This window comes from Malus domestica, chromosome 13, assembly GCF_042453785.1.
Source record: "Malus domestica chromosome 13, GDT2T_hap1".
NCBI lineage: Eukaryota > Viridiplantae > Streptophyta > Magnoliopsida > Rosales > Rosaceae > Malus > Malus domestica.
Genome location: NC_091673.1, coordinates 6,404,268 through 6,525,328, shown reverse-complemented (window position 1 = coordinate 6,525,328; position 121,061 = coordinate 6,404,268). Strand labels below are relative to the sequence as shown.

The 121,061-nt window shown below is 37.4% G+C and overlaps 10 protein-coding genes, 3 long non-coding RNA genes and 2 pseudogenes across 27 annotated transcripts; 8 read left to right on the top strand and 7 right to left on the bottom strand.

Annotated features, from left to right (window-relative positions):
- The first annotated feature begins 4,243 nt into the window (after positions 1 to 4,243).
- LOC103452006 (high affinity nitrate transporter 2.5) lies at positions 4,244 to 6,942 on the top strand. The gene is made up of 2 exons (XM_008391478.4): positions 4,244 to 5,939; positions 6,379 to 6,942. The coding sequence occupies exons 1-2, from the start codon at positions 4,795 to 4,797 to the stop codon at positions 6,746 to 6,748; spliced, it is 1,515 nt and encodes a 504-aa protein (XP_008389700.2). The 5' UTR covers positions 4,244 to 4,794; the 3' UTR covers positions 6,749 to 6,942.
- Positions 6,943 to 8,849: 1,907 nt separating this feature from the next.
- Positions 8,850 to 13,378, top strand: LOC103452005 (cysteine-rich receptor-like protein kinase 3). Of its 4 annotated transcripts, none has more exons than XM_070811165.1 (7): positions 8,850 to 10,091; positions 11,475 to 11,579; positions 11,669 to 11,817; positions 11,900 to 12,110; positions 12,214 to 12,448; positions 12,544 to 12,688; positions 12,801 to 13,378. In XM_070811165.1, the coding sequence occupies exons 1-7, from the start codon at positions 9,323 to 9,325 to the stop codon at positions 13,131 to 13,133; spliced, it is 1,947 nt and encodes a 648-aa protein (XP_070667266.1). In that variant the 5' UTR covers positions 8,850 to 9,322; the 3' UTR covers positions 13,134 to 13,378. The 4 variants fall into 4 exon arrangements, 3 of the variants coding, with proteins under 3 accessions (XP_070667266.1, XP_070667267.1, XP_070667268.1); XR_011575071.1 differs by having other exon boundaries at positions 8,960 to 10,091; positions 11,900 to 12,072; XM_070811166.1 differs by having other exon boundaries at positions 8,960 to 10,091; positions 11,900 to 12,072; positions 12,191 to 12,448.
- Positions 13,379 to 14,495: 1,117 nt separating this feature from the next.
- On the bottom strand, positions 14,496 to 15,723 carry LOC139190755 (uncharacterized). Its single transcript, XR_011575129.1, has 2 exons — positions 15,434 to 15,723; positions 14,496 to 15,330 (listed from the first exon to the last, which is right to left on the bottom strand). It is a non-coding gene; the product is annotated as an uncharacterized lncRNA (long non-coding RNA).
- A 9,369-nt stretch (positions 15,724 to 25,092) lies between these two features.
- On the bottom strand, positions 25,093 to 25,821 carry LOC103452367 (uncharacterized). The gene has a single exon (XM_008391862.2). The coding sequence runs from the start codon at positions 25,819 to 25,821 to the stop codon at positions 25,093 to 25,095; it is 729 nt and encodes a 242-aa protein (XP_008390084.2).
- A 2,132-nt stretch (positions 25,822 to 27,953) lies between these two features.
- On the top strand, positions 27,954 to 36,565 carry LOC103423880 (cysteine-rich receptor-like protein kinase 2; annotated as a pseudogene).
- A 434-nt stretch (positions 36,566 to 36,999) lies between these two features.
- LOC103423809 (2-phytyl-1,4-beta-naphthoquinone methyltransferase, chloroplastic-like) lies at positions 37,000 to 38,894 on the bottom strand (annotated as a pseudogene).
- Positions 38,895 to 45,804: 6,910 nt separating this feature from the next.
- On the top strand, positions 45,805 to 58,203 carry LOC103452365 (cysteine-rich receptor-like protein kinase 2). Its single transcript, XM_029091742.2, has 7 exons — positions 45,805 to 46,682; positions 46,824 to 46,937; positions 56,425 to 56,573; positions 56,656 to 56,866; positions 56,970 to 57,204; positions 57,300 to 57,444; positions 57,553 to 58,203. The coding sequence occupies exons 1-7, from the start codon at positions 45,923 to 45,925 to the stop codon at positions 57,856 to 57,858; spliced, it is 1,920 nt and encodes a 639-aa protein (XP_028947575.1). The 5' UTR covers positions 45,805 to 45,922; the 3' UTR covers positions 57,859 to 58,203.
- An 8,226-nt stretch (positions 58,204 to 66,429) lies between these two features.
- On the top strand, positions 66,430 to 71,346 carry LOC103452004 (cysteine-rich receptor-like protein kinase 2). Of its 3 annotated transcripts, none has more exons than XM_008391476.4 (8): positions 66,430 to 66,945; positions 68,604 to 69,296; positions 69,438 to 69,551; positions 69,693 to 69,832; positions 69,915 to 70,125; positions 70,223 to 70,457; positions 70,559 to 70,709; positions 70,831 to 71,346. In XM_008391476.4, the coding sequence occupies exons 2-8, from the start codon at positions 68,606 to 68,608 to the stop codon at positions 71,167 to 71,169; spliced, it is 1,881 nt and encodes a 626-aa protein (XP_008389698.1). In that variant the 5' UTR covers positions 66,430 to 66,945; positions 68,604 to 68,605; the 3' UTR covers positions 71,170 to 71,346. The 3 variants fall into 3 exon arrangements, with proteins under 3 accessions (XP_008389698.1, XP_008389695.1, XP_028947574.1); XM_008391473.4 differs by having other exon boundaries at positions 66,479 to 66,945; positions 68,445 to 69,296; XM_029091741.2 differs by having other exon boundaries at positions 66,622 to 66,945; positions 67,412 to 69,296.
- Positions 71,347 to 75,648: 4,302 nt separating this feature from the next.
- LOC108175025 (uncharacterized mitochondrial protein AtMg00810-like) lies at positions 75,649 to 76,593 on the top strand. Its single transcript, XM_017336797.1, has one exon. The coding sequence runs from the start codon at positions 75,649 to 75,651 to the stop codon at positions 76,591 to 76,593; it is 945 nt and encodes a 314-aa protein (XP_017192286.1).
- LOC103452001 (2-phytyl-1,4-beta-naphthoquinone methyltransferase, chloroplastic-like) lies at positions 76,589 to 79,235 on the bottom strand. 5 transcript variants are annotated; one of them, XM_008391471.4, is made up of 8 exons: positions 78,968 to 79,140; positions 78,821 to 78,892; positions 78,632 to 78,722; positions 78,444 to 78,532; positions 78,140 to 78,273; positions 77,998 to 78,059; positions 77,791 to 77,890; positions 77,378 to 77,565 (listed from the first exon to the last, which is right to left on the bottom strand). In XM_008391471.4, exons 2-8 carry the CDS (start codon positions 78,838 to 78,840, stop codon positions 77,465 to 77,467), a joined length of 597 nt encoding a protein of 198 aa, XP_008389693.1. In that variant the 5' UTR covers positions 78,841 to 78,892; positions 78,968 to 79,140; the 3' UTR covers positions 77,378 to 77,464. The 5 variants fall into 5 exon arrangements, 4 of the variants coding, with proteins under 4 accessions (XP_070667269.1, XP_008389693.1, XP_008389690.1 ...); XM_070811168.1 differs by lacking the exons at positions 77,378 to 77,565; positions 78,821 to 78,892 and adding an exon at positions 76,589 to 76,797 and having other exon boundaries at positions 78,968 to 79,235; XM_008391468.4 differs by lacking the exon at positions 78,821 to 78,892 and having other exon boundaries at positions 78,968 to 79,225.
- Positions 79,236 to 79,884: 649 nt separating this feature from the next.
- On the bottom strand, positions 79,885 to 88,268 carry LOC103452003 (homeobox protein knotted-1-like 6). The gene is made up of 5 exons (XM_008391472.4): positions 87,565 to 88,268; positions 87,324 to 87,473; positions 87,068 to 87,221; positions 80,419 to 80,660; positions 79,885 to 80,261 (listed from the first exon to the last, which is right to left on the bottom strand). The coding sequence occupies exons 1-5, from the start codon at positions 87,916 to 87,918 to the stop codon at positions 80,103 to 80,105; spliced, it is 1,059 nt and encodes a 352-aa protein (XP_008389694.1). The 5' UTR covers positions 87,919 to 88,268; the 3' UTR covers positions 79,885 to 80,102.
- Positions 88,269 to 99,367: 11,099 nt separating this feature from the next.
- Positions 99,368 to 102,245, bottom strand: LOC103452000 (protein trichome birefringence-like 2). Its single transcript, XM_008391467.4, has 5 exons — positions 101,096 to 102,245; positions 100,597 to 100,789; positions 100,317 to 100,507; positions 100,053 to 100,211; positions 99,368 to 99,892 (listed from the first exon to the last, which is right to left on the bottom strand). Exons 1-5 carry the CDS (start codon positions 101,995 to 101,997, stop codon positions 99,550 to 99,552), a joined length of 1,788 nt encoding a protein of 595 aa, XP_008389689.1. The 5' UTR covers positions 101,998 to 102,245; the 3' UTR covers positions 99,368 to 99,549.
- A 1,780-nt stretch (positions 102,246 to 104,025) lies between these two features.
- LOC103451999 (protein NSP-INTERACTING KINASE 3-like) lies at positions 104,026 to 109,247 on the bottom strand. 4 transcript variants are annotated; one of them, XM_008391463.4, is made up of 11 exons: positions 108,404 to 109,247; positions 108,062 to 108,194; positions 107,871 to 107,942; positions 107,608 to 107,751; positions 107,436 to 107,507; positions 107,264 to 107,323; positions 107,082 to 107,176; positions 106,858 to 107,001; positions 105,741 to 106,085; positions 105,015 to 105,406; positions 104,026 to 104,629 (listed from the first exon to the last, which is right to left on the bottom strand). In XM_008391463.4, exons 1-11 carry the CDS (start codon positions 108,525 to 108,527, stop codon positions 104,312 to 104,314), a joined length of 1,899 nt encoding a protein of 632 aa, XP_008389685.1. In that variant the 5' UTR covers positions 108,528 to 109,247; the 3' UTR covers positions 104,026 to 104,311. The 4 variants fall into 4 exon arrangements, with proteins under 4 accessions (XP_008389685.1, XP_008389687.1, XP_070667265.1 ...); XM_008391465.4 differs by having other exon boundaries at positions 105,741 to 106,082; positions 108,404 to 109,239; XM_070811164.1 differs by having other exon boundaries at positions 105,741 to 106,082; positions 106,858 to 106,995; positions 108,404 to 109,225.
- Positions 109,248 to 111,505: 2,258 nt separating this feature from the next.
- On the top strand, positions 111,506 to 113,928 carry LOC139190716 (uncharacterized). Of its 2 annotated transcripts, none has more exons than XR_011575069.1 (5): positions 111,506 to 111,728; positions 111,812 to 111,971; positions 112,077 to 112,145; positions 112,843 to 112,901; positions 113,815 to 113,928. It is a non-coding gene; the product is annotated as an uncharacterized lncRNA (long non-coding RNA). The 2 variants fall into 2 exon arrangements; XR_011575070.1 differs by having other exon boundaries at positions 112,843 to 113,148; positions 113,200 to 113,928.
- A 1,667-nt stretch (positions 113,929 to 115,595) lies between these two features.
- On the top strand, positions 115,596 to 120,860 carry LOC139190715 (uncharacterized). 2 transcript variants are annotated; one of them, XR_011575068.1, is made up of 6 exons: positions 115,596 to 118,096; positions 118,232 to 118,369; positions 118,453 to 118,612; positions 118,718 to 118,786; positions 119,484 to 119,542; positions 120,456 to 120,860. It is a non-coding gene; the product is annotated as an uncharacterized lncRNA (long non-coding RNA). The 2 variants fall into 2 exon arrangements; XR_011575067.1 differs by lacking the exon at positions 115,596 to 118,096 and having other exon boundaries at positions 118,169 to 118,369.
- Positions 120,861 to 121,061: the final 201 nt, after the last annotated feature.

Sequence of the window (121,061 nt, the reverse complement as noted above, 5' to 3'; positions counted from 1 at the left end):
GTGGTGAGAAATTTTATTTTTTAAGTTATTAATTTTTTAACACACATATTCCACAATTTGTATAATGATACGTGGTGTATCACCTCGTGTACCGATCACACTAAAAAATCTCTGGACGAATACGGAGGTGGACCCACTGCCCAACAAGGAGATGAAACACAAATAGTTTTAGGTTTCTACGTAAATGCTCGCTAAAAGCCAACAAAACATTAATCTTTGATTGTATGAGATGATGAATATGGAGGTGGATCCACCACCTAACAAAGAGATGAAACACAAATAGTTTTTAGTGTTTCTACATAAACGCACATCAAACACCAACAAAACATTAATCTTTGATTGAATGAGATGACGAATATGGAGGTGGATCCACCACCTAACAAAGAGATGAAACACAAATAGGCTTTAGGGTTTCTACATAAATGTGCATCAAACGCCAATAAAACATTAATCTTTGATTGTATGGGATGATGAATATGGAGGTGGATCCTACCGCCCAACAAAGAGAGGAAACACAAATAGTTTTCAGGTATTTACGTGAGCGACGCTAACAAAACATTAATCTTTAATTGTTTGAGATGACAAATATAGAGGTTGACCCCACCGCTCAACAAAGAACACAAACAATTTTTGGGTAATGTTTAGGGATGGGTAATGGTTATGGTGGGCGGGTAACTGCGGTTATTTACCCATAACCGTTTATATTCATACCTGCATAACTGTTTACTCGTTGGGTAATTGCATAAACAGTTATACTCATACCCATAACCGTTTATAAACAATTAACTATACACATTTAATCATAACTGTTTATCCATTTAACTATAACAATTTACCCCGTTTATCATTTTTTTACCCATTTTTCACTCGTCTACATGTTTTTTTTTTATTTTAACAACTTGAAAATTACAAAAGAAAAATTTGTCATAATTTTCGTTTTCTGACAATTAAACACTGTTATAAGTACATTTTAGCATGCATTTCCCTATTTTAATCATTTAGTCCTCATACAATTTCAATAATTGAAATAATAGCTTATGAGTAGTCATTATCTTGAATACTAGATGATTCAAAGCTCCAAAATATTCCAAAACTAAACACTTTCGAATACTAATGTTTTAGCACGTTCAATCACAAAGTATCATCGACTCGTTGTCACCAAAAAAGGCATACAAAAGAAATGTACAAATTGAATTAGTATCGCATTTAGGAACACCGACACCAATTAGCATGGATCCAACAGAGGTAAGTGATCACAAAAGGTTTACATTGTACACTCAATTATCAAAAAAAAAAAAAAAGGCAAACAAAAGCGATCCTTAGTTATTCTCCTCTCTAATATATATATCTCTTAGCACTTACAAAGGGAAGGTCCTGATGATCGTCAACGTTGCATCGCAGTGGTACACAATATCTTTTATTTTCTTTTTGAGATCTTAGCATCTACAAAGGGAAGGTCCTGATGATCGTCAATGTCGCATCGCAGTGGTGCACAATATCTTATATTTTCTTTCTGAGTGTACAATATATATATATATATATATATATATATATATATATATTAAATGGGTAAATGGAAACATGTTATAACCGCGGGTAATACCCATAACCGTCCATTTAAATTTCACGGATAAACAATTATACTCATAACCGTTTGTTGGTCTAAATGGTTACCCATAATCGTAACCGTGAACTTTAAATGGGTAGGTAACTGCGGTTACCCAAACACATGGGTATTTTACTCATCTCTACTCCCTAGTAAAGCTAGATAGACTAAAATTTTAAATTAAATTTGCAAATTAAATATTGTGTAACCAATAAGAAATAAACATGTTAATTAACACTCAAGTAATCATCCAATCATCGACAATCACATTATTTAATGTACAAAACTTAACCTCTTTAGCATTCCTTATAAATTTTTGGGTTTTTACTTGAACGCGCTTAATGCCCATAAAACATCAATTTTTTATTGATTGAGATGACAAATATGGAAGTAGATTCTACCAGCCAACAGATAGAGCGCAAACACAAACAGTTTCGCATTAGTTTTTTCCATGAGTTCCATGAGTATCATACAAATCCCGTACGTATGAACTTAGTGTCGAATCTCGAAGGCCTTTCCAACTCAATGCAAATAGATAAGCCCCTAAGCTTCGCAACCATTGGTTGGCAGATTGTGGCCGTAAAAGTTGGAAATAAGCACTTCTAAAGTTCGGATCCAGATCCTACCTGGATCTAAGGATCCTGAGCCTATAGATCAATTGATCTAGTCCGTTGAAATTTGATCCAACGATTACAAATAAAAATTTCATTAAACGTTATAATAATTGTAGACATTGAATTAAATTTTAACAGACTGAATCAATTGATCTCTGAGATCAGGATCCTTAGATCCGGAGAGGATCTGGATCCCTAAAGTTCTGCTTTTACTGGCCAAGTCAAAAAAATTAGGGTCGTATTCGTAATGGCAGGCCAACTGCCAAAGTAGACTTTCATTCCGCCATGATTTGATTGCACCCATTGGGTGTAGAGTAATGGACAAGGATTGTCCTAGAGTAATTGCTTCCCTCTGTGTCATCTGTCAAGCTCACTACTCCATCAATCAGCCAACGCATAGCTTGTTTGTGCTACTCACCAAAGGATTTTTGTTTTTAAACAATAATATATGATTAGCCCTTTATTATTTCATAATTTTAACGAAAAACTTATAAGGTAATTCATTTTAACGAAAAATTATATATTTATTTTAAAAAAGTTATCATAATATTATTCACTTACAACATATTTTTAATATTTTCGTTAAAACTCAAAGTTTTCAAATTATTTTCATTCATTTTCCTTCTATTATTATTTCTCTAACAGAGAAATAAGAAAGAATAATAGAGCACGTGAGTGTGAATAAATTTTTTATTGTGTTCAAAATATGGATGGTACACGTATTATTATATAAATAATAAAAAAGTTTAAATTTTTAATACAAGTATCTCACAATTTAAATAACTAGTTATACATATTTTTTTACCAATTTCATATTTTGGAGACACAGATTTACCCGCCGATACTGCTGCAACGAATGAGGCGTGCACACGTAACAAGGCAGATTCCTTTCAAACTTTCTACCCTCCTTGAATATTAGAATGAGCATCATTTTCGGATTCTTTTTGTGTGGATCTCATAGATCATCTAATTACGTCTGTTTGTAATATACCGTGTAAATAATTTTTATCAAGTATAATTTATATTTAATTTTAAATAAAAAAATTATAATAATTTCTAATAGCACAATGAACAGGCATGATTAGAAGATTTTCGGAATTCTTACGAAAAGAATCCAAAGAGAATCCTCATTCGAATATTGAAAACTGTCACTGTATATTTAATTATTTATTCTCTCCCAAACCCAGACACGGACAGGTGCCCAAGTCAACGAAAATGGCTTGAATTTTGAGACTATTTGGCGCTGTACTAATTCTTCTTACCCCTCGACTTCCAAAACCCTACTGCATCTGCATGCAAGAGAAAGACGAGCCTTTAACTTTATTGAATCGACTTTTGATGCTCGCGTCCTGCATCTGCATGTTATAAGGTTGCACTAAAATATTGGTGGTTTGATGGTGATGGCTTAATTAGCTTGCCTAGATGCTGCATGAGGTGAGAGATGGTGATCAAGTGTGGAGGATATTGGTTGTTTAAGAAGAGAGAATATGAAAAACCTACGTACCTACTAAGAATATACATAAAAACTAATATTTGAGTAATGTTCCACCAGGTAGTTTCTATAAAACCTAAAAAGATTAATATTAGAGACATTATAATAAATTTCAAAATTTATCTTAGATTATAACAGGTATTATATTGACTCATATTGACATTTAAATCTGAAACTTAACAACTTACCGATTCATAATAAAGTTTTATTTTTTAACAAAAAGTTTACCAACCCATTTGAGTGAGAAGATCAACACAAAATTATACCAATAAAAGAAAATAATTGAATCCTCTCACTTCTTGGAGTCTATTTTTAGCCTCTTTTTTCTTTTTCTTTTTTGGATATTATAATGGGTGTGGACTAAGTTTCATAATAGATTAGTAATAATATGATCAAACTTGCATTTTTCAATAATTGAACCAAAGATCTGTTACTTATCAAATAAGAGAAATACCATTAAACCGTAATATTAAATAACTATTTTTAACCTTTTTAGGGATTATATTTGATTCAATCGATGACAAGTTGATTATTGAGAACCCACTTCATTCTTTAATTATCGATCATGCCATGTGAAATTGAATCCCAAACTCCATAGTCAATCCCTAAAACACAACTTGACTATATCAGGAGTGATTAAGACTTGTGAGAGGAGGAATCTCTCTTACCCAGTCACGAAGGAAGCTCAATAGTCAATGGCAATTACACAACTTGTTCTTATCTAATTCCAAATTCCTTGGCATTTGGGGATCTCAAAGCCCACACTTCCAGCCAAGCACTAACCTCCACGTACCTTAATCAATTCCAACTTCTCCTCTGCATCTTACAGCGGCAGTGAAAGGGTGAGACTCGGCGGATTCACAGAGTTTCCAACTCCAAAAACCCAAAACTCTTGCCTTTTCGAGGCCTAGAGAAGTCGAGCTTGATACTATTTATAAGTAACATCCAAATTCACAACAAAAAAACAAAAGTTGCAATCCTTTTGTATGTATCTGGCAGTCCGGCATCATCAGACGGCCGCTAACGGTTGCAGCATTTGAAGTTTCGAGTTTGATCAAACCAACGCTCGAATCATCGGAAAAATGGAAGTAGAGAGCAGAGTCATGGAACCCGGGTCTCCGAAATTCGCGCTGCCGGTGGACTCAGACCACAAGGCCACAGAGTTCAGATTGTTCTCGATTGCCAAACCCCACATGCGGGCGTTCCACCTGTCTTGGTTTTCCTTTTTCCTTTGTTTTGTGTCCAGCTTTGCTGCTCCGCCGCTTATCCCCATCATCCGCGACAACCTCAACCTAACCGCCAGCGACATCGGCAATGCCGGGATTGCGTCTGTGTCCGGCGCTGTGTTCGCCCGAATAGCCATGGGGACAGCGTGCGACTTGTTCGGTCCGCGGCTTGCCTCCGCCACACTCATCCTCCTCACTGCCCCTGCAGTCTACTTCACTGCAATTGCGTCGTCCCCCATGTCTTTCCTCCTCGTCCGCTTCTTCACCGGCTTCTCTCTCGCCACCTTCGTCTCGACCCAGTTCTGGATGAGCTCCATGTTCTCTCCCCCCGTAGTAGGCACCGCCAACGGCGTCGCGGGCGGGTGGGGAAACTTGGGGGGCGGAGCAACGCAACTCATCATGCCGGTAGTGTTCGGCTTCATCAGGGACATCGGCGCCGTCAAGTTCACAGCTTGGAGAATCGCGTTTTTCATCCCTGCCCTGTTTCAGACACTGTCAGCATTCGCCATCCTGATATTCGGACAGGACATGCCGGACGGAAACTTCTACGGCCTCCATAAATCCGGCGAAAAGCCCAAAGACAAATTCTCGAGCGTGTTCTACCACGGCGTCACGAATTACAGAGGTTGGATTCTGGCATTGACGTACGGATATTGCTTTGGGGTGGAGCTAGCGGTGGACAACATCATAGCGGAATATTTCTACGACAGGTTCGATCTGAAACTCCACACGGCCGGGATGATCGCGGCGAGTTTCGGGTTGGCGAATATTGTTTCAAGGCCCGGAGGTGGGATTCTGTCGGATGTTGTGGCGAAGAAGTTTGGGATGAGGGGGAGGCTGTGGACTCTGTGGGTGGTGCAGACCACGGGAGGTGTTTTGTGTGTGATTCTTGGGCGGGTGAATTCTTTGGTTGGATCCATAGTTGTCATGATTTTGTTCTCCGTGTTCGTCCAAGGTGCTTGTGGGCTTACATTTGGTGTGGTTCCATTTGTCTCTAGAAGGTGTGTTCTTTTCACAATGACTTTTTAATTCTTGTGTTGTTCGAGCGGTATTATAATCTAATCTTGGTTACGAAGACATCGTGATTCAAATTTGAGTGCAGAAAAGAGAGGATAAAATGTCATAGCCAAGTTAGCCACACCCATATGGCTAGTTAACCTCAACCTCATTTTTTCTCTCGATCTTATCTTTCCTGATTCATTACTTACATTATCCTTACTAGTGAAACTATACAAACTTTCAGTCTTTCACATATGATAGTGGATGTTTTTATGTTTAAAGAGATAGATTCTGATGTGTAACCGGAGATATATATTCCGATTCTATATGAGAATCTCCATGAATTTTGACCTTGACCTAAACCATTGTGTTGCTACCCCTTATTATCTTACCCTAATCACATTTTCATCCATTTCTCTTGGTTTTAATCCCTATTTTCAGGTCATTGGGGGTCATATCTGGAATGACAGGAGGTGGTGGAAATGTGGGTGCAGTTCTGACCCAACTGATATTCTTCAAAGGATCAAAATATTCAAAAGAAACAGGAATAACCCTAATGGGGATCATGATCATATGTTGCACCCTCCCGATGACTTTGATCTATTTTCCCCAGTGGGGTGGCATGTTTTGTGGTCCATCTAAGAACAAGGCCACAGAGGAAGACTATTACATGTCTGAGTGGAGCTCCAAGGAGAAGGAGAAAGGCTTTCACCAGGCAAGTGTGAAATTTGCTGAGAACAGCAGAAGTGAAAGAGGAAAATCAGACTCTGTTACCCGACCCTCTGATGAGATTTCACCGCCGCATGTTTGATTTACTGCATGCCATCGTTAATGATCTCAAGTTGGGAATTCAAAATTTATGTGTGTATACCTATTAAATTGTTCAAATATGTACTGTTTTAGTATATAAGTAAATTAGTAGTTTCGATTACGTGCCATTGTGCCAGTATTTGTTACAAGCAAGGAAAATTTATCTAATTAAGTATAGTTTTATTTAGTTAGAAATCTTCTGTGCCGGATATCTGTCTTTTCATAATTGACATCTATATATTGGCGTGTTATGTAATAATATTATCAATGATTTATTTATACAATATTTATGATTCTAATACAGTAAATACTAGTACATGGTAAAAAATCTCAAAAGCTTAAGGGAAGAGAAGTTGGAGTCTAATAAAAGGAGCCACAATTATGCACCAAACAACTTGATAATGAGTGGAACTATACATACGAGAAATACTAAAGAAACTCTCTTAAAATAGGATTATTCGTGAACTCTCCGTCATCTTATATTTTTTGTACCATGTTATATAACTGTAAGAGAGTTACCAAACTTATCTTATATTACATATAATAATGTTAGTACGAAAATTATGTTAAAAGTATTAAGTAATGAAAAGTCCATAGAATATCCAATTTTTAAGAAAATCCCGTTTCCATAGTATTTCTCTAAAAATAGTGATGTTGATTTGACACGAAAATTACGTAGCTCAACCTCATCAAAAGCATAAACAAGTAGGGACTGTTTGATCCTTAATCCTTCGTCTTTCTTAAACTTTATCTTTATCTTTTTCTTCCAACGGCCTTCAATTGGATGGGCTTGATAAAGCAACTTTTTCTTCCAACAAACTTTTTGGTTTTGGGCTTGCGAAACCAAATACAAGCTTGACCACTATGGGCTACGGAAACAGGCTTCTTCAAATTGGGCCTCTGACAATGATTGGGCCTCCGATACGATACATCGTATCGATCCCTTTCACTACTTCGACAAGTCGCATCTCCAAAGTCCGTATCCGACAATGTACGATCCACATGGGCCCCACAATTGGTTGTAGAATCGCCAAGGCTGAAAGCTCTTTTGGCCTCAACCAAAAAGCCGGCGTTTCGTTTTTATGGTGGGGTGCCTGGTTCCGTGCGCTGGTAGATCTCACGTGCAAATGCTGAGTACTTGACTTGCCATGACTTTTGAAAGAATAAAATATTTTGCATCCTTTGAAGTATTTGAAGGGGATGCATCTAATTGAGAATTTGAAACAAAATTTTAGAATTTATTCAAACAGTTCTAACCTATAAATTTTGGCATGAAAATTCCAACGCTAGCACTTGGACCAAGAAAATTCCAACTTTGAAACTTCAGCAAGGCAAAAATCAACATTGAAATTTTAGACCATGGGGTTGTTTGGTGGAATATTCATTGCCTTACTCTCAGACTTTGACTTTTCTCCAACCTGTAGAACAAGACATTAGCGACTAACTATTAAATGTAATTAGAATACGGCTACCCAAGTAGAGGTAAATTTATTTGAGATTACAATGTGAAATTATGTAAGATCTCTCTGTAACTTCACAGTTTAATGTTAATTTTTGTGTTAATATTATAAAATATTGTGCAAAAAATTTGAGGTGACATATAATCTATAAAGAGTCTCACTTTTGAGATAATCTCCTTAGTATTTCTCTTAAAAATATAAATATATGTATATATATATATATGTTCTAATATAAGAGTCTAATTTAATGATACATTTACCAATCCTTAAAAATCAGAAACCATGAATTATAGAAACCACCCCAACCCAAGGAGTCCAATTCTTTAAGAATCAAGAGTTGAACTCCAACTATTGTATGTATCTGAAAATCTCACATATATTTTTGTCACATAACACATGAGTAACATATAATTGAAACTCAATTCTTAATGATTACGAACCAGTAAACTTACCCTAAATATCAAAAATATATATGCAAAATATGACTTTCATTTCAATTACCGACAAAATAGCAGGTTTAAAGCTTGCAATAGTCTATTGATATTATTCTTTACTTGGAAATGAGAGGCAAATTTATTAATGTATCCTATTGTCATTTTCACTCGACAAAGCTCCTATAACTAGGGGTGAAGGCAAAAAGTTAGTTCACTGAGGGCACAACAAGTAGCAAGACTCTATTTTTGTTGGAACAATAGCATGCGCAAAGAAAAAAAAATTTCCCAATTTTTACAGTGAGACATTTCGTGGAGTACTTGATCGATCCTTATCATTATGTGCTTGCCTACATTTCCGCCCTTTAGTGCGCTTTTAATTATTTCTTTAGGAATAAAATAAAGAATTAAATCATATAGGTAAAGGATCGGAAGATGATCGATAGGAGGGCGAGTCAACGAGTCTTTTATTGTTTAAAGAAAAAATGACTAACTTGAAACTTATTCTAAAAAACTGGTGTCGTTTCACTGAAAATATGTATGTTTTCGACATCATTTTCCAGTTTCCGAATTCAGAAGACGACCACATTACCACAACATTTTCTTGAATTCCAAGCACCCCATTAACACATACCATTCAATCCAACCATTTTTCGACAACTTTGTACCGAATCAAACTCCAACATGTCCAATTTTATCTTACTTCTGCTCCTTCCTCTGTTTTTGTTTCTAAAGAGCGCTCGTTCTGACCCGAGAGCCACACAGGCAGCCTTGATATGCAGAAACGACACCATTCAGATCCCAGAACGTCAAACCTTCATCTCCAACTTCTTAGCAGCCATGAACGCCGTCACCCCACAGATTGCCACCCGAAGATACGCCAGCGTCGTCACCGGAACCGGAAACGTAACCGTTTTCGCCTTCGGCGAGTGCATGAAAGACGTCTCCAAAACGGACTGCGACCAGTGCTTCGCCCAGTGCAAAATCAAGATTTTAGGGTGCCTCCAATTTGTGAAAGCAACTCGCGGGGGCCGGCTTTTCTTCGACGGCTGCTACCTCCGGCACGATGATTTCGATTTCTTCAACCAGAGCTTGAGTTCCGAAGACAGGACCGTTTGTGGGGACAGAGATTTTGGTCGGAATCGGACAGTTTTTAAGGATAATGCTTTGAGGTTGGTGAGGAATTTGAGTTCGTTGGCGCCGAGGAATGATGGGTTTTCTGCTGGGTTTGTGGTGGGTGAAGGGAACGTTTCGGTTTACGGGTTGGCGCAGTGTTGGGAGTTTGTGAAGGGGCCTGGTTGCGAGGAGTGTTTGGCTGACGCCGTTAAGAGAATCGGATCTTGCACTCCGAAAGAAGAAGGGAGGGCTTTGAATGCTGGGTGTTATTTGAGGTATTCGACTCAGAAGTTTTATGATAACAATACAGTCACTGATGATGCAGGACGAAATGGAGGTTAGTTTTTTTTTTTTTTTTTTTTTTTTTTTTTGACAATTTGGATGCGTTCTTTGGCTATCAATATGTTTTTATCAAAATCTTGTTTGTTTTTAGTTTTTGATCGAAATCTCTCACCTTAATATAATAGTATAAGTTACTATAATTTTTAAATTAAAAATTGTATTTGTTTATATTAATGAGATTTTAAATATAACCCATAATTTGTGAGATTAAAAATAATAAAATATAAATTATAATCTCTATTATATTGCGCGTGTCTGTGGGTATATGGGTACATTTATCAAATTTTAACAAAAAAAAAATATTGTACCAAAACATGGATACATTTTTCAAAAAAAAAAAAACATATTAGGCTTAATAATATTAGTAAATTGCTTCGATTAAACTTGATGTAGATACATTCTCAAATCAACAAAAAAAGAATATAGCCATATAAGTTTAAAGATTGATTAAAACTTTTTGAATGGATTTTATATTAAAATTTTGGGTAAATTTTATATAACAAATTTGTACATTTTACATATAACAAATTGGTATATTTAAGAATGAGTACATTTAAGATTAAAACAAATTAAAAATTATATGAATGGGTACATTTAAGATTAAAAAATTAAGAATCTTTTTATAAAAACTAATGGGTACGAACTTATTCTAATTTAATTTTTTTTTTATTTTGAAAATGTTTGAATTGAAAATTAATTAGGAGTTTAATAGAGGTGTGAGTATTAAAATCCTAAATCAATTACTAATTTTTATTTAAAAAAAATATTTAATAAATATGTAAAATTCATTATCACATTAATACTAGAGACTTCAATCAAAATTTGAAAACTAATAAGGTATCAGTCAATGAACGTTAGTACCTAAGGAACGAATACTAATTTTTTTTTTATTCGAGCGATATTCTAATATAATCTAAACTCCGGTTATGCGGGACGGACTGCTCTGGTTTGGTTTACTTGATCTTTGTACATTTTCTTGGTTACCGTCCAAGAATATTTGATGAAGTTCAAAATTTTCGTAGTTTGGATTCAAATTTCGGACCATCTGATTCGACTTTAGAGTTCCATGTGATGAGTGGTGATGATTTGTTTCTTAAAGTAGGAAACTTGACATTGTGTGGACTTGTAAATTTTGGTTTTGTGTTGTTAACTAAATGCTGCAATCTGTTCTTGAGTGATAATGAATAGAATTTTACGGCTTAATTTTCATTGTATTACATAATTGAAATATATACACATACAATCCTTATTCCACAAGAAAACAATAAAGGACACAAACATATATCCTTCCTAATAAAAAACTCCTAATATTTACACAGTATTTACATACCCTTTTAATACTAACTCACGTTTACATCATATGCAAATTGTTTGACAGGACGCCGCAGCTTGGCAATAATTTTGGCTGTAACATTTGCTGTTGTGCTGACTATTTCTGCGGTTGCTTTCTTTGCAAGGAAGAAAATACTGACGAGGAGGAAAGGTACCAGAGTTTTGGTTTGAAACTCTGTTTAGATTCTTCTATCTTTAAGCACTGGATTAAATTTTTCTGTTCTTGTTTTAATTTCACAGCTGCTTCGGAGAAAAAGCAATTCGGAGCTCTGTTTGCCACTGTGAATAAGTCCCAACTCAATTTTTCATACGAAGTTCTCGAGAAGGCCACCAATTACTTTCATGATGCCAACAAGCTTGGACAAGGAGGATCTGGCTCAGTGTATAAGGTAATTTCTCCCTTCGTTCTGCGTAGGCATCAGATTTCATTATATGGAATTAACTTGGGAATTTCATTTCTTTTACACACAGGGAGTTCTGCCGGATGGAAATGTTGTTGCCATAAAGAGGCTGTTCTTCAACGCAAGGCAATGGGTGGATCATTTCTTCAACGAAGTTAATTTGATCAGCGGAATTCATCATAAAAATCTTTTAAAGCTGTTGGGGTGCAGCATTACAGGCCCCGAGAGCCTTCTTGTTTATGAGTATGTCCCAAATCAAAGCCTTCATGATTATTTTATTGGTAATTTTCTCTTCTCCATCCTATTTTCGGTAAGACAATTTGGTTTTTCGCATCATCAGTCCATTTTCGCGTTCTTACAGTTCATCCCTCTATGAATTCTCAGTGAAAAACAATGTGGAGCCACTGAGGTGGGATTTGAGGTATAAAATCATACTGGGAACAGCTGAGGGATTGGCCTATCTTCACGAAGAATCGAAATTGAGGATCATTCATAGGGATATAAAACTGAGCAACATTCTGCTTGACGAGGAATTCAATGCAAAGATTGCTGATTTCGGACTTGCTAGAATGTTCCCTGAAGATAAAACTCACATAAGCACTGCCATTGCTGGCACACTGTAAGTTGCGCTCTGCCTGTTTTCGTTTTTATTTTCTGCTCCAAAGACTAGTTTATCGTTTCTAACATAGAAGAAGACTACGTTTTCTTGCTTAGAGGTTACATGGCTCCGGAGTATGTCGTTCGTGGCATGTTGACCGAGAAGGCAGATGTTTACAGTTTTGGAGTTCTTGTCATCGAAATCATCAGTGGAAGGAGGAACAATTCTGTCTTTTCAAGTTCGACTTCTATCCTGAAAATGGTAAACAAAATTGTTTCTCTTGCATATTTGCTAAATTTATATTTCGTGAACAAATTTTCACATCCACTTTCAGTAATCATAATTTGACCTTCTTTTATCTCATTTCATAAAGACCTGGGATCTTTATGGAACTTGTAGGTTATGTGAAGCTGTCGATCCACTCCTAGAAGGTAAGTTTGAAAATGAAGAAGCATCTCGGTTACTTCAAATAGGGTTACTTTGTATGCAAGCTTCAGCAGAGCTGCGGCCGGCAATGTCATTAGTCGTGAAAATGCTTACCGAAAATCTTGAGATTCCTCAGCCAACACAACCCCCATTTCTCAATTCTGGTAGCGCAGTACTCAACAGGACAATTCCTTCAGGAAGTCTCATTTCACTGCCCGCGGAGTCTAACACGCAATCTTCGAAGAATAGCATGATCCAAAGCTGGATTGAGCCGAGATGAACATTTTGTATTTGTCATCATCCACAATGTAAATGTTGCGAGTTCAGATGATCTATGAGCTTAAGGAATCCATACAGACTTGTGAATGTCAAATGATCCAGCCCAGCAGCTCCTCGAGTCTAATTACGGTCAAATTTTGTGCAACTTCTATATGTTTTAACAACATGGGTAAGTAGACCTGAAAGCTCTTTGTAAAATATATGTAGAGAATTATATTATTGATATGCAATGTTTTTATTTTGAAATGATACGATTGTCACACTGTCACGTTATCAGTTTTCTCATAATAAACTTTTCGAGATTTTGTTTGTATTAGGCAGTTTTGGTGTACTTCTCGAATAAAATCAAAATCAAAGTTACGAAAGTGAAACTCTATTTCTTTATTTTAATATAATATATATAATTGGTAGAATAAACGTTTTCAAATGTTGGTAAGAATTATACTGAAACAAGCAACCATACTAAAGTCAAATTTAATACAAAAAATAATCCAAGATTAACAATTAATCAAGGAATAATGACAATGCCAGCTCTTGGGGTGCACATGCAGATCAAACTGCAGCTCCTACAATTTTCAGGCACCGCATTGAATCCATCGAATTTTATGGAATAAAATATCGTATTATAATTTATCTGGAAAGCACAAAAACTAAATATAATTAGTTTGACAATTTTTCTCTGCAAAGAGATTGGTTCATAAATTAATTAGATACGTCTTCTGGGTTAATTTGATGTGCTGTATACAAATACAATTAGTGATAATGCTGATTAAGATAAACATTCAAATTAAATGACAAATGGTGCGTTTGAAACACCAAGGTGCTATAACATATATATATGTTTGATGGTTACAATATAACAACAGCAATAACATTAATGATAGCAACAATTATTTATTATTATCAACATTCTTCTCTTTTTTTTTTTTATTTCCTCGGGGTAATAATTTGTGTGCATCTGTTAATTATTTGGAACGATGATTAAGACTAAATGTTATTGACTTATATTGCAGTGGGTGGTTTGTTTTCACGTTGAATATGTCATCAGTGCCAAAGAGCTATATATATGAGTAGAAAACAAGGTATCAATATCAATATGAACATTATCTATCCAGAGCAACTTGTGGAGCTAACAGCCTTTGTTGAATTTTGCTGGGGACGAAAAAAGTGAAAAGAAAACTGTAATTGGCACTTTCACAGTTAGATGTTAAATTTGTCACAAATATATATAGTTTTCGTCATGTATGCGAGTCAAATTTAATATTCTATTAACCAACTAAACGGAGAAAAATATCACTAAACTAAAACAAGTTTGTAGTGCGTCTGTGAAAACCTAGCTGCTATTTTATGAAGATAAAAAATAAAAGCTTCAATTGTCAACTCTCACCTTATTTAACCATGAAACTAATCATTGTTACATCACAAGAGATTTAGTATAAGGGTAAAACTGTTAAACGGAGACATTCATTTCTCACAAGTCAAATGAACCAACTACTACCGGGCATAGCTACCCCTCCTCCTACACACTTATATGTATGCATATACGAAGACGGTCCAAGATTAACAATTAATCAAGAAATAATCACTACAACAAAAATGAGCATTGCGCACTATAAATTATATGTGCCCTTTGAGGCCAAAAAGCACCAACAATTGTGGTCATAGACCAATAGCAACAATGCAACTACTATCTTTGTGTATGTGCCCTCTATGGGCGTCACCATTGATTAGAGGGCACGATATGGCCATGTGTGCTCAAAGAGTTGAGCACAAATAAGGTTCTTTTTGTGCCCTGCTCTGACACCTGTGTCAGATGCCATTTCAGATTCATGTTAGCACAATTTTTGTAATTGTGCCCTATCAATTAACTTAAAAATAAATAAAAATAACAAATTCGAAATACCAAACAAACATTTGAAAACGTATATTCATCCCTTCAGGTAGTCATCCTTCCGGTGGAGGCACCTGTGCTCCACGCGCCATCCACAACAGTACCAGACGCAACGAAAGTACGACCTGCAGCCACGCCAGGGGTTTCAGAGTCCGTTTTGGTCCAAAACACAACCATTTTCAACAATTCAAAAGCTAAAACAAAGCTACAAAGGTAAGTATTCGAAATTTACCTTTTTTAAGGCCATTAGTTGGCCGGTGATAGCCTAAATTCATAGCCCTCGCTGGAAATCAGGGGAATTTGTCCCCTGAGTTGAAAATGCATCCAAACTTAACCAAATCAGGCATGCAGTGCACGAAAACGTCTCTAAACAACTTAAAGAACCTAACTAAGGTGTTTTCGAGACTCACCCATACTGAATTCGATGAAAAATCTCGTCGGGGAGTCAAGCCACGATAGAGCTTGTCATTTCGTCACGTCGGTTTCGATTTCCAGAAAGCAAAAGGTAAAGGGGAGTCTGCAGTTGACGCTAGTGGTTGCCTCGCCAGAGATCGCCAGCTATGTCGCCGTCGTTGCTTATGTGTTTCTCTGTGTCAAGGAAGAAGCCGAGAGGGAGAGACAGAAAGATTGTGAGAGAGTGAGGGTGGCAATGTAGTGTTTGGGTGGTGGCAAGGTTCGTCGGAGTGGCTAGTTAGATGGAGATGGATACTGCGGTTTTCTGTGCAGTGAGCACAGAGATGGTGAGGGAAATGACAGAAAAGTGTGAAGAAGTAGAGAGAGAAAATTAGTGAGAGAGAGGATTGTGTAAAGGAGGGAGATGGAAGAGTGATGGAGTGCAGAGAGGAGTAGAAGCACGGGGAAGGGTGAAGACCCACGTGGGTGGGTCCCACGGGACACAAAAACCCATCAGAAAATTAATAAAATAATTATATACATAACCTGGAGGGAGATGGAAGATTGTTGGATTAATACTCAACAAATAATTATATATACATAACCAGGTGGGAAGGGTGAAGACCCACGTGGGTCCCTGCTGCATCTGCCTGCCAGGATAGAAAACAATGAAGGAGCACAGAAATCCATCAAAAATATACACACATATAACTAGGTGGGAAGGGTGAAGACCCACATGGGTGGGTCCCTGCTGCATCTGCTTGCCGGGAAAGTAAAATGGGAGAAGCCTTTGGCTTATAGAATGCTCTCTCCCAAAATTACCATTTTGCCTTCTAACTTTAAAAATTCGTAACTTAGACTTAGTTTGGGAGTGAGGTGCTTAAAAAAAAAGCACCCATGAAAAAAAGCTGTGAGGGTTTTAGGTGTTTGGTAAACTGAAAAAAAGGGCTTATTTTGGAAGCTGCTGTGAGAATAAGCTGAAATCAAAGGAAAAAGCTGAAGCTGCTATTTGCAGCTTTGGAAAACTAGCTTTTTTTCAAAGCACATGGAGCTACAGTGCTTCTTTAATAAAAAGACCCACTATTAGACTGCTTTTTTTTCCAAAAGCACTTTTACAAAAAAGTTTACCAAACACTCTGCTGATTTATTTCACAGCCGCTTATTCTCACAGCACAGCCGCTTATTCTCACAGCAGCTTATTCTCACAGCAGCTTTTTTTCAAAGCACAGCAATACCAAACCAGTTCTAACTCTGAATTCACATCCATTTGTGACCACGTGTTCATTACGATAAGTATTATTTAAATAAAATAAAATATTTATCACCACTAATAATTCAAGTTGATTGCAACTATATATTTTCACAAATCGTGAATAGGAAAAAAATAGTTCGGAATAGGAAAAAGTAAATGTAAAGGACACAAAAACATAATTTTTTATTTAAATATATTAAAATAGAGAGCACAAAAGCCTTTATTGTGTCTGTGTAAAATAATAAAAAAAATTTCCATCTCTGACATGCAAGCTGGACACAAAGTTTTGTGTTCAAATTTTAGTAGGCACAAATACCCGACACAAACTAATGTGTTTTTATGTTAGAGGGCACATTTGAGGTATTTTGGTGCTCAATGGAATTTAAAAAGCCAAATATATATTTGTGCTCAATGAAAATGAGAAGGGCACAAATCAATTGTGTTCTTAGCCCATTTTTCTTGTAGTGAATGACAATGCCAGCTCTTGGGGTACAATTTTCAAAAACCCACCTCATATTAAACATCCAAATAAAACCCAAAATTCAAATAGTTTGCCATGTTGGCAAATAAATGACCTATCCTTATAAAATATTTACAACTTATGCCACAATGCCCTAAATATGTCAATAAATATTATTACTCACCTTCAATTATGCTTAATGAGCAATGAGCTCCTGATTTAAGACCACATATTACAAACTATTTACCTATATTTTAAAAATTCACTAATTTACCTACATTGTTTTGATACAAACTAATTGACCTACACTCTTTTGATACAAACTATTTACCTATATTTTTTTTCTTTACAATATCACGTCTATGGTGTGACAGCCCGTCCCGAAATAAATTTTTCGACAATGTGAAATGTCTATTTTTCCCTTAGACGTTGAGATGGGTTGCGTGTTATGTTTTGGGTGTGGTCAAATTCCTATTTTCCTAGACTTTTGGAATTATTTAGGATTTAGGTTTCTATTTTCCTTTGTTTTTTGTTTGGTTGGCCAATCATGGACCACACACACACACACCCATACCCTCCCGTCAACAATGTGAAATGTCTATTTTGCCCTTAGATGTTGAGATGGGTTGCGTGTTATGTTTTGGGTGTGGTCCAATTCCTATTTTCCTAGACTTTTGAAACTATTTAGGATTTAGGTTTCTATTTTCCTTTGTTTTTAGTTTGGTTGGTCAATCATGGACCACACACAGACACACTCATACCCTCTCGTTGACCCTCTCTCTCTCTTCCCTCTCGGTTTATCTCCATTTTTCCGTACAACGTACGAACAAACCTCAAACCAAGCAATTTCTTTGCGGATCGAGGTTTTTGAAGTCATCTTCATGTTCCTTGTGAGCTCAGGAACACATCTATACCGTTTTTAAAACGTGAAGAACTCATTTTCCCGAGAACCCAGTTTTGGGTTACTATTCATGCACTCATGATTTCGAAGTTTTTAGGAGATTTTAAGCTGCTAGTGAGCTTTAGGACGTCTTTTTGAAGCTCGAAGAAGAAAAACGTAAGTGTTTTGGATGTCGGGAAGTTGAGTTTGACAAGTTTCAAGTTTGGTCGGAATATCGAGGTTTCTTCGGCAAAATCCCGTGAATTTCAAGGCTTGAAAGTGGTAAGGTTTTGTTCTTCTAGTCCTAAGCTTCATTTTGGTGCAAATTTCATGATTTTTGGTGGAAAAAATGAGCGAGATATTGAAGTTTTAAAATTTCCTTGTTTCCGGCTATCGCAGCGACGACCGGTGCCGGACTTCGGCTATCCAAGGAAGAAGGAGGACAATATTCCGTCAAAGTTGACAGAATATTTTGACTCCGTCAGGTAACTTTAACGGCATATTCTAGTTTTTAACGAAATATTCCCTAACGGCGTTGACTATTCCGTACCCTATGCCAAGCACGTGCCTGCGCGTGAGCCATGCGTCTAGCCGTGCCTTGGCCAGTGCGTGGGTGCTCGGAAAAATTTTCTAAAAATATGGGGATGTTCCTGAGGTTGAGTAGATCATGGTGGTATATTCAAATACCCCATTTGAGCAATGTATGAGAAGTTATTTCCTAGTTTTGTATATGTACTTTAAATAACGTTTATTCAGTTATTTCGCATATAGGTGAGACCTATCTTGAGGACGAGCGCCATCAATCAAGGCTCGGGGGCTACGACACTTCGACATACCAGTGAGTAGGCTTTTGGTTTTCCGTATATACCTATATACTTGAGATTTTTCCCAGAAAATGTGTTTAAATGAAATTACGTTTTGAAATGCCATGCAAAGTATCTGTCTATTTTATTATGCATTAGTAGTTGCATATATTTATGATTGGTGCTGCGCTTGCACAGGTAAGTGCCAGATAAGTTTATAAATTAAAGATATGAGATTGCTTCAGTTATGTGAGATATGTTGTGATGTATTGAGAGCTCATAAACCTGCACCCCGGTGTTAGTTCTCCGGCCCAGAGTTAGGGCACAGTCCTTTATGTGATGTTCACCTCCTGCACCATATGCTCACCTTGGATCCAAGTTAGGTGCACAGGCTTGTTGTACAGACCACTTTAGGTGGTTCCGATTCGTAGGTGACCCACGATTATTCGCACAGTCTTCACGTGATTGTAGCACTAGAGCATATTTATATTACACCTAGTCTTGTCGTACATACCACTTTAGGTGGTTCCGACTCGTGTGCAGGATTTGATTTGATATGATTGAGATTAGTTATGAGCTATAGACTCAGCCGTGCATGGTACATTAGATGAATCTGACTGATATGATATTTGGCATTGATATATGTGAATTGGACTACTTATTGCATTTCATTGAGATACTTTGGCATGGTATACTTCTTTGGATTTTCATCCTGAGTATGAATTCTGATGTAGCATATATTATATTTTTCTGGGAAAATTATATGGGTTTTACGGCGAGGGGTTAGAACTTTTGAGAAATGATATGATTTTGAAAAGCTTTGTTTTTGCCCACTCACACTTTTTGTTTTGCGCCCCTCCAAGTTTTAGGTAGAAGTGCTTTGGTGGATCACGAGGATTTCGACGGGGGTTCTGACAAAAATCATAAATGTAGGATCACTCTTGGGTGTTGTACAATTAGTACTTGTCCTGCTTGACTGCATCTAGGATATTTATTGCACTAGTTGTGTATTTCACACTTAATCTCGCACTAGCACTCTTATCTTAACTAGTACTGCTAGTAGTTTGGTTTTTATTCATTCGCATTTCCCTTATATCTTTATTGCTTCCGCACTGTGCACATGGTTACGTCACTCCCACGTAACGGCCAGCATGCCTCGATCTAGGTCGGGGTGTGTCATATGGGGTAGGTAACTTATTTTTAGAGTATTTCTATTCTAAGTGGGTACTAACATATAGATAGGTAAATTATTTTCTATGAAATGAAAAAAAAATACAACAATTATTTTGTGCAATTTTTTTTGACACAAATTATTTTTCCATGTTTCAACGTAAAACACCATAATATTTTTATTTATATTATATATTGCATGCTAATAAGGTAAGTTAGTTTCACGATAAAACAATTGTTGGTAACAAAATTTTGAGAAAAGAAAGCCTAATAAAATAATAGGTTCATTGACATTTAATTGCATTGAAAACAATAAAATGAAAAATTTATTGTTAATCATAAGTCAAACCCTCACCCACGTTACAATCTATGAGGTTATTTTAGGAACACAAGAATTATAAAAACTGACATACCAAGCTTGTTAAGGAAATTTGCTTAGTTGGACTCTAGTAAAGGGGGTTTAAGTCTGAAAAAATAAAGAGGATGGGTTTTAAGTGAGAGAAAATATGTTTCATGGGGGAAACTCTCATTTTCAGTAAATTAAATATGTCTTCTAGATTAATTTGGTGCGCTGTATACAAATATAATTACTGATAGGGAAGTGTGATTAACACTAGAAATCTCATTCTACACTCACAAGTGTATTTTTCTTTCTAAATATAGAAAGTTTGGAGTGTAGAATGAGAATTTTGGAATGTCAATAACAATTCCCTGATTAAGATAAACATTCAAATTAAATGACAAATGGTGGGTTTGAAACACCAAGTTGCTATAACATATATATATTATTAGATAGTTACAATATAACAACAGCAATAACATTAAAAAAAGCAACAATTATTTATTATTATCAACATTCCTCTCCACTTGGTTTTTTTATTTTTATTTCCTCGGGATATTAATTTGTGTGCATCTGTTAATTATATGGAACGATGATTAAGACTAAATGTTATTGACTTATATTGCAGTGGGTGGTTTGTTTTCACGTTGAATATGTCATCAGTGCCAAAGAGCTATATATGAGTAGAAAACAAGGCATCAATATGAACTTTATCTTTCCATACAAACTTGTGCTGAGCTAACAGCCTTTGTTGAATTTTGCTGGGGACGAAAAAAAAGAAAACTGTAATTGGCACTTTAACAATTAGATGTTAAATTTGTCACAAATATATATCGTTCTCGTCATGCATGCGAGTCAAATTTAATATTCTATCAACTAACTAAGCGGAGACAAATATCATGAGTTTGTAGTGCGTATGAAAACCTAGCTGCTATTTTATGAAGAAAAAACAAAAAGCTTCAATTGTCAACTCTCACTTTATTTAACCATGAAAACTAATCCCAGATACATCACAAGAGATTATTATTATTAGGGTAAAACTGTTAATGGAGACATTCATTTTATAGAATTTGAGATTGGAAAGGAAAAGTATGAACGCAAAAGAGGGGAGAATAGGTGAGAATAATTTGTGATTGATTTTCTTGATTATTTGCATTATCACAGATTGTATATATATACATATTACATTAGTTGACTTTGTAAAGCCATAGAAGGCAAGTATTAGAATACAATACAACAGTAAAGACAGAGACTGAGTGAATCGTGCAATGCAGCAAATCACGTTCTAATGGCAGATTTGTCTGCTTGATTTGCTGGACTTGTAGTAATCTCTTTATCCCCCCCCCCCTAAGTGAAACTGAACAAAGTGAAGTTGAGCTTGGAAATAAGGAAGGAGAATCGTTCACGAGATAGTTCTTTGGTGAAGACATCGGCAATTTGATGTTGTGAAGGAATATGCCGAGCGGCAAGGACCCCCTAAGCAATTAACTCACGAACAAAATGGTCAATTTCTATGTACCGTGTGCAAGCATGGAAGACTAGATTTGCAGCCATGTGAAGAGCGGAGACATTATCGACGTAAATGCATGGTGGAGTGTAAAGAGGAAGACCAATCTCATGAAACAAATAGCTGAACCACTGTAGTTCAGCTGTTGGGGTGGCAAGAGCGCGATATTCAGCTTCAAAGCTTGAGCGAGACACTGTGGATTTCTTTTTAGCAGTCCAAGTCAGAAGGTTCGGGCCAAGGAAAATGCACGCACCACTAGTGGATCGACGATCATCAACAGAACCAACCCAATCAACATCAGAAAATCCACGAAGAGATAAGTCCGTTGAGGAACCGAAGAGGAGACCATGCACAACGGTGCCCTTGATATAGTAATAAATGCGCTTGACTGCTTGAAGATGAGTGGTTTTCGGATTATGCATGTATTGACAAACTTGATTGACAACATAGGTAATGTCGGGGCGTGAGAGAGTAAGATATTTAAGCCCACCAACCATACTATGATATGTCTCTGGGTTAGAAAGTGGATCACCATCATGTGCAGATAAGCGTGTGGATGAGAGGAATGGAGTGGGACTTGGCTTGCAAAGATCCATCTTAAATTTCTTTAACAAATTAGAAGCATAACAAGATTGAGAGAGAGATAGGTGACTGCCATTGCGGATGACCTCCATGCCAAGAAAATAATTCAGATCCCCTAACTTCCGACTAGCAAAGGTGGCACATAATGCATCAATGAATTGATGAACAGTAGCATAATTAGAACTTGTAACAATCAGATCGTCAACATATACAAGCACATATAGAGAATATGTGGAAGAGTGATAAATAAACAAAGATGCATCTGATCGGCTGTGGAAGAACCCTTGGTTATGCAAAAAGGAGTTTAAGCGTTGAAACCATGCACGTGGAGTTGTTTAAGACCATAGAGTGCCTTGTGAAGACGACCAACATGCTTAGGGTGTTGGGAATCGACAAAACTAGGTGGTTGTTTCATATAGACCTCTTCAAGCAAGATTCCATTCAAGAAGGCATTACGAATATCGAGTTGCTGTAAAGTTCAATTTTTGCAAATAGCCAAGGTAAGGATCGTACGAATAGTCCCTGGTTGGACAACGGGACTAAAAGTTTCTTCGTAATCAAGACCTGCTTGTTGGTTGTAACCCTTGGCGACAAGACGTGCTTTGTGTAGATCAATAGAACCATCTGCTTTGTGTTTCATCTGAAAGACCCATTTGCATCCAACAATATTCATATAAGTAATAGCGAGAACAAGAGACCATGTTTGGTTTTGACAAAAGGGCTTCATACTCTTCTGTCATAGCTTTCTGCCAATGAAGATACTTGGCTGCTTGAGTGTGGCTAGATGGTTCGAATGACATTGGATCATTAAGGGCATCAGTTAATGCTTGTGGAAGAGGATGTGGCGTCGAGCCATAGATTATATTGTTGACACTTTTAAACTTTTGATGGTCAGGAGAGTGTGCCTGATCAAGCACATCATCATCATTGGTTGGCGTGAGCGCCGTGGATGGGGATGGCTTATCGGTGGACATATGGGTCCGTGGGTTCGGAGAAACACCATCATAATGATCTGGCAATAGAGAAGTGGGTGCCAAGCCAAGGGCTGTGGATGAGGCATCTAGGTCCGTGGCCTCATGGTGGGAAGAAAAAGTTGTAGCTTGTGGGGGCTGCTGTGCTTGGTTGTGGGGAGCAAGACTAGGCATAGTAGTGAGGTCCATAACAAATTGTTGTTGCGACGGCATGCTAGGAGAAGCTGCAGCTTTGATGGCCTGATATGGAAAAATGGATTCATCAAATTGAACATGCCGGGAAATATAAACCTTACAGAGGTAATGTCTAAACACCAATAGCCCTTGTAATTGTTATCGTAGCCAATAAAAACACATTTGATGGATTTTGGCATTAACTTATGAGAATTGTAGGGAACGATATGAGGAAACCATGTGCAATCAAATGTCTGCAAGAATCGATAATCTGGTGTCCTGTCAAATAACTTTTCATAAGGTGAGACATCCCCAATATTGTGCAGAAGTAACCGATTAATTAGAAAGGCAGCCGTGGTGAAAGCTTCCACACAAAATGAGGACGGAAGATGGGATTGGGCAAGTAAACAAAGACCCATTTCAACAATATGACGATGCTTTCTTTCAACGATGCCATTTTGTTGGGGAGTATAGGGACAAGAAAGTTGTTGAGTAATGTCATGTTGACGTAGAAAAGTGTGGAAAACATTACTAGTGAATTCACCACCACCATCAGTTTGCACAATTTTAATTGTTCGTGTCAACCGATTTTCAACAATTCTTTTAAATGTAACGAAGGTAGACATAACATTAGATTTTCTTGCAAGGGGAAAGAACCACACAAATCTGGAGCATTCATCCACTATTGATAAATTAAATTTGTAGCCAAAATTAGAGAGAGTTGGAGCAGGTCCCCATACATCAAGATGCAAAAGATCAAGTAGATGTTGAGCTATAGATGTGCGAGAATTGAAAGGTAATCGACATTATTTGCCTAATGGACAAATGTGACATTTATTATTGGAGGATCCACCACTAATAGGTAAGTGGTATTTATTGGCAAGAACTTGAAAATTAACGGTTGATGGATGTCCATGACGAGCGTGCCACACATCACGAGTCGTTCGTTTTCCATAGAAAATAAGCTTTGGTCTGATTTGTGAAGCAGCTCGAATGTAATAAAAATCACCATAGTTATGCCCAATAAGAAGTACCTGGCCCGTTGTCTTGTCCTTCACACGAAAAGTACGATCATCCATCTCAAAGAAACAATGATTATCATAGCAAAATCGACGAAGCGATAGTAAGTTCTTTTTAATGGCAGGAACATATAACACATCATCCAGTATGAGGGAGCCATGTAAACCAGTTACAGAGGATTTACCAACATGAGAGATACGTAATTGATTACCGTTGCCAACAATAATAGAATCGGTACCTTCGTAAGGTTGAATCTGTGTGAGGGTGGAAGGATCATTGGTCATGTGATTTGTTGCACCAGAATCAGCAATCCAAGGTGTTGGTGACGGAGAACGGGCAATAGCAATATATGCAAAGTTTCCACGTGTCTTAAATTGTTTGGCTTTGTGACCATATTCCTCGCATAGTTGGCAAGGTTTGTCAGTCTCAAAAGTGGGTGGCTTGGGTGGCAGCGATGGCGAAGGAAGAAGAGGAGGTCGATGGTCATTAGATGGACCACGGTTGAGTCGAGGAGCATTCAAATTGGTCTAGCGGTGGGAATTAGAAGAACGCCAACCACCACCAGGACGATGCAATCACAACCTTGTCCGTGGTTAAAAGAACGATTGGAGAAGGAGAACCGATTTCCATTGGAGATGGATTTGGACGGGCCATTAGAGCGATGATGAGCGGTGAAGGCAACACCGTTGGACAAGGAAAAATATGACATCTTTTTTATGAGATTTTCTTCCTCAATGAGCAGGTCGTAAAAATCATCATATAAGAGAGAAGGGCGAAGATGAACAGCGGTGGTAAACTCCTTGTATTCAGGACCAAGGCCATCTAAAAGGCATTCAATGAGGTCATCTTCACTGATACTGGAACCAGCAGTATTAAGAGAATCTGCAAGGCTTTTGCCATGCATTAGATAGTCAGACATGGGCTTCTCCGAATCTTTCTTAAGAGTGCGAAGTTGGTCACGAAGAGTGAGGATGTGAGTCTTGGAGAGAGGTGACAGACGTTTTTCCAAGAAAGTCCAAGAATTATAAGCATAGGTGCAAGGGATTAGAATAGTTCGTATAGAGGATATGTAGGTAGCCTTGATCCAACTGAGAATGAGTTTGTCCCTAGAATAATGGGGATTGACAGAGCCATCATCGAGCTTCTTCGGTGGTTTAGAATTGATAGTCATGACATCTTCCATGCCATGAATTTCAAGAATATCCTGAAATTGAGATCGCCAACTAAGATAATTGTTGCGGTCCATGGGAGTGTTGATCGTATGAGAGATATTGAAGATGGTGGGAAGGGAGATGGTAGGGGTAGTCATGGTAGAGGAAGATGAATAAGAGGAGGTAGAGGAGATTGGGGTAGCATAAGCCATAGAGGATCGAATAAAGCGTTAGCTTGTGAGAAGGCTGATACCATATAAAATTTGAGATTGGAAAGGAAAAGTATGAATGCAAAAGAGCAGAGAATAGGTGAGAATAATTTGAGATTGATTTTCTTGATTATTTGCATTATCACAGATTGTATATATATACATATTACATCAATTGACTTTGTAAAGCCATAGAAGGCAAGTATTAGAATACAATACAACAGCAAAAGACAGAGACTGAGCGAATCATGCAGTGCAGCAAATCACGTCCTAATGGCAGATTTGTCTGCTTGATTTGCTGGACCTGTAGTAATATCTTTACATTTCTCACAACAGTCAAATGCACCAACTACTAGGGGTGGGCACTTAAAACCGAAAACCGAAACCGAAACACGAACCAAATCGAACCGCACCGAACGGTTTGGTTTTGCGGTTTTGAAACGGTTTCGGTTTTGAAACCGAACCGCAACATAGAAAACGGTTTGGTTTCGGTTTTGGCTTTTGAAAACCGCACCGAAACCGAACCGCACCGCAAATATTAATAAACATTTAATTAAATATCCATATTAGATTTCATGTTTTAATTGGTCGTTTGTTAAAATTCATACACTTAGTATGGACTCAACCACACTAGAATATCATCATTCATCACTTTCTTTTGTTCATTAACTTGAAGGACCTTTGTTATTTTATACCATCACACACACATATATGTACAAGGGTGGACTAATCTTGTTATCAAGAGTCGAACAATGATTTACTAAAAGCCACTCATTTGAAGCATGATATCACATATTCTAGTATGAAAATTTCGCTCACGTTTAATGAATTTAAATTTATTCAACTTGTTTTATGAAAAATATTGTAAGGGACACCTTTTTGTTGCACAAACATGTTTTAACATCACAACTACATGCAACATGCTAATTGTTTACATAACAAATGTCATTTTCCTATTACTATTGGGAAATGCTTTTTAATATGTTAAATTGCAAATTGTACATTTTTTCTTAAAAACCAAACCGAAACCGTTTGAAACCGCACCGAACCGAACCAAACGGTTTGGTTTCATTTTGGTTTTGGCTTCAAAACCGCACCGAACCAAACCGCAAAAACTTGCGGTTTTGGTTTTGGTTTCACTCAAAACCGCACCAAACCGAACCGCACCCACCCCTACCAACTACTACCGGACATAGCTATCCCTCATCCTATACACATATGTATACATATTTGCGTGTGTGTGTGTGTGTATATAGCTGTCAGCTTTTCGGTCCAACACCGCGTAGTTTGCACTTTCTCCTCCCTCAGTCTTCAGTTTTTTGATTTGAAAGTTTGAAGTTGAATAGCAAAGAGGAAACTTTTCCAGTACAACCCTAGATCACTCTTGACTTCTCATCTGAACATATTCCAAATTCTTCGAGTTGGCTTTTCTCTCTTTAGCTAGCTAATTCATTTCACAACAGCAGAAGCGAAAAGCAAAAAACCAGAAGCCAGAAGTCCTCTCGATTAAGCTTCTCATCTCACCTGCAGGAACTCATAGTTTCACTAATCCAATGCAAAAACAAAAGGTACGTGTACATGTATATTTATAAATCTCGTGTTTAAGGAAAAAATCCAATTTTCATGCACTCAAAACTTGGCCTACAACTTCTTCATTCTTTTCTTCTCTCATGGATTGATTTCTGAACCAAATCCTGGTAAGAATTCCTTGACAGTTTAGTTATATACATATTTCTATCTGCAATTCATACCCTTTATTTAGGATATAACTCGAAAAAATTCAATTATAATCCGGTCTATTCATGCTGGCTGCAGCTAATACGGACGTAGGGAAAATTCCTTTATTTTTGCATTTATTAGCTGTTCAGTCTAGGTGCTTCTATTGATGACTGCCGATGCTCTCATGTTTCTCGAGCATGCTGCTCTGAACGGATTGACGATATGTCATTGATAACATGTTAATATCATTGTTGCTAAATAAAAAATGTATCGACATGTTATTAGTACTGATCACTAAATTTTCTACAATACCAGTACAATATCGATAGTAAGCTGGTGTTAAGCTAGCTGCCTACTAAATCAAACTTCCAATTCATCCCAAAAAAATGAAGAAATACAACGTTTCAGTCCTTTCCCAACATTTGCTTCTGCTGAAGATCCTGCTGTTACTAGGAATGGCTGTCGGAGATCCAAGAACGAAGATGGTACAAATAATGTGCGGCAATCAACGTGAGCACAACACAACCATGTTTGTTCCGAATTTGTCAGCACGATGGATAACATCAGTGAACAAATGCAAACTTCCAGCTTCAGAGTGGCAGTCACTGGTTCAGGCCCGGACACCAACTACGGCCTAGCTCAATGTTATGGAGACCTTTCTCTTCTAGACTCTGTGCTATGCTACAACGAGGCATATACAGTGTTTCCCCAATGTTTTCCTTACAATGAGGGTCGGATTTTTCTCGACGGTTGCTTCATGAGGTCCGAAAACTATAGCTTTTACGAGGAGTTTAGAGGATCGGAAGACAGGGTTGAGTGTGGGAACACCACGAGGAAGAGTTCGGCGTTTGGAGAAGCGGCAAGGCAGGTTGTGAAGCATGCAGTTGAGTCTGCGCCAAGCAACTGAGGATATGCAAGGGGTGAGGTGAGTGTGATTGGGGCAGCAAACGAGTCAGCTTATGTGTTGGCCGATTGCTGGAGAACTTTGGATGAGAGCTAGTGTTTGGAAAATGCATCTGCATCAATGTTGGGATGCTTGCCTTGGTCCGAGGGGCGAGCGTTGTATACCGGGTGTTTCATGAGGTATTCAGACAAAGATTTTCTTAACAAGGAAATGGGAAATGGAAGCTCCAGAGGTTGCCTTTAATCACTTTAAGCGAGGGGAGGATATCTTAAATTTCAGGTAGACGGGTCATGGGCCCATTCCAACAACACCGATATTGTCCCCACTTGGCCACCTACTCAATCTGTCAGGTGTGGGGTTTTAATACAAAAGGTATCGGTGTTAGTTAGAGTGGGGTAATTCTATTTAAAGGGCTTGTTCTCAAGTCTTCTGGCCCATGTGGGACAGAGATATTCTAACACTCCCCCGTACGTGAGACCCTATTTTATGGGTCACATGTGAAGTTCCACACATCAGCAACCACGTGGAGCCAGGGCTCACCCGTTCGCGCGGGGCCAATGGGGACCCACCCATTCACGCGGCATCTCTTGGCCTACGTGGAGCCAAGTCAGGGCTCACCCGTTCATGTGGCAATACGGGCCAGTCTCCTAGCTCTGTTACCATCTTTAATTTCAGGTAGACGAACCATGGGCCCACTCCAACAACACCAATATTGTCCCCACTTGGCCACCTTCTTAATTCGTCAAGTGTGGAGTTTTAATACAAAAGGTTTCGGTGTTAGTTAGAATACGGTAATTTTATTTAAAGAGCTTGTTCTCAAGTCTTCTAGCCATGTGGGACATATATATTCTAACAGGATAGGCTGCTTCGGTGGTTCGAGAGACATCATGTGTATAATTTTGCTCACCTAATCTTCGGAACTTTGTTGCAGGTACCACGATTGTCATAGTCGTTTCAGTTGTCAGCTCCTTGGTAGTTTTGGTAGTTGGAGTAGCCATTGGATTTTATATATGGAAGCACAGATATATACAAAAGAAAAGAAGAGGTAAAAAGCTAGTAGAAATTCTGCAATGCTATCAGATTGTATTGCTTCAATGGTGAAATTAAAAGATCATCTGTGATGGACAAAATGGTATATTAAACATAAGAGATTACCGGACTGCTAAAGAATTTCGGGGTTTTGCAGGATCATATGATGCGAAGAAACGGGCGAAAACCCTAAACGACAGTAACTTAAACTTCAAGTACTCAACAATCGAAAAGGTCACGGGGTGTTTTGACATTGTCAACAAGCTTGGACAAGGAGGTTTCGGAACTGTTTATAAGGTAGTTTGTCTCCATGTCTTTTGTTTGTCTTAAATATCTGATGCCTCCGTACTCAGAAACTAACCGGGTTTTCTCCTTGCAGGGAGTTCTGGCCGATGGGAAGGAGATTGCAGTGAAGAGGCTTTTCTTCAACACCAGACACAGAGCAGCAGATTTCTACAATGAAATCAACATTATAAGCAGAGTGGAACACAAAAACTTGGTCAGGTTGTTGGGCTGCAGTTGCTCGGGACCTGAAAGCCTTCTTGTCTATGAATACCTACCGAACAGTGTAAAGATGTATTAGGTGTTTCAGATATTAACAAGTGTACGTAGATTAGGTTGCTAGGTAGTTAAAGTTTGTTAACTTACTTAGTGACTAAGATAGCCTTATCTATATATATGTGTAGATATTGTAACACATTTCATTCATTCAATACATACAAGATACAATTCATTTCTCTCTCTAAGATTGGTATTCTCTCAAATCTCTCTTTCTCTCTCAAGAATACATATGGTGAACAAGAACTTCTTTGCTATTCTGACATGGTATCCTCGCCGGTGATGACGACTTCTCGATCCTGATCTGCTTTGTTTGCTTCCGCATTCCTGATCTCTTTGTTCTGGTGTGCATTTCTGCTCTTGATTTTCCTCTCTCTATAGCTCTGTGAGGTTGCGTATCTGCGCAGTTGCTTTCTTGCCGTCTATGTCTCATTGTGCACGCCAAGTGTTTGATTAATTGCTTCTTCCACGATCTGTTTGCATTGATATCAAATTTCACGATATCTCCACGATTGCATTCTTTGTGATCTTTTTGTCCGATTCTTCTCTCTGAAACCATAGTTTTGTGCTCGTTTTCACGAATTCTCCAATTCTTGCAATTATGGTGACTGCTGCATAATTACAGATTGTACAGTCTCCAATCACCAATCTCATTTCGAATGTCTCTAATTCTGTTACTGTGAAGCTTGATGATACGAATTATCTGGTATGGAATTATCAGATTCGATTACTTCTTGAAAGTCATAGTATTTTTGACTTTGTTGCTGGCACTCGTCCATGTCCTACTCGGTTTAAAGATGACTTGGATGTTGAAGGTGTGGAAACTGAGGAGTTTCAGATTTGGAAAATGCATGATCGTGCTCTCATGCAGTTGATCATTGCTACCCTATCTCCCACAGCCATGTCTTATATCATTGGGTGTCTTACTTCTCATGATATGTGGACTAATTTGAAGGATCGGTTCTCCACAGTCATGAAAGCAAGTATTTTTCAGTTGAAAACTGAATTGCAGAATATCAAGAAAGACTCTAATTCTGTCTCTCAATATCTTCAAAGGATCAAGGATGTACGCGATCATCTCTCTGCTGCAGGAGTAATCTTTGAAGATGATGACATTGTCATCTTGGCACTTAAGGGCTTGCCTGCTGAGTATAATACTTTCCGGACAGTTATAAGGGGGAGAGACAATGTTATTTCACTCAAGGATTTCAGGTCTCAGTTATTAGCCGAAGAAGCTATTGTTGAAAATAATTCTGTGAGTGAATCTTTTGTGTCTGCAATGATGGTAAATGATAGCAAAGGCAAAGGAAAGGCTCTGATGTTGGGAGAAGGGTCTAATCAAACTTCATCACAGAATGCTGGTTCTTATAATGGTGGTTCTTCTAATCACAATGGAGGGTACAGTTTCAACTACAGAGGCAGAGGAAGAGGCAAAAACTACTATAATTCAACTCCTAGATTCAATTCGGGGTTTTCTAATTCCAATGCCGGAATCCTTGGTCCAGGAAAGCCACATGTTTCTACATGTCCTGACCATGGTTATGATATTCCAACATGCCAAATCTGTAACAAACGAGGTCACGTTGCTGTTGATTGCTTTCAACGACATTCTTCCTCTCCTAATCCACCTTCTAGGCCACAGTGTCAAATTTGTTGGAAATTTGGACATACTGCCTTACAGTGCTATCATCGCACCGATTTCTCACATCAAGGAAGGGCTCCATCTTCTACTCTATCTGCTATGCATACAACCTGTCAACCATCAGCGCCTTTGGACTAGTTTTGGGTGGCTGATACAGGAGCCACATCTCACATGACTTCGGATTTGGCAAATCTTAATCTTGCTACTCCCTTCTCTGGTACAGATACCGTAACCACGGCCAGTGGTTCAGGTTTGAACATATCTCATATTGGCTCTAGTACACTACGAACACCTCAATATGCATTTGAATTACACAAAATTCTGCATGTTCCTCATATATCTCAACATTTATTATCCATTTATAGACTTTGTAAGGATAACAAATGTCGATTTATATGTGATGAGTTCTCTTACTGGATCCAGGACAAGGTCACAGGGAGAATTCTTCTCCAGGGACTGTGTAGAGCTGGCCTATATCACATTCCCTTCTCTCTTCCTCAACATCTCATCAATAAAGCACATCAACCATCTACATTCAATACCACACAATCCTGTTTTCTTGGACAACAAGTCAAAATAACGTTGTGGCACCACAGGCTCGGCCATCCTTCCAACATTGTGACATCTGCAATGTTAAAACAGTCTAATATCCCTATGCCTGTTTTTCATGTGTCTTCTGTTTGTAAATCCTGTTTAGAGGGCAAATTTACCAAACTTCCTTTTGTTTTCCCTGCAAATAAAACTGTAATTCCCTTGGAGGTGATACATAGTGATGTTTGGGGACCTTCTTCCACTGTTTCGGTTGAAGGTTACAAATACTATGTTACATTTGTGGATGAATGTACCAGGTTTACCTGGATCTTTCCATTGATTAATAAAAGTGAAGTGTTCAGTATCTTTGCTCAGTTTTATCAGTTTTTGAAAACTCAATTTTCTGCCCCTATCAAAGTTTTTCAAAGTGATGGAGGGGGTGAGTACTCCAGTCATCAATTTAAACATTTCCTCCTTGCTAAGGGTATAGTTCATAACAAATCATGCCCTTACACCCCTGAGCAAAATGGTCTTGTCGAAAGAAAGCATCGCCATATTTTAGAAACTGCCATCACCCTTCTCCAAAATGCTTCCATGCCCTCTAAGTATTGGTTTCATGCCTGTGCTGCTTCTGTGTACCTTATTAATCGCATGCCCTGTCAAACCTTGCACATGTCTTCCCCATATAAATGTCTTTTTGGTCGACCTCCTCAAATTTCTCATCTTAAAATCTTTGGTTGTGCATGCTATCCTCTTTTCAAACCCTATAATACCACTAAGCTGCAACCCAAAACAACTCAGTGTGTGTTTATCGGATATGCAGGACAATACAAAGGTTATTTGTGTCTTAATCTTCTTACAAACAAAATCATGGTTTCCCGACATGTGTTATTTGATGAATTTGATTTTCCATTTTCCAATTCTCAACTCTCATCCTCTCAATCTCATAACATTTTATCACAGTCACAGGTGTCTGTTCATATCCCAGGGTCCTTACCACTCTTAGTCACCTCCCAAAACCTCGTCATACCTCCTCAACCATCTTCTTCACTTGCTCCTTCCCCTCCACCCTCAAAGTCCCTTCCCTCTCATGCCTCAGAATCTTTGGATTTCTCTACCACTGAGCCAGCTTCTCAGAGTTCTACACAGTCTCAAATCCCTATTGATCCAGATTTTCAAATCGAGCAATTACCTGTTGTTCTTCCCATTCCCTCAGTTAGTTTGCACCCCATGCAAACTAGGTCCAAAAGTGGTATCTCCAAACGAAAAGTGTTCACAGCCACTGTTCAGTCCTCTGCACAAGGCATTGAACCTACTTCCTACAAATCTGCAAGTAAAAGTCCTAAGTGGCAAGCAGCTATGCAAGAAGAGATCGATGCTCTTCATGCTCAGAAAACTTGGAGTCTAGTTCCTCTACCCTCTGGGAAGAATTTGGTTGGTTGTAAGTGGGTTTATCGGATCAAAACACACTCTGATGGTTCTATAGCTCGGTACAAAGCCCGGTTGGTTGCCAAGGGATATAATCAAGAGGAAGGTATTGATTATAGTGAGACTTCCAGCCCTGTTGTTAAACCAACAACTGTGCGGTTGATTCTAGCTTTGGCAGCTCAATTTCATTGGCCCTTGCGTCAATTAGATGTCAAGAATGCATTTCTGCATGGTGAGTTAAATGAGGAGGTGTATATGACTCAACCTCCTGGATTTCAGAGTGCCGTTTATCCTTCTCAGTATGTGTGTAAGCTCAATAAGTCATTGTATGGGCTGAAGCAAGCTCCCCGAGCTTGGAATGAAAAATTTACAAGCTTTTTGCCTGGTTTGGGTTTTAAGTCCTCCTTTGCAGATCTTTCTTTATTTGTTAAACATAATGCTGCTGGTACGGTTGTGTTATTACTCTATGTGGATGATATTATTCTTACAGGCAGTTCATCTCTCCTGATTGATGATGTTATTGTGGAATTAACAAAGGAGTTTGAAATGAACGATTTGGGTCAGTTGAATTACTTTCTGGGGTTGCAGGTTACTTATCATTCTGGTGGCCTGTTTGTCTCTCAATCCAAATACATCAAAGATCTGTTAAACAAAGTTGATTTGCAAGATTCTAAGCCCTGTCCTACCCCTTGCTTACCATACCACAGACTTCTCAAAGATGATGGTGATCCTTATCACAGTCCAGAGCACTATCGGAGCATTGTTGGGGCCTTGCAGTATGTGACTTTTACACGGCCAGACATAGCCTTTTCTGTCAATCAATGCTGTCAATTTATGCATTCTCCCATGACTTCTCATGTTGTTGCCGTTAAACGTATTCTTCGATACCTTAGTGGAACACTGGACTATGGTCTAAGCTTCAAACCTGGGAAATTACATCTGCAAGCATACAGTGATGCAGATTGGGCTGGTGAACCCAATGATCGCCGATCAACTTCAGGTCATATTGTATACTTTGGTTCCAGTCCAATATCTTGGGCTTCTAAGAAACAACACACTGTGTCAAGATCTTCGACTGAGGCCGAATATAGAGCCCTAGCTATTGCCGCTGCATAATTGGCCTGGATTCGTCAATTGTTGTGTGATCTGCATGTTTTTGTTTTCACTGCACCAGTGATTTACTGTGACAATATTTCGGCAATTGCTTTATCTTCTAATCCCGTCTTTCATTCTCGGGTGAAGCACATTGAAATAGATTACCATTTTGTCCGGGAAAGGGTGATTCGAGGTGATTTGAATGTTTGTCATGTGTCTTCAAAGGAACAATTTGCCGATATTCTCACCAAGGGCCTTGCTGCACCTTTGTTTCAGTCTCATTGTTCCAATCTCATGCTTAGTTCGATCAAGCATGAGATTGCGGGGGGATGTAAAGATGTATTAGGTGTTTCAGATATTGACAAGTGTACGTAGATTAGGTTGCTAGGTAGTTAAAGTTTGTTAACTTACTTAGTGACTAAGATAGCCTTGTCTATATATATGTGTAGATATTGTAACACATTTCATTCATTCAATACATACAAGATACAATTCATTTCTCTCTCTAAGATTGCTATTCTCTCAAATCTCTCTTTCTCTCTCAAGAATACATATGGTGAACAAGAACTTCTTTGCTATTCTGACAAACAGGAGTCTAGACCGCTTCATCTTCGGTAATTCCGTAGACTTATGCTAATTTACACAAATCTTAACTAGGTGGTATGTGCGTGTTTCTGCATTTCCCTCAATGTTTTCAAAAAATTTCGACAGATCAAGAAAGAGCTAAAACACTTTACTGGGAGAGGAGAAATGAGATCATTGTCAGAACAGCAGAAGTTGTTTTCACGACAACTTGAAAACAAGGATCATTCACAGAGACATAAAAGCGAGCAATATACTTTTGGATTCAAGGCTTTGTGCTAAAATTGCAGATTTTGGTTTGGCCAGGTCTTTCAAGTAAGATAAGAGTCACATCAGCACAGCAATTGCAGGAACATTGTAAGCCTATTTATAGTAAATTCATTTCGGGTTATTTTAGCGAAGATAAATGAATAAGACTCCGAAAAAGTTGAGCTTACCGTTGTTTCTAACCTACCTCAGGGGATACATGGCTCCAGAAGAATACCTAGCTCATGGCCAGTTGACAGAAAAGGTAGATGTCTACAGCTTCGGGGTGCTTATATTGGAGATCATCACTGGACAGCAAAACAACAGGAGCAAATCTGCAGAGTACTCAGACGGCATAGTTACAATTGTAAATTTCCCAATAAATTCTTCCTTTTCTTCCATTCAAAAGACAATTTAATCTTCGAATTTGCAGTATACAGTAGATCCCCATTCTTACTTTGTTGTTTCTGTGTTTTTTGTCCAAACAGACCTGGAAGCACTTTCAAGCAGGGACTGTAGACGAACTGTATGACCCAAATTTAATGTTGCAGAATTGCCATGACAATGTTAAGGATGAGATATTCAGAGTGGTTCAGATAGGACTTCTATGCACCCAAGAGAGTTCCTCTTTACGACCAACAATGTCAAAGGCACTGCAGATGCTAACAAAGAAGGAGCTGCACCTTCCTGCGCCCACCAATCCACCTTTTATAGATGAAAAGACCATGGAACTCAATGACAACGGTGACGACCAATGTTACCCTCTAAATGCAGGTGGTGTTTCTTCAGTTGCGAGTGTTTCACATAGTTCTTTCTATCCAAGGTGATCACAACATGGTGAAAAGTGAAAAAAAAAACTATCTTGACTAAAGACTTGGAGACTACTGTTTGTACCATATTTAGGGCCTCCGTATTTAGACCTCGTATAAATACTTGGGGGACTCAAATGTAATTATGTAATAAATGAGGGGGCAAATATGTAATAAGTGAGAAGCCCTTATTCTATAAAATGACTCATCACTCTCCTCATTAGGGGAGGTCAAGGTTTAGGCCATGGGAAGAGAGGAAATATCTCAGAGAGGGCAAACACAGAAAATAGGCTAGAGAGCACACTGCCTCTAGCCTTCTTGTATATTCACCATTCAAAGTGAAACAATATCAACATCAGTCAGAGAATACATCTAATGACAAGGTCAAGTTTGAGTAACTGAGACGAAGTACAAATGGCATTCGAGGATTTGTAGATATAGTGAGGATGGTTGAGCCAGACTTGCAAATATTTTTTTCTCAGTTTTCAGAGCTAGAAAGTGTGAGCAATATTTTGTTCTCATTTGTAGAAGTAAAATTGATCATGAGAAATGCTCTTAAAGATTGATATTCACAACTATGAAAGAATAAGTGAAAAGAAATGTATGAGGCACAACATCTTCCTTATTTCCCGAAGGCACATACTTTGTGTTCAACATGAACCAACTTATCGTATGGCTACTAAGTTCCCCATGAGGCTTCCCCCAATCTCATAATATGTGGCACTGGAAAAACCTACGTCCAAAGCCAGCTTCTCCAACTCGTCCCCTGTGTTCACAGAAAGAATTTAATCAACAGACTAGTACCCTACTATCCGCTTAACCACTCCACTTAACCACTTATTAAGGCTATGCCTAAAGGCCTCCAAACAGAACAATTCCCAAGAGTACATGAAATTTGAAGATACAACGTATAAACACAGTAGTACAAAGAGAGCTTAAAGAGATAAGAACATTGTGTGGTGCATATGCAATAAAAATAAAGAGTTCAAAGCAAGGAAAATGCACCTGTCAGAAATTCCCTGATTGAACTCTTTAAATACTTGTAATCCTCCTCAAGTCCAAAATCAGAAGCCACCGGGACAACAACATTGTCAATCATCAATTCCTAGCAAAAGTTGAATCAGGAAGCATTCAGCACTTGTTTGAAAAAATAAAAACAGAACGGGAAAATTAGTGTACGCGTTAGAAGGCAAAGGCTTATTGTATCTGGTTGAGTACCTGAACTGATGAAACAATTGGATTGATGCCTTTATTGAAATCAAGGATCGATACCCTCGAGCCTGTAATGCCAAGCAAAAATGAGAAAAAAGTGACATACCTAGAACTACAGCATCATCCATCGAAGGAGGGAGAATGGAACCTGCTTTCAAAACTCTAACATTTCCTCCATGGCCTTATATTTGTCGATTACATTTCTTTAGCCCAAAACCCATAGTGATGGCATCAAAGTGAACGTCAGAAAACGGCAAATCAGTTGCATCACCTTCAACCCACCTAACAAGATGCAATGCATAACATGATCGATTATTCGCACAAATGTAATTTAGTATCTATTAAAGTGTTTAACATAAAACTAAACATTTCCAAAATCCTGAGTTAAAGTTCAAACATTTTTAATTGATTGGCCACTAGATTTACCCGTGCTCACTCAATGTTCAAGTAGCAGGCTTTCGACTTCAACTTTTGCCGCGACGAAGCAACTGACAACTGCTCTTTCGAGAAATCGAGACCAATCACCTGCCAATGTAGCCAAATTATACAATCCCAATCACAAACATCAGCTCATATTCAAATTAATTTACCAATCTTTCAGCAAGTTAAAACAAAGAACAAACCTTGCCATTACACCCAACTTTCTCAGACAAGAGAAACGCTAAATCCCCACTTCCACAGCACAAATCCAACACACTCTCTCCCATTTTTGCTCTGCAACCCAAAATTCAAAAACTTGAAATTCAGAGACCCAAATACACACACACACACACACACATATATTCCACCTCCTGATCAAAAAACATATATATATTCCACCAAAAAATAGAGCAAAAAAATAGTTAATTTTAAGTTTTACCCGCTCAACGAAACTGCCATTCTTTTCCATATTCGATGCTGACCCAAGCTCAATAAATCATTTAACTAAAAATTATTTAGAAAAACAGAAGATAAATATTTAGGCAGATTAATTATTAACAAAGAAAGAAAAAGTGACACTACAATTTAAAATAAAATAAAAAGAAGAGGAATCGAACGTTATCGTAGACAGGCAATGCGGTTGAAGAGCGTCTGGCGTTAGGTGGAAGACCGGACCGGACTGCGTCTGAACCGGGAAATGGGTAGGCGCGGACCGGCTGAGAATGGAAGATGTAACTGAAGCGAAGCCATGTCAGTTAGTGTCCGTTACTGAAACAACAACGGGGAGACGCTCCTTCTGAGATCAGTGATCGGATAAGAGGGCCCAATTCATGAGAGTTGGAATCCGGTAAATTATGGATCGTCTGTTCTAAAGTAAGCCCAATGTTGGTAAGCAATATCGGTCTGAGCCCAATAGTGATGCATGGACTCAAATTAAAAGTGCAGCTGACATGGGCTCACCAATCATGAACTACTTTGTTCAAAATTTTATGACAAAGATTTTTCAATGTGACCGGAATACGGAGTGGTACACCATGTGTCATTATACAAATGGTGAGATATGTGTGTTAAAAAGTTAATAACTTGTTGACCCTAAAAACTACTAAGCCTACGTGGTGGTGCATAGGCCGAGTAACTAATAAGCTAATTACGTCATTCGGTTGTGTGTGGGGAATGTCAACTCGTCGGTCGGGGAGTAAAATATGTTGATGCGGCGTTGGGCGTGCTATTGACTTCTTGACCTTGTGATTGCGGTCGAGGAAGGAACACGTCTCGGCCTTCGGGTTCTATAGCCTAAAGACAAGGCTGTTAGTTCTGCAAAGTTCACAAATCGTCGGCTCCAGGTTCGATCTCGGTAATTATATTCGAGTCTAAGTACATCGAACTAACACCAAGCTATATAGACACAAATACTCGAAAGAGACAAATGTCTTGATTGTAAATGTGGTTTGGCCGTCAGAGTGCTGAACTCTAAAATGTACTTGTGAATATCCGATCATAAAATAACACTCGACGTTCAATGTGCCGAACCTAGTAACCTGTAACACCTCACTTCGTCGAAAAGGCTGATGAGATGACCTCTACCAATAAGGACTCGAGAATCCTTGTATACCGAGACTTGGATAATAACCAGTCGGTCTCGAAGCAGTGTTGTTTATCCAAACTGAAGATGCTCCTTGGTCAGCTTATTCTATGGCTCCAGTGATATTTATCCAAACTGAAGATGTCACCGGTTGCCTTCACAGTGTTGTTTATCCAAACTGAAGATGTGTTGGTGAGAAGAAAGGGGAGGAGGAAAAAAATCTCAAGGTTGTTGAGAAGCTTTGCACAGAACAATTTATGTGTTGATTTGAAAGGGCCTTGAATGATGCACTCCCTTCTCTATTTATAGCGCGAACTAGAAATGTACTAAAATGAGAACTCATCAACGCCCTTCATAGCCGAACTAGAAATGTATTCGGATTAGAACTCCTCAACCCAATCTTAGAAGGTTTCAACCAATCCTAACCTCTATTGGACTTTGAACCAAGCTCCATAACAAACCAAATTCAGCTCCTAATTCTAAACATCTTTAGCTTTAAGACTCATTGCTGCATTAGGGTTCGACCACCTCACCCTTATCTAAATCAATCCTCCTCGTTACAGGATTCCCCAATCTGAGAAGGTTTCAGCCAATCCTAACCCTTATTGGACTTTGAATCAAGCTCCATAACGAACCATATTCATCTCCTAATTCTAAACATCTTTAGCTTTAAGACTCCTTGTTGCATTAGGATTCGACCATCTCACCCTTATCTAAATCAATCCTCCTTGTAACAGGATTCGGCAGATCTTGAGTGGACGGCCCGTGACAAGATTCTAGATAAATGCTACTGGACCGAGAATGATTATAAGCTCGGCCCAAAATATTATTTTGGGCCTAAACATAACTTAAAAAATACAATTTTCCACCACTTATATAAAAACACGTGGGGTACCATCCATGTTCCGGTCACAATGAAAATTTTCTCCTACTTACTTGAATGGGGAAGTTATGAATCAGATAACGGAAAACATTGTTTAGTATAACCCTTATCCCAATACAAAATAACATGTACAAGACTAGCTTACCATGGAGCTTATAATAATCTAACTGATGCAGAAATATTATTTGGCCAATTTGCTAGAACTAGAGTGTTTTTACCAAGAATCTCTTTAAAGACCATAGAAAGCGCTAGACTCCCATTTGAACTGATGAGAAAATAGTTTCCTGTGAAATTGAGTTTTGCACTAACCATGTTGTGTACAAAGATATTTTGCTTCCATCAAATATATGATAAGGTTACATTCATTCTTTTGATGTTTAATTCACTTTTCAAATCCACGTACATAAATACATTTAAATTGTATAAATCGCGCGTAGAACGTTGTAATTATAAAATAGCCTTCTGCAGGCGCGTGAGTGCGTGCATGGAGGTTAGTCTATATATAATGATTTTGGTGTCACCAAGCTTTAACAAAAAATATTTGGACAAAAATGCCCCAAGACAAAAAACTTCAAATGCATCCCAAAATAATGCATCAAATAAGGCAGGGGCATTTTCATCATTTTAACAATATTTTTTTATTAATTAATTTTTTTGTGGTTTTTTTTCTTCAAATAGTACCTCACAATAGGTTAGCAATAGTGTGATTCAATTTCTCTATTTTTAAACACATTCAAAACATCATAAGAGGCGGATTCGGTGCACATTGCAATGCACAAAGACATCCGGGAAAAACTCTTTGAAACACCCCCACAAAGGCTAGTCTAGTAGTCTTACTTCAACATACATCAATCTCCTTAAATCAAGGAGTTGACAACAAGGAAAAAACTTACACCAATCTCCTTAAATCAAGGATGAAAAGAATACTTGCAAAAAGCTAGCCTAGTTGGGTTTGCTCCCCAGCCTAGGTTTGAACCCCGAAGCTGTTAAAGTGGCCAGGCACTGTGCTGCAATGCATAGTTAGAGCATTTCACATGCGCCGGAGGGATTAGTCCTTGGGCCTAGGAAGCCTTTGGGATACCCTTGACTTGGTAAAAAAAAATAACCCTCCTCCTACACACATATATGTGTTCATATTTGTGTGTTCATATTTGTGTGTGTGTGTGTGTGTGTGTATTGCTGTCGGCTTTTCGATCCAACACCGCGTAGTTTCCACTTTCTCCTCCCTCCGTCTTCAGTCTTCAGTATATTTGTGTGTGTGTGTGTGTGTGTGTATTGCTGTCGGCTTTTCGGTCCAACACCGCGTAGTTTCCACTCTCTCCTCCCTCCGTCTTCAGTCTTCAGTCTTGTGATTTGAAAATTTGAAGTTGAATAGCAAAGAGGAAACTTTTCCAGTACAGCCCTAGATCACTTTGACTTCTCATCTGAACATATTCCAAATTCTTCGAGTTGGCCTTTCTCTCTTTAGCTTGCTAATTCATTTTAACAATATTTTTTTATTAATTACTTTTTTTGTGGTTTTTTTTTTCAAATAGTACCTTACAATAGGTTAGCAATAGTGTGATTCAATTTCTCTATTTTTAAACACATTCAAAACATCATAAGAGGCGGATTCGGTGCACATTGCAATGCACAAAGACATCCGGGAAAAACTCTTTGAAACACCCCCACAAAGGCTAGTCTAGTAGTCTTACTTCAACATACATCAATCTCCTTAAATCAAGGAGTTGACAACAAGGAAAAAACTTACACCAATCTCCTTAAATCAAGGATGAAAAGAATACTTGCAAAAAGCTTGCCTAGTTGGGTTTGCTCCCAAGCCTAGGTTTGAACCCCGAAGCTGTTAAAGTGGCCAGGCACTGTGCTGCAATGCACAGTTGGAGCATTTCACATGCGCTGGAGGGATTAGTCCTTGACCCTAAGAAGCCTTTGGGATACCCTTGACTTGGTAAAAAAAATAACCCTCCTCCTACACACATATATGTGTTTATATTTGTGTGTTCATATTTGTGTGTGTGTGTGTGTGTATTGCTGTCGGCTTTTCGGTCCAACACCGCGTAGTTTCCACTTTCTCCTCCCTCCGTCTTCAGTCTTCAGTATATTTGTGTGTTCATATTTGTGTGTGTGTGTGTATTGCTGTCGGCTTTTCGGTCCAACACCGCGTAGTTTCCACTCTCTCCTCCCTCCGTCTTCAGTCTTCAGTCTTTTGATTTGAAAATTTGAAGTTGAATAGCAAAGAGGAAACTTTTCCAGTACAGCCCTAGATCACTTTGACTTCTCATCTGAACATATTCCAAATTCTTCGAGTTGGCCTTTCTCTCTTTAGCTTGCTAATTCATTTTAACAGTATTTTTTTATTAATTAATTTTTTTGTGGTTTTTTTTTTCAAATAGTACCTCACCATAGGTTAGCAATAGTATGATTCAATTTCTCTATTTTTAAACACATTCAAAATATCATAAGAGGCAGATTCGGTGCACATTGCAATGCACAAAGACATCCGGGAAAAACTATTTGAAACACCCCCACAAAGGCTAGTCTAGTAGTCTTACTTCAACATACATCAATCTCCTTAAATCAAGGAGTTGACAACAAGGAAAAAACTTACACCAATCTCCTTAAATCAAGGATGAAAAGAATACTTGCAAAAGCTTGCCTAGTTGGGTTTGCTCCCAAGCCTAGGTTTGAACCCCAAAGCTGTTAAAGTGGCCAGGCACTGTGCTGCAATGCACAGTTCGAGCATTTCACATGCGCCGGAGGGATTAGTCCTTGGGCCTAGGAAGCCTTTGGGATACCCTTGACTTGGTAAAAAAAAATAACCCTCCTCTTACACACATATATGTGTTCATATTTGTGTGTTCATATTTGTGTGTGTGTGTGTGTATTGTTGTCGGCTTTTCGGTCCAACACCGCGTAGTTTCCACTTTCTCCTCCCTCCGTCTTCAGTCTTCAGTATATTTGTGTGTTCATATTTGTGTGTGTGTGTGTGTGTGTGTATTGCTGTCGGCTTTTCGGTCCAACACCGCGTAGTTTCCACTCTCTCCTCCCTCCGTCTTCAGTCTTCAATCTTTCGATTTGAAAATTTGAAGTTGAATAGCAAAAAGGAAACTTTTCCAGTACAGCCCTAGATCACTTTGACTTCTCATCTGAACATATTCCAAATTCTTCGAGTTGGCCTTTCTCTCTTTAGCTTGCTAATTCATTTTAACAGTATTTTTTTATTAATTAATTTTTTTGTGGTTTTTTTTTTCAAATAGTACCTTACAATAGGTTAGCAATAGTGTGATTCAATTTCTCTATTTTTAAACACATTCAAAACATCATAAGAGGCGGATTCGGTGCACATTGCAATGCACAAAGACATCCGGGAAAAACTCTTTGAAACACCCCCACAAAGGCTAGTCTAGTAGTCTTACTTCAACATACATCAATCTCCTTAAATCAAGGAGTTGACAACAAGGAAAAAACTTACACCAATCTCCTTAAATCAAGGATGAAAAGAATACTTGCAAAAAGCTTGCCTAGTTGGGTTTGCTCCCCAGCCTAGGTTTGAACCCCAAAGCTGTTAAAGTGGCCAGGCACTGTGCTGCAATGCACAGTTGGAGCATTTCACATGCGCCGGAGGGATTAGTCCTTGGGCCTAGGAAGCCTTTGGGATACCCTTGACTTGGTAAAAAAAAATAACCCTCCTCCTACACACATATATGTGTTCATATTTGTGTGTTCATATTTTTGTGTGTGTGTGTGTATTGTTGTCGGCTTTTCGGTCCAACACCGCGTAGTTTCCACTTTCTCCTCCCTCCGTCTTCAATCTTCAGTATATTTGTGTGTTCATATTTGTGTGTGTGTGTGTGTATTGTTGTCGGCTTTTCGGTCCAACACCGCGTAGTTTCCACTCTCTCCTCCCTCCGTCTTCGGTCTTCAGTCTTTTGATTTGAAAATTTGAAGTTGAATAGCAAATAGGAAACTTTTCCAGTACAGCCCTAGATCACTTTGACTTCTCATCTGAACATATTCCAAATTCTTCGAGTTGGCCTTTCTCTCTTTAGCTTGCTAATTCATTTCACAACAGCATAAGCTAAAAGCCAAAAACCAGAAGCTAGAAGTCCTCCATTAAGCTTCTCACCTCACTTGCAGGAACTCATAGTTTCACTGATCCAATGCAAAAACAAAAGGTACGTGTATATATATATATATTTATAGGTCTCGTGTTTAAGGAAAAAATCCAATTTTCATGCACTCAAACTTTGCCTACAACTTCTTCATTCTTTTCTTCTCTCATGGATTGATTTCTGAACCAAATCCTGGTAAGAATTCCTTGACAGTTTAGTTATATACATATTTCTATATGCAATTCATACCCTTTATTTAGGATATAAATCGAAAAAATTCAATTATAATCCGGTCTATTCCTGCTGGCTGCAACTAATGTGGACGTAGGGAAAAATCCTTTATTTTTGCATTTCTTAGCTGTTCAGTCTAAGTGTCTCTATTGATGACTGCCGATACTCTCATGTTTCTCGAGCAAAACAGTCGACAATATGTCATTGATAATATATTAATATATATCATATCAATATTAATCTTATAGTGTCATGTGTATCGTTTTGAACATGACATTGTATTAACAGTTCGAGTTATCCCAGAGGCATCTGAGGGCGTTGGTAAGTCTACCTCCAGTTTCAGGAGGCTAATCACAGAAACGTTTCTTGTTTAAATTGTCTGTGAAAATGTGAACACACAGGAAGTTACTTGGGACTGCAAACTGCAAACCCTGCAACAAGTTTTGCCTTTTGGGTACAAACCTAAATCCAAGACCTGCACTTTTGACTTTAAGGAGCCTAAATCTCATTGCAATTTATCCACTTCAAAACAAGTTGTATTGCTACTTTTGTGCCATCTGTCCTTCTGTAACTCCTAATTCTCCTATTTGCCCAATTGACAGCAATCCTTATTTCTTCCACGACATTCCTGAAAGAATTTAAGCTAGGGTTGTAAATACTGATTGCATAAAACTCAACTCAATTAATTATGAGTGAGGTATGGACTTCAATATATAGAGATTACAAGATGAGGTTGGTTGCAGTATAAACATATCATCTGATTACATTTGAAATTCAAAACTAAGTTACACAGAAGTTTTAGATAAGGAAGGATTGTGATTCCTTTCTATCTGTTGAAGAGTTTGAAGAGTATCCAACTTGTGTAGCTGACTTGGAGAGTCTTTTACCATGCATTGCTGACGTGGAGAAGGATCCTGAATATTTGGTTTATCAATTCCTTCATATAAATTTGGATGGATGCAGCTGCAAATTAAATCAAACTTCCAATTCATCACAAAAAAAAAATGAAGAAATGCAACGTTTCAGTTCTTTCCCAATATTTGCTTCTCCTGAAGATCCTGCTGTTACTAGGAATGACTATCGGAGATCCAAGAACGAAGACGGTCCAAGTAATGTGCGGCAACCAACGTGAGCACAACACAACCGTGTTTGTTCCGAATGTTGCCAGCACGATGGAAAACATCAGTGAACAAATGCGAACTTCCGGCTTCGGAGTGGCAGTCACAGGTTCAGGCCCCGACACCGAGTACGGCCTAGCTCAATGCTACGGAGACCTTTCTCTTCCAGACTGTGTGTTATGCTACGACGAGGCGCGTACAGTGTTTCCCCAATGTTTTCCTTACACTGGGGGTCGGATTTTTCTCGACGGTTGCTTCATGAGGTCCGAAAACTATAGCTTTTATGAGGAGTTTAGAGGATCGGAAGACAGGGTTAAGTGTGGGAACACGACGAGGAAGAGTTCGGCATTTGGAGACTCGGCAAGGCAGGTTGTGAAGCGTGCGATTGAGTCTGCGCCAAGCAACCGAGGATATGCAAGGGGTGAGGTGAGCGTGAGTGGGATAGAAAATGAGTTAGCTTATGTGTTGGCTGATTGCTGGAGAACTTTAGATGAGAGCTCTTGCAGACAGTGTTTGGAAAATGCATCTGCATCAATGTTGGGATGCTTGCCTTGGTCCGAGGGGCGAGCGTTGTACACCGGGTGCTTCATGAGGTATTCAAACACAGATTTTCTCAACAAGGAAATGGGAAATGGAAGCTCCAGAGGTACATGAAATTTCTACCCCTTCTATTTAACATAGGTTCCCTTTAATCACTTTAAGCGGGGGGATGGTAGGGTGCTTCGGTGGTTCGAGACTGAGCCTGGTGTGTAGTTTTGCTCGCCTAATCTTCCGAACTTTGTTGCAGGTACCACAATTGTCATAGTAGTTTTAGTTGTCAGCTCCTTGGTAGTTTTGGTAGTTGGAGTAGCCATTGGATTTTATATCTGGAAGCACAGATATATACAAAAGAAAAGAAGAGGTAAAAGAAAAAAGAATGCTTTCCAATGTGTTTTCTATTCTTCTCATTCAGAGGTATATATAGAATCATATACAATCCTAACATAATAAAGAAAGAATAAATACAATTGATTACATGAAATACACCCCAAACTAGGAAACCCAAGATAATAGGAATCCCTCAATCGTAGGAATCCCAATACAAGTCAACACTCCCCCTCAAGTTGGTGCACATATGTTGCACATGCCCAACTTGTCTAGAAACCTCGTTGCTAGAAACCACCTTAGTGAGAATGTTCGCTACTTGGTCTTCAGTTCTTATGGAAGGAACCTTAATTACCTTACCATCCAACTTTTCCTTAATAAAGAACCTGTCAACCTCCACATGTTTGGTCCGATCATGTTGCACTGGATTATGAGCAATATCACGAGCCGCTTTATTGTCACAAACTAACTTCTTCGGCTAAGTATGTTTGACCCCCAAATCTTGTAACAGAAACTTAAGCCATAAGATTTCACAAATACCAAGTGCCATACCACTGTATTCAACTTCTGCGCTTGACCTTGCTACTACATTTTGCTTCTTTCTTCTCCATGTTACTAGATTTCCCCCAACAAAGGTGAAATATCCAAATGTTGAGTTCCTATCATCTGTCAATCCTGCCCAGTCAGCGTCCATATAACCCTCAACTCTGAAATGCCCATTTTTTTTGAAACAAAATTCCTTTACCTGGACTTCCTTTCAAGTAACTCAATATTCTCATAACGGCACCCATATGTTGTTCTCCTGGATGCATATATTGACTAACTACACTTAATGCATGAGCAAGATCCGCCCTAGTATGAGCCAAATACATTAATCTTCCCACTAACATTTGGTACCTCCCTTTATCAATGGGTACCTGGTTCTGATCAACACCCAACTTCATCCCTTCTGCCAACGGAGTAGTCACCGGCTTGCATGCCGACATACCAGTTTCTTCCAACAAGTCAAGGATGTACTTCCTTTGTGACAAAAATATCCCGGACTTGCATCTTGACATTTCAATCCTAAGAAAATATTTTAAAGAATCGAGATCTTTCATTTCAAATTCCTTGGACAAATATTTCTGTAAGGCCACTTGCTCAACAGGGTTGTTACCGGTAACCACCATATCATCCACATATACAATGAAAGTTGTAATCTTTTTGTTCTGGTATTTCAAGAATAATGTGTGATCCCAATTACTCTGCCTATAACCGAATGCTCTCATGGACTTAGTGAACCTACCAAACCAAGCTCTCGGAGACTGGTTCAATCTATACAATGACTTCCTGAGCCTACATACCTTTTGTTTTCGCATGCCCAAATCATTACACCTTGGTGGAATGTCCATGTAAATCTCCTCGGTTAGATCTCCATGGAGGAATGCATTTTTTACGTCGAATTGTTGCAACGGCCAATCTAGGTTCGCCGTTAAGGACAATAGAACACGTACTGAATTGATCTTGGCCACTAGTGCAAATGTATTAGTGTAGTTGATGCCATATTTCTATGTATACCCATTCGTCACCAATCTCGCTTTAAAGCGATTTACTGTTCCATCCGCTTTGTATTTCACTGTATAAACCCATTTGCATCCCACATGTTTCTTTCCAGCTGGCAAGTTATTTACCAAATAACATTCTTCTTCAACGACCTCAATTCCTCATTCATTGCATCTTTCCAGTGGGAATCCGCTAAGGCTTCCTGCACACTGTTAGGAATAGCTACAGTAGATAATTGATATACAAATGACTTATTTGATTCAGACATATGATGGGTAGACACATAATTATTTAATAGATATCTCACTCTTGAATCAGAATTTGGTTTAATCACGGAATACTTGTGTTTACACTTAGGATCTGCCTCGTGAGTGGGTTTAGGAATATCTCTCGGGAAGGCGATGAAGTGGAGGCGCATCTGGTGTAAAAGACGGTTGTTTATACATACTAATAGAAGACGAGTCCATATTCTGACCTAAGACAACTTCTGGGGAAGAATCATGAGCTAGTTGTTGTTGCTCGGTTTCATTTAAAACCATGGGCTGCAGCTCCCTTTCAAGCACAAAACACGTGGGCATATCTTTCTCCCGAGGCCAGCGGCTAGTTCCTGGTTCATTGGCTGTTGTTCGATTGGCCGATCAGTGGGCTGTTGTTCAATCAGTCGCTGGTAAGTGGGCTGTTATTTAGTGGCCTACTAATCACCCGAGGTCAGAGGCTCCAAATGTGGTACATACTCTTCATGAAACTCCGCATGGAATTAATAAAAAAATCGAACTTCATCACCTCGATACTCCCCCTGAAGTGAGGATGCGGTGGAACTAAAAAACATTTATTTCTCATGGAAAATCACATCCGGAGTTATAAACATCTTCTTAGTTGGAGGATGATAACAACGATATCCTTTTTGGGTATAGGCATAACCCAAAAGCACGCAACGAATGGCTCGAGGCTCAAGTTTACTTTTCCGTTGGTAAACCTAGCATTTGTGTTCTGTTTTCCATGTTCGTGTCGTTTTCATGTCATACCCGATATCTTAACGGGTTGTGTCGTGTAACACCCGTTAAAATAAACGGGTAAAATGACCTGATCCGAAATCGACCCGATAATATTAACAAGTAATATGACCCGACCCGTTACCCGTTAAGGAAAATATATTTTAAACCAAAAAATAATCAAATGAAAAACATAATACTAAATAAGTATATACATACCATATTGTCACATCCAAAACATAAAAACGTAATTTTCTTTTAAGTATATTTTCACTTACTTAAAGTCTTTAATAGTTTTTTAATTAATGTAGAAGTGTAAAAAAAATGTAGAAAAAATATATAAACGCTCGTAATGATAAGTTTTACAACTTTCATGAAGAGCTCAACTTCGAAATTCGCCACTATAATCATATAAATCATAGATCAAATTTAACCGTTGATTGTTGTTTACATTTACGCTTCATTGTTCTCATCAATTATTTTTTTTTCTTCATATTTTCTTATTTTCTTTTTTGAAAACTTGATCTATTAGAGGATGTAGGAAGATGAACGGTTTGGATCGTTGATATTATATTCAGAGTTTACAGTTAGTGAAAATATTGCTTGATGTTTATAAAGTTTCTAAAAAGGGTAAAGTACAAAAAACTACCTCAACTATTGGTGTCACGACACTTTCATACCTCATCTTTTAAATTTGACAATGTCATACCTCATCTTACGAATTTGTGCCAATGTCATACCTCCGTCAGTTTTTCTGTTAATTTCTTAGTTAATTGCTGACGTGGCTTGATTCGGAACTCATTTTCTATTAAAAAATTATTTAAAAAAAAATCATTTAATATTTTTTAAATATTAAAATAATAAAGAAGATTATTAGAAAGAAAAAAAAACCAAAACCAAACAAAACTTCCCCCCTGCGCCCTCTCTCTTCTCCCCCATCTTCATCTCCCTTCATCTTCTTCCTACCTACTGCAACCCAGAAAAAAGAAAAACAAAAAACAAAAAAACAAAACAAAACAAAATTTGTCCCTTACGCCCCAAGCGCCCTCTCTCTTCTCCCCCATCTTCTTCATCTTTTTTCCTCTTCTTCCCCCTATTTGCTACAACCTAGACAGAAAATAAAAAAAATAAAAAAACAAACAAACAAACAAAACTCCCCCCTCTCTTCTCCCCCATCTTCATCTATCTTCCTCTTCTTCCTACCTGCTGCAACCCAGAAAAAAGAAAAGAAAAAAAAACTTCCCCCCCCTCACCCAACTTGCAGAAGAAGAAGAGAGAAAAGGAAAAGAAAAAAAAAGGTCCCTCCCCCCTCAACCCAACCTACAGAAGAAGAAGAGAAAGAAGGAAAAGAAACAAAAAAAAGTGCCTCGCCCCCCACAACCTGCAGAAGAAGAAGAAAAAGAGAGAGAAGGGAAAAAAAAAAGATACCAGTTCGTCCATACCCCCCCCGCGTACCCACCCTTTTCCCCCAAAATCCATTCCCCCCATTTTCTCCGCACCCAAGTTCTCAACGAGATCTGGGTTATTTTTTTGTTTTTTTTTTGTTTTGGGTTGCAGGTAATGGGTGCGAGGTTGGGTGTAGAGGGTGGGTGGGAAGGTAGGGAGGTTGGGTGCGGGGAGAAAAAGGGGTGGGGAGCGGGGAAGACAAATTGGATTTTTTTTTTCTAGGTTGAAGTTGCAGGAAGGGGGAAGAAAAAGAAGATGGGGAGAAAAGAGAGAAGGGGGGAAGGGAACGAATTGATTGTTGGTTTTTTTTTTATTTTTTTTATTTTTTTTTATATATTTACTTTTCTTTATTATTTTAATATTTAAAAAATATTAAATGATTTTTTTGAGTTTTTAATAATTTTTTAATAGAAAATGGGCCCTGGATCAAGCCACGTCAGCAATTAATTGAGAAATTAACAGAAAAACTGACGGAGGTATGACATTGGCACAAATTGGTAAGATGAGGTATGACATTGTCAATTTTAAAAGATGAGGTATGAAAGTGTCGTGACACAAATAGTTGAGGTAATTTTTTGTACTTTACCCTTCTAAAAACTATATGACATCGACTCATATTTCAGTTAACCGTAAATATCGAAATGTGATATCAAAGATCTGAACCGTTCATCTTCTTACATCCGCCAGTTGATCATGTTTTCAAAAAAGAAAATTTTAAAAATGAAATTCAGTAAGAAGAATAAAGCATAAATGACAATCGACGGTTAAATATAAATTTAAGGTTTATGAATTATAGTGTTGGATTTCGAAGCTGACCCCTTTATGAAAGTTGTAAAGTTTGTCACTATGAGTGATTGTATTTTTTTTTTTTTTTTTTTTTACACTTCTACAATAATTATTATTAATTTTATTAAGTTTGCCCTCAAATAAAAAACATTATTCATGAAGGTTTGGAGGATTTTAAAAATCTAAACCATAATGTAAGTGTAACCATTATCTACTCGTGGAGGAATAATGATGAATCACGAGTGTTTATATATTCTTTCATATTTTTCATACTTGTATGTATGTCTTCTTAGTTCTTGCATATACAAATACTATATTAGTTTATTTTAATTTTGGACAACAACATGTTAAGTAAAATTTATCCTAGTAATGATAATAAGGAACTCTCATAATAAAAATAAATAATGACTAAAACTTTTTTTTAAAACTTATATAGAATAATAATACAAAACTATATATTTAATATAGAATATATTGTATATATTAATATGGCTATTGTATTTTATAATAAATCTTTTAGTAATTAAACTTTAAAATTATCAAAATAAATTATTTCTTAACGGGTCGAAACGGGTTACCCACGTGTTACCCGCATGTATACCCGTTAAGAACCCATTATTAACGGGTTCTTAACGTGTCACCCGATAATGACCCAATAAGTTATCGTGTTGACCCGAAACCTGTTATTTTCGTGTTGTTTTCATGTCGTGTCACCGTGTCGTGTCAAAAATTGCCGGGTCTATCCGTTGGGGAGGATAAAGGTGAACAAAAGCAAAGCATCCTAAGACTTGTAGGGGAAGATTCAAAATTGACGGGCAACTAGTCTGAGCCATAAGGGCCTGAAACGGTGTCTGGAAGTCTAGAATGCGAGAAGGAAGACGATTAATAAGACAAGTTGCGGACGTGAGTATTTCACCCCAATAATGTAGAGGAAGATGTGCCTTAATAAGCGAGGCACAAACCACTTCTAACAAGTGTCTATTTTTTCATTCGACAACCCCAAATGGTTGAGGAGTATACGGGCACGTGGTCTGATGAACAATACCATGCATATCAAGGAAGGAACGAAGTTCCGTATTAACATACTCTCCACCATTGTCACTAAAAAGAACCTGGATATTCATGTTGTACTGCACACCAACAATTTTATGGAACTTTTGAAAGGCTAAACTAACTTCATTTTTTCACTTTAACAAACTAACCCAAGGCATCCTTGTACAATCATCAATAAAAGTGACAAACCAGTGAGCACCACCAAAAGTAGCTATTTTCGAGGGACCCCACACATCAGAATGCACAATCATAAACAGAACAGGACTCTTATTTAAACTTGGAGGAAAAGAAGTTCGATGGTTTTTAGCCAAATCACAAACATTACATTTAAACTGAAAAACATCGTTCTTAACAAACAAATTGGGAAATAACTTATGCAAGTAACCAAAAGACGCATGCCCAAGGCGTCGGTGCCATATCCAGATGTCCAAAACTTTATTAGTATCCCCTTGAGAATCCCCTACGGAAAGAGCTTGAGTCAGCAGGGCAGAATTCCTGGTAGTAAACTCTAAGTAATAAAGTTTCCCTCGTTTAATACCATAACCAATCATCATCCATGTCTGGATGTCCTTAAAAACACAAAAATAGGGTAAAAAAATAACCAAACATTGTAGGGCAATGGTTATTTGGGCAACAAATAACAAATTATAATTTAAAGAGATAACCACAAGAACGATGTCAAGTTTCATGGTATCAGAAAGGGCAACCGTGCCTTCCTCGATAACCAAGGCGGCATCCCCATTAGCAACATTGACCATGGTTTGTGTGGAGGTTTTTAGGGATGGAACTTGTTTAAAATCATAAGTCATATGTTTTGTAGCTCCAGAATCAATTATCCTTGTATTATTCGTAACAGGAGTGGAAATATTTCGTGCTTTACCATCACTACTACCTGCCACAGCAATCATGACAGAGGCCTTGTTCGCTATTTGATCTGAATCATTCTAGGTTTCTACAATGGAGGCTCGGGATTTGTTGCAACGAGGATCATTGGTTTTATCCCATTTCTCGGGATATCCAATCAGCTCAAAGCATCGGCTCTTAGAGTGTCCTATCATGCCATAGTGTGGGCACTTACCTTGGGAATGGTCCCAACTTGTTTGGCTAGTGCGAGTTTGTCCTGGCCAATTTTGTGACCCGGCTCAGTCCAACCAAGAGGAAGATCCACGAGTCTTTGTCGGCATGGCAGTAGGTTCATTCTTGTCAACTTTCATCTTCATTGCTTCATTTCGATCAGCTTCACGACGAACATATACATAAGAGGCTTGAAGCCCAAAAAGATACCTCATCTTCTTCCTTCCAGCGATATGAATTTGAATGAGAGGAGCCCATAAATCATAGTTCTTCTCATCCAATACCATACCAATGTTGAAACTAGAATTATCCGACTGCACCGTAATTGGAGTAGCAGCAGGAACAATCGCATAACCAGTCGCCTTTTCTTGAGCTATCTACCTTGCTGTTGATAGAACTCAAAACCTGCAGTGTTGTGATGGGAATCTGGAACAAGGGAATGGACTAACAGAAAACTGGGCAGCAACAACTCTAAGTCGCTCGCTGCAATTAATCAGGGACATGAAACAACTCGAACAGCAACGACGTTAAGTCGCTCGCTGTTCATGCCGGAATAGAGGCACAACAAAAGTGTGCTAAGCACGGCAATACCAACCCAATTAAGGCTCGGTGTTTTTCTCTAACTCAGCTCTGGTGCCAAGAAGAAAGAATGATTTCCAATGTGTTTTCTTTTCTTCTCATTCAGAGGTATATATACAATCATATACAATCCTAACATAATAAAGAAAGAATAAATACAATTGATTACAAGAAATACACCCCAAACTAGGAAGGACCCGGCTTCTCTGCCCTCCCACTTCCCATACACTCTCATCCCCTCTTATTTTTTGCGGTCACAGTTAAGCCACGTTAACATTTTATATTGATTTTTTTATAGAGATAATAAAACAAAAAGTAATAGTAATATAAAATGTTGACGTAGCTTAACTGTGACTGCACAAATAGAAGGGGATGGAAGTATATGGGAAGTGGGAGGGTAGAGAAGCCAAGTTCAACTAGGAAACCTAAGATAATAGGAATCTCTCAATAGTAGGAATCCCAATACAACAGTAAAAAGCTAGTAGAAAGTCTGCAATGCTATCAGATTGCATTGCTTCAATGGTGAAATTAAAAGAACATCTGTGATGGACAAAATGCTATCAGAAACGCTAAATCCCCACTTCCACAGCACAAATCCAACACACACTCTCAAATTTTTGCTATGCAACCCAAAATTCAAAAACTTGAAATTTAGAGACCCAAATATACATACATACATACACAAATACATACATACATATATTTTATATACATACATATTTTATATATATATATATATACACATATATTCCACATCCTGATAAAAAAGCATATATATATTCCACCAAAAAATAGAGCAAAAAAATAGTTAATTTTAAGTTTTACCCGCTCAATGAAACTGCTATTCTTTTCCATATTCGATGCTGACCCAAGCTCAATAAATCATTTAACTAAAAATTATTTAAAAAATCAGAAGATAAATATCTAGGCAAATTAATCTCTACTAATTAATAAAACACTCAATCAAAATCCTATAAAATTACCAGTTTAACCCTCTAATTAAAACAGAACATGAATAAGAAATATGGGGTAGAAATGTAATTTTACACAACCAAATTTTGTTTTTTTTTTCAAAACCTCACCTACATGTAATCCTAACATATCTCTAATTAAAAAAATTAAATAAATAAATAAATAATTCACACTCCCACATTCTCTATCACTCCCTTCCTCTCTCCTTCTATTTCAAAAACAAAAATACGAATTTTCTCACACAATTTATGTGTGCCCATATGCAAGTTATTAACAAAGAAAGAAAAAGTGACTACAATTTAAAAAGAAAAAAGGAGAGGAATCAAACGTTGGCATAGACAGGGGCAATGCGGTTGAAGAGCGTCTGGCGTTCGGTGGAGGACCGAACCGCTTCTGAACCGGGAAATGGGTAGGCGCGGACCAGCTGAGAATGGAAGATGTAACTGAAGCGAAGCCATGTCAATTACTGAAACAACGGCGGGAAGACGCTTCTTCTGAGATCAGTGATCAGATAAGAGGGCCCAATTCATGAGAGTTGGAATCCGGTAAATTATGGGTCATCCATTCTACAGTAAGCCCAATGTTGATAAGCAATATCAGTCTAAACCCAATAGTGATGCATGGACTCAAATTAAAAGTGCAGGCTGACATGGGCTCACCAATCATAAACTACTTTGTTCTTCAAAATTTTATGACGTTATGAATCAGATAACCGAAAAGGATAAAAAGTTATGGGATCAGCCCCTTTTTAATTGACCTGTTTCCTGATTTTTCAAGTATACATTTTTTTTTTTAGTACATCGATATTTTTACATTAAAGGAGATTGAGAGTTTGGTTAAACCACACAATGAGGCCTGGGCAGCCTAATTTGGTATCAAATTCGATATCCACAAGATTCGAACCCAAGACCTCTCACTTCTAAGCGAAGAGAAATACCACCGGACCGTAATACTAAGTGACATTTTCAAGTATACAATAACACAACAAATTACATGCTTAGAAGTCATGAATTGGAGAAGGAATACATGTTCTATCTTTAAGCATTGGATTAAATTTGTGTTCTTGTTTTAATTTCACAGCTGCTTCAGAGAAAAAGCAATTCGGAGCTCTGTTTGCCACTGTGAATAAGTCCAAACTCAATTTTTCATACGAAGTTCTCGAGAAGGCCACAAATTACTTTCATGATACCAACAAGCTTGGACAAGGAGGATCTGGCTCGGTGTATAAGGTAATTTATCCCTTCGTTCTGTGTAGGTATCAGATTTCATTATATGGAATTAACTCGGGAATTTCATTTATTTTACACACAGGGAGTTCTGCCGGGTGGAAATGTTGTTGCCATAAAGAGGCTGTTCTTCAACACAAGGCAATGGGTGGATCATTTCTTCAACGAAGTTAATTTGATCAGCGGAATTCATCATAAAAATCTTTTAAAGCTGTTGGGGTGCAGCATTACAGGCCCCGAGAGCCTTCTTGTTTATGAGTATGTCCCAAATCAAAGCCTTCATGATTATTTTATTGGTAATTTTCTCTTCTCCAACCTATTTTCGATAAGACAATTTGGTTTTTAGCATCATCAGTCCGTTTTCGTATTCTTACAGTTCATCCCTCTATGAATTCTCAGTGAAAAACAATGTGGAGCCACTGAGGTGGGATTTGAGGTATAAAATCATACTGGGAACAGCTGAGGGCTTGGCCTATCTTCACGAAGAATCGAAATTGAGGATCATTCATAGGGATATAAAACTGAGCAACATTCTGCTCGACGAGGAATTCAATGCAAAGATTGCTGATTTCGGACTTGCTAGAATGTTCCCTGAAGATAAAACTCACATAAGCACTGCCATTGCTGGCACACTGTAAGTTGCGCTCTGCCTGTTTTCGTTTTTATTTTCTGCTCCAAAGACTTGTTTATCGTTTCTAACATAGAAGAATACTAAATTTTCTTGCTTAGAGGTTATATGGCTCCAGAGTATGCCGTTCGTGGCAAGTTGACTGAGAAGGCAGATGTTTACAGTTTTGGAGTTCTTGTCATCGAAGTCATCTGTGGAAGGAGGAACAATTCTGTCCTTTCAAGTTCGACTTCTATCCTACAGATGGTAAACAAAATTGTTTCTCTTGCATATCTGCTAAATTTATATTTCGTGAACAAATTTTCACATCCCCTTTCAGTATAATTTAACCTTCTTTTATCTCATTGCATAAAGACTTGGGATCTTTATGGAACTTGTAGGTTACGTGAAGCTGTCGATCCACTCCTAGAAGGTAAGTTTGAAAATGAAGAAGCATCTCGGTTACTTCAGATAGGGTTACTTTGTGTGCAAGCTTCAGCAGAGCTGCGGCCGGCAATGTCATTAGTCGTAAAAATGCTTACCGAAAATCTTGAGATTCCTCAGCCAACACAACCCCCATTTCTCAATTCTGGTACCGCAAAATTCAACAGGAGAATTCCTTCAGGAAGTCTCAATTCACTGCCCGCGGAGTCCAACACGCAATCTTCAAGAATAGCATGACCCAAAGCTGGATTGAGCCGAGATGAACATTTTGTATTTGTCATCATCCACGATGTAAATGTTGCGAGTTCAGATGATCTATGAGCTTAAGCAATTCCTACAGACTTGTGAATGTCAAATGATCCAGCCCCGCAGCTCCTAGAGTCTAATTACAGTCAAATTTTGTGCAACTTCTATATGTTTTCACAACATGGGTAAGTAGACCTGAATGCCCTTTGTAAAATATACGTAGAGAATTATATTATTGATATGCAATCTTTTTATTTTGAAATGATACGATTGTCACAATGTCACGTTATCAGTTTTCTTGTAATAAACTTTTCGAGATTTTGTTTGTATTAGGCAGTTTTGGTGTACTTCTCGAATAAAATCAAAATCAAAGTTACGAAAGTGAAACTCTATTTCTTTATTTTAATTTAATATATATAATTGGTTGAACCAGCGTTTTCAAATGTCGGTGAGAATTATACTGAAACAAGCAACCATACTAAAGTCAAATTTAATACAAAAAATAATTCAAGATTAACAGTTAATCAAGGAATAATGACAATTCCAGCACTTGGGGTGCACATGCAAACCAAACTGCAGCTCCTACAATTTTCAAGCACCGAGTTGAATCCATCGAATTTTATGGAATAAAATATCGTATTATAATTTATCTGGAAAGCACAAAAACTAAATATAATTCGTCTGGCAATTTTTCTCTGCAAAGAGACTGGTTCGTAAATTAATTAGATATGTCTTCGGGGTTAATTTGGTGCGCTGTATACAAATACAATTAGTGATAATGCTGATTAAGATAAACATTCAAATTAAATGACAAATGGTGCGTTTGAAACATCAAGGTGCTATAACATATATATATGTTAGATGGTTACAATATAACAACAGCAATAACATTAATAATAGCAACAATGATTTATTATTACCAACATTCTTCTCCACTTGGTTTTTTATTTTTATTTCTTCGGGGTAATAATTTGTGCGCATCTGTTAATTATTTGGAACGATGATTAAGACTAAATGTTATTGACTTACATTGCAGTGGGTGGTTTGTTTTCACGTTGAATATGTCATCAGTGCCAAATAGCTATATATGAGTAGAAAACAAGGCATCAATATGAACATTATCTTTCCAGAGCAACTTGCGCTGAGCTAACAGCCTTTGTTGAATTTTGCTGGGGACGAAAAAAAAGAAAAGAAAACTGTAATTGGCACTTTCACAGTTAGATGTTAAATTTGTCACAAATATATATAGTTTTCGTGATGCATGCGAGTCAAATTTAATATTCTGTCAACCAACTAAGCGGAGAAAAATATCACTAAACCAAAACAAGTTTGTAGTGCGTATATGAAAACCTAGCTGCTATTTTATGAAGATAAAAAATAAAAAATAAAAGCTTCAATTGTCAACTCTCACTTTATTTAACCATGAAAACTAATCATTGATACATCACAAGAGATTTAGTATTAGGGTAAAACTGTTAAACAGGGTAAAACTGTTAAACGGAGACATTCATTTCTCACAAGTCAAATGAACCAACTACTACCGGGGATAGCTACCCCTCCTCCAACACACATATATGTATGCATATACGAAGACGGTCCAAGATTAACAGTTAATCAAGGAATAATGACAATGCCAGCTCTTGGGGTGCACATGTAGATCAAACTGCAGCTGCTACAATTTTCAAGCACCGCACTGAATTCATCGAATTTTATGGAATAAAATATCATATTATAATTTATTTGGAAAGTACAAAAGCTAAATATAATTAGTCTGGCAATTTTTCTCTGCAAAGAGACTGGTTCATAAATTAATGGGTTGTTTAGATATAGACCCTTGTAGCTGTTATTGTTTAGACAAAAACTCATCTCATATTAAACATCCAAATAAAACCCAAAATTCAAATAGTTTGTCATGTTGGCAAATAAATGAACTATCATTATAAAATCTTTACAACTTATGCCACAATACCCTAAATATGTCAATAAATATTATTACTCACCTTCAATTATGCTCAATGAGCAATGAGCAATGAGCTCCTGATTTAAAACCACGTATTACAAACTATTTACCTATACTTTTAAAATTCACTAATTTACCTACATTTTTTTGATACAAAGTAATTGACCTACATTCTTTTGATACAAACTATTTACCTATATTTTTTTTCTTTACAATATCATGCCTATGGGGTAGGTAACTTATTTTTACAGTATTTGTATTCTAAGTGGGTACTAACATAGATAGGTAAATTATTTTCCATGAAATGAAAAAAAAATACAACAATTATTTTGTACAACTTTTTTTGACACAAATTATTTTTCCATGTTTCAACGTAAAACACCATAATATTTTTATTTATATTATATATTGCATGCTAATAAGGTAAGTTAGTTTCACAATAAAACAATTGTTGGTAAAAAAAAAATTGAGAAAAGAAAGCCTAATAAAATAATAGGTTAATTGACATTTAATTGCATTGAAATCAATAAAATACAAAATTTATTGTAAATCTTAAGTCAAACCCTCACCCACGGTACAATCTATAAGGGTATTTTAGGAACACAAGAATTATAAAAACTAACATACCAAGCTTGTTAAGGAAATTTGTCACATCCCGGCGCCCCCACCACATCTCAGGCTTGACTCCGCCGTAGCACGATATTGTCCGCTTTGAGCCTGACCACGCCTTCACGGTTTTGTTTTTGGGAACTCACACGAGAACTTCCCAATAGGTCACCCATCCTGGTATTGCTCTCACACGAACTCGCTAATTTTGGAGTTCCGATGCAACCCGAAGCCAATGAGCTCCTAAAAGGTCTTGTGCTAGGTAGAGATGGGAATATACATATAAGGTTTACAGGATCCACTCCCCTTGACAATGTGGGATGTTACAATCCACCCCCCTTAGGGGCCCGACGTCCACACTTCTGGCCAGCGATTGGCTCTGATACCAAATGGTCACATTCCGGCTCGGGCCCTCACCACATCCCAGGCTCTACTCCGTCATAACACGATATTGTCCGCTTTAAGCCCCGACCATGTCTTCAAGGTTTTGTTTCTGTGACTCACACAAGAACTTCCTAGTGGGTCACCCATCCTGGGATTGCTCTCGCACGAACTCACTTAACCTCGGAGTTTTGATGGAACCCAAAGCCAATGAGCTCTCAAAAGGCCTCGTGCTAGGTAGAGATGAGAATATACATATAAAACTTACAGGATCCACTCCCCTAAGTGATGTGGGATGTTACAAAATTTGCTTAGTTGGACTCTAGTAAATGGGGTTTAAGTCTGAAAAAATAAAGAGGATGGGGTTTAAGTGAGAGAAAATAAGTTTTAAGGGGGAAACTCTCATTTTCAATAAATTAATTAGATATGTCTTCTGGGTTAATTTGGTGCGATGTATACAAATATAATCATTGATAGGGAAGTGTTATTGACACTCTAAAAATCTCATTCTACACTCCTCACAAGTGTATTTTTCTTTCTACATATGGAAAGTTTGGAGTATAAAATGAGAATTTTAAAGTGCCAATAACAATTCCCTGATTAAGATTGTTTGTACCATATTTAGGGCCTCCGTATTTAGACCTCGTATAAATATTCGGGGGACTCAAATATAATTATATAATAAATGAAGGGGCAAATATATAATAAGTGAGGAGCCCTTATTCTATAAAATGACTCATCACTTTCCTCATTAGGGGAGGTCAAGGTTTAGACCATGGGAAGAGAGAAAACATCTCAGAGAGGGCAAACACAAAAAATAGGCTAGAGAGCACACTGCATCTAACCTTCTTGTATATTCACTATTCAGAGTGAAACAATATCAACATCAGTGTGGACGAAGCCCAAACATTGGGGTGAACCACGATACATCTTGTGTTCTTTACTTTCTTCCAGATTCACGGTCGGATTTATGTTGTTCCAAGACCTCTCCAGTTTTGTGCATCAACATTTGGCGCCGTCTGTGGGAAAAGACACGAAAAGCTATGTTGATTCTCTCTCAAATTTTTATCTCATCACCGTGAAACCTTCACAACCTCACCACTGTCCACCGTGGATCTGCAAAACCCATATAGAGACACAATCTCTCTCTTTCCTTCACTCTCACTCTCACTCTCTCTTTCATCTGGGTTCGGTTAGTTTTGTTTGATGGGTCATAATTCTCTGCAAGTTTGCATGGATTCATTTGACTGGCTACAAGGAACGATTCGCGAGGACTCTCCGATGGACTCGTCCTAGCGTTATTCGGTGACATGTTAACGTACTCGAGGCCATTGGTCGAGCGGAGGTTGAGGCCCCAGCATGGCCAAGCCCTCAAGTGCCCTAGGTGCGATTCCACCTACACCAAGTTTTGCTACTACAACAACTACAACCTCTCCTAACCTAGGTACTTTTGCAAGACCTGCAAAAGTATTGGACCAAAGGCGGGACGCTCAGAAACATCCCCGTGGCGGCGGGTGTAGAAAGAACAAGAAAGTTTCTCCTAAGAAACCCAATAATCAGAGCCCTTCTTCGTCGTCGATATTTCACATCCCAATTGATTTCCACCTTTCTTTTCCTGATCAAATGAAGTTCTCACACCTCAATAACTTGATGCAGTTCTGTAATTCAATGGGGAACACGTCTGACTCTCATATTGTGAATCACCTGATTCCAGTGGTCTGCTGTGGTTGGAATTGGGATGGGGACAAGGTCCCAGCAGCAACCAGGCTGAGAGCGAGCAGGGCAGGACTTCCATGGAGAGATGGTTTTGTTGGAGAATTACAGCGCCCTCAACTATATAGAACATTGTGAGCCATGAGCTTTCCTCTGCGAGAGCACATGGGTGACATTGCAAAAGCAAGGAATAAAGGAGGCAGACCATAATTTCGTCAAAAATAGAGATAAGAACTTTATCAAGACCGATAACTTTTGTTGACCACCAAAGAAGATGCCCACTCCATTGTCTAAAAAGATAAGTTTTTATTTCGTCTGCAATCTGCCATCACTCTATTATTAATCCTATTATTATTCCATCTGCCATCTGCCAAAAGAAAAATAAAATAAAATAAGTTTTACTTTTCCTTTTCAGCAAACATCATTATGTTTTCTCAATATCATTGTTTATTTAATATCTTATTATTTTTGTCATGATGACTAATTATAAAATAATCATTTTATTATTTTTATATCATGATGACTTATGATTAAATAATATAATTATTATTTATGATATCACATGATTACTATCACATTATTGATTTATATAACATGTGATTTACCACACGACTGCATAAATTATTTATTTATAGAAGGCACGTAATACAATATTTTGCCTTGACAAACTTTGTCAATTTGATTTATTCATTATACGGTCGTACTTATATTGTCAATTATTATCATGAATTATTGAGCAACTAAATCCACTGATCAACATTGTTGCTGATTAAAGAAGTCTACCAACTTATAGACTGATGAGCCACGTGCTCATGGTGATCTCTTGTCTGACCGGACACCCACTTGCTTATCACTAACCAGGTAATCAAAAGTACGTCAAGTACTCCAAAATTATTCGGCAACATGCCGCTATTATCACCAACTAGGTAATCAAAAGTACGTCCAGTACTCCAAAATTATTCAGCAGCCTGCCGTTATTATCACCAACCAGGTGATCAAAAGTACAACTCGTCATCCAAAGAATCATACATGAGCATCACTCATGACAATCACCACCATACATGAGCATCACTCATGTCAATCATACATAAACATTCATGAGTATCACTCATGTCAATCAGCTTCAAAAGCTTCATTTACAGAGCTCCAGCTTCGAAAGCTTCATTTACAAAAGCTCCGACTTCGAAAGCCTCATTTACAAAGCTTTAGCTTCAAAACCTTATTTACAAAAGCTCCAGCTTCAAAGCTTCACTTTCAAAGCCTCACCTATAAAACTTCACTTTCAAAGCTTCACCTACAAAGCTTCAGTGCATGGTATATAAAGACCGCCTCCGAACAACTGACACTTCGGCCCATACATGGATTGAATTTGAAGTCTCCAACCAACAGACTCTATTAACTGAAGATTTGGGGGACTACACTATGTACCATATATTGGGCTTCCGCAACTGGGCCTCATGAAAAATACTTAGGGGACTTAGCCCATTATTTATGTACTGAGGAGCAAACCCTTATTCTATAAAAGGGACTCCCTCACTTTCATTAGAGAGCACCCATTATTCATGTATTGAGGAGCAAACCCTTATTTTATAAAATGGACTCCCTCACCTTCTTTAGAAAGAGACCATTAGCCCATCACTTAAGTATTGAGAAGCGAACCCTTATTCTATAAAAGGGACTCCCTCACCTTCATTAGAGAGCATCGCCGCCAGCTGAGCAACCGCCTCGCCGCGAGCATCACTTCTAACCCATCACTTATGTATTGAGGAGTGAGCCCTTATTCTATAAAAGGGACTCCCTCACCATCATTAGAGAGCATCGCCGCCTGCTGAGCAACCGCATCACCGCCAGCATCAACTCTAGCCCATCATTTATGTATTGAGAAGCAAGCCCTTATTCTATAAAATGGACTCCCTCATCTTCAACGCCACAAGCCGAGCCAACCAAGGCAACATAAGCCACAAGCCGAGCAGCCTCGCAACATGTGCTACTTCTAGTTGAGCATCATTTCACATTGAGCACCCCCTCATATCGAGTATCAGTTCTAGACGACATCTAGTTACTTCAGCCCACACATGGACTGAATTTCAAGTCTCCAGCCAAAAGACTATCTTGACTGAAGACTTGGGGGACTACTGTTTGTACCATATTTAGGGCCTTCGTATTTAGACCTCGTATAAATACTCGGGGGACTCAAATGTAATTATGTAATAAATGAAGGGGCAAATATGTAATAAGTGAGAAGCCCTTATTCTATAAAATGACTCATCACTCTCCTCATTAGGGGAGGTCAAGGTTTAGGCCATGGGAAGAGAGGAAACATCTCAAAGAGGGCAAACACAGAAAATAGGCTAGAGAGCACACTGCCTCTAGCCTTCTTGTATATTCACCATTCAAAGTGAAACAATATCAACATCAGTGTAGACGTAACCCAAACATTGGGGTGAACCACGATACATCTTGTGTTCTTTACTTTCTTACAGATTCACGGTCAGATTTATGTTGTTCCAAGATCCCTCCGGTTTTGTGCATCAACAAAGATAAACATTCAAATTAAATGACAATGGTGGGTTTGAAACACCAAGTTGTTGTTGGAGAACAATTTAGAAATAAACAAAAATAACAGAAATTCTAATATTTTATTAACCAAAATATATTTGCTATACAAAACGAAAATTACACAATAAATACAGAAATTAATGTTACTAACTTGATTACAAAAGGTAGAGGCTAGCGTAAAAGCTATGTCCTTCGAACAGTATTTTCGTCCCACTCATGTGCTTGTGGTTCTATAACGTCTGCTCGACCAAGATTCAACTACCTAATTCTACAATCCGCACTAGATTTTAGAACTCTAGCGAATTTGCTTTTTGTGTGTTTACTCTCTAGAAAATTCGTACAGAATGAAAGAGCAAGAAAAAGATGATCCATTTGGAAACTGTGATTGCAGATATATAGGCTGTTTCACACCCTTTCAAATACATGTTCAGTGTATTTGAAGGTACACAACTCTTTCTAAGAGCTGTGTCTTTTAATCAAAACGTTTTTAATTAATAAATTAATTAAAAACTTAATCCGAAAATTAAAATTAATGAATTAGATTAATTTTAAATTTCAAGGCCCAAGGCCCTTGTCTTGATTAATTAATATTAATTGTATTTAGGCTATATTATACAAGTCTAATCCACACAACCATAAGGCCCAAGCCTTCAATTCATTTCCAAATAGCCCATGTTGTAATTACTAGATTAAAGCATTAAATCTATGTAAAGGCCCTTGGGAATCTTGTTTTCCCCAATGTGGGACAAGAGTCTCAAAACTTCCAACAGTTGCTATAACATATATATATATATGTATATATATATATGTATATATATTATTAGATAGTTACAATATAACAACAGCAATAACATTAATAATAGCAACAATTATTTATTATTATCAACATTCTTCTCCACTTGGTTTTTTTTTTTTTTTTATTTCCTCGGGATATTAATTTGTGTGCATCTGTTAATTATTTGGAATGATGATTAAGACTAAATGTTATTGACTTATATTGCAGTGGGTGGTTTGTTTTCACGTTGAATATGTCATCTGTGCCAAAGAGCTATATATGAGTAGAAAACAAGGCATCAATATGAACATTATCTTTCCATACAAACTTGTGCTGAGCTAACAGCCTTTGTTGAATTTTGCTGGGGACGAAAAAAAATAAAACTGTAATTGGCACTTTAACAATTAGATGTTAAATTTGTCACAAATATATATCGTTCTCGTCATGCATGCGAGTCAAATTTAATATTACGTCAACAGCGGAGACAAATATCACTAAACCAAAACGAGTTTGTAGTGCATATGAAAACCAAGCTGGTATTTTATGAAGAAAAAACAAAAAGCTTCAATTGTCAACTCTCACTTTATTTAACCATGAAAACTAATCCCAGACACATCACAAGAGATTATTATTATTAGGGTAAAACTGTTAAATGGAGACATTCATTTCTCACAACAGTCAAATGCAGCAACTACTGCCGGACATAGCTATCCCTCCTCCTATACACATATATGTATACATGTTTGCGTGTGTGTGTGATATAGCTGTCGGCTTTTCGGTCCAACACCGCGTGGTTTGCAATTTCTCCTCCTTCAGTCTTCAGTCTTCAGTCTTCAGTCTTTTGATTTGAAAGTTTGAAGTTGAATAGCAAAGAGGAAACTTTTCCAGTACAGCCGTAGATCATTCTTGACTTCTCATCTGAACATATTCTTCTTCGAGTTGGCTTTTCTCTCTTTAGCTAGCTAATTCATTTCACAACAGCAGAAGCCAAAAGCCAAAAACCAGAAGCCAGAAGTCCTCGATTAAGCTTCTCACCTCACCTGCAGAAACTCATAGTTTCACTGATCCAATGCATAAACAGAAGGTACGTGTACATAAATATTTATAGGTCTCGTGTTTAAGGAAAAAATCCAATTTTCATGCACTCAAAACTTTGCCTACAACTTCTTCATTCTTTTCTTCTCTCATGGATTGATTTCTGAACCAAATTCTGGTAAGAATTCCTTGACAGTTTAGTTATATACATATTTCTATCTGCAATTCATACCCTTTATTTAGGATATAACTCGAAAAAATTCAATTATACTCCGGTCTATCCCTGCTGGCTGCAGCTAATATGGACGTAGGGAAAAATCCTTTATTTTTGCATTTATTAGCTGTTCAGTCTAGGTGCCCCTATTGATGACTGCCGATGCTCTCATGTTTCTCGAGCAAGCTGCTATGAATGGATTGATCATATGTCATTGATAATATGTTAATATTATTGTCGCTGAATAAAAAATGTATCGACATGTTATTAGTACTAATCACTAAATTTTCTACAATATCAGTACAGTATTAAGCTAGCTGCCTAACATCTTGATTTGAGTCGTCACCGGAGACCAGTATAGAACGTTAGCAGTTTAGACGTTGACCGTTAGCTGTTGGTGGCAAATGGCAATGGCGGGCTGGCTGGAGGTCATGGGACGATGGTAGGTAGGGATTGGTGGGGTCTCATCTGGTTGGATATTTATGTGGGTTACAGGGAATCACACCTCCTCCCTCCCTCTATAATTCAATGCAGACCTTTTATCTCTGGAATCGACCTTCTTTCACATTCAATCCAAATTGCGGGGTCCAAATTGGGAATGCTTGTGGGGCCCATGTGGGATCCACTTGTTGTTATGTTCCGTGCTGTCTTCACCTCATGGCCTTGTCTTTTGTGTAGATTTCATCCAAAAGCCAATTTTCAAGATGGCAACTTTTCTGGGAGGGGCTACACTGTTTACTCTTATCGGGGTCTCTTGAGAAACTTACAAACAATATTTTATTGTTTACGAGATATCACCATTCGTGTCAACATGACGTTATATTCGTGTCATAAAAATCATCGTTCAATTTTAAAGTCAGAACTTACCTACACTTAGGATTTCATCCCAAATCAACCATAAAAGCAATGTGTCTTGTTTCATATCAGTATCAATATCAATATCAATATCATAGTGTCTTGTGTATCGTTTCGAACATGACACTGTATTATCAGTTCAAGTTGTCCCAATGGCATCTGAGGGCGTAGGTAAGTCTACCTCCAGTTTCAGGAGGCTGATTACAGAAACGTTTCTTGTTTAAATTGTCTGTGAAAATGTGAAGACAAAGGAAGAAACTTGGGACTGCATACTACAAGTTTTGGGTACAAACCCAAATCCAAGACCTGCCCTTTTGACTTTAAGGACGGTGCCTAAATCTCAATGCAATTTATCCACTTCAAAACCAAGTTTGGTTTTAGTTTGTTTTTATCTTTTCTTTTTCGTCCAGGTTGCATTGCTACTTTTGTGCCAAATGTCCTTCTGTAACTCCTAATTCCCCCATTTGCCCAATTGACAGCAATCCTTATTTCTTCCACGACATTCCTTCATATAAATTTGGATGGAGGCAGCTGCAAATTAAATCAAACTTCCAATTCATCCCAAAAAAAAATGAAGAAATGCAACGTTTCAATTCTTTCCCAACATTTGCTTCCGCTGAAGATCCTGCTGTTACTAGGAATGGCTGTCGGAGATCCAAGAACGAAGACGGTCCAAATAATGTGCGCCAACCAACGTGAGCACAACACAACCGTGTTTGTTCCGAATTTTGTCAGCAATATGGCAAACATCAGTGAACAAATGCAAACTTCCGGCTTCGGAGTGGCAGTCACCGGTTCAGGCCCCGACACCAACTACGGCCTAGCTCAATGCTATGGAGACCTTTCTCTTCTAGACTGTGTGCTATGCTACGCCGAGGCGCGTACAGTGCTTCCCCAATGTTTTCCTCACACTGGGGGTCGGATTTTCCTCGACGGTTGCTTCATGAGGTCTGAAAACTATAGCTTTTACGAGGAGTTTAGAGGATCGGAAGATAGTGTTGAGTGTGGGAACACCACGAGGAAGAGTTCGGCGTTCGGAGCCTCGGCAAGGCAGGTTGTGAAGCGTGCGGTTGAGTCTGCGCCAAGCAACCGAGGATATGCAAGGGGTGAGGTGAGCGTGAGTGGGATGGCAAACGAGTCAGCTTATGTGTTGGCTGATTGCTGGAGAACTTTGGATGAGAGCTCTTGCAGACAGTGTTTGGAAAATGCATCTGCATCAATGTTGGGATGCTTGCCTTGGTCCGAGGGGCGAGCGTTGTACACCGGGTGCTTTATGAGGTATTCAGACAGAGATTTTCTCAACAAGGAAATGGGAAATGGAAGCTCCAGAGGTACATGAAATTTCTACCCCTTCTATTTAACATAGATTCCCCTTAATCACTTTAAGCGAGGGGATGGTAGGGTGCTTCGGTGGTTCGAGACTGAGCCTGGTGTGTAGTTTTGCTCGCCTAATCTTCGGAACTTTGTTGCAGGTACCACTATTGTCATAGTAGTTGCAGTTGTCAGCTCCTTGGTAGTTTTGGTAGTTGGAGTAGCCATCGGATTTTATATCTGGAAGCACAGATATATACAAAAGAAAAGAAGAGGTAAAAAGCTAGTAGAAATTCTGCAATGCTATCAGACTGTATTGCTTCAATGGTGAAATTAAAAGAACATCTGTGATCGACAAAATGGTATATTAAATGTAAGAGATTACCGGACTGCTAAAGAATTTCGGGGTTTTGCAGGATCATATGATGCAGAGAAGTGGGCGAAAACCCTAAACGACAGTAGCTTAAACTTCAAGTACTCAACAATTGAAAAGGCCACGGGGTCTTTTGACATTGTCAACAAGCTTGGACAAGGAGGTTTCGGAACTGTTTATAAGGTAGTTTGTCTCCATGTCTTTTGTTTGTCTTAAATGTCTGATGCCTCTGTACTCGGAAACTAACTGGGGTTTCTCCTTGCAGGGAGTTCTGGCTGATGGGAGAGAGATTGCAGTGAAGAGGCTTTTCTTCAACAACAGACACAGAGCAGCAGATTTCTACAATGAAATCAACATTATAAGCAGCGTGGAACACAGAAACTTGGTCAGGTTGTTAGGCTGCAGTTGCTCGGGACCTGAAAGCCTTCTCGTCTATGAATACCTACCGAACAGGAGTCTTGACCGCTTCATCTTCGGTAATTACGTAGATTTATGCTAATTTATACAAATCTTAACTAGGTGGTATGTGCATGTTTCTGCATTCCCCTCAATGTTTTCAACAAATTTCGACAGATCAAGAAAGAGCTAAAACACTTAACTGGGAGAGGAGATATGATATCATTGTCGGAACAGCAGAAGGTTTAGCCTACCTTCACGACAACTCAAAAACAAGGATCATTCACAGAGACATAAAAGCGAGCAATATACTTTTGGATTCAAGGCTTCGTGCTAAAATTGCAGATTTTGGTTTGGCCAGGTCTTTCGAGGAAGATAAGAGTCACATCAGCACAGCAATTGCAGGAACATTGTAAGCCTATTTATAGTAGATTCATTTCGTGTTATTTTAGCGAAGATAAATGAATAAGACTGAAAAAAGTTGAGCTTACCGTTGTTTCTAACCTACCTCAGGGGATACATGGCTCCAGAATACCTAGCTCATGGCCAGTTGACAGAAAAGGCAGATGTCTATAGCTTCGGAGTGCTTATATTGGAGATCATCACTGGAAGGCAGAACAACAGGAGCAAATCTGCAGAGTACTCAGATGGCATAGTTACAATTGTAAATTTCCCAATAAATTCTTCCTTTTCTTCCATTCATAAAACAATTTGATCTTCGAATTTGCAGTATACAGTAGATCCCCATTCTTACTTCGTTGTTCCTGTGTTTTTTGTCCAAACAGACCTGGAAGCACTTTCAAGCAGGGACTGTAGAGGAACTGTACGACCCAAATTTAATGTTGCAGAATTGCCATGACAATGTTAAGGATGAGATATTCAGAGTGGTTCAGATAGGACTTCTATGCACCCAAGAGAGTTCCTCTTTACGACCAACAATGTCAAAGGCGCTGCAGATGCTAACAAAGAAGGAGCTGCACCTACCTGCGCCCACCAATCCACCTTTTATAGATGAAAAGACCATGGAACTCAATGACCACGGCGACGACCAATGTTACCCTCTAAATGCAGATGGTGCTTCTTCAGTTGCGAGTGTTTCACATAGTTCTTTCTATCCAAGGTGATCACAACATGGTGAAAAGTGAAAACTGTTAGGATATATATTAGTGTGTGGGATTATGACACTTGTCAATAGATTGTGCATTTAGTTAGTTAGTTTGTTACATGTATTTGAGCTTCTATATAAGTCTAAATGTAATGACTTCATGAGTAAGTAATATTCAACACAAGATATTCATCTCTCTCTCTCTTCTTACTTTCTCTCTCTAAGTTCTTGATAATTCTCTTTCTGATATATCTGCATACATATTAACATGGTATGAATCGCCGGATCAGCTAACGCTACTCTGTTCGATCCTTCTGATTACTTTCGCTTCTCCAAATTGATATAACCTCTACGATTGCCAGTCTTCTTCTCTCCGTTTCTCGGCTTTGTTGCTACTCGTGCTTGTGTTCTTTCTCTGTACGAGTGCACTCTTCTTCTTCTCTCCATTTCTAGGGTTTGCTGCAAGTTGGGATCTTTGACGTTGTGTTGAATCTTTGCTGCACACCAGGTGTTTGTTTTGGTGTCTAAGTGACAAGTTGTTCTTCGAAAATTGCGAATATGGTAACTGCATCACAACTTCAGATTCTTCAATCTCCAATTACTGCTCTTATTTCCACAATTCCTACTTCTGTGAATATTAAGCTTGATGATACAAATTACTTGAATTGGCAATTTCAAATGCAATTGTTGTTAGAAAGGTCATGGGATTATGCAGTTTGTTGATGGTTCTAATCTCTGTCATCCTCGATTTCTTGTTAATTCAAGTGAATTTGGTATAGTATCTGGTAATTCTTCTTCTCAAATTGAGAATGATGCATACGTTGTTTGGAAACTGCATGATCGAGCATTGATGCAACTGATTAGTGCAACTTTATCACCTGCTTCCATTTCATGTGTTATTGGAAGTTCTAGTGCCTGTGATCTTTGGAATCGATTGAAAGAACAGTTTTCTACTGTTTCAAGAACCAGCATATTTCAGATGAAATCAAATCTGCAAACCATTAAGAAACGATCAGATTCTGTGTCTAAATATTTGCAGCAAATTAAGGAGGCTCGAGATTACTTGTCTGCTGCTGGAGTTTACTTTGCTGATGAGGATATTGTCATATTGGTACTCAATGGCTTACCTCTTGAGTACAATACTTTTCGATGTGTTATTCGAGGAAGGGAAAGTGTCATTTCTCTTAAAGACTTTAGGTCTCAATTACTCGCAGAAGAACTAATTGTGGAGAGCAATGTCTCATCTCAGTTTTTGTCTGCCATGGTTGCCAATACCAATGTCATATCTGAACCTAAGTCTTCCTCTTATCATACTCAATCTCATCCTGGTCATGTGTCTTATAGTTCATATAATGGATCATCTAATGGTCATAATGGTGGTTTCAGACAGTTTACCAATAATAGGCAGAAGGGTAAAGGAAAGTTCAATCCAGGGTATCGGTATCCTGCATCAAGACAACAGTTCTTTAATCAGACTCTTGTCCCTACTTCCGGTGTTCTTGGTCCATCTCTAGCCGTGCCTTTTGCTCAATCTGTGTTTTGTCAGTTATGTAATGCATATGGTCATACTGCACCATTTTGTCACTCCAAGACAGTGGATAAATCTAGTTGTCAGATTTGTGGAAAGAATAACCACACAACTTGGTTTTGCTTTTACAATGATAAGGGTCCTTCATACATTGGTCCACATCAACCATCCATGGCTCCGTATTCCTATGCTCCTTCAGCACCTCAGTTTCCTTCTCAGCCTGCAATGCAAGCCATGCATACAATGGTTTCATCATCTTCTTAGGCATCTTCCTCTCAGCCTTCCCCTCAACTTTGGCTTGCTGATTCTAGGGCTACGAATCACATGACCACTGATCTCAGTAACTTGTCTTTAGCCTCTCCATATCCAACCAATGAGACCGTTCAAACTGCTAATGGAGAAGGTTTGACAGTATCTCATGTTGGCAGCACTGTTATTCATACACCAGTTCATCCTATCAAATTAAATTCTGTTTTATATGTGCCCAAATTGTCTCAGAATCTATTATCAGTGCATAGAATCTGTCTTGATAACAACTGCTGGTTGATTTTTGATGCATTCTGTTTTTGGATTCAAGACAAGGCCACAGGGAGGATCCTCTACAAAGGGCTATGCAGTAATGGACTTTATCCCATCCCATCCCTTGCCAAACATCATGGTTTCTGCATATCTGGGACAGCTCATTAGTTCATCTCGTTGGCATAGTAGGTTAGGTCACCCTACCAATAATATTGTTTCTACTATACTAAATAAAGCTAATATTAGGTGTTCCAAGGATGATGTACCAATAGTCTGTCATAGTTGCCTAGAAGGAAAGTTTACAAAATTGCCTTTTCAATCTAGTACTCATCAATATCAAATACCTTTTGAAGTTGTACACAGTGATCTTTGGGGCCCTGCACCCTATAATTCAATTGATGGTTTCAAATTCTATGTAACTATCATTGATGAATGTACTAGATTTTGTTGGGTGTTCCCACTTATAAATAAATCTGACTTTTTTGATACATTTGTCTCCTTTTATGCCTTTGTTAAAGCTCAGTTTTCTGCAACCATTAAGATTTTGCAAACAGTGTTGGGTTTTTGGCTCAAAATTAGGATGATGCAATAAATTAGGTTTGTGTTACCTATTTGGTTTTGGTGTCCTATTTGGGTTTGGTTTTGACTTCTTAGTTAGTTTCCTTGATGAAGAGATTTTGTTAATTACCTATTTGATTAGGATTTGGATTTATTTCCTATTAGGATTCTTATTGTAACCTAAGTCCTATGCACTATAAATAGGACCTTAGGGTTAGTGTATTTAGTGTGCCTCATCATGGTTTAGAGAGCTTTTCTCTATTTTGGTTTTGGATGGAGGTCACTGTTTGGAGTCATAAGTGTGGCAAATTCATGACTCATTCATTTGGCAAATTTGGTGAGAGTCAATTTGTGAGTTTGTGAGTTAGAGAGCAATTTGGGAGAATCTTCTCCGTTAGCTTTGGATTCTCTACTCGTTTGGTTTAGGGTTCGTAATTTGTGGGATTTGGGTTGTGAAAGTTTAAACACTCTTTTGTAATCTCCATTTGTTTAGTGAAATTCATCGCCGTGCTTCGCCCGTGGAGTAGACTTTACGCCGAACCACGTAAATCTCTTGTGTTAGTTTGAGATTGTTTGTTTTAGCTTTCACCTACAACATGGATATTAGGTACTTTGTTATAATTCGCTTCCGTTTGCGCATAAAAGTACTACAAACAGATGGTGGGGGAGAGTATATAAGTCATAAACTACAAGCTTTTCTCAAAGTCAAAGGGATGTTACATCAAATTTCTTGTCCATACACTCCTGAGCAAAACGGCTTAGCCGAACGAAAACATAGGCATCTTATAGAAACTACTGTTACCTTGCTGCAATATGCTAAGCTTCCTTCTCAGTTTTGGTCTTTTGCTTGTCAGGTTGCTGCCTATTTAATCAATAGGATGCCTACACCAGTTTTAAATCATAAGTCTCCATTTGAGTTACTATTTGGTAAATCTCCTGTGATTACTCATCTTAGAGTTTTTAGGTGTTCGTGTTTTCCTTTACTAAAGCCCTATAACACTTCCAAATTACAACCTAAAACTACTCAGTGTGTTTTTCTGGGGTATGCCTCTAAATATAAAGGCTTTATTTGTTTTGATGTCTTGAAGGGGAGGATCTTTATATCTCGGCATGTTGTGTTTGATGAATCCATTTTTCCATATCAACAATTGCTAGCTCAGTCTAAGTGTGTCATAGCATGTGCCTCATCACCTGCATCTTCTGATATTCATCCTTCACTACCCTTAGCAGCTGCACCAATACCATATGTCATACCTCCTCAAACACTTTCCACCCTAGACTCTTCTACTTTGAATCCCACAGATGCTTCATCTCCTCAGTCCATTACTGTCTCAGCAAGCTCTTCCTCCTTACTCCCTGTGGATCCTGAGTTTAGTCCTAATCATCCACAACCAATGTTGCCTATTGCTCATTTAAATATGCATCCTATGCAAACTCGGAGCAAGAATGGTATTGTTAAGAAGAAAGCTTTCCTCAGCACTCTTAGTGATTCCAGTTATGTTGATTTGTCACTGTGTGAGCCTGCAACTTATAAATCTGCCATTAAGGTCCATGTTTGGTATAAAGCTATGCAAGAAGAGATTGAAGCACTGCATACTCAAGAAACTTGGAGTTTGGTTCCATTACCTTTTCAGAAAAAACTTAGTGGGCTGCAAATGGATTTTCAAGCTTAAGAAGAACTCTGATGGTTCTATTTCCAGGCATAAAGCTCGGCTGGTAGCCAAGGGCTTTAGTCAAGAACCTGGACTGGATTATGGGGAAACTTTTAGCCCTGTCATCAAACCTACTACTATTCGATTAATACTAGCTTTGGCTGCACATTTTAATTGGTCGTTAAGGTAGCTCGATGTTAAAAATGCCTTCTTACATGGCTTGTTACACGAAGAGGTATATATGGCTCAGCCTCCGGGGTTTGAAGATCCAACTCATCCTGAGTTTGTATGTAAACTGCACAAATCTTTATATGGTTTGAAACAGGCCCCAAGGGCATGGAATGAAAGGTTCACCAATTTTCTGCCTTCTCTTGGTTTTGCTTCCACTTATGCTGATTCTTCTCTGTTTGTTAAGCATATTGGTACTGAGATTGTGATTTTACTACTCTATGTTGATGACATAATTGTCATCGGCAGTGCTTTTTCTGTCATTCAACAAGTCATTGACTCTCTTACAGTTGAATTTGATATTAAAGATCTGGGAAATCTGCACTACTTCCTTGGCATCCAAATTGATCGAATTGGTACATGTTTTTTCTTGTCTCAGACCAAGTATATACAAGAGTTATTACAGAAATCAGAAATGGTTGATTGCAAGTCGTGTGATACACCTTGCTTGCCTTACAATCGATTACTCAAGGATGATGGTTCTCCTTTTAACAATCTTGCAGCTTATCGAAGTATAGTAGGTGTATTGCAGTATCTTACTTTCACCAGACCGGATATTGCTTTTTCTGTTCATCAAGTGTGTCAGTTTATGCAAGCCCCTATGATTTCTCACTACACTGCAGTCAAGAGAATATTGCGATACTTAAAGGGTACTATGACCTTTGGTATATCATATTCTGCTAGTGACTTACAGTTAAAAGCTTTTAGTGATGCAAATTGGGCTAGCAACCCTAATGATCGAAGATCTACAACGGGCTTAATTGTGTTTTTAGGTGGCAATCCCATTTCCTGGTCATCTAAGAAGCAGAATACCGTGTCACAATCCTCTACAGAGGCGGAATATCGGGCTATGTCTTCCACTTCCGCTGAACTTGATTGGATCCAACAGCTTTTCAGTTTTTGCACATCAAACTTCCAACAGCTTCAGTTCTCTTTTGTGACAATTTGTCCACCATAGCCTGGTCCTTCAATCCTGTTCAACATCAGCGTACGAAACACATTGAGATAGATGTTCATTTTGTGCGTGAACGGGTTGCCAAACATCGTCTCATGGTTCAATTTGTATCTTCCAGGGAGCAGTATGCGGATATACTAACAAAAGGACTTAGTTCTCCTTTGTTTCGGTCTCATTGTACCAATCTCATACTTGGTTCATCCAAACCTAAGATTGAGGGGGGATATTAGGATATATATTAGTGTGTGGGATTATGACACTTGTCAATAGATTGTGCATTTAGTTAGTTAGTTTGTTACATGTATTTGAGCTTCTATATAAGTCTAAATGTAATGACTTCATGAGTAAGTAATATTCAACACAAGATATTCATCTCTCTCTCTCTTCTTACTTTCTCTCTCTAAGTTCTTGATAATTCTCTCTATCTGATATATCTGCATACATATTAACAAAAACGAAAGGTTTCAAAAATTCCAGGGCTTGCAACTAAGTTCTCCTATGAAGGAGCTGAGGAATCTCAGGCTGCTACTTGCCCCTGCTCAGCTCAGTCAGAGAATACGTCAAGTTTGAGTAACTGAGACGAAGTACAAATGGCATTCGAGGATTTGTAGATATAGTGAGAATGGTTGAGCCAGAGATCAAAAAAAATAAAATATTTTTTCTCAGTTTTCAGAGCCAGACAGTGAGCAATATTTTTGTTCTCATTTGTAGAAGTAAAATTGATCATCAGAAATGGTCTTAAAGATTGATGTTCACAACTATGAAAGAATAATTGAAAAGAAATGTATGAGGCACAACATTTTTCTTATTTCCCGAAGGCACATACTTTGTGTTCACTAAGACACAATTTGAAACAGCATATACATGAATCAAACTATCGTGTGGCTACTAAGTTCCCAATGAGGCTTCTGCCAATCTCATAATATCTGGCATTGGAAAAACCTACGTCTAAAGCCAGGTTCTCCAACTCGTCCCCTGTGTTCACAAAAAGATTTTAATCAACAAACTAGTAACCTATTATCCACTTAACCATTTATTAAGGCCATGCCTAAAGGCCTCCAAACAGAACAATTCCCAAGATTTCATGAAATTTGAAGATACAACGTATAAACACAATAGTACAAAGAGAGCTTAAACAGATAGAAATATCGTGTGGTGCATATGCCATAAAAATAAAGAGTTAAAGCGAGGAAAATGCACCTGGCAGGAATGCCATGACTGAGCTCTTTAAATACTTGTAATCCTCCTCAAGTCCAAAACCAGAAGCCACTGGGACAACAAGATTGTCAATCATCAATTCCTAGCAAAAGTTCCTGAAGCATTCAGCACTTGTCTGCGACAATAAAACATAACGGGAAATTGGTGTACGCGTTACAAGGCAAAAACTTATTGTATCTGGTTGAGTACCTGAACTGCAGACACAACTGGATTGGTGCTTTTATTGAAATCAAGGATTGATACCCTCGAGCCTGTAATGCCGAGGAAAAATGAGAAAAAAGTGACCTACCCAGGACTACATCATCATCAATCGAAAGCGAGAGAATGGAACCTGCTTTCAAAACTCTAAACATTTCCTCCATGGCCTTATATTTGTCTACTACATTTCTTAGCCCATAACCCATAGTGATGGCATCAAAGTGACGGTCAGAAAACGGCAAATCAGTTGCATCACCTTCAACCCACCTAACAAGATGCAATGCATAACATGATCGATTATTCTCAGTAATGTAATGCTGATCAGTAATTTAGTATCTATTAAAGAGTTTCACATAATAAAACAAAACATTTCTAACATCATGAGTTAAAGTTCAAACATTTTTAGTTGATTGACCACTAGATTTACCAGTGCTCACTCAATGTTCAAGCAGCAGGCTTTCGACTTCAACTTTTGCCGCGACGAAGCAATTGACAACTGCTCTTTCAAGAAATCGAGACCAATCACCTGCCAATGCAGCCAAATTTTACTATCCCAATCACAAACATCAGCTCATATTAAAATTAAATTACCAATCTTTCAGGCCAATTACAACAAAGAACAAACCTTGCCATTGGAGCCAACTTTCTCAGATAAGAGAAACGCTAAATCCCCACTTCCACTGCAAAAATCCAACACAAACGCTCCCATTTTTGCTCTGCAACCCAAAATTCAAAAACTTGAAATTCGGGGACCCAAATATATATATTCCACCCAAAAATAGAGCCAAAAAAAAATGTTAATTTTAATGTTTACCCGCTCCACAAAACTGCCATTCTTTTCCATATTCGATGCTGACCCAAGCTCAACAAATCATTTAGCTAAAAACTGTATAAATATTAACAAAGAAAGAAAAAGTGACACTACAATTTAAGAAAAAAAAGAGAGAGGAGAGAATCGAACGTTATCATAGACAGGGGCAATGCGGTTGAAGAGCGCCTGGCGTGCGGTGGAGGTCCTGGAGGACCGGACCGGACTGCGTCTGAACCGAAAACTGGGTAGGCGCTGACCGGCTGAGAACGGAAGAGCGAAGCCATGACAGTTAGCGTCAGTTACTGAAACAACAACGGGTAGACGCGCGTTCTGAGATCAGGGATCGGATAAGAGGGCCCGATTCATGAAAGTTGGAATCCGGTAAATTATGGGTCGTCGGTTCCAAAGTAAGCCCAATGTTGGTAAGCAATATCTGCCTAAGCCCAATAGTGATGCATGGACTCAAATTAGAAGTGTAGCTTGACATGGGCCCACCAATCATAAACCGCTTTGTTATTCAAAATTTTATGACGTGTCTAGTTACTTGAATGAGGAAGTCATGAATTGGAGAAGGAAAGAAGGAATTGACATGCCTAAATTGTGAACTATTGGAATATGGATTGTTACGTGAAAACCCACACTTTGTTTAATTTCTATGTGTTCATAAACACTTAGAAGGTCAACAATCAAAATCACATCAGTACTCATTCTATATAAGTAAACATATTCCACCTGGTTTTTTCTGATCAATAAAGTGAATATTCGATCTCATAGCCTCTAACAATAATTGCAAGAGAAAAATAAATCAAATGAAAATGTAAATGGCTTTTAATCACTTTTCTTGGTTGATTATAGTTCGTATACCTTTTAGGGCCTACATATTAGGGTTTTTTTTTTTTTTTCTTCTTCAATATAAGTTATATTTTGCACTGAATTATCTAAACTATGATATCAAAATCCGAGTTTGAGCGCAAAAGAATGAGAGCGTTATTCTAGTAAACTTGGTTAAGCTCATATTTGCACTTATTAATAAGAGTTTTGCGTTTTGAGCCCAGATCATTTGCAAGTGATAGCAAGGGTATGTAAGCATTTCATTCATTATCAACCGTGGTCAAATTCCATAGAGTATACATTGAAGCAAATTACAATCAAATCCCCCTAATCATCTTGAAGATTGGGTAATTGACGAATGTCAGTAAAGTTTGCATTTTCCAGATCATGTACACATAAATTATCAGGAAAAGAAGCATAATTAAGCATTTGAGAGAATATACATGCATGCACCTCATTCATTTGTAAAGAATGGTCCAGTAAGATTATCCATCACCTCAAACTGCATGTTCTCCGATGGTCTCCAGTGACGCTTACGCTGATTAATAAACCAGTTGTTAATTTGCCTTTGATCTAGCCCCGTTGATTCGGCCAGTGCAATCTTATCAGCCTCCTGAATGAGATTAAAGCAAGGGAAGAAACTAAACAACCACATTTTGATTGTCAAACATTGTTATTAGGTGAAGATGAGAAAAATACTGAGGTGTGACTGTAACGTCACGTGGTGTTATAAAACTAAGTGTTATAACGTGAGAAGAGAGGTTTAGTACCGTTGGATAGGGCCATTTATAATGCGTACTCCACCAATCAAGTAACGTTTGCCTTGCTTCTTTAGGCAGCTTTCCTTTCTTCTTCTTCTTGGAGAATTCGAGCTTCAAGGTGCTGAGATGACTGCCAAACCTACGCATAAGCCGATCCTTGAGATCTCGATCTTCACCTCCTTGTTGAGCTTCCTGCACATCTATTCCGCCTCCGCTGAAATCCTCATCCGATGACATGCCACCACCTTCATCTGATCACCAACATTGTCCATCAGGTTATATGAATTAAACCATTAAATCCATTTCGATCGAGATAATAGGGTGCTATGTAATACCACTACACTAGTCAATGTTGTTTTCTCAGCAGAGGGTTGTACTAACGTTACATCTTGGGGAAAACAAACTAGTAGATTTTACGAGGTAGACAATTGCAATGCATAAATAACAATGTGCAAATAAAACATACGTGATTTCTTTGTTCTCATATCAAAACTTCCCAAATGGGATATAGATTTCAAGTTTACTCTGAAGCACAAGCATTACGTATAGGTGACTATCTAAAAGTGTCATACTTAAATTTGTGACTACGGATTAAGAGTAACTTCTATAGTACCGTCACCGTCAATATCTAAAACCGGTTGTGAAATAAAAAAATTAAACCTAGCACAGTATGATCCACTTAATACAACAGTAGCAGTGTACCGCGACAAGGAAATCTTTCTCCAATTCATATCACCAAAAAAATTAAAAAGTAAAAAGAGAACGGAAGAAGGACCAACACCATGAACCTTTTCTTTGTCCTAAAGATCAACACCATGAACTCGTTTGCCAAGGCACTACAGTACAGGGTGCCATTCTTTCTTTCACAGAGGGTGTGGGTAGGGGACTGTTTTGGGTGCTTCAAAGTACCCGCGTATTCTGGGTATTTTAGGATAAGGATCCTCTCCGGATCTTCTTTGTAAGGATCCAAGAATCATTCAATTACATCCGTTTTTCATATATCATACGATTAAAAATATTATAATTTTTTTATTTATAATTAAATATAAATAATATTTGATGAAAACTAACCGCACGATTTACGATAAACGAATTTGATTAGAAAATCTTTGAAATCCTCGCAAAGATGATCTAGAGGAGATCCTCATTCGGTATTTTAACATTAGACCTCTATTAAAATGTATAAAAAATTAAAATACTCAAAATATCAAAAACTTCAAAACACTTGAGAATTTTTTAGTCAATAATATTGTTTAGGAGTATGCTATCCACATATTTTTTTACTTCTTATATTCTTTTTGTTAATTTTTATCTCTTCAATTTATCCTCCAACGATCAAAAATTAAAAAAAATATGTAAAAAATAAAATAGACCGTATATCACATTCTTTTTCTACATATCTCGATTAAGACTTTAGAGAGAAGGAGAAACAACAATGTCAGACTCAGAATGGACAAGACAGCCGGGGCCCTCAATCAAATCAGAACTGACACAAACCACACAAACGTGCATGTGTGAGTGGGTGGGCAAAGTCGGTGACCAAACAGAATGATGAACTTTAAGGAAAAACCCTAGAAGATGCCCAGTAAAACACTCCTTTGGACATTCACACGAGAAATTTTTAATCGTAAGAGGAATACAAGTAGTATATCGCGTGTTTTAATAGAAGTGTTAAAAAATTTATTTTTTAAGTTATTAGTTTTTTAACACACATATCTCACTATTTGTATAATGACACATGATGTACCACATTATTTATCAGTCACACTCAAAAATCTATCCATTCATACACCTCAATGTTTAGGTATCCAGTTAGTAAATGCCATGGAAACGATCACAGTTAATATCCACCGTGACATTTCGAATAACTAACATAATGTGCAAGACATTTTCCGCATGATCTTATATTCGTAACATAAAATGCTACAATATCTTGTATTAATAATTTGAGACGCCCCAGCTAGAAAGAATACTTTCCACCCAAGTCATTTCCATGCCCTTGGAAGTTAAAAGAAAAGGGATGTGATAGGGTTTGGTGCAGCGGAAAGGATTGAATTTCAGGGGGCCCCGATGCCACTCAAAAGTACACGTAGTGAGCAGACACGTGTGAAGCAATAATGAAACGCAAAGACCCACAGCGGGAAGAGATGCCCGTCCATGGAAATGACTAGCACTTAACACAAGTGGCAGTACTGGCCAGAACAAAGCGAGAGAGAGAGAGTTGAAAGACATAAAAGCTGCTCTCGGCGTAAACTGCGGGAGTCCACATGCGAATGTGTGGAGAAAACTTCGACCACCCCCTCGATCCGGGCTTTTCTATAAAGTTCTCTTCCTTCCTTCTTGCATATGCAGTTGTAGCAGTAGCAGTAATTTTTATTATCCAGTCCTCCATAATACCCCTCACCATTTTTACCAGATGAACAAACAAAATATGGGGAATTTAAAGGTCTTCTGTTAGGTATAGAGAGACTAACCTATAATCCAAGTTACATTCAAGTTTCCAATGGGTAAGCTTGTATTCGACCGTCTAACTTACTTGGATGCGGCAGCATACAATACAACAACGAAGACAAAAGCACGTAAAAAAGAAAAGGAAAGCAAAAAAGCTCAAGTCTGTGACACAGAGTCTCTTCTCATGCTATGCTTTGACGAACAAACGATGACACAACGAGAATATGCTACTGGAAGTCCGGAACACCAGAGTATGATTGCGTCACTCTCTCTTCTCAAGTTATGTGTGAGGAAAGTTAGACACAACGAAACCATGAGAACATGCAACGCGGACACCAGAATTATGCTTCTTGTATATAGTAACGTCACTTGTTCGGCCTAAAGCTATCTCAAGACTTCCAGTAATTAACCTTCTATTAGTGCTATGAATGAATATAGCACAGTGACAAGCTTTGCTCTCATGCCATAAGCATCATGTAAGGCAACATAAATAAAGATACGGATCATAAGCCTAATTTATAGAATAAGAAATCAGCAATATTCTATGGCTACATATGTTAAATGCAAAGTGCGAAGTAAGATCAACACAGTTTACTTGCAAATAAGCTCAAACGTCAAATCAATGAAAAGTTGAAAACAACTCAAGTATCTTCAACTAAACAAGTGAATCATTGAACTATCCTTCTAGAATATATTTGAAAGGATAATGTTAGAAAGATTAAATTTATAGACAAAAGTTTATAAACTAAATGATATAAAAGTTAATTGTTATGTTATTAGTGACAAATCTTTTAGTTTGTAAATTTTGTCTACAAATTTTGTCTCCCTAACGTTACCCTAGCTATTTGAAAATTTCAAAGTATATGATATATTGGTACGAGTACTTACTCGATGGTGCATGCGAAAGTTTTGGGATTAAAAGATTAGTAGCTAGACTTTAATCGATCAGAAACCGTTTGAGTACCATAATGCATGAAAAACGTTCAAAGAACACAGAAACTTTAAGAGAACATTTAAAAATAAAGAAATTCCAACCAAACACTAATCGGATAGTCTTGAATTAAAAACCTAAAACAAGATTTTTACAAATGCAGGAGCCAACAAGATAAAGCCACGAAACCACGTGAATATATGCCAATATTATGTTTATGTCCAACTGAACGTCTGCCATGGTCGCATGCTTAAGAAATGTTCTACCTCTCTACCTTTTCATTCGGGTAATTCGTTAAAGAATCTACTGATGCAGCAGTGAGAGCACGAGGCGAATTAAATATGAAACCACATCGCTGAAAAGGTATTATGTACTTTCATATAAAAAACAATAATACTTGCGAATCATAACCTATAAGATTACGATGACACTTCACCAAAGATAACGAGATTTCTAATCATCCACCACCCTTTTTCAATGTCTAAGGCTGCTACTTGCATTCCGGTTGCACAAGCTCCACGCTCGTGCAAATGGAAGTAACCACAGTTTTACTCTGATTGAGATGCTTAAATGTACAAATCTTTGCTCAAATAAGTGATGGAATAACAAAAGGAACTCTTCTTATATTATCAACAAGATCAGCAATTTATGCACACCGTTTTGTAATTATGGCCCTTGATACGGCTTTATTTGTTCAATTCAATGACTGAACAAGAGGACGGGTGTGCAAAAATTGTGTGAAGAAATCATTTCTTGAGACAAAATGATTTGTACTAAAGTCTAGATCTTGTTAATTTTTTGGCTGTTATCATAGGCAAAGGGATGGGAAGTTATAAAGAACAGAAAGCAGATCATGATAACAATAAAAAATAAAAAATAAAAAATAAATTCCGAAGGCAGTGTATGATATGCACTCACGTGATTATTAGTAATATTCCTATATGTGCTAGCTAGCTAATCCACTTTTCTTCCTAAAGATCATGGCCAAGGGAAGTACAGATAGATTTGATTCTATCCTTCTTTAATATTCAAAGTTAGCTATACCAATTTTTAGACCTTGTGAACTTTACGATGTGTCAACAATAAAAAATAAACATGATAATTAACATATAAATAATAATTTCATCATTAACAACTATGTCATATAATTAAAATTTTGCTGCATGCAAGTACTACTCTTGCTGTATTGGAACTTGAGAATCAATAAGGAACCTGACTACACATCATTACTTGTCATACCTAAATTGTCTCTGATTAAGATATCAGTTGAGTTGAGTGGTCTAACACTTCTAACAAATAAACTTGACAAATATTCATAACAATTACGTTTTGTGAATAAAACTACATTACTTTAAAAACGCAAATAGGAGGATAAAACTAACAGTAGATCTATATCCCCCAAACTTTATAACTATGCACAAGTTTCAAAAGATTTCTAAACCAAAAGCGCATATATAGTAACATTGCATGGCATATATCACATAACAAGCAATTTGAAACAATTTTCTTGCCCATTTGAGAACTGAAAACTAAAATTAGGCTAAAAATGAAAAACTAAAGAACAGTTGCCAAATGCTTCCCCACTGCTGATCATGAACAATATCTCCCCAAACTTTTCAAATTTCAAAACATTAAATAAATAAACTGAAAAATAAATAATATTAAACCACCCTTAATTTTCCTCCTATTTCTAATTTTGTGATCTTTAAATCTACAAGGTGCATTTTCTTAAAAGAATTTAAGGGTATAGGTATAATATTTAATTACTTATGCCAAGCTTCCCCACTGCTGATCATGAACAATATTTATCAATTCCCCTAAACATTCATGTCAATCCTTTATACAGTCACACTGATACATCCATCAGTAAATGTTACCTCTCACACTTTGTTAAATTTTGTCCCTTACTCTTCTTTAATTCATTTACTTTAATAGTTAATAGTTAAGAAAGGTGTGTGAGAGATAAAAATAAGAGTGTAGATTACACAACTCTAGTCGATATGAACCCTTTACGTTAAAGCTGAGCTACTGCTACTATACCATGAAATGACTTATCATACCATCTTTACAACACTGTTCAGATACCTCACACTTGCTCAACAATCACAACAAAACAAAAACTACAAGGACGATTCTTCTGATTTTTTGTTTTTTGAAATAAGAGTAATGTGAGGTAGATTAAATTTGTAAATTAAATGATGTATCATCAATAAAAAAATATACATCTTAATCAATACTTAAATAATAATTCAACCATCAAATAAAATTTCATCTACACATTTAGTTTATATATAACATTACCCTTGAAATAAACTGATCTATTCAGTACACATTTGCCACCAACTTTGTATGATCACTTTAGTCATATTCAGCAAATGCAACATCCATAAAATATATACAAATATGTATTGACTGTAATATGGAAGCTCCTAACAAGATCATCCAACTTAAAATTAACATGCATGCACTACATAAGGTAATTATCAATCATGATCACTAATTTCTAGGTCATGCATGGTATGAAGTTGACAATCCAGATTACATGAGTTTCAACTTGGAACTGAACATGTCAAAGAATGAAAGAAAAGGGAAAAAAAAAAGAACCATGATTAGGGATTATTGATATAGATTATGAGCATGTGAAAAAGACTAAGTTAAGAAGGGCGCTATACTATAAAAAAGAAACATAGAAACATTTGAAGGGGCACTGTATGAAACAATCAAACAACTATTGGAGTGTCATGAGATGAGACTACAAATCTCTGAAACGTCAAAGTCAGAATCTTTGAAACAAAAAAGAAAAGATTTTGCTTTTCAAGCTGGTTCTTATATGGCGTCTTTGAGTAAAAACTGATGAGATAAAGAAGGTGAAAAAGGAAACAAACATAACAGACAACAAACAACCAGGATGGAATTTAGAAACACAGACACAGGCACAAAATGCGTAGCTAGAGAGAGAGAGAGAGAGAGAGAAGGCAGGCGATTATAAGATATAACAATGAACCGTTTCCAGATTAGAATTCCGAAGAAGAGCTAGCATTACTAAAAACTTTGGCAAATATAAGTATAAGACGGAAGGGTCTCTTTCCGTTGTAGAGGTACTAGGGTTTTTGTGGCTACCTAGGTGTTTGTTTGTATCATTACTGCCACACACACATATATGATAAAAAAACGTCCATAATTATGCGAGCATGCATATGTTTTCATAGTTCTCAGTAAGTGGGCCGCTCGCATAATCATCATCGGAGAGAGAGAGAGAGAGAGAGAGAGACTGACCGCAGAGGGTTCTAACGGAGGAAGAGGCATGAGCAGATGATGAAGTGCAGAGGTTTGTGAGTTGCGTTTCGATCTTGCTCAAAAAAGAGGAGGCTTCATCAAAAGGCCTGGATAGATCTGATTTGTACTTCACCAAAATGTCGCAGTAGGTTTCCTATAAACAACGGAGAGACAAGAAACAATAAACAAAAAATTAAGATTAAAAGACAATAAAAATTAGTAAGAAGAATAAAGAGAAACAAAGAGAAGGGGGGACCATGAACTCGTCGAGCTCGGGATCGGCTCCCAAACATGTGGAGGACGACATCGAACTAGAATTACATGAGTAGTCTCCCTGCTTTTTGTACAAGCCATTTTCTCGTCGGATTTCGTCCAAGAAACTCGCTATTTCTGGCGGCGCCCCAACCTACATCACACAAATAATAAAGCATTCACAAATCCTGATATTAACAAGAGTTGATACTAATTAAATAATAATTAATTAGGTATTTGTTCACCTTCTGGCACTCGATGTATGCGTGAATGAGCCTAGGGTACGTCGGATGAGACGCGATTCTGGTTTTGATGGCGCCGAACACGTCCTCCTCGCGTTGCGCGATTATCGTCGAAGCAGCTTCTGACGCTGCCGAGTACAACACGATGTCGTTCGATCCGAACATCGCCTCCCGTTGATGTTGATGGTGATTGTGCTCGAGGAAGGCTACGGACGAGTGCAGAAGGCTGTGGTAATCCAGCGGCAGTATCAGATTCTCCGGAGTCATCAACGCCCCCCTGTCATCGTACTCCGTCGTTGATTCAAACCCTTTGTCCCCATAGTCGGCCGTTGATTGCAATCCGTACATTTCCTCCATCAACGTATACAACCCCACAAGCTTATCTTCTTCTGCTGCTGTTGCTGCTGCTGCTGCTATATTAATGTCTTCTTCTAACTCCAGCAAAAACTACAGGGAGAAGAGATAAAAGAAAATAGAAAGAAAAGAATATATTTGTCTCTGCCACTGCCTGCCAGATGATGATTCAACATAGACTTAACGATATTTCTTCACATGTATTAATTGTTATATTTTAACTCCAATTTTTTAACCGAGATGGAAATTGCTGGCAATGGAGTGGCAGAGGGTAACTGCAAGTGTTCTTGGGGAGTGTGTTTGTTGCCCGACCAATTAGAAGAGAAGTGATGTATGATTGAATGTGATATGATAGGGTATCATTAAAGAGTTCAAATTTTTTAAATCGAATTGATATAGCTTCATTCAGAAATAATCATGTTAATTAATACTTAATTAATAATCAAATTATCTACAACCACATTATTTAGTTTACAAATGTAATTTAAATCGACAATTTTTATTTTGTATTTATTTTTTTAATAAATTGTAAGAGACATATTGAATACGTGGATGAACAATTATTATATGCTTGTCTCTCATATTTTTCATTATGTTCTAATACTTTATAATCTGAATGTTATTCTATTTTAGAATTTGTGTATCACAATACAATTATGTATTTTCTAAATATAAATAGATACTTATTTATAATAAATTTAATTAAAATTATAAAAATCGATTAGGCCCTGTCTAGACATCTAGGCACTAAGCCTTCCAAACCTATCGTAGCGGTTTTTGTCTATGTTTCGTGGAGGAAGTGCAATCTAACGTAATACAACTATTAGTTTCGATTTTGCGTGCATAGTCTCTATTATATAGGGATGGCAATGTGACAAGTCGGATATCATCCCGTCAAGTATTGTGTCCCCAACTCTAGTAGATTATTTGTTGTTTTGGTGGTTAAAATTTATTCAAGTTATAGTTTCACGCGTAGTGGAGGAATGATATGTAAATTAAGTTTTTAGACCAAATTTGTAAATCATGTAATGCGTCAACAATACTAAATAAACATGTTAATTAACAAGTAAGTAATAAATCAATAGTCAACAATTATGTCATATGGTTTATAAAATTGATTTAAATAGTTTGTCTGTATAACATTCTTTATAAGAGTGTAGTGTTCATATGTTTTACGTTTGTAGTATATTAATAAAATAAATATATTGACAAGATATAATTAAGTAAAATAAAAACATCATATGCATGTATATCTTGTACACTACAAAATTACTACGCGTGCTTCTCCTTGCAGTATTATTTTCATGTAATTAAATTAAAAATATATATGTTTTGCTTTAAATTCATTTAAATTATAAAGAGAGGTTTGAAACCCAATACATAGTGTTTGAAGAAAAAACTTGTCTATCAGAACGATTCACCACTTGCAACGTTGTTTTTTTTTTTTCAAAATAACATTCAACTTTCTATTTTATATGCCAAATAAGAAATTAATTTTTTTTGTTGAATGTGCTAAAAAAGACAATAAAAAAACTAACGTGAAATCGAGAACTATATCTAACAAAGATATGTTGTTCAAAAAATAATTTATGGAGAATTAAAAAAATGCAATCTTCAGTAAAAAAGAAATTGTAGTAATTTATTTTGTCATAATAAATGTGATAAATAAGGCATTCAAGAACAGAAAAAATTATTTCTCATAAAACAAAAGAAAAATTATTATATAAAAGTCTGATTTATTAGTCAAGACGAATTTTAGTGGTGGGTCATGCATTACATGTGGGACTTACTAGAGGTTCTCAAGGAGGGGAACTGGATCCCACCAGCATATGGGTGAATTTGAACTTGGCATATGTATATTTCATAATTCATATGCATGCATTTGGGCATATCTAGTTTCGCATTTTGTCTACACATTGATGATGCTACTTGCTAAAGAAAAATCAAACTTGAAAATGAAACACATATGAAAATAATGCATGATAAAAACATCGACGGCAGTGGATAAAAATTTAGAATGATTCATGTTTCATAATGTTGATTAAATAATGATTAACGAGTTAAGATTTGGGAACACACGTCTTTTACGCATGACCAACTTCGTAATGTATTTTAACGATCTGAATTGTTTATTTTTTATGTCTTACCTCAAAGATCATGTTTATCAAAACTCACCCAAATCTAAAATCATATGACCGTTGAAGTAAATTTAGTGTTTCTTTGTAGAACCGTGTTCATTGACTTTCTAATTCACTACAAATAAATGTCTTAATGATTTTGGATTTGTCTAATTTTTGTAAGGATGATCTATGAATGATGTACTAAAATATAAACAGTTCAAAATAAGAACGAAATAAGAACATGTTCGAATCGTTGAAATGCATTACAAAGTACACCCTTACAAAATTGGTGTCAAAAGTATGTTGCCAGATTCTAACCCTTATGTAATTATTATAGTGTTTTTAACGTTTAATTATAATTAAGGGTAGACTATGGCACAACTTGAAATCGATATGAAGCGGGCGAATTTGGGCGATGTTATTCAACACAAACAAAAGTATGACATAATCCATGTAAGACTAGTGTCAAGCTAAGTATGATCAACTCAAACAGAGTCATCTTACTGCCACGCCGAGTACAGTAACTCACAAAAGCGAAGAAGATAAAATGTGGAGGCACGACCGGCCCCATTTGACACATTGTTATGCAATGGTAGGAGTTGGAAGAAGAAAAGAGAGGGTATGAGAGTTTTTAAAGATATAAAAGTCACTACATCCGTGACTTTTAATGGTGGCGGAGTTTGATATATATATATATATATATATATATATATATAGGGTTGAGTCATGTAAACAAAACAACCTAGTGTACAGATCAGTGTTTGGTTTGATATAACCCTACACGCATACAATACAAGCGCTTTGACTAGTCAACAAACCAGAGGATTTATGAGGCTGAAATTTTCGTGGTAAATGCATGCAAAGAAAAATGCCACAAATTACTACTCTTTCAACTATTCTTCACCGCTAACTTAGTTAGGTGATAACCTGTAAGTGTGTATTTATGGTTTTTATTCTTACGAAGTAGTAATAGAGTCAAGATTTTTTTTTATAAATGTGAAAAATAAAATCTTAATGTAGTTTTCTTAAAATGAAACAGATAATAAATAGGGAATTTTAACAAAAAGTTATCGGCATCCAACGCAAAGCAGCCTTAAATTCCCTTGTTTCGTCGTGGCACACCCCCCCCCCCCCACAAGCACCCCCCGGCTCAGGGGGGACCAGAAAACGCATTTTGTTTTCCCCCCTTCGTCGGCCCCTGTTGCCTTCCTTAACAAGCCCTCGAGCCTCCTTTGCGCCGCCTTCCTGATAGAAGCCATCTGTTCACTTTAACGAAAAACCATATTTTTATATTAAAAAGTCAATTATGATACTATTCACTTTACCCTTTATTTTGTCATTATCGTTAAAACTCAAAATTTTCAAACCCTTTTCATTAATTTTCCTAAAAAAAATGGTTGTGGTTGTGGTTGTAGTTGTAGTTGTGGTTTTGGTTTTGTGAAGGAGATTCGCAAACCGGAGCCACCACCTTGCTCAATTACTAGGTGAGAAAAAATTGATCCAGTAGGTAGATTTTTTCGAAGTCTAAGTAGGCAATTCACACTTGCCAGTGAATGAGTCCGCCCATACGAAGATTATTAATATATCAAAGATTGAAATCCATACTAGCTATTTTGAGCCAAAAAGACACATTCTTGCTATTTTTTATACACACATTCTATTCTAGCTAATTAACTTAGAAAGATATCACCAGTAAAGTTATTTATGTAATTGACAAGTTAATATTGCGCATATGGGTCTATATATATATATATATATATATATAAAGATTTTTGATGTTACACGTGAGAAAACCGAGCTGCTGCCAAATGATCAAGGCCTTGTCTGAAAAATAATTTAAATGATTAAATTGCTTTTAACAGAAATAATTTTAAAGTTAAAATATGTTTCAGAGAATCTAATGGCTTGCCGTTCTTACCGTTGGACAGAATGTCCTCCGGTCAAACAAAGAAATCGGACGGGTTGATATCTAATCGTAAAAGAAAAACCGACAGTTTATCAATAAGCAAACATCCTTCTGCCTATTCTAACCAAAAAAAAAAAAAAAAACCATCATTTTGCTTATCTTGTTGAATATAATATTCAGATTTCTAATTAATCTTATTATTACACTTAGTGTACCGAGCTGTGTTATCGGCACACTAAAATGTTTCTTCATCTTTTAAAATCATAAATGTGATGTATTACCAATATAAAATAAATACGTTAATTAAAAACTTAAATAATAATTTAATTATTAATAATCATGTCACATGCTTTACATGATATAGTTTAAATAGACGATCTCCTTAACATTACTCTAAATAATTACTGCTTTCCAACCAAATATAACAATCACAGTATCACTATAAAATTGTAAATGATCAACAAAGTTGGAGTACCTTCGAAGATTTAATGGCTTTGGAGGAGCTTAATTTGATGCAGAATTAACCCACATGATGAACAAGGTTGGTCGTATGAGTGCATGAATTGCTTTCTATATATAGGTTATGGTCAATGAGAAACAAGGTTGGTCGTATAAGTGCATGAATTGCTCTCTTATATATAGTCAATGAAGGGAGAGCCAAAGTTTTGAAAATAGGTGTCAATAAAGTAGCGAGAAAGTTGGAGAATCACAAATATAAAGAAAATGATAGAGATATTTTTTGGGCTAATACTAGGAAGACTAAATTTTTAAATTAAATTTGTAAACTAAATAATGTGTCACCAACAAAAAACAAGCAGGTTAATCGATATTTTAATAATAATTCAATCATCTACAACCACATTATTTGGTTTACAAATTTTATTTATAAAATTTTACCTTTATAAAATTATCCATATTTTTTAGACCATATTTATAAACACAAAATGATGGTTGATAATTAAATTATGTTATTAATAATTTAAAAATAAATCAAACTATCAACTGCACATCATTCAATCTATAAAATACAACATAAAAAAATTGACATCTCTAGCACCGCTCACAACTAAATGCCCGGTGCATCTTGGGAAGTTGCAATCTATCTTCAAGTCAAAACAGTAAGCACGTGTCCCTAATTCATAGATTGACATAGATTTATAAGCTATATTTCGAAAGATGCCCAGTTCTCTTTTACTAATTGACTTTTAAGGTAAACGTGAACATGACCAATCACCACATCCCACGTTCAGAAAGGCCACATCTGAGGAAGCTTAAATTGGGGGGACAATTATCAAAGATCAATGATGCTAAATCCGACAAAATGTTGGTGCTTAACAGGTGCTCAGCTTCATAACCATGCATGATGCGTGTTTGATTTGTACAATTGCACCTATCAAAGTAGCTAGAAGAATTATCAAAACGAATTCAAACGGAAGAAGAACAAATCTATTGATAAATGAAATTCAATTTGTCAACTAAGTATTTTACACCATATTTTAAATTATTAGAGGAAAATTTTAATTTTCAAGGGTAGAGATAATTGCACGTTGCTTTAATTAATTTTGCAAATTCATACTCAACTTATATGCAATAGCTTTTTTTTTTTTTTTTGAGAATTTGTAAATGCATTTTTTTTATGTGGGTCAAAAAAATTGTAAATTCTAACGAATCGTGGCTTTTGCATTGTTTTATGTTGTTGCCCCAGTCAAAGAGGGGAATCATTGGTTGTTGGTGGTTGAGAAGAAGGCTTGACCAGGAGTTGACAACACTGACAAGGATCTTTAATTCTGATTACTCAAAAGATAGATCGTTGTTAGCAATAGTTTCAAGTGTATTTCTGGTAAATCACGTAATTTTAATTAATTGAAACTTTGGCTCTTTGTTGTGTTTGATATATACATTTTCTTTTCAATAGTACTTACAATGCTTGTTCAATCATCACAAATAAAAAAGAGAACTTCAACGAAAAATTTTCGGTATTGTTCACTTTAATGAAAAATCATATTTTTACACTAAAAAGTCAATCCTGATACTATTTATTTTATCATTTATTTTGTTTATATCGTTAAAATTCAAAATTTTCAAGTTATTTTCATTAGTTTTTCTATTAAAAAAAACAGTCCATGGATCTCATCTTAGTCTCATACACACACACACACATATATATACATACACACACACACACACATGACCGTGAAAAAAGGTTAGAGTACATAGTTTTTGGAGTATCGAATAGTTTGTACGTACTTAGATGCTAAAGAAATGTAAGTTTTTACGTAAATTTATATCGGTGATAACTGATAGTTAAGTGTTATGTGTAAATCCTTCCGGCTCGAGGCTTTGGATAAACCCTAATACTGATGATGAGAGTAACCAATCTTCCCCTAAACTTTTTGTTACAAAAAAAATACTAATTGACATTCTTTGTGCATGTACTCTTGTTATGTTTTACTCATGAGTAAATAGGATCGTAAAATAATATAACGAAGGTTATTAATTAGGAAGAGAAAACTTTGCCCACCTTATTTTTTTTTTAATTTTTTAATTTTCTGGTGCATAAGCCATGATGCTAAAAAAATACCTAGAAAATGAAGAGTAAGTGGAGCGAAGAGCATTTAGTTTTAGTCCCAGGAAATAAGCTAGTCTTTCTTTTTCTGGTCAAAAGAATGGAGGTATTTTGGGGTAAAGTATTGTTTTTCAAAAGGCATTTGGGAGACAAAAATGGAACTGCAATCAACTTGGAAGATGTCTGATGGCTGATCATGCTATCCTGCTATTCATTATTCATATCGATGGGGAACATGAATTCCCCATTATCTTCATCAGGATATATTTGAATAACTTGTTGGGAGTATAATCTATTAGTTTATCTGTAAATTCTCTTTTCTGATCTGTGCTGCATAATTAATAATTATATCAGATTATATCATTGCTTAGCAGAAAATTAAAGAACAAAGGATGTCGTTAACAAAGTCAAACTTAATTAAAACGACACTTAACACCTTAAACGGCTCTAAAAAATTGGATGATAATTTTGTCAGCAATTTTACGCGTGAAATTGTTGCTTACTATTAATCTAAATGGCAGAGCAATACGAATACGAATCTGAGCAATGTCAGTCGGCAACATTCGATATGTTAATTAATATTAGTAGTCACATTGGGCGGTGATTTTGTCTACTAATTCTTGCTCGAGGTGGTGCCCATTATTGTAAGGAGTAGGATTCTCTCTGTTACAAATTTCCCTCCCCTTTAGTCTTTCTTATTTGAATGCTCACAATAAGGTTACGTCAATATTTTGTGTTGACTTTTTTTATAGAAAAAAAGACGGAGAAAAGTGAGAGAGGAGGAGATGAAATTTAGAAGGGAGATAATCCTACTTCTTATTCCAAATGCCAATAAATAAAGGAAGTTTTAACGAAACACTCCCAGTACTGTTCACTTTTAACTAAAATGACATTTTTACTTTAAAAAGTCACTCATGGTACTATTCACGTACAACTCATTTTTGTCATTTTGATTAAAACTCAAAGTTTTTAAGTTTTTTTTCATTAGTTTTCCTATAAATAAATGCATAGAATTCTTCGACAAATGCGACGAAGAGCCATACAAGAAAGAGAAATGCTAAGGAGACTTTCAAAAGGGAGATTCTCTTTGGACTCTCTGTCACCTCGTGTTTTTGGCATGAAATTTGTAACAATAACCTTAGAGCATCTCTGGAGGAAATGTCAAAATCCTAGGTGGAATGCCATTGTGCATATTTGACATCAAAAGTCTCTCCAATCGAATTGTTATTTGCTAACTAGATTTGAAGGCTTTGTAATTTGGAATCAAATTTGACATCAATGTCAAATTATTTTTAATTCATTTTAATAGTGAGTCCCTTATTCCACTAACATTTCAACCAATTAAAATTTTGTTTTAACATTTTTTTAATAACTACAAACATTTAAAGTTCTTTTTAAATAATAAAATAATATTTGACAATTCGATCGAAAAAAGTACAAAATTTGACACAAGATTTCAGATTGCCACATCAGTCATCAATTGTAATTTGACTCTTATAATTTAACATATTCTTTGAAGATGGTCTTTAGACTCTTAGGTGTAGATAATCTATGGAAAATCTCATTTTACGAAAGTCTCTTTGGCATTTCTTAGAAAGAAAATAATAAACATCTGTTGAGTTTTGTTGATTTGTTGTTGTCACTAATGTGAACTGGCCCAAGAAAAGTGAGTTTCCCTTACTTCACTTTGGGCTGTGCTATTGTTGTTGTCCCATAAGTTTAAAATCCCCGGTTCGGTTCCAACATCAATCAATTTTTCTCTGGTGCACATTTCTAGATATGCATATTAAATACACATATAAACAGTAATTGTAAGGTTTAAATCAACGGATGAGATGAATCTTTAGCTTAAATTACATTCTAGTCAATGAAACCCGAATTGGAAACCCGGTAGAAAATTTACCGTGAGTCGCTGTCTGTTTTCTTTCCTCTCTCCTCCCTTCATTGAGTCGTTGGCAGGGTTCATCTTCTCTCCTTTACTAATGGTTATAAGCTAAATGTGCATATAACATGTCATGTGCACTAGATAGAGAACGCCCCTCATCAACATAGATGGATGTCTTTGGATTGGAACTCTCGTAATTTGAACAGAAAGGTCACAACTTCAGTCACCTTTGAGGTTGAACAAAATAAAAGATAGGAAAGTAAAAATCGACTATTCTGAAGTGCTGGTAATAATTTATTTCGTTTCACAGAAATTGATTCAATGATAGAGGTTATCATTTCATATGGGATTTTCTATCACCAATACGAGGTGGAAGACAACTAAGAGCAAGCATTACACAACACTTTTATCATTTCATGTGACTAAATTAAGTTGATTTTTCTTATCATCTACCTTGTACTGTTGTGCCTCACTTACCTAGGTTTGCTTGTTCTTGCACAACATTGGCAAGACAAAACAAGACAAAAATGGTCGAAATAGGGATCAAAATCTGCAATCTGTTTCGGCGTAAGAAGGTTGATTAATTTCATGATGTTATAGCATCAATGAACAAATGAAATAAACAGATAAAGCAGAAGTGAGATTGCACATCAAGTACTGATTCTTGCTTTCTTTCTTTGTAGTGCATAAAGAAACATCCAATAAGATGAAGCCTTGGTGGAGAGTCTAAGCACGTACCACTTCTTTTTGGGTGAAAGAAAAATCATTAGAGTCGTCAAGGGAATAATTCCCAATTATCTTAAAATATTGTTACAGTGTGTAATTAATTTGAAATACCACTACAATTGCAGCTCATAAAAGTTTAATGCCCCACTTTCCACTTCAAAGCAGATGTCCACACATGCAAATGCAATGACACGGTCCATTGCTTGTCAATAATGGCCACAGTGTCGAAGTCCTCCAAAAACACACACAATTTGATAACAAGCTGTGACCGATGGAGTTAGCTAAGCTAGCTAGCGCTAGGTTTAACCAGTTTGGGCTTCAGTGTTAGTTGCACAGGAGATTAGCGGCTAATTAGAGGGATTTGAGTTGGAAAAAGGAGTAGATGAGCATGAGTGATAACTGAGTGGATCCACTGTGCTACATAAAAAGTATTAAAAACCCCCAATAATTAGAAAAGTAATGCACTAAAAAAGGTAGTTTAGCTGCCTTTTTAATGTTTCTCTTACACTAATAATCCTGTGAGATTTCATAATTTTCAACAAGCCCCTCGTCGTAAATTTTTCCATATGCAGTCTGAGGAACCAGAAAAATGTTTGTGTTCTGCAGAACTGCATGGACATTAGGTGAAAGGGCAAGATGGTAATCTGGTGAGACTTTTTCTGTTTACTTTTGATGGTGAAATTTTTAAAGGGAGCTTTAACGAAAAACTCTCGGTATTGTTCACTTTAACAAAAAATCATATTTTTACATTAAAAAGTCATTCTTGATACTATTCACTTTACCCTTTATTTTATCTTTATCATTAAAACTCAAAATTTTCAAATATTTTTCATTAGTTATTCTTTTTTTTCAAAGTAAAAGCATGTGGCATAATTTTTTACGTTAGTGGAGGAGTAGACGGGTTGTCAAGTTTTCAACTACAGAGCATATCCCTCACTTGCTGATCAAGTATTTAAAGCCAATAGCCAGCGGGTTAATCTCTCCACTGATTTTAAGACCCCATTATCCAAAATATGGGGCTTAAAAGCATTGGACATGGAGTGAGGATTTGCCTCAAACCTCCTCCAAAACTCAAACAGTTAGTCTGAGCTCAGTCAATGGCTGCTGCAACTACACCAAGTGCAATTATCATACATACTGATCATATGATCTGGAGGTAGCAGAGGTTTGGGCTCGTGCTTAGCGAACCGGCAAGTCACAAATCGGCAACGGACTCAGTCATGAGTCCCTATGGCTCTCTTTTTTGTTCTGTAATGTTTATATAAGTTCCAGTATTAAATGTAATAAAACAAGTGTCGGTAGTATTTTGAGCAGACGGTTAGCACTCTTCTGTTTATCTGTTCATCTGCTGCAAAATGAGTAACACCTTTGGTTTTACTCCCTTCTTGTGAATGTACGTGTTGGAATTTATTTTTCTTATGGTGTGATGATAAATTTGATTTATTAGTTATGCAGAAATTGGAAAAATGGTAGATATTATTTGTTCTCTTTTTTTGGCGCTTTATCTCGCTTCTTAAGTCTGCTTCCTGCTAACATGGCCAGTCGATGACATCAGTTCAATATTGCAAAGTAAATCGTATTGTCTCCCTTTTCATACTAATTAGTTAGTAATGAGCAGAACAGATGCACTGGAATGCCCATTGCATGCCTGTATTCTTAACTCTACAGTTTAGCTCGTTTGCATTTTGTATGTGAATATCATCCCATATATAGTTTAGTTCTTCAACCTAATCAAAACCATAATCTTTCATTTTGTATGGTATATTGGGAGAAGCTATGTATAATTATATATCAAATCAATTTATCAATCATGCGGTGAAGGTAATTTTCATCTTTGTTTATGTAGACACGGTGAAGTGTATATTTGTTAAGAGATTGTGCTCATTTTGTGTGTGGCTTGTGTTCTAGTGAAACATTAAAGGACAAGTGCATCCTTGTTTAAAGAAAGTTATTAGAGAAGATGCAGCATGCTATGTGCTACAAGATTTAGAGCTCCACTCAAAACCTGGAGTATATGATGATTCAAGCATTTAAGGCGTCTCGGGTGCTCAATTCATACATCCGGCACGATGGAGATTTTTGTGCTAAAATCGTCTACTTTTGTTGTCAAATATTAGATCAGGAATTTACATTTACACAAGGACAAAGCATGTTCATAGTCCGTGTACTCATTCACAAAGTTTCACTTTCATTCATGCATTCTTTATTTCGATTGTATTGAATCGAATTTTGTCCCTGTAATTTGCAAATTGTTCCAATTTGAGAAAATTCATTAAACTTTTGTTGACCAAATTTTGTGTACAAGAAAAAAGGAAAAGAAGAAAAGTGATGACCAATATCAGCATGTAAAAGGCTACTTAAGAAACTCTCACAGTACACAAAATTAAGCCGATACGATTAAAGAATACCAAACGATTGCATACAAATTTCTTCAGTTTTTGCGTGATCCCCATCCGGCCTTCAAAAGAGCGGCGTATAGCAATTCATTCCAAGCATCTGGAACTCCAGGCAAGCACCAATGGCTGCAATCCTGAGACCTCTCAGCCGTAATTTGTTCTTCTACTGTCTTGTATTTCATTCTGTAAATGGAAGGGTGTCCGTCTTTTCGGTAATCGGTAAGCCTACTTATGTTTAAATAAATCACCGGAGATTTCATTTCTTTAAGTACATGCTCTAGAGCTCTCATCTTTGAGGGGTAATTCGCTAAATAAGTTTCGTTAAAGATTGGCTCCGTTTCTTTGTGGCACTGTCCGCCTGAGTTCCATTGCCCTCCGCTACAACCAAATTAAACAGTTCCATTTTCATTGAAATCTAAACAAATATAAACTTCCTGAAAGGAGCAAAATGGGATTCCTCCAACAACAACAACAACATTCAAAAGTTTGAGACCGATATAGAGGTGAGTCAAAGTGACGAGAAAACATCGTCCGATACCTGAAATGGGTAACTGAATATCCTCTGAAGAAAACCTGAGTCCGGTTGACATCAATATACTTGTCAACCCATCTGGCCCAAGTGGTGAGAGCCCTCTTGTATGCTTCAAGAACCTTGAGTCTTGGATGCACATGATTGCCTTCTTGGTAGTAATCTTCTCTGTGAAACCACCAAATGCAAAAATGAGATAAATCAGTCAAGTGAGATAGTAGTTTGATTGGTAGCACACTGCAAGGGATTTAGAAAGCAAACAACGGTGCGCACCCTCGAGATGTTTTTTCATGAGTCCACCAGTGTCCAGTGTTAAAAACTATGACATCCGCATCATGGTACATTGAAGTTGTCCGGTCCATCAAATCCAACCTTAATGTCTCAAACGTACCGTTTTTACTCGTGAATGATGATTCCCTAACAAGGAATGGAGAAACAACGAAATCCACTGAACAATTATAATCCTGCAAGTGCGGCAATAGCATGGATGATTAGACATTTTCATTCCAAATATTGATTGTTTTTAGAACATACAAAGATGTATGACACTTGCCTCAAATCTGAATGCGTAAACGCCCTTCTTTTTAAATTCCTTCTTCCCAGAAATCTCATGAACTCTTTTCTTGTTTCGAATGACATGACGAAGAATACAAACCAGAGATTCCCACATGTTCCTATTCAGTGAATCCCCCACAAAAACCAACCGCTTTCCCCTCAACCTCATCAGAAAATCAGTGGCATTCAGACTGAGGATCACATGAGTAAGAAACAAAGGCATGAGAAGAAGATTTACATGGCAGAAGTTCAATGACCGCTACATAAAAATGCTAGAGCACTTTCCTTTTAGAAGAATCGATATTCTAAACTACTCTAAACTACGAGTAAAAGAGGACTTAGGTGCACGGGTGGCGGGCACACTGCCCAGGCCAACGAGCATAACTCACATATTCAATGTTAGAGCACTTCTTTAAAAACACAAAATTCATTAGATTAAAGTTTTCTTTTAAGCTCAAAAACACAAAATTCATCAAGAAATTGAAGATGGATTTTACCTTGGGATGTCACATTCATTTGGCTGCCATTTCCATTTTATAAAAGCACTGTCTGCCCTCCCATTGAGGTGACAATTAAAATCCCTATCAATGTATGGGCAAGAACCTCCAGGATAATATGGCTTTGAATCATCTCTCACCCACCTACCATTAAAAATATCACATTTCTGATACAAATCAGTCTGCATTTTCCCCATTTGAGAATCATAGTCGGCGATTTTCACAGTCGAATTTCCTCGATGCGCTGCCTTCCAAGCCCTTTTCTTCTTCACAATTTTGGCAGCATTACCATCCACACTACTAGTATTCCTTGAAAAACTACCTTCAACTGCCTTCTCTGCATGCATATCTTCCTTCCCAGACAGGCTAAGATTCCCATTAACCCTCCCTTCCTCACCATGCAAGCTTCCATTTTTCGAAACCTCAGAGGAGTTTCCCAAATGGGCAATCTCCAAACTAGTTCCTCCCCCATTTGAATTCAAAAAGTTACCGTTTTCAGCAATTGCTGACCCCTTCTCACTGTTTTTCTGCTTACCCATTTCTCCTCCAACCCCAAAGCTTCCATCCTTACCCTCCTCTGTAAAATTCCCCAAATGGGGCTTCTCCAAATCAGTAAAATTTTGCTTCCCAGCAACTATTGACTCATTTGCTTCATGCGTTTTGTCCACAAAATCCTGCGTTTCTGAACTGCTGGAAAAGGAGAAAGGCCATGAAACAGAAGAAGAATTCAAACTGTAAAACCCTTGAATCGAAGTTTCCACTGCAGGAGTCTTAAAGAAGTCGGTAAAAAACAGTACACCGAGTACAATCACTGAAACTCCAATTCCTAAACCAAACCCAGAAATAACCTTTCTTTTGGGTGAATAAAACTGCTCGGGAAATGCAGGCTTCTTCCAAACCATGGCTGAAAGACAATGCAGAGGATCTACTGCAAATGCGAGTGAAATGTGAATTTCGTTTGCATGATCAGGAGAGGAGATAAGCAAGACGAAGCGTGGAATGACATCCTTACATTTGTGAAAATATGGAAGAAAAAATACACAAAATTAAATAAAAAAGATAAACGACAGATAAGGGAGCGGTGCGTAGAAAAGCAGAGTGCTGGAACAGTAAGGGCTGCTTCTGCTCTTTGGCGTGGAGAGAGAGAGAGCGACAGCGAGAAAAATACAATTACAAAGATACCCGTCGACATCTAATTTCGTAGACGTAAATACCCTTCATTTTGTCCTCAATTTACATCCGAATCTGGAGGTGTATCGTATAAGCTGTGGGCAGATTAGTCATTTTGGAAAGGGTTTCGGAGTAAATAAAACGCGTCATTAATGTACGAAGCGGAAGGGTAGCTTTGGGAGAAGTGCTTTTGAAATTTTGAGTTTTCTGGTATTAACTGCCGAATGACACATATAGGATTGTTCCCGCCGACACATACGAGGACACGTGGCGGAGTTCTGAGGCCCATGGAACATTGATAGCGATTGCCGTTCACTCCATCCGTTGGGATTGTGACGCGTGGTGGTGGAGTCTGTGGGAAGCTGTGCGTCGGCGACTGTGATGTCTTCCAGGTGGCTGGAGCACGCTGCACGCGAAACACAGAAACAAGTTTTGTCTGCATGGATTGCATCATTGCAATGCTCCAAGATTCGTACCAGTCCAACGTTATTCTTGTTCGTTAAATAAAGTATTTAATTTTTCGTTTTTCTAATTAACGACAAGTAATAGAAACAGTTTAATGAAACCCCAAAACCCTAATTTTTTTTTCAAAAAAATTAACAAAAAAACATATTGAGAGGAAATTACTTGTTCAACATTTAATATAGCAACGCACGGTTAAGAGAAAATACTGTTTGAAAACCTAAAATATGACTTTTACTGCCTAAAATATTACATTTAAGGACCAAAACATATCGTTACTTATGTACCAACAAGAAAACATTACAATCACACAAGTTTTAGTTTAGAGAAATGTTATTAATATACCGAACAATCACTATGCACTTCTTCCTTATAAAAGTGTATTATAATGAACGCATTACGAATTTTTCAAGCTCTTGATAGTAACTTCGTTAATTAATGAGTGTTTAAGAGTAACCATATGTATAAATGATATACATACCAGAAAATATGTGTACATAATATATTTAGCTAGCAAAATGAAAAAGGAGCAAGTGAAAAATAAGGTTTTGGATGAGTCTTCTGCTTCTTTGTTGTTTCTTTTGCAAAAGCGGAGTTGCTTTGATAAGAAAAGCTCGACAACTGTAGGAAGAAAGGGATACTGAATTACTGATACATTTGACTCAACCTATGTAAATTATGGGTTGGAATTTGGAACTCATTGGCCCATGGGCTTTTACTTGCTAGGCTATGGCACAATTGTCCTTTGGGTCATTCTTCTGCATAATTCGTTTGGGAGTAGGATCTTCTCTCGTGTTAATCTCCTTCTCCTTTCCTCCTTTTTTTGACTTGAATGTTTACGTTTAAATCGTGTTAACATCTTGTATTGATTTTTTTATATAGAGAGAAAGAGAAACAAGAAAGTGTAAGAGCAGGGGTCGGGGAGGAGAGGGAATTAGGAGGAAAGAGCATCCTAGTCCGTTGGTTTGAAAATCTTGGATACCATCTCTTACAATCGGAAGAATACCTATCTGTGCCACTGGGATAGTATTCCAAGAGAAATGTTAAGGGGACTCTCCATGAACTTTATGTTAACTCGTAGTTTAACGTATAAGATAATGTGCCAAAAAACATAGACCGAAGAAGAGTCCATGAAAAGTTCCAATTTTGAAAAAAGCTCACTAGCATTTCTCATCTTCCAATTTAACAAGGCACTACCACGTGAGAGAAGTGAAACAACATTACGTTATTGATTTAACATACTAAGTAACACAGACCTACATGAACCCAAAGAAACAACAACCGAAAGCCTGCTATGGTTTTCTGTTTTATGAATCTCAAATATTAATAAAACTAGAACAAAAGCAACTACATACAAATTTCTGAAATGACTCCAAAATCTCTTTGACAGAAACCTCAATCAACTCAATTGATTTTCCAACAAAGAAAAAGAAAAAGCGATAAAAAAAAAGCAGCTTTTACATGGACTTTTCTTTCTCATTTTTACAGATGAATACAATCACATATTTCTGATATTTCAAACTTAAATTAACTTAACGAAGAGAGGAGGTATGGTATACAGGGGAAAATTTTGAAAAAAGGTTGTCACCTAGGGCCAGAAAGCTCCATAGCTTCTACCACAAGCGAAGATTCTTCTATAAAATCTGAATATCTTTGACGCGGGTGTTCACACGACCGGAACCTCGGTGTCTCCACCTTCTGCGAGGCCTCCCATTTCTCGGCTAAGCCATCACCTTCCAACATCTTTAATACTTCTGACATTTTTGGTCGGTACAAGGGATTAAATTGAGTACATAACAAGGCAACCTGAACCATTTCTTCCAGTTCAACCCTGTCGATATTCCCCTTCAGATCCTTATCCACCATGAGATTTAGCTTTCCCTCCTGATGGAGCTTCTTCACCTGCATTTGTGTTGCACAACCATGTGAGTTGTTGAAAGACATTTTTCTTTGTAGTGCATGGTATTTTCTCACACGTATATCAGCAGTGAAAAAACCAACTCTGCGTTAATGCAGTTATGCAAGTAACACATTAATATTTCATGTAACAAGCCAAGTTTCTTGACACTTCTAGCAACGCTCTAAGGATCACATGTATGTACCATCAGGACAGAAACAGGAGGGAACGCCAACGGCCACGTGTTAATACGTGGTTTGAAAGGGAGAGAGAGTGTTACCCAATCAAACATTACATTGAGATCACAGTTATTTCATACATGCAATTAGGTAAATATTACATATGAGCATGCATGTCTGTGTGAGAGAGCGAAAGGGAGAGATAGCGTACCCAATCAAGCATTACACCCTTCTGGTTTGCAACTCGTCCAAAGTCCAAAGCCTTTTGACCTGTGATTAACTCCAGGAGTAAGATCCCAAACCCGAACACATCAGTTTTATCTGATGACTGACCAGTTGACAAGTATTCTGGAGCGATGTGACCAACAGTGCCGCGGACAGCTGTGGTCACATGAGATTCTCTGTGATCCAAAAGCTTTGCCAACCCAAAATCTCCAACAACTGCCTCGAAGTCTTCATCGAGCAAAATGTTTGCGGCTTTAACATCACGGTGGATAATTCTTGGGTCACACTGCTCATGCAAATAAACCAAACCCCTGGCTGTACCTAAGGCTATTCTCTTTCGCCTTGCCCAGTCTAGAGCTGGTCGACCATGTATATGATCTGGGGAAAAACACACAGAATGCAAAAAAGGGATTTAGCAACAGTCGCATGTCAGATTTGAATATTGTCAACTTAGCGCTACAAGAATACTCTCAAATTGAACAGATAACAAGGAACACAAATGGTTGCGATCAATGAAATGCTGGACAATAATAAACGGTTTATATTAGTTGAATCATTATCAACATGTTAGGTTGAATAAAGTAATTTTTTATATCGTTTTGCAGCTTAGTTTTGGAAGTACCGGGCGTTGGACTGGAGATGAGATTATAGGATGCTAGGTTCTGATTAGAGGGTGACATAACAGCAAGCAGAATTAAAACAACATGCTAACCTCTTAATCGAGAGGCTACACTTCCGTTAGGCATAAAAGGGTAAACAAGAAGTCTTTCGTTCTCGGTTGAACAGAACCCGCAAAGCCTCAGAAGATTCCGATGGATAGCCAAACTAATCATCTCAACCTCTGTTTGAAATTGGATCTCACCACCAGTGGTGCTGTAGTCCTTCAGCCTTTTAACTGCAACCAGAGTCCCGTCGCTCAAGCTTCCTTTGTATACAATCCCAAAACCACCCCTACCTAGAATGTTCTTTGAGTTGAAATGGTCTGTTGCTGCCCAGAGCTCCTTAAATGTATACCTCTTCAAATGCCCCAAGCACACTTCTGGGTCATACTGATCTGCTGCACAATCCACCAGATTAAGAATTCATGGATTATCGTTGGCGGGGAAAAAGAGTATCACTGGTTGCATGAAACAATATCAAGAAATTCTCAAAGTACAATTCAAATCCTAAGGGTTCACCGAAAGAGAAGGTTCAACGACTCAAAACACTTTCCCTAAGATTACCTAACTACAAAAGGAAAGGGTTATTCATGATTTAGATTTTAGTCATGTATTGAGAATCTTATTTTGTTCTTGATCCAGTGCACAAGGCTCCCGCTTTACGCAGGGTCTGGGAGAGGTGAACGTCGGCTAGCCTTACCCCCATTTATGGAGAGGCTGCTCCCAAGTATTGAGAATCTTATTATTATGATTATTATTATTATTATCTCCTATTACCATCATGTGCTAACAATCTTTATATGACCAAATTGACTCTTGCGTTTTTTACGTACAAAATCTTTTTTGTTGTGTTTGGATAGAAAAAATTGAAGAGAGAACAAGCCCTTGGATTTGGAATTTTCTGAACTATTCATTTCTAATGAATGTTACCACATTTTACCAAAATATCAAAAGCTGAAATCTGAAAGATTACTGATTGAAACATTCACACACTCAGACTTGCACCATTATTAAAGAGTTGGGGCAGTGTGGCCCTTAAGGTAAGTAATAAAAGGACGAATCGGAACCATACCACCTAAAATTCAAGCACCCCTATCAAGATGTTAAGCTATCTGAGATACTAGTATTGCAATCTAGAAAAGCAGGAAAATTACATATAAGAAAACTTACCATTGACATCGAAGAATATCTGCTGGTTGTGTCTATATCGCAGCCAAACAAGTAACCCAATAATTATTATGACACCAAAGGCAGCACTGAAGCTTGCACCGAGGACAATAGTCATGTGGTGGCGTTTTGTTCCAGAGTCTGATTCTAAGAAAGCAAAATTCATGAATCACCAGTGTCACAAGGAAGACTAAAGGAAGGAACATAAACCAAACGTGCAAATATACCTTTTAGAGCATCAGGTGGGAAGGATAGTGGCTCTGGAAAGACTGCAGAACAGTTCTCAGACTTTACTCCACAAATTAAAGGGTTTCCAACAATTCTGAAGTGAAAAGAAAATAAGGCTGAGAAAGGAACCAAACTCTACGAGTAACTACACATTAGTGGATCGAAAAACAATATAGCTCACTTGAAAGTTCGTGCGGATATTTTTGGCAAGGAACCACTCAAATTGTTGAAAGAAAGGTCCCTACACAAATGTTCATTGAAATTATCAACAAACAAAACTCGACTTATAGGTTTTCCCATTCATACTGCAAAAAAAAAAGTAGAACACACAAAAGAAGGGGGAAAAGACATACACAAGAGTGAGACCTTCAACTGCGGAGAGAGACTCGGGGAAGGGTCCTGTAAGGCTGTTGTTGTTTAACCGCCTGTCTTGCTCGAAAAACAAGAGAAAAAGGTGTAAGCATTAGCTAAATTCACGTGGTTATCGAAGTTTAAAAGAGGTAATAAGATGATTTTGAAACTTACAAATAATTCAGGTTCTTTAGGTTGCCCAATGAATCTGGTATGTCACCATTGAAATTATTATTGGAGAGGTCGAGTGTCTGAAGCTTCTCCAAATTCCCAATTGAAGCAGGAATTGGACCCGAAATCTCATTGTTTTGAAGCAACCTGCAAAAGTAAAACAGTCGCGTTTGTTCAAATCAAAACACTTCTGCAACACAATATCAATTCGCATTCAAATTTCACAGGAGCAAATAAAAAACGACATGAAGGAGGTGCAAACTTACACAGATTGCAAGTTACTGAGGTTTCCAATCGCCGGAGATAAGATACCGGACAAGCTCTGGCTAGGCAATCCCCTAAACACAAAAAATAAGAATCATTTACCGAGAAAATAATTCATCAAATAGGCAAATAGTAAAGAAAACTCTGAATTATTTTTTTTTTTTTGTAGCCATAAATATCCGGAAGAACTTACAGAGCAGATACATAGCCATCAGGAGTACAAGTAACCATCCTCCAGCTGCAGGGATCTACAGAGTTACTATCCCAGTTCTCCAAAACGTTATGTGGGTCACGTAGATCGCTTTTAATGGCCGCCAATGCTTCAACTGTGAACATTTCCAAAACCAAGATAAAAGGGTTATTTTCTGCAGGAATTTTCTTTTCCATTTTCTTGTTTAAAAAAAAAAAAAAAGCAAATCCTAGGCTACACCCAATTGAGACAATGCAATAGTGAGAGCATTAACTGAACAAATTGAGGAAAAAAAATATATATGGTGTTTTCCTCTTAAAATATTAATGAAAAAATTAAATGAACCTTCATAATTTACACCAGTAGGAGAAAGAGTTGCAGAAGCAGCCTCCACCAGTGCCAAAACAAGTAAACCCAATTTCCACAACGTGAAAGTGCTTCTTCCCATGTTGTCTTTTTCTCTCCTCATTCAACTTTCTTTGTGCTAATTAGAGCAAGAAGCAGCTTTTATTCAAAAGCACCACAACCACCAAAAGCATTAGCCATTATCCAATTGCCTTATCCAGAATATGCAGCAGTTTCACAATCAGAATCCTAGAAAGCAAACCCCACTGCTCTTTCCGGCTTTTCACTTCCAGAAAAAGTCAGTGTCTTTGTGGATGAAACTTGAAGGAAACAAAAATCCAATTGCTAAAATCACTTTCCCAGAAAGCACCTTGCTCGGAAACGGAAATCCGAATCAAACTAAGGAGAATGCGCACCGTATGAGCTGAGACAAGCAGCAAAAGGGAGAGAATTTTCTCGAGAAACAAACAGATACAAGCCTGGATATATGGGATCCTAGAGATCTGAAAGTAGTGGGTTTGATTTTCTATAAGTTTTGGGCGATCCCCATAAATTCCATGTGGGCTGTGTTGTTGGTTTGTAGGCGAGCTCAGTCCTTCCTTTGTGATTCCTGCAATACCACTACCACCACCACCACCATTATCTTGGTTTACAAGGAGTGAATTTCCATTCAAAGAGTGAAAAGGAGCGTGAAATGAAACTCACTCACCCACACCAGAAAAAACCAAACACGCAAGGGCCAATGCAAGGGCCAAACTCGAGACACAGATACAGATGCCAACAGAACCCATCAACTAAAAAAGAAAATTTGTGCCTTTTTAAAAAGAAGGAAAAACAAAAGGGCAGTGAAAAATAGGGTTTTTGATTATTTGGGAGGGAAACAACTTGGTAGGGATGAATGATTGGGGTTGCTATTGACACCGAAGTAATTTGTGACTTCTTCTACTAGAATTTTAAAGAAAAGTTTCCGGTAATGTTCATTTTAACGAAAAATTATATTTTTATATTAAAAAATCAATCTTGATACTATTTACTTTACTCTTTATTTTGTCATTATCGTTAAAACTCAAAGTTTTCAAGTTCTTTTTATTAGTTTTCTTTTCTTTTATATGTACTTTTGATTGTAAATGTTATTTTTTTGAAGTGTTTAGATTAAAAACGTTAAAATTTTAATTAAAGATCAAGCGTTTGGAATTACGTTGTGAATATCCACTTAGCAAGGAAGCATTTTTGCTAATAATGTTTTATGTTTTTCAAACGTTGTCAGAACTATTTTTAGTTATTAAAAATTACTTTTAACGTTTTTATTAACAGTCTCGAGCTCATTATAAATCATCAATGGCTTTTAATGTTTTTCATTAACAATCTCAAATAAGTTCTAAATCATCAATAGGTCCACCTTTAGTGTTTTTCATTAACAGTCTCGAATAGATTCTAAATCATCAATGTGTTCGCCTTTTAATGATTTTTATTAACAATTCCGAATAGGTTCTAAATCATCAATAGGTTCGGTAGACCATATACAGCTTAACTCGACATGATTGCACGATAACAAGACTGATCAAAATACCAAAAATCTCATGTCCACGAATAACGCGGTCAAACACTCTCTATCCAAATTATGTAAGAATTTCAAGTTCTTATAAATTATGTATCACCAATGATGTAGTCTGCGATTTGGACCAATTTTTTTATTTGAGAGGCTAAAAGAAATTCAAAAAGAAAAAGTATAAATTAGGGGGACAAAAAATAAAAAAGTAAGATAGGGGTGGTGATTGGACTGAAGGGAAGTGTGGAATTGATCAGAGAGAAAAATGGGATGGCCTATGCAAAAGGGCAAAGATTGCAGGTAAGTTTCTGGCGGGTCACGTGCATGGATTGTCTTGGCCTTCGTTGGCATTTGGCCTGCTCACCTTTTTTTTTTTCAAATTAAACGACATAAAAGTAATCACACTATTCAATTAAAGTAGTTCTACAGGGCATGGCCCCATCTCCTGCTACAATAAGAATTTTAGATTTAACTTTCGTTAAAAGAAAATTTGAATTATATTATTATGATAAACTAAATATAAGACTTAATCTACTTTTTCATCTTTATGATAATATCGTTTTTTTGAAAGAAAAAAAATTCAGATTTTATGTAAAGATGGTCAATGCATTAGGGTTTGAAGGATTCAATCGAGTGGTTCAAATTTCCGAATTTGTTAACTTCAGACATAATCCGGAGAATATCTCAATTCATATTCATTTATCCAAACAAATAACAAAAATGTTTTTTCATGTTTTGGGGACTTTCCAAGAGGATTAAAATACACGTGTAACACTAAAAATATTGGCAAATTTAGGTAAAAGTGGAAGTGAAGAGAAATTTTGGACCCACGTTGCGATTTTAAAAAGAGTTAATTATGTTTAAAAAAGTTATAGCACTCCAAATATTTTATATTTCATAAAGTAAAATGCTCGTAAAAAATGCACAATTAAATTTTAAAATACTAATAATAGTAGTCTTATATGTTTTATTATCTTTTTAAGTTACTTGAGAAACTAGTACTAAAAACAAAGAGGAAGAGGAACTTGTAAGCTTTGCCCTTGGTGTCTCTTTCTTTCTATTAGAATTTTGCTCTATTGTCTTTTTAGAACAAAGAACAAGAGGAACCAGTTTACCAAATGGGTAATTTTATGCTATATTTCTTTCTTTCTAACCTAATTTATTATGTGGATTTGTTGTCTCTCGTGTTTGAATTGTTGCATGCATCAAGTATCGTAAAAAAAATAAGGGTATGAAATTGGGACAAAAAAAATTTGATGTATAAAAATTTGAAAATTACCTTACTTGAAGGTATTAAATTGAGAATTACCTAATGTTTTAACATGCGTTATTTTATTATGATGTGATCATAAAAGCTTTTGTAGTACAAAGATTAACTTACGTTATGTTTTATTAGTATGTATCATTTATACAAGATTGTGAAATTATGCATGTCACAGCCCGTCCCGGAATTTTTAATTCCGAGGACGTGAAATTACAAAAACGCCCTTAAACGGGATTAAGGTGCGTAATTTTGGTGTTTGTTTTACCTAAAATTTCTAAGCTATTGTTGTGTTGGACTTTAGGTAGGGTCCTATACCCTAATTTCCTCCCCATTTTCCGTAACCTTTCCTTCTCTCTCTTCTTCTTCCATTTCAGATCTCTCTCTCTCACCCTCTCGAACACACGGCAACCACCAAGACCACCACAAAAACACCCTAAACTTCCACCAACGACGGATTTAAGAGTGCCATCGTACTCCTGAAGACCATACGATCACGATGATACCCATTTCAAGTAAGTTTCACTTCGAAAACCCTAGTTTCTAAAGTTGCCGTGAATGTGTACTGTTCATGATCTTTGAATTGGTTGTGTTTTAGGCCAAACCAAGCTCATAGTGAGCTTTAGGATGTCCCAAGGAAGCTCGGAGTGCTTCGTTGGAAGTTTTTGGACGTAAGAACACGGAGATCGACAAGTTCAAAGTTTGGCCGGAGCTTTCGAGGCGTTTTCCGGCGAATCCCCGGCGAGTTAGGAGTCGAGGTAGGTATCAATCTCTTCGTCTCGTCAAGTACTACAACTTTCATTTTTGTTTCACTCAATTTCGTTGAGTATTGAAGAAGTTATACTCATTTGAAAAATACCCAGTTTCCGGCGACCTCCGAGGCTTTCGAGGCAGTTTCCGGCCAAACCACGGCTAACTAGGTGTTGTGCAAGGTACCATTCTCTTTGTCTCTTCAAGGGCTACAACTTTCGTTTTTGAATCACTTGATTTCGTTGAGAAATGACAAAGTTATGGCAATTTGAAAAACTGCCCAGAAAACGGCCGCCGGAAAAACCAGTCCGGCGACCCAAGGAAGAAGAAGGTGCTACAGTAAAAATAAAAAATAAAAATAAAATTATTTTAAAAATATGTCGACGTCCGTGACGTCGAGTAGATCACTATGGTATATTCATATACCTAAATTGAACACCGTATGAGAAAGTTATTGAGGATTGTTGGTTAGGTGTTCAAATAACGTTTTATAATTTTCACATTTAGGTGAAAATGTGAATTGACGATCCGACCGTTGGATCGTCACCAAACTTTGATACGTTGTAATACGTAATATTTGAGGATTATTGGAACTTACGGATTGGGAATCCGAGTTACGGATCTTCCGGAATTGGAATTGTAAGTCCATAATATAAAATGTTAACCGTCACTTAGTTTTGGAAATTGACGGAGATCCGACCGTTGGATGGTAATGAAATTTTAGGATGTTGTCCTAGAGGTATAATGTGGACCTCTGGAAGTTATGGATTAAAATCTGAGTGGTGGATCTTCCGGATCAATCTACGTAGTGACGTATTTTATATAAGTTATATATTCTATCGATATGAATTCTGAGGTTGGAATTGATTATTGTTTTAGGCGCCGATCGTCATGACGCCTTGGCGTATTGTGCTAGGGAGTTGTAGGGCGAACTCCAGGTGAGTGGGCAGTTTTGTTTTCCGTATATATATATATATATACTTGACGTTTCCCAGAAATTGAAAATGCATGAAATTATGCTTTAAATGAAAATGCATAAAAGTATATGAAAAGTATATAGAAATGTGAGTTGAAATGCCATGCATGAATTAATATATGATGCATATGTATGAATTGGTGCGGTGGACGCACGGGTAAGAATTGATTTATGATGCATATGTATGAATTGGTGCGGTGGACGCACAGGTAAGAATTGATTTATGATGCATATGTTGAAATGGTGCGGTGGACGCACAGGTGAGTATTTAATTACTGTTATGATGATGATGATATATATTGAGCTCAAATCCTGCACCATGGTTTAGTGCTTATAGTATTCACCGCATCGCACGCTCGCCTTGGATCCAAGTAGATGCTAGTCGTACAGTCCACGCGGAGTGGGTACGACAGGCCAGTCGCGAGAGTGTTAGTGAGATTCCGACTGGTGGGTGACCTTAGATTATGTGCACAGATGATTTATGAGAAGCACTAGAGCGTAACTTGTGTGCAGAAGGCCGGACGGGTCACAGAGGTGACTCCGGTAGAGTGATAGTGATAGATTTTGAGCTCTAGGTTCAACCGTACAGGGCTATTAGAGGGCCTCCGGTTGATTACTTTCTTGCACCTGATATGATTACTGTTGATGCATCCATACTTAACTGTTGAATTAGACATGGCATGGCATGATTGATAAAGAAAAAATGTTGAGTTAATGAATTAAAGTATTGAGAATATATATGTATATTTATATTTTACATTTCTGGGAAAATATACAGGTTTTACAGAGAGGGGTTACAACGTTTTGAAAAATGTTTGGATTTGGAAAAGAATTGTTTTACTGACCCACTCAATTTTGGTTTTGCGCCCCTCCAGGTTTAGGAATCACAAAGGTGTGGTGACTACGAGGAATACAGCGGGGTTCTGACAGATTGGACAAAATTAGGACTCACCTTCGGGTGTATCAACTTATAAATTGTATCTTAAAGCTTCCGTACTGTGCAAATGGTTACGTCACTCTCACGTGACGGCCAGCATGCCTCCTTCGGGACGGGGTGTGTCAGTTGGTATCAGAGCATGGTTGCAATCTTGGACATTTTGAGAAGTTCTAGTGAATTCTGTCAGAACTACACCGTCTTGTAGCAAGCCACTTAGTTAGAGGAATTTAGTCTCCCTAATATAGTGGTTTAGGGAAAACTATTATTATGGTGATTCAGTCTATTATAAAAAGGGACATTTTAAGACGGGTTATGAGTCGAATTTGAATCACCTTATGAAATGATGAACCTGAGGGAGCGAAGTAACGGTTTAACCATTTGGAAAAGATGTTTCAGATTATGCAAGTCAAAGGAATCTTCCTTCTGACAGGGGGTCGAGACGACTACCTGGTTTTGGGTATGAATTTGTATCCTGGTGGAAACAGGAGTATGATTTGTTGTCATCGGAGGAACAACCGATTTAAAATTGTTTAAGGAAAAGTTTATCCCTCTGGCATTTATTGATGGTAGTAAACAAGAGTTTACAAATATGAGACAAGGAAGGTGATGATCGAGGGATATTATAGAAAGTTTTCAGACTTGCCTCGTTCCATCCAGATATTGTTGTGAATTTGGTGGAGGTGTTATGTTGTTTTAGGCTGGGTGACAAAAGGAAGTGGTATTTTTGGGTGACCCCTATCCATGGTATTTCTTACCAGGAGTATATGAGATGTTGTTGAGCCTTGAGGACTCTGAGAATATGATCAGCGAGAGTAAAGATGAATAAGAAAAGAATGGGAATTAGATGAAAGAACGATAAAGTTAATGATTCGTCATATCAAGAATATCGAAAGACTCAGAGCTTCAAAAGAAGTGAAGCTAGAGTTAATTTTTCCAGTTGAGGTTTTAATGTCGCTGGTCAGAGTAAAAGTGATGGATATACTGGTAATCCCAGATATTTGAGACAAGGTGTCTCGAGTAAAGGAAATGTACTTTGTGCAGCAGGTACAAAAATTAACACTTTGGGAAGTGTGAAATTAATGAATGTGTTTATGTGAACAGAGGGGACACAGAATTGTGAATCGTCCCTAGAATCAGTTGTACTCAATAATTTTCCATGATATCATAGTGTCGATTCAGCAGAGTTATGGACTTAGTAGTTTGGTCGGATTGACCGTGAGTACAGAGAGATTTGATGAGTTATATGTTCAGCTGTACAGACCATGAGAAATTAGTGAGTTATAGGCTCGGCCGTACCGACCACGCGAAGTGGATCCGGCCGACGTATTATTAAGATAAGAGTTGAATCAACCGTATTGGTCATTCTAGTTGACTTCGGCTGATATATTTCTTATTATGTATGTTATTACCTAGAAAGTAGTAAATAAATGTAGTTGAGACGAGTGTATGTATTTTGCATTGAGTAACAAAATAGTAATGTTATATCTTTGAGAGTGGTTGCCTACTTATCGAGACAACGATGATTTATCAGTATTGCGGGCTGCAGACCGTAATATTAATAACTCATTCGTGGATTCGTTAAGCAAGCAACCTGGTAGATTATTTTATGTTAGTATTGTACTTATTTAGAATGCTTAATAATAATAGAATATATATTGTGTCGGTTAAATTATTTCCATTAGATTGGTTGGTTATAATTGTGACTAAATGGATTGTTACGGGAAACCAGTCACTTTCCATCGATCTGGATGACCAGAGATTACTTTTGTAAGTATGCAAAGTGGATTGAGTCAGGCCGTTATTTACGCTGTGAGAGCAAAGAGATTGTTTTTGAAAGGCTGTCAAAAATATTAGCTCATGTGGTGCTAAATGATGTTGTTTGGAGTAGTGTGAATAATGTCAAAAGGGGTTAGACTTTCTTGATGTCTTCCCTGAAAGTATACCTGGATTGCCTTCGGGCAGAGATATGAGGTTCACTATTGAATTGTTGCCAGGTATAAATCTATGTTAAAGATTGGTTCAGGATGAGTTAAGGGAATTGGAAATTCAGTTGAAAGAATTGGTTGATAAAAGTTTCATTCAACCTAGTACAACACTTTTGAGGAGCACCAGTTTGTTGGTGAGAAAGAAAATGGACTTAGAGATTGTTCATTGATTATAGACAATGGAGTCGGGTAACGATTAAGAACCGTTATCCATGGTAATGTACTGATGTTTATTTAACCAGCTCAGAAGTAATTGCGAAGATTCAAAGATTGAATTGAGATCTGGTTACTACCAATTGAATATTATAAGTGACGTTGATCATAAGATGGTTTTCTGGACTCGTTATAGTCTTTATGAAGTTTGGTGATGCTATATGGATACTCATGCTGTTTTATGAGTTATTGGATGAAGTATTCCAATAATGCCTTGATAAATAGATATCATTTTCATTGAAGATATTCTGGCATATTCTGAGCCAGAGCAGAGCATGTAAACGTATTAAGTCGGTGGAACAAAGATTGGAAGAATGTCGGTTGTATGCTAAGTAGCAAATGCTAAAGTTAGATGAATCAGGTGGCATTCTGAGATTTGTTATATATTCTTAAGGTATTCAAGTGAATCCTTAAAAGATAGCAGAAATTGAGAATTTGGAACAACCACGAGTCGTAATTGAGATTTGGAATTTCTTAGCTTACCAGGCTATCTTGGATGGTTGTGAAAGATTTTTCAGTCATTGCTTTGTCATTGACGAGACTGTTGAGAAAAGAGGTCATGTATGAGTGGGAAGGAAATTGTGAGCAAAGGATTCAACAACTGAAGTATTTCCTCACTCATGCACGTATTTTGGTATTCCCATAGAATAGTGGTAATCATAAATTTTTAGTGATGTTTCTTGAATGGTATTGGAGGCATGTTGATGCAAATGTTAGGGTGATTGCATACGTTCCACGATGAATGGAATCTCATAAGATGAATTACCCTACTGGTGATTTGGAAGTCACGATTACCATTCTTGCTGTGAAGTTATGGAGACATTATATTTTAGTAGGAATGCAAGATTTTTTTTACGAATCCAAAAAGTCTTCAATATCCATTACTTGGAAGGATTTTGATATGAGGCAGCGAAAGTGAATTGTATTGCTTAATGAACATGATTGTACGATCAGGGTGATCGTAAAGTTTGTTCTAGTTGAAGCACTTGGTGAGAAGACTACAGTAAGATTAATATCTGGCACGTTGCCAAGAGTATCATCTTGTGGATTGAAAACCAACGGAAGAAAAATTAAGAATGGAAGATCGAGAAGAAGTTATACTTGTTAAGTAACAAGTTAGTACATTTACTCCAGTGTTGAGTAACAACCTTTCCCAGACAGTGCAACACTACTTATTTGTTTTATGGAAAAGAGAATTAGATTACGGAACTGCTAAGTTTCTTAAGTATGTTGGTTGTGCAGTTTCCGAAGTAACGCCATAAGGACCATGAAATGTGTCATGTGAGTCGGTTTTTGATGACTTGTGAATGGAATGTTTCTGGGTAGAGAATGATTCGATCAAGAAAGAGTTTTAGTAGACCCTGAGACTATGGATGAGTCTCCTCAAAGTATTAAGGTGATTAAGTTAACCTGAAGTAACCATGAATGGCAAAAGAGATCAACAGATGGATATGCCACTAATCGAGTGTGTAAGGTAAATGGTTTGATATTTTTGGAAATTTCACCATGAAAAGAAATAGCAAGATTTGGAAAGGAAGACAAGATAAGTCTTAGACACATCAGATCGTTTTGATCACTAAAGGAATCGATGAAGTTGCATACAAGTTTGTGATGCCTTCAGAATTGGCTAAGGCACATAATGTATTTTGTGTTCGATGCGTTGTCACTAGGTGGCAGATTTGTCGCATAAGATTCTGGTTCAACCTTTGGAGATTAATCCGGATTCGACTTGATGAGGAACCAGTGACTATACTGGATTGGAAAGATAAGACTCTGAGGAATAAGATCGTGAGCTTGGTAAAAGTATTGTGGATGAACCATTCAGCAGAAGAAGCTACTTGGGAGACAAAAGAACGGATGAGAGATATGTATCCGAGGCTATTTTTTTAGTATTGAGAGTTTGGTTGGTGGCTGGAATTTCGGGGACGAAATTCTATAAGGAGGGGAGATTGTCACAGCCCGTCCCGGAATTTTTAATTCCGAGGACGTGAAATTACAAAAACGCCCTTAAACGGGATTAAGGTGCGTAATTTTGGTGTTTGTTTTACCTAAAATTTCTAAGCTATTGTTGTGTTGGACTTTAGGTAGGGTCCTATACCCTAATTTCCTCCCCATTTTCCGTAACCTTTCCTTCTCTCTCTTCTTCTTCCATTTCAGATCTCTCTCTCTCACCCTCTCGAACACACGGCAACCACCAAGACCACCACAAAAACACCCTAAACTTCCACCAACGACGGATTTAAGAGTGCCATCGTACTCCTGAAGACCATACGATCACGATGATACCCATTTCAAGTAAGTTTCACTTCGAAAACCCTAGTTTCTAAAGTTGCCGTGAATGTGTACTGTTCATGATCTTTGAATTGGTTGTGTTTTAGGCCAAACCAAGCTCATAGTGAGCTTTAGGATGTCCCAAGGAAGCTCGGAGTGCTTCGTTGGAAGTTTTTGGACGTAAGAACACGGAGATCGACAAGTTCAAAGTTTGGCCGGAGCTTTCGAGGCGTTTTCCGGCGAATCCCCGGCGAGTTAGGAGTCGAGGTAGGTATCAATCTCTTCGTCTCGTCAAGTACTACAACTTTCATTTTTGTTTCACTCAATTTCGTTGAGTATTGAAGAAGTTATACTCATTTGAAAAATACCCAGTTTCCGGCGACCTCCGAGGCTTTCGAGGCAGTTTCCGGCCAAACCACGGCTAACTAGGTGTTGTGCAAGGTACCATTCTCTTTGTCTCTTCAAGGGCTACAACTTTCGTTTTTGAATCACTTGATTTCGTTGAGAAATGACAAAGTTATGGCAATTTGAAAAACTGCCCAGAAAACGGCCGCCGGAAAAACCAGTCCGGCGACCCAAGGAAGAAGAAGGTGCTACAGTAAAAATAAAAAATAAAAATAAAATTATTTTAAAAATATGTCGACGTCCGTGACGTCGAGTAGATCACTATGGTATATTCATATACCTAAATTGAACACCGTATGAGAAAGTTATTGAGGATTGTTGGTTAGGTGTTCAAATAACGTTTTATAATTTTCACATTTAGGTGAAAATGTGAATTGACGATCCGACCGTTGGATCGTCACCAAACTTTGATACGTTGTAATACGTAATATTTGAGGATTATTGGAACTTACGGATTGGGAATCCGAGTTACGGATCTTCCGGAATTGGAATTGTAAGTCCATAATATAAAATGTTAACCGTCACTTAGTTTTGGAAATTGACGGAGATCCGACCGTTGGATGGTAATGAAATTTTAGGATGTTGTCCTAGAGGTATAATGTGGACCTCTGGAAGTTATGGATTAAAATCTGAGTGGTGGATCTTCCGGATCAATCTACGTAGTGACGTATTTTATATAAGTTATATATTCTATCGATATGAATTCTGAGGTTGGAATTGATTATTGTTTTAGGCGCCGATCGTCATGACGCCTTGGCGTATTGTGCTAGGGAGTTGTAGGGCGAACTCCAGGTGAGTGGGCAGTTTTGTTTTCCGTATATATATATATATATACTTGACGTTTCCCAGAAATTGAAAATGCATGAAATTATGCTTTAAATGAAAATGCATAAAAGTATATGAAAAGTATATAGAAATGTGAGTTGAAATGCCATGCATGAATTAATATATGATGCATATGTATGAATTGGTGCGGTGGACGCACGGGTAAGAATTGATTTATGATGCATATGTATGAATTGGTGCGGTGGACGCACAGGTAAGAATTGATTTATGATGCATATGTTGAAATGGTGCGGTGGACGCACAGGTGAGTATTTAATTACTGTTATGATGATGATGATATATATTGAGCTCAAATCCTGCACCATGGTTTAGTGCTTATAGTATTCACCGCATCGCACGCTCGCCTTGGATCCAAGTAGATGCTAGTCGTACAGTCCACGCGGAGTGGGTACGACAGGCCAGTCGCGAGAGTGTTAGTGAGATTCCGACTGGTGGGTGACCTTAGATTATGTGCACAGATGATTTATGAGAAGCACTAGAGCGTAACTTGTGTGCAGAAGGCCGGACGGGTCACAGAGGTGACTCCGGTAGAGTGATAGTGATAGATTTTGAGCTCTAGGTTCAACCGTACAGGGCTATTAGAGGGCCTCCGGTTGATTACTTTCTTGCACCTGATATGATTACTGTTGATGCATCCATACTTAACTGTTGAATTAGACATGGCATGGCATGATTGATAAAGAAAAAATGTTGAGTTAATGAATTAAAGTATTGAGAATATATATGTATATTTATATTTTACATTTCTGGGAAAATATACAGGTTTTACAGAGAGGGGTTACAACGTTTTGAAAAATGTTTGGATTTGGAAAAGAATTGTTTTACTGACCCACTCAATTTTGGTTTTGCGCCCCTCCAGGTTTAGGAATCACAAAGGTGTGGTGACTACGAGGAATACAGCGGGGTTCTGACAGATTGGACAAAATTAGGACTCACCTTCGGGTGTATCAACTTATAAATTGTATCTTAAAGCTTCCGTACTGTGCAAATGGTTACGTCACTCTCACGTGACGGCCAGCATGCCTCCTTCGGGACGGGGTGTGTCAATGCATCCATAAAAAAAGAGCTGATTTTCTAAGGTTTTCATTTGAGGACCTATGAGGTTTTTTTTTTTTTTTTATACGAGCCCTCAGATTAATCTTATTGTAGATTAAACTATCAACTTAACTAATTTTGTTACATGAAAACAAAATACTAATTAAAAAATAAAATAAGAAGAGAGGTGAAGGTTTCATGTCACGTCGAATCTCTTCCATTTGCAAAATCTAGTCCCCTCATCGAATATCAAAACCCAGCAAATCCAATTACATAAAACCCTCATAACTTTACACATCTAATTTCATGCAAGTTTTTATCAATAATATTCAAGCCTAGTTAGTTACAAAGCACAAAAAAAATCAGATTGTGTGGTTATGAAAATTGGGATCCCGTCTTCTTGAACACGTAAACCCTCTTTTCATATGAA

Coding starts and splice junctions, on each gene's coding strand:
- LOC103452006 (XM_008391478.4), top strand. CDS start 4,795: ATGGAAGTAGAGAGCAGAGTCATGGAACCCGGGTCTCCGAAATTCGCG. Junction 5,940..6,378: donor GTTCCATTTGTCTCTAGAAG/GTGTGTTCTTTT, acceptor CCCTATTTTCAG/GTCATTGGGGGTCATATCTG.
- LOC103452005 (XM_070811165.1), top strand. CDS start 9,323: ATGTCCAATTTTATCTTACTTCTGCTCCTTCCTCTGTTTTTGTTTCTA. Junction 10,092..11,474: donor TGATGCAGGACGAAATGGAG/GTTAGTTTTTTT, acceptor ATTGTTTGACAG/GACGCCGCAGCTTGGCAATA. Junction 12,689..12,800: donor CGACTTCTATCCTGAAAATG/GTAAACAAAATT, acceptor CATTTCATAAAG/ACCTGGGATCTTTATGGAAC.
- LOC103452367 (XM_008391862.2), bottom strand. CDS start 25,821: ATGGACCGCAACAATTATCTTAGTTGGCGATCTCAATTTCAGGATATT.
- LOC103452365 (XM_029091742.2), top strand. CDS start 45,923: ATGAAGAAATGCAACGTTTCAGTTCTTTCCCAATATTTGCTTCTCCTG. Junction 46,683..46,823: donor GGGAAATGGAAGCTCCAGAG/GTACATGAAATT, acceptor ACTTTGTTGCAG/GTACCACAATTGTCATAGTA. Junction 56,867..56,969: donor CCTTCATGATTATTTTATTG/GTAATTTTCTCT, acceptor ATGAATTCTCAG/TGAAAAACAATGTGGAGCCA.
- LOC103452004 (XM_008391473.4), top strand. CDS start 68,537: ATGAAGAAATGCAACGTTTCAATTCTTTCCCAACATTTGCTTCCGCTG. Junction 69,833..69,914: donor GTTTCGGAACTGTTTATAAG/GTAGTTTGTCTC, acceptor TTCTCCTTGCAG/GGAGTTCTGGCTGATGGGAG. Junction 70,126..70,222: donor TCTTGACCGCTTCATCTTCG/GTAATTACGTAG, acceptor AAATTTCGACAG/ATCAAGAAAGAGCTAAAACA.
- LOC108175025 (XM_017336797.1), top strand. CDS start 75,649: ATGGCTCAGCCTCCGGGGTTTGAAGATCCAACTCATCCTGAGTTTGTA.
- LOC103452001 (XM_008391468.4), bottom strand. CDS start 79,101: ATGGCTTCGCTCTTCCGTTCTCAGCCGGTCAGCGCCTACCCAGTTTTC. Junction 78,274..78,443: donor GCCTGCTGCTTGAACATTGA/GTGAGCACTGGT, acceptor GCATCTTGTTAG/GTGGGTTGAAGGTGATGCAA. Junction 78,060..78,139: donor GTTTAGAGTTTTGAAAGCAG/GTTCCATTCTCT, acceptor TCGGCATTACAG/GCTCGAGGGTATCAATCCTT.
- LOC103452003 (XM_008391472.4), bottom strand. CDS start 87,918: ATGGAGGAAATGTACGGATTGCAATCAACGGCCGACTATGGGGACAAA. Junction 87,222..87,323: donor CCGAGCTCGACGAGTTCATG/GTCCCCCCTTCT, acceptor CGTTGTTTATAG/GAAACCTACTGCGACATTTT. Junction 80,661..87,067: donor CTCCGTTAGAACCCTCTGCG/GTCAGTCTCTCT, acceptor GTTGGTGATCAG/ATGAAGGTGGTGGCATGTCA.
- LOC103452000 (XM_008391467.4), bottom strand. CDS start 101,997: ATGGTTTGGAAGAAGCCTGCATTTCCCGAGCAGTTTTATTCACCCAAA. Junction 100,508..100,596: donor TTTACGCATTCAGATTTGAG/GCAAGTGTCATA, acceptor CCGCACTTGCAG/GATTATAATTGTTCAGTGGA. Junction 99,893..100,052: donor TATTCAGTTACCCATTTCAG/GTATCGGACGAT, acceptor ATTTGGTTGTAG/CGGAGGGCAATGGAACTCAG.
- LOC103451999 (XM_008391463.4), bottom strand. CDS start 108,527: ATGAGGAGAGAAAAAGACAACATGGGAAGAAGCACTTTCACGTTGTGG. Junction 107,943..108,061: donor GATGGCTATGTATCTGCTCT/GTAAGTTCTTCC, acceptor TTTTGTGTTTAG/GGGATTGCCTAGCCAGAGCT. Junction 104,630..105,014: donor AGGGTGTAATGCTTGATTGG/GTACGCTATCTC, acceptor ACACAAATGCAG/GTGAAGAAGCTCCATCAGGA.